Source organism: Metopolophium dirhodum, chromosome 6 (assembly GCF_019925205.1).
Source record: "Metopolophium dirhodum isolate CAU chromosome 6, ASM1992520v1, whole genome shotgun sequence".
Taxonomy (NCBI): Eukaryota; Metazoa; Arthropoda; class Insecta; order Hemiptera; family Aphididae; genus Metopolophium; species Metopolophium dirhodum.
In genome coordinates this window covers 27,739,142-27,883,320 of record NC_083565.1, presented here as the reverse complement: position 1 = coordinate 27,883,320, position 144,179 = coordinate 27,739,142, and the positions used below count along the sequence as shown (strand labels likewise).

General features: G+C 27.8%; 3 protein-coding genes, 4 long non-coding RNA genes and 4 pseudogenes across 12 annotated transcripts; 5 read left to right on the top strand and 6 right to left on the bottom strand.

The window, feature by feature from the left end:
* Positions 1–30,852: 30,852 nt before the first annotated feature.
* LOC132947468 (enoyl-[acyl-carrier-protein] reductase, mitochondrial-like) lies at positions 30,853–34,675 on the bottom strand (annotated as a pseudogene).
* Positions 34,676–37,373: 2,698 nt separating this feature from the next.
* Positions 37,374–38,838, bottom strand: LOC132947467 (uncharacterized; annotated as a pseudogene).
* An 856-nt stretch (positions 38,839–39,694) lies between these two features.
* LOC132947619 (uncharacterized) lies at positions 39,695–57,582 on the bottom strand. Its single transcript, XM_061017904.1, has 5 exons — positions 57,566–57,582; positions 57,248–57,513; positions 56,781–56,978; positions 40,038–40,402; positions 39,695–39,946 (listed from the first exon to the last, which is right to left on the bottom strand). Exons 1-5 carry the CDS (start codon positions 57,580–57,582, stop codon positions 39,695–39,697), a joined length of 1,098 nt encoding a protein of 365 aa, XP_060873887.1.
* A 1,742-nt stretch (positions 57,583–59,324) lies between these two features.
* LOC132946749 (uncharacterized) lies at positions 59,325–64,606 on the top strand. Of its 3 annotated transcripts, none has more exons than XR_009664757.1 (6): positions 59,325–61,364; positions 61,432–61,655; positions 61,772–61,847; positions 62,554–62,718; positions 62,814–62,925; positions 63,493–64,606. It is a non-coding gene; the product is annotated as an uncharacterized LOC132946749 (long non-coding RNA). The 3 variants fall into 3 exon arrangements; XR_009664758.1 differs by having other exon boundaries at positions 59,325–61,655; positions 63,493–63,550; positions 64,058–64,606; XR_009664756.1 differs by having other exon boundaries at positions 59,325–61,655.
* Positions 64,607–68,172: 3,566 nt separating this feature from the next.
* Positions 68,173–70,809, bottom strand: LOC132946661 (uncharacterized). Of its 2 annotated transcripts, none has more exons than XR_009664743.1 (5): positions 70,397–70,809; positions 70,181–70,328; positions 69,998–70,121; positions 69,775–69,933; positions 68,173–68,654 (listed from the first exon to the last, which is right to left on the bottom strand). It is a non-coding gene; the product is annotated as an uncharacterized LOC132946661 (long non-coding RNA). The 2 variants fall into 2 exon arrangements; XR_009664742.1 differs by having other exon boundaries at positions 69,998–70,118.
* Positions 70,810–70,935: 126 nt separating this feature from the next.
* LOC132947050 (uncharacterized) lies at positions 70,936–72,825 on the top strand. Of its 2 annotated transcripts, XM_061017232.1 has the most exons (6): positions 70,936–71,078; positions 71,161–71,326; positions 71,834–71,944; positions 72,066–72,254; positions 72,408–72,560; positions 72,661–72,825. In XM_061017232.1, the coding sequence occupies exons 3-6, from the start codon at positions 71,869–71,871 to the stop codon at positions 72,675–72,677; spliced, it is 435 nt and encodes a 144-aa protein (XP_060873215.1). In that variant the 5' UTR covers positions 70,936–71,078; positions 71,161–71,326; positions 71,834–71,868; the 3' UTR covers positions 72,678–72,825. The 2 variants fall into 2 exon arrangements, with proteins under 2 accessions (XP_060873215.1, XP_060873214.1); XM_061017231.1 differs by lacking the exon at positions 71,161–71,326.
* Positions 72,826–73,038: 213 nt separating this feature from the next.
* LOC132947053 (uncharacterized) lies at positions 73,039–102,653 on the top strand. Its single transcript, XR_009664816.1, has 3 exons — positions 73,039–73,163; positions 97,554–97,724; positions 102,597–102,653. It is a non-coding gene; the product is annotated as an uncharacterized LOC132947053 (long non-coding RNA).
* Positions 74,897–82,347, top strand: LOC132946569 (cytochrome c oxidase subunit 2-like; annotated as a pseudogene).
* Positions 99,633–100,413, bottom strand: LOC132946058 (uncharacterized; annotated as a pseudogene).
* A 3,580-nt stretch (positions 102,654–106,233) lies between the features above and the next one.
* Positions 106,234–114,458, top strand: LOC132947049 (uncharacterized). The gene is given in 6 exon segments (XM_061017230.1): positions 106,234–108,067; positions 108,471–108,595; positions 109,088–109,333; positions 109,410–109,568; positions 109,652–111,273; positions 111,275–114,458. Coding segments are annotated over 2 exon segments (1,254 nt in total). The 5' UTR covers positions 106,234–108,067; positions 108,471–108,595; positions 109,088–109,333; positions 109,410–109,568; positions 109,652–110,637; the 3' UTR covers positions 111,893–114,458.
* A 3,165-nt stretch (positions 114,459–117,623) lies between these two features.
* LOC132946757 (uncharacterized) lies at positions 117,624–120,863 on the bottom strand. Of its 2 annotated transcripts, XR_009664760.1 has the most exons (5): positions 119,472–120,863; positions 119,045–119,416; positions 118,881–118,985; positions 118,586–118,822; positions 117,624–117,839 (listed from the first exon to the last, which is right to left on the bottom strand). It is a non-coding gene; the product is annotated as an uncharacterized LOC132946757 (long non-coding RNA). The 2 variants fall into 2 exon arrangements; XR_009664759.1 differs by having other exon boundaries at positions 119,045–120,863.
* Between the last annotated feature and the right edge of the window lie 23,316 nt (positions 120,864–144,179).

The window sequence follows — 144,179 nt, the reverse complement described above, 5'->3', positions numbered from 1 at the left end:
CTAACAAGACTATTCAGCCAGTTCAAAGTTGAACACATAACCTTCAAACCCCATATTTTGAACTCTCAGCGTCCTATTATACTCATTCTGAAGACCACATTCCTCCCTATTTTTTGTTTTACTTAATTATTATAAAAATACTGGACATTTTTAAATTAAAAGATATTGAAGTTGAAAATTGAAGCATTTTAATTACTATAAATTTTGTACCTAAACAGAACAAAATAAAATCATCATTTAAATTTAAAATCAGAATCTAAAAAAGGTGGGCATAGATACCAGTTTTCTGTATTATAAATAGTTTAAAATAGTAGTATAGATATCGAATGGTTCATTGTACATTTGTACCTAGTAGATGTGTTTTTTCTTATAGATAATACCTATCTCGTTAATATTGACATAGATAGATACCGTAAATTGTATTTTATTCATATAACATTATGTGAACATGACGTTTTGTTTGTACGGATTATTTTTTAACGTATGTACCTACTGTAAGTTGAGATAATGTTTTTTATTTTTTTAATTTTATTATAAAAAATACAATCTGTAATAATGTTTACAATAAGTACCTATATGTGATTTAGTATATCTAGTATATATAAATATAGGTCACCTCTAAATTATAATTCAAATGAAACATATAATTGTATATTATATTTATATTGTTTTTTCTTATTATTTAGACGGTAGTCGGACAGCTGGTAATTTGAATTAATATTATAAAATTACAAAACAATAATAATTAAAATAATAATTTGTTATGCTTGGTTATTTTAGGTTCAAATTTCATAAGCAGCTCAAAAAGAGTCAATTTATTTTTAAAATTGTATGGTGTATAGAAAATGCTAATATAAATATAGAGTTAAATTTTCAATTTAGTCATTCGTTTTTTAATTACAATAAAATAAGAAAATCGTTACATAAGAAATCGAGTGTAGAGACTGTAGACATTTTTTTTTTTTTGATAAAAGTAGACAAATTATGAGGAATCTTGTATTACATGTTCAAATCTTAGATTTAAAAAGAAAAATTGTTATGAATTCTTAACTCAAAATAATTTGCTAATTTTCGTGGTTTATCCATATTTTCAAATATTCAATTTTTGAACTTTAAATGCTTACAAATAAAAACTGTGACTGAGATTTTTTATGTTTTTCAAATATTATTGTAACAATATAGTAGCAGCCTCGTATTAAATTTTCAAGCTCTTTTACCCAACAAATAAAGTTTTATTGACATTCATAGAAAAAAAGACTAATAAAATTGGAAACAGAAAATATTTCTGAACAGTTCAAAACAAATCAAAATATTTAAATGTTATCGTGTATAGAAAATATCAGTGAAATTTTCATGTATATGCGTTCATTTGTTTTAGAGTTACACCAAAAACCAAAATCGATTTTCTCAAAAACAGACTTTGCGTAAAAATTCCCGTTTTTCCTTAATTTTTCTTTTGTTTTTCACGGCGCTTTTGAAAACTTGACTTCTCGATTGCACCAACTAGATTCACTCTCCATCGAGCAAGATACTGTTGAAGAAAATTGGAGCAGTTTTACTGCCCCAAACTGTGATGATAGACACAAAAATAAAAAAACACACATCATTGTAAAATTAATACATTCATCGCTCCGCTCAGAATCTAAAATATCATCAAATATACCTACTTAGTTATATCATAGGCTGACACTGTCTTCGCTCAGAATCGTTTTCTTATACAACGATATTATTATCATTGAATTCAAATTTAATACAGTGACTCACTTGTAACAACAGAGCGACACCCACTTGGCCACCTTTTTTATATTTATTTTTGCGTTTTATAAATAATTTATTCAGGAAACTGCTATTTTTGTTCAGGCGCACATACTTTGTTTGGAAGTGAATATAATACCTACAAATCTAAAATGTATAATATACAAATATACGAGTAATACATTAATATCAAATTACCGATTTTATTATAATTTTTATAGTTTATCAAGATTATTAGAGGATCTCTGGATGGTCGTTATAGGCAGTGTTAGGACTTATCTAGATAAATTATCAAGATAATTATTATTTTATCTTTTATCTTACTTATATAAATAAATATAAGTTATCTAAGTATTTATTTTAGATAAAAATTTAACTTATATCTAGATAAATTTACAAGATAAATTTTTTGGTGAAAATTAGCTTGATCTGTTCGAATATGTTTCATTTTTATTCTCATTATCTGAGGCACAAGTTGTACGTAAAATAATATCCAGAACTAAAAATATATGACGTTATTCTGAAAAGACTATAAATTATTCCTATTTAGTACTTATTACTTATTAGTAATTAGTAATTAATATTTTGTATTCGGTTAATAATATATAATATAATATTCTAATTAATTTATGTAATTAGCCTATATTAATATATTACTGTCACAACAAATATGTCAAATTCCCAGAATTTTATAAATATTTTTTAACTATAATTAAAATACGAATAATATAACAGATGGTATGTTATAACCACCAGCGTCCCAAACAAAATTCCATAGAATATAATATATTATTCATTGAGAAATAAAGATAAACCAGCTGTTTATTCTTTCCGTATTTGCAATGCGTCTGAAATTAATGACAATTGATAAGTCTGACGAGCAATACATAAGATGCTATTTATATATTTCGGGTTTTATGTTTTATATTATAAATCTATGGACTATAAACAATCTCTAAACCAATTTTAATTGCACATGACGTATAATAATTGGTATACACAAATACACAATACTCGTAAATATATTTTCAATGTTGTTAATTAATAATAGTATACGTGACACGAAAAGTTGCCGGTGACCCCACTACCCACCCGGCAAGAACGGCCGTTAGCTATGGGTTCTCTTATGTGTGTACTATTTTGTGTACTTGCATGACGGTATATATATTTTTTTTTTTAAGTTATTTTAATTTTAATTTCTAAAATTATCTGTTATTTAAATATTTAGATAATTATCTAGATAAAATATTTTTATCTTTTTGTTAGATGAATTTGATTCATGATTATAAAGAACAGATGACTAGGAAGTACGATTTGTACACGACTGCCCGGTCACAACTTGTTACGGCGAAGTTCCATTATCTGCCGAGCGCTGCTAATCAGACGTGTCAAAGTTTCATTATTCCATATTATGTGTATAGTCTATCACAGTTTGGGTACAATTTCACTTGAGATACACCCATTTTTTTTTTTTGAAAGTTCAGTTCATTGACGTTTTGAAAACAATGTAACAAAAAAATTATCCCAAATAATTGGTTTCGAAGTTATAATCACTTTAAGTTCGCTATTTTCCGTATTTATATACATATTTCGTATTTATATACATATATGCACAACAATCTAGTTTACCACGTCTTACGAATTTATGTATTTTTTTTTTAGGAACTTAAGTATTTTAATATAACTAACTTAGTTATATCATGGCTATTTTAGTGAAATCCCGGGAAAAAAATCTCCAGACTACAATATTACTCACAACCACATGCAAATGGTTGAACAAATATTTTTTAAACGTTAATTAGTACCTATAATTAATATTTAATTACAAATACGTATCTATATTATATTCTACTATTCCTTCTAAGGTTTTTTTATTTTTAATAGGTTTTTATGAAAAACCTATTTTATTTATTACTTAAACTAATTTTAAAAAATACTAGACAATTGTATGAACTTAAATATATTTTATACCTGGTGAGTATATATTAAGATATAAAAAAATTTAAAACATTCTTGTTGACCAATTAAATAAGTGTTTTTACTGTAAGTAGGTGCCTCGTGCCTACATTCAAAAAATTATTGTTTGATAATTATTAATACTATTACCTATATTTTGTATAACATTTTAGTATACCATGTTTTTAACTGTATTATTTGACGTATCAAATTTCTGAGAGTGCTGAAGACCCCTAGTTACACCAATGTATATTACTATATTAGTATTAATGCATTTAATTATTTTAGATTTTGAGAGAAGCGAAATAATGTATTAATTTTATAATGATGTGGAAATTATTTTGAAGTTAAAAGTTTATAACATTTTCAATCATTTGTAATAGCTCAGGGATTCAACATTTAAAACGAGGTTTCTCATAAGTAGTTCAAAAAGTTCAAAAATATAAATATTTAAACACAGTTTTCTTTATAGATATTATATAATTTCAAATTTAGACGACATTAGATATTTAAATGAAGAATAAAATATATCGTTATTTTCTTGTAGTTTATAAATATTATTTATAAAATAAATTAGGTTAACTATAATAAATTGCAAAAATATCATAAAATATCTGATTCGCTTCACACTTTCTATAAATTGTGTACCTATGTAAAATATATTTCAAGATATTATATGTTATTTGTAAGCTACCATGTCCGTAATAAAAAATGTCGTTAATCCTAAAACATATTTTTTTATAAATTAGAACAATTTCCAATGAGTCACGCAGGTATTCGTCTAGACACGTTAATTTATGTTTAATGGACGTGATTATTGGTAAATAACTGATGGCACCAGTCGTCTCGATCTTATGTCTAATTGTTTAAGTTGTTAAAAAAAGTAGTAAATACATAAAACCTTACTATTTTAGATTCTAAACGGCTCCGATGAATGTATTGATTTTAGAATGATGTATTTTTTTTTAATTTAAAATTTTTATTATTTGTGTCTGTAAATACGATAAGTTTTAGTATCTCGTTCGATTAGAAAGTAAATCTAGTTGGTGCATTAGGGAGGTAAAAATTTAATAATTCCAGTAATTTAAAATAAAGGCGCAGGGAAAAATAAAAAAAAATTAAGGAGAAGCGGGACATTTTACACAAAATCGGTTTTTGATAAAATCAATTTGGATTTTGGTGTAACTCTATGAATGTCAATAACATTTTATTTGTTGGGTAGAAAAGCTTGAAAATTTAATACAATGCTCCTATTATATTGTTACAATGATATTTGAAATATAATAAAAATCCATAATCATATTTTTTTTATAAGCATTTAAAGTTAAAATCTTGTCAAAATACATAAAAATCATAAAATTATTTTGACTTAGAAATTCATAAAAAATTTTTTTCTTAAATCTAAGATTTGAAAATATCAAGACTGGGCAAGTTAACGATTTTTTTTTTTAACTCGTTAAGTTAACTTATTTTAAAATAATTAAGTTAAGTTAATAGTTACCCGTATTTTTTTTTCGTTAACTTATTAAGTTGAAAGTTAACATTAAAAAAAAAGTAACAAGTTAACTAACTTAATATTAACTTTTAACTCGTTAATGCCCAGCCTTGAAAAACATAGTATAAAATTTCTCATGAGGTTGTCTACGTTTATAAAAAAAAATGTCAACAAGATAGATAAATTCAATTTTTTTTTGTTGTTGAGTTTGAAGTTCATATTTTTACAACATTGCATACTCACTCGATTTTTCATGTAGCAATTTTCTTATTTTGTTGTAATTCAAAAACAAATAACTGTAAATACATGAAAATTTCTCTTGATGTTTATAATTTCATTTTCAATATGTAGGTATAGCATACAGTTTGAAAATATTTTGACTCGTTTTGAGCTGTTTACGGACATTTTCTATTTTCGGTTTTATTGGGTTTTTAGCATAATTTTTTGTATAAAGTTTAATTTCTTTATTGGAACAAAGAGTGTGAATATTTAATACAAGGCTCCTGATATATTGTAACAATATCAGTTGAAAAATATAAAAACACATAGGAACAATTTTTCAAAGTTTTATAGTTAAAGTTTAAATTTTGAATTTTGATAACATTTATCAGACTGAAAATTTACAAATTATTCAGTAGTTAAAAATTGATAAAATATTTAACTTTTATAGCTAAGGATTTAAAACTTAAAAATGATTTCCACGTAATTAGTTAAATGATTCATTTTTTCACAATAGTATTATCTAATATACCTACTTAGTAATATATCATAGACCGTAAATTCTATATATCATAATATTATTTCTTTTTTAATTAACGTGAGATTCAGTTTCATTTTAAGAAGTAAGATAAGTTAATTTATTTTGTTTTTAATTTTATTATATTGCACTATTTTAGTCTAATTCGTTTTCATGTCAAAAAATATTTAACGTGAATTGCTTAAAGTTAAAAATGTATATCATTCGAATCTACTTATAATATGGAAACACTGTATAAAGTATAAATACTATATAATCTATAATTTTGTTTTGGGTTGGGAAAAAATTAAGTAGGTACGCTAGCGTTATATAAACAAATTAACTTTCCCAGCCTTTCCAACAAATAATACATTTTTTGTATTAAAACCTATTATAATTGCCTAAATTAAATATTAAAATGTTAGCCCACAGTAAACAAAATATGAAACCGATTTAAAAACAAGAACTTACTACATAAATACATTTCAATATATTAAATATTTTAATTTATATTACTATTTATTTGAATAAAAATAAATAAATATTTAAAACATAAAAAGTTCTAGCATCCATGCGTATATAGTAGGTATTTGATCATTTTAAATAAACGTACATTTAATGTAATATCGTCGATCTTCAGAGTTCGGATACAAAATACATATCATTGAAGGTACACTCAAATCCTCCATAATGTGTATTACTTTGTATTTATTCAAAATTTTAAGATATTATATCGACAGTTATTATTTTACTGGTTATTTCATTAAACGTTTCACGTAACAATTGTACAAATAGGTTATAGGTATAGGTACTTTGTAAAATTAGAAATCGGAGTTGAATGTTTACACGATTTCCTTCGAAAACGGTTTGATGATGTATTTTTGTCGTAAAAAAAATCTTTTCCATGCATGTCGATTTCACTTGTAGGTATTTCGACGCTAACAAAATATGTAGCTTGTATATTTTTTAGTTTTTATAACATAAACGTATGAATATGAAATTAATTTTTAATAAAATTATATTTTTTCACATAAACTAACAAACTTACTTTGATGGATTGATGGAAACTAATGGGCTTCATGTATTTAGTTTTTCTGCATAAATTGGAATCTTGTTTTAAATTCTCAATCTTTAGATGTAAAAGTTGAATATTTTATACATTTTTAACTACAAAATAATTATTCAATTTTAAATTTGATAAATTTTGTCAAAATTCGATCTTTAAATGCTTAAAAAAAATTGTGCATATGTATTCTTAATATTTTTCAACTGCTATTGTAACAATATATCAGGAGCCGTGTTCTACATTTTACACTTTTTGGCCCAACAGATAAAACTTTATTGATATTCATAGAAAAAAAAAATTTAAAAATTTAAATATGAAATTGTTCGTAAACAACCCAAAACAAGTCAAAATATTTTGAAAATTTAAGTAAGTTTAAGAATTGATAAAATAAACATTCAGTTAAATATTCATGTGTCTACAGTTATTCGTTTTTGAATTACAACAAAATAAGAAAATCGCTACATGAAAAATCGAGTAAATATCCAATGTTTTAAAAATTTGAATTTCAAACGCTCATAAAGATTTAATTTGACTTTCTTATAGACATTTTTTTTTGATAAAAGTAGATAGACTTATAAGGAATTTTGTATTACATTTCCAAATCTTAGATTTAAAAAGAAAAATTTTTATGAATTTCTAACTAAAAATAATTTACAAATGTTCGTGTTTTTTCCGTATATTGTCAATATTTGAACTTTAAATGCTTATAAATAAAAACTGTGACTAAGGATTTTTAATATATTTCAAACGTCATTGTAACAACATAGTAGTAGCTTTGTATCAGATTTTCAAGCTTTTTTACCTAACAAATGAAGTTTTATTGTCGTTCGATTAAATTCCTTTGATTTTCTAGGGTGTAGTTTTTGCAGAAAAAAGGGTCACTTTGAAAGTGACTGTTGGTACAATCAGCGAACATTGGTCACTGAGGAAGATTTTACCACAGTGTCAGTTTCGAAAACTTCAATCTTAGCTATAGGTGAACATTTAAGACATGAGCATCTGCAGCTGCGGCGTCTGGTAATGGGGCTAATTCTGCTGCTGCTGTTTCTACTGGTGCGCTTAAACAGCACCTAACAACAACAGATACAACACCTATAACAGCAGCTAAGACAACAACAACTACAAAAAAAAAAAAACTGTGTCCAAGAAAAATAAAATTTTTTTTTTATTAAATATTTATTTTTATTTCCTGTCATCATTATAACTAAGTTTATTGATTTATTTTTATGTATTAATTGAGGTGACTAATTTGTAAGTGTTTAATAATTTAGAAATATGAGTGAATATAATGATAATGGTGTTCAAAATAGTAATGACATACATTCATCAATATTAGATAGTAACTTTAATATTTTAATCAAATATTTAACAATATTATTGTTAAGTTAAACAAAAATGTACATACAAATTTCAGTCGTTGAGTATTCCAAAAATAAACACATTAAATGTATGTAGGCACATGTATGTAGATCGGGCATGTACCTATTTCCCCCGTGTATTTTTTTTGTGCATGTCCCTGATGTAGATAAATGTAGGAAATGTAACTATTAGAAATATTTTTAAATATATTCTCAATGGATGTATTTCGTATCTATATTCAAACACAAACTTAAAATTATTTTTTTATGAGACATCTTTACCACAAACTAAGTCAATCATTTTCACGCTTTTTTACAAAAACAAATAAAATTTTATTTATATTAATAGAAAAAAAGCAAGTAAGTTGGTCTCTGTATAATGGAATATATATAATTTGAATTCAATGATATCATATCATTGTATACGAAAAACGATTCTGGGCGGGGACGGTTCATCCGTCTGGATATTTTATATTATTATTATATTTTATTATAGCCTATATATGTTGATTTAATATTATAAATTACAACAAAATAACTAAAATCGTTATTTTTATTTTTATTCGTTTCTATAGTGATAAAAAAACGTTAGGTATTAAAATCTCATTTTTAGCGGTTTTTCGTAATTTTTTGGTAGTTTTTCCTGTGGCATTAAATAACTATTGATTAACTCGAAAAATTACCTCTCTAAAGTACCAACTTGATCCAATTTGCTAAAATATAAGGTACTATAATATGTTGAAATCGAAGCACTCCCCCTGGTAAAAAGGTTGTATACGAGATATAAAAAAAAAATAAACACCATTGTAAAACCACTAGCTTCCTCGCTCCGCTCAGAATCTAAAAAGGTGGGTAAGTGGATGTCGCTCTGCTTCACAGTAGGTTACAAGTGGGTCACTGTAATAGATGTTATTAAATTTGAATTCAATGATATAATATCACAGTATAAGAAATACGATTCTGAGCGAAAACGGTAACTCAGTTTATGATATTACCAAGTTTATTTGATGATATTATTGAGAATAAAATAATTTATATTAAATAACCTATTTACGTGGAACCTTGTTTTAAATTTTCATTCCTAAGCTATAATAATTGAACATTTTATAGATTTTTTTAATTATTTAATAATTATTAAATTTTAAATTTGATAAATTTTGTCAAAATTCCAACATTAATTGCTTATAAAAGTAAACTGTGCCTATGTGTTTTTTAATATTTTTCAACTGCCATTTAAGCTATATATCAGGAGCCATTTCACGCATTTTTACCCAACAAATAAAATTTTATTGACAATTATAGAAAAAAAAACCAAAAAAATTTAAAACTAACAATGCCCATAAACAGCTCAAAAAGAGTCAAAATATTTTCAAAATTGTATGGTGTATAGAAAATGAAAATATAAACATTCAGTAAAATTTTCATGTATCTACAGTTAATCGTTTTTGAATAACAACAAAATAGCAAAATCGTTACATAAGAAATCGAGTGAATATCAAATGTTGTAAAAATATGAATTTCAAACGCTCATAAAAATTTAATATGATTTTCTACTAAACATTTTTTTTTGATAAAGCTAGTCAAACTTATGAGGAATCTTGTATTACATTTTAAAAGAAAATATTTTATGAATTTATAAGATTTTAACGTATTTTGTCAATATATGAACTATAAATGCTTATAAAAGAAAATTATGCCTTAAGATTTTTAATTTTTTTTCATCAGCCTTTGAAACATTGTACTAGGAGCCTTCTATTAAATTGTCAAGCTTTTTTGACAACAAATAACATTTTATTGATATTTATAGAAAAAAAAACTAAAAAATATAAAAACTGAAAATGTCCTTAAAAAGCTCAAAATAAGTAAAAATGTTATAGTGTAAAGATAATGTGAATTTAAACATTCAGTCAAAATTTCATATACCTAGGTCATTTGTTTAAGAGTAGCATCAAAGACGAAAATCGATTTTCTCAAAAACAGATTTTGAGTAAAAATTCCCGTTTTTCCTTGATTTTTCTAATATTATAAAATTACAACCAATACCCAAAATTGTTATTCTTGCTGTTATTTAATAATATATTTTTTCGTCCAAAATGATCTATTTTTTAGTTACTGAATATAGCAACTAACGTGGAACCTTATAAATACTAATATAAACATTCAGTGATAATTGCATGTAAGTTCTATTATTTATTTTAGAGTTACACACAAAACCCCAAAATCAAACTGATTTTGCGTGCAAATTCATGACAGACACAAAAAATATTGAAAATTAAAAAAACACATCATTTTAAAATAAATACATTCATCGTTCCATTTAGAATCTAAAAAATACTGCATGGTTTATAAGTCAAGAATACTATAGAGTATGGGTGATCGAACACTGATATTATTTCTATAATAATTTCGGAATTGTATCTTAATTTATTATCTTATAAAATGTTTAAAACGTCGGAACTTTATTGCTCCGGAACTAATTTATTAATCGATAACATTGTCGATGAAGCTCAAATCACGGCTTGCGTCTGGTATCATAATAATTGGTGTAATTATACGTGAAAATAATAAATTACAAAATTTCGGTCACGTGAATGTGGCAACATCGCATAAAATATTCTATGCTCAATCGTTTTATGCTCAATCATGCTTTACCACACCCAGGAACAATTTATAATTGGCAATACTACACGGCAAGTATACAAATATAGTTGACTGGGTGGGGGTGACAAACAGCGGTGTTGCCATATTGCAGCCCGACGAAAACTGGTCTTCACTACGTTTCTTAACTTGAACAGAGTATAGTCGTTCTTCTCGAGTTGATATTCTTATCAATATTGCTTTGTGTCTTTTCGTCTTGATAAGGGTGTACAAACTGATAAAAGTCAAAATATTTTTGCATTTTTTTATAAACCATTACATTTTTTATAAAATTTTAAAATTATACCCCAATACGGCTTAATATATTCCTAAAACATATTATTTTGCACAAAATAATCTTTAACCTTGAAATATGTTTTTATGCACTAAAAAAATATTGCATACATATCAGTTAATACGAAAATTAATCGAAGATTATCCAATTGGAGCTGCATACTCTCAGTAAAAATACAAAAATCCGGTCTCTAATTATCATCGGCAGCCACCGTTCGGTGTCGAGAGCCGTTTTGTCGCCGAGTCAAGTCAATAAGTTATATACTAAAATAGTGCCTACACGTGTTCAGTGAGCCAAATATTATTGTTTGTGTTTGTATTGCGTATGAGATTTATTTTAGTGCATTGGGATTATTATTTTAGGCGGCCACCAACAAGATAACTATAACACAAAAACGTGTATTAAAAAATACAGTTGTTTCCGCCTTGTAGAGCATCGCAAAGTTCAGTTTTTGGGTAACTCCTCCCTGCCCCCGTCCTGGACACAATTCGCGAGTTGTTGCCGACCACTTGCAATATTATCATATTTTATGTGTTTTTTGATTGATAATATTGTTTATTGATATTTATTATTGCCGATATGTTGTGTTTTTATTATTATTAGGTAAATGGTATTATTTTATTATAGGTGGGCGCCTGCATCTAGGGGCGTCCCTAAACAGTTTTCTAGGGGGGGAGGGGCGAATCTATTTTTTTAAATCAATTATTACCCTAAGCGTATTTTTCAATAGTATGGGCGAACTTAAGTCAATTTTCCTGACTTTATTTTTTTTTTTTAATACGACTACATTACAAATAACTTTACGTAACAAAGTATTGATTTATAACGGTAAATTAAAATGTAATGAGATATTTCCAATCCAAAATCAAAATTATCGACTATATAACCGTAAATTGTCAATTGGGCAAGGGCGGTTCAGGTGACATTATTATAGGAAGGGGGGAGTAATATTTGTAATTTTTTTTTAATAGTACACAATTTTTTAGAAATGTGGCTTAGGAGGGGTCTGCGGCCCTTGGTGCCCCCCCCCCCCCCAGGAGCCGCCCCTGCAGTGGGGTCAAACCAAAATGTTGGCATAGGTCCTGACACCAAGTAGCTCATTCAAAACCACCCTTAAACCAAACGTGGTAGGGGGATACAACTACCAGAGACACTGGTACTGTCACTTAGCCTTTAGTCTTTACTAATAATTTATAGAGCTCGACGCCCGTAGTATACCAGTACTTGGCAAAGACTTGGCACAACTACAAGATACACTAGCTGGCCCTTGCTCGTTATTCATACCTATAATATGCCAGTATTGAGTTAACACTGGCTGCCAGTACTACTTTTTCAGTACTAGTGGAGTACTGGATACAATTTTGACCAGTACTGTGCCCGTAAGGGCCAGCTAATTGTTGGTAGCAAGTACAGCGCCCTTTGTCAGTGTCGGCGTAAGACATACATTTCCAATAGTACCTATCCTTAAATATAACCAAAACATTTTTATACAGTCCACGGACAAATGAAAATATGAACTTTACAAAATAAACGAGATTAGGACGGAACAATAACTGACCTATATTGGCTGTTACTAGTTTGAGGCCCGGACGCACAACAGCCATTAATCGTACTATAGATAGATAAATCTATCAATATCAACGTATTGATGTCATAAATAGAACGTTGCATGATAAACAAATTGAATGATGAATGTTTAGGACGACATTTCTTGAGCTAAAATTTTGAATTACCAATATTGAGTTTAATCTATAAAATGCATAATAAAATTTATAATATATATAATATATATGCATTCAAAACTGACAAAATGATCTAAAAATTATAAAAAAATGCAAAATAAAAATTCAAGTTTTCTATTTTCTGATGTATACAAAGGTACTTGGGAAGCATTGCATGAGACTTCCCGAAAAATAATGAATTTTGCGTTCAAATCCAGGCTCTAATTTATTATTACTAACGAATATTTTATTTAAATTATTAGAACGTGACAGTTGGTTAAAAATCGCTATAACCTATACCATGAACTAATATATATATATATATATATATATATATATATAATCTTTATAAATTACTTATAACGTTCTTTTACTTCGTATAAATAGGCGTCGGGCTGATTAACAATAGGGTTCCAAAATAAGCCACTTCAAAAATATTCATCCTTGCCTATTGATTTTGGAAAAAATATTTTGTGGACTTATAAAAACAATAAAAGTATAATATGTATATATTATATTCTAGTTTAGAGAGTTATGTTCTACGTCCTCAATATTTTTATACGAAAATATCGAGTTTCAGCATTTTGCTGAGAAGATTTTTGTAAATTTATTACAATTTATTAAATTTGCAATCCGTTATTGTTTTGTTCATTAAACATAGGTAATGGTCAACTAACTTATTGATGTAGTTTATCTAACTTTAGAAAATAGAATTATGATTTTAACTAAAATTGTTTTTAATATCCTTATGTTAAAATAAGTGATTATATTTATGTTTATAGTATTTTTTATTTAATTTTCCAGGTACGTATATTGGTAGATTGGTCGGTGGATTTATGTACCAAACAAATGGAGAGGAGAGGACATTTAAATAATAAATAATGAATTTCATTAATAATGGGTATTCTCCAATCTCCGTGTAATATTTATTTAGTTAAATAATAAGTCGATTAATATGAAAACCACAAAATAAAAATAGAAAGATTTATTGTAAACCAAGCTATAGCAACCAACCCTGTTTTTAATAAGTCTTCTCTGGTCATTAAAACGAAAATGTAAATAATTTGATTAACATCAAAATAAATTATTAATTTATAAAATCATTTATATTTCTGCACCTTTTAATAGTGGCATAGTATACAGAAAAAGAAAAAATTACTAAATTATTGTTATCGTTCTAAGTCATATTATATTACATATTATGTAAATTATTTAAGTATTTAAAAATATATTTTCAGTATTCGATATTAATTTTTACTTATAATATTATATTAATTATAATGACGTCTCTATTGTTCAAATTATATTTTTAAATAAATGTTTATCTTTTTAGGCAGACAAATAAGTCTTGAGATTGTTAAAAGTATTTTTTTTACTATTTTTAAGGAGAAAATATTATGTACCTGCCTTTATTTAACTATAAGACAAGTCGTGTTTAAGATAAACTTAAAATAAAATTATACTATTACATATTATTATTCATAGTAGTTGTACTAATTGTAAGTGTAAATGTGTTGAATAATATTCTTTTATCAATGTAAAAAAAGTGGGCAAGTGGGTGTCGCTCTGCTGTACAGTAGGTTACAAGAGGGTCACTGAAATGGATGGTGTTAAATTTGAATTCAATGATATCATATCATTATATAAGAAAAACGATTCTGAGTGAAAACGGTCGGTCAGCCTATGATATTACTAAGTATATTTATGATGGTATATTATTTTGATTAAAGTAATTTGTATATTATAATTAGGGAACAGATTTAAATGCTCTAAAAAACAAGAAAAATGCCTTAAAAAAATACGATTTAATGCCTTAAAAAAATGCTTTAACATCAAAAAATGCACTAAAAAAATGCCCTAGAAACTTTAAAAATGGGTTTTATATACAATAAAAACAAAATTTTAAATTTAAAACTTATAAAAAACACATTATTATGAAAAATCTAGTAAAAAATATTTAAATACAATACAACCTTAATTAATTAATTTTCAATTATCTTCTGTCCATCTTCTTTTTACCCTAAAAAATAAAAAATTTAATAGGTATACCATTTAGATAGGTATATTCGTTATACTTTTACCTTTTGTTTCATAGCATTGTATTATACACGTGTCAACAATAATTTTGTAATTTCGTAACATAATACATATTTAGGTATTTTAGTTTTTTTTAGAATGAATGTGGAAGAAATGTTGAAAAAATGACTTAAAAACCACAAAATGCACTAAACATTTCAAAAAATGCTCTAAAAATGCATTTAAGTCTTAAAAATGCAAAAAAATACAAAATAATGCAAAATAAATGTTACATTTTTTAATTTTTTGACGTATAAAATGAACTTTCTGCTTGGAAACCAATGTTTTTGGACATTCAGAAAAAAATGCAATTTGCATTCAAATCCGTTCCCTAATTATAATCTATTTACGTAAATATTTTATAATTATTAATAATTTTTAGTTAGTAACCAGCCTAATTGTTTTTTTAACATATTATTTAACATGTATAATAGCCATAGATAGTTTAATTTGAAAATAATTATTTTTGTTATTAAAAATGCCCCTCCACCCACAGATTTATATCTTTAACACAGCTATGCATCTAATATTATATTATATTATATAACAATTATTATTTACCTACAAATTTTTATTTTTTAAATGTTTGTGTATTTAACTTAACTTTATTAATATATTTAAAAAAAATCGTGTACCTATTATGATTATATTTTTTTTATAGTTAAATCTGATTATGTAAATTATCAATAAAAGAAATCATTAAAACATCATGTACTTGGTTATTTTTTTGTTAGTGGATTGCGGATTATTTGTGTGTATAGGGTTAGGTACTAGGGTACTTACTACTGAGTAATTTAGGTAAGTAAGTGAGTTATAGAATTTAACCAGTTTTCTCGGACATACGGTATATTGCTATTATAGCGTTGTTGCCCGGGACGAATCACCACAATAAATTATATTTTATTATTTATTATATTGTGTGGACAGCTATTATATTATATAATATTGTAATTTGGTAGTTATAAGTGTTTCAATCAAATAAAAAAAAAACCGAAATAGATTAATTTTTTTTTATTTAAAGCCGCAACAACAATTATGGTTTATACGTCTTTATATTAAGATTATGATACATACATTTTGACTTGTTACATTAGGTTGTACAATTTAAGTTAATTTCATATATTTAAAAAAATGTTGTCACTGGATCTAGACTAGGTAAAATTTTCTGCGATTTCAAGCTGGGCTCTAATGATACTGAAGGTTCAATTTGAGATATTTTGGTGCAGAGAAAGGGTATCCATAGTAGTATCCAAGGGCGCCAGGTAGTGTCATAATATGGTTAAATGCTTTTGGTATATCGAGGGAAACTAGCTCTAGAACTGGTTTAGTTTCGGTTGTTCTTTAAATTTTTGTTTTGAATGACGTGTAGAATGACTAGGCTTCTCGGTTCTTTCCCGAACCAAAACGTTTTTGCTATGACATACGTGTGTAAAACGGACACAACATAATATGCAGGTACGACGTCCTCTTAAACATTGCTTGGTAGTGGGGTAACGCCGACCGACTCGTTGCGTACATTCATAGACCTACAAACAGTCTGTAATGGACAGCACATTCCACTCCGCTCTGCCATCAACGCTGGGTTAACCATATAACTGACAGAGAAAGAACATAAAATACGGAAACATATATATTTTACTACTTTGTTTCTTTTCTCGCTCACTCTACATCATACCCCTGTCTTCTCTCTCTAAGCGCTGTCCATTAGTTTTAGGTCTATGGGCAAAATATACAACCCAAAACATGTTTTTTCTCTCTCATATGCGCATATGCTATGTTTTTCTCTCTCAGGTGTGTTGTCTGGATTAATTAAAGACGGTGGGGGGAAGCGCTGTTCATACGAATGGATTTTCGCAGGAAAAATCACAAATTATTCCAATATCCATTACACTCTTATCACAAAATATAATGCTTATCACAAAATATTGAATTACCATTTATTAAATTATACTAATTGTAAAGGTAAACTATATGTCTATAAAGTCAATTATAATATTCAAATAATCGTTGTAAAAATTAAGTTTAATAATAGTTAAAATATACTTGTTAAGGTAAACTATAAAATCAATTATAATATTCATATAATCGTCGTAAAAATAATAGTTAAAATAATAAGTATAATCTAATAAAAACATTATTTTTTTTTTTTAAAAAGTAACTATGGTCATTTGAATCGTGGGTATTTAATACTTCACCACTTAAATCTTCCATTAACGAATCTCTTATTAGTTGACTCTCATTTTTAGATAGTGTGGTATCTATTAAATTATTTTTATTATTTTTTTTTTATTTTAAAACGACTTTGTTTTTCTATGTTTTGTTTATTATTACTAGTATTAATTGGGGTAGTATCTGAAGAAATAATGGACGTTATTTTATCACAATGTTTAATTATTGTTTTTTGGTTCTCTTCATTTAGATTCGATCGATTGTACATTCCAAACATAATTTCCATTTTTTTTTTATCTCATCATCTAAAGAAGGAGTTGGATTACTTATTTCTACTGCGTTTTTTAATATTAAATCTTGGTTGATTGTTGATATTGATATTTTTTCACATTTTAATAATTGATTTGAAATATTTAACTTTGCAATTGCATGTATGTGTTTGCAAATATTTAAATAAATAACATTGTTTATGCAAGAACATCTAAATGTGTGAACACAAATATTGCATTTATCGCAATGTAAAGCACAAATGCTACATATTATATCAACTTTCTCTACTGAATATTTAATTTTTTGTATCTGTATCTGAGGTTACCAACCATACATTATCTTCAACTTGTTCTATTGTAATAAGCATTATATTTTGTGATAAGAGTGTAATGACGCCATATTGGAATAATTTGTGATTTTTCCTGCGAAGATCCATTCGTCTGTCCATAGCGGTATTAGTCTATTGCGGTATATGATGGTAGGCGACACCAGCGCGCCGACCGGGAACGGTGAACGCACACTAGAACGGCGCGACGGTCAACTACCGGAGCGACCGGCCTGGCTGTCTCTTTTCGATTGTTCATACGTAAGCGCCACCGTTCATTCGTCGTTTACAACACCATTGAATGTACGTACACTCGTTACATTACGGACGTACCAACGTTCTTATCATTTTAACTTCGCTTTTATTTGTATTAGTACCATTGTAAATACACCATCGTGATACGGATATCACGTCGTATACTATTTATTTTATTAAATTGTGTTGTCCCGACACCACTCGACCGCGTGCCACCGACCAGACGTGTACTACTCTCGACTGGGTCAAATCGGCTCCCGAACAGGAATCACCGGTAAGTGGAAACATACTTATCATACTACTATAACTCCAGCAACTATATTAGGTTAATCAGAGTAAAAACCACACGGAAAAACCAGGTTTGCTTTGGGTTTCGGTGAAAACCCTAGTATGACGTAACAGCGCGTCCCGCAAAAAACCAGCTCAGACACGCACGGAGTAGGTAGGAGAAACAGATAGTGCGACACTCTGTAACACCGCTACTGTGTATGCCACCGTGCCGCCACCGTATTTAAAGGGGATATTTTTTATGGTACGACTATATATGGCGTATCTTACTCGTTTCGTCAACTACCATCCCAAAGCCATAACGAAAAACCACTGCGCCACTGACAACAAAAGTCATTATTTTAAGAGGCGGGTGGCAACGGAGACATTTGCTATAGGCGTATCTTACTCATTAGCCATTTCATCTATGATGATTTTCGTTTTTGTAATTTAATTTATAGTTTACAATTGTATGTTGTTATACAATTTGACAAGAATTAAAATAATGTATCATTATTATCCGTGTTTTTTAAAAGAATAATATTATAATGGGACATTCTAGGGGGGTTGGGGGCAGTTGTCCGAAATATGATAAGGCAGTTTATACCACAATACCATACCAGCATATACCAGCATATTACAGTGACACCAATTTGAAAAAACATCGTACAGTGATGCCATGATAGCGGCACTCGTCGCTACGCTCCTCGGCGCAAATCGAAAATATCCCCCGACTTGAATATCCCCCGACTTGCTGTGCAACACCACCTCAAAATGGTCACAGGGTAACCACAGGTTAACCACCGTACAACCACTCTTATCGGTCTTTATCATTATTCGGACAACTGCTAGCCACCGATTCTAGGGACCGGGAAAAAGTTCGAGGTATTTCGAATTATGTACCGATCACCGCTTATATAAAATATTATCTAAATATTTTATAAATAATTATTTGATTTTAATTTTTCATTGGTATGTTGTTTTCAGAGTATTTTAAGAAATAATAATATGGACCTGCAGGAATACCAAAAAAAAGTGTATGGGGAATACAGGCCGAAAGCCCTGTGTCCAAATTGTGTGGATGTAAGTATATACATATATGAATCAGGAATAAATTAAAATATATCTTTGTTTTTAATAAAATACTAATAAAGCACTATTCTCTTTACACAAATGTCTAAATTAAAATATGTAATAGTTTTTTTTCATTTTATAAAAATTCATTAATTGTATTGAGAACTAATTCAATTTTCAAAACATTATAATAAAAAAATATCTATTATAATATTGAAAATAAGTTAAAAATATTTCACGTTGAATATATTTGTTGTATACCAATTTGTGTTTATTTTAAATATTTTAAAACTTAATCCAATGATGAATTTTAACATAGTCACATAATTCAGTATTTAATTTACATTAGGTGCAGAAAATGATTGAAATATATTGTATTACATGCAAGACATATCATTGTGCAGTATGCCAATTAATGATTCATCAAAATCACAAATTTAAAACTATAAACCAAATTATGGAGGAGATCCGGTCAAGGTTAAAATGTTTATAATTTCAATAAATATATTTTTTTTTTAATTGATACTTATACAAACACTATTGTTTGAATTTCTTATGAATAATATATATGTTTTTAAACAGTGACAAATCAAAATTTGTCCTCACAGCACAATCATATGTAGAGAGTGAAATAGACAAATTAAACAACCAAACGAGTAAAATAATAAAAGGAATAAGCGAACAGTTTGATGAGTAAGTATTACCTAATTCAGTAAAATTTAAACATGCTACAATTTATATACCTATTTAAGTATAAAATTTCAAATTTGAAATATGTGCATTTACATATTTTATATAACACATCTACATCATAAAGGTACTCGAGTAGACATAACATACATCACTTAACTAATCTATATTATCACAAAATGTTATTGAAAAAAATTCTACCTGTTTCACCTCCAAGCAATTTTTAATTTTAATGACGTTATATGTCTTGCGCAAACTAAGATTTATATTTTGCACTCAATAAGCCATAAGATTCACTTACCAATACGTGATGGCTACAATCTAAGTATTCCCTAAAATTGCTAATTGGTTTTCCTCAAATTCACAGTTAAAAGAATAATTCCTAACAATCATGATGATGATAATAATAATAATAATAATAATAATAAAATCTAATTATTGTCCTTACTCGTTACTTAGGTATATGGCTATATCAGTTTCCAATTGAATATAACCTTGTAACATATTACACGCACAAAAGCATGTGTCGTGTACAAAAAACATGAGCTTGTTGTGCGATAACATGAATATTGATATTAATAATAATTAATAACTTATTATTATAATATAATGATAATATTATACATCAAGACTCGATTTTCGTGTCATGAGTGTCTAACTTCTAAATAACAAAATAATATCATATGCTTTACAGGATTCGTGCCGAATTGTCGAAGAGCCAAAAAAAAATGCAAAATCATGTACAGACGTATTGCAAAAGAAAATTGAAGGATACGACTGAAACTATTTCGAAAATAAACGGACTAACGGAAAAATATGATTTTTATCTGGATTTTTCCGAGTCCGTCTTAGAAGAAAGGAACAACGCAGATCTAGATATCATACAGTATGGCACATATTATATTATCATTGAAATATTGTATTATAATATATTAGGTAGTAATCTTGGTATAGATGTTAAAGGAATTCAATCCCACCTGTGGTTTCTACAAAAATAGACCTATCTTATGCACATTTTTTCGACTATAGGTACTAGTTATCAGATAAAAATTATGAGAACATATTTAAATTCATCATGAAATTAACTAAAAATTAATTTTTCACTTTATTATAATTTTACGCTTAAACACTTTAAAAAAAAAATTTTTAATATCGACAATATTGGTCTAAACTAATTAATTAACACATGTAATATGTAAGAAAGTAAATTTCAAATATGCTTCTTGACTATGATTAAAATATGTTTCGGAGATTGAATAACCTTTGTTCCTGATCTCCCACTTGGGAAAAACTCATAAATCCAATGACTTTGACGATGGTTGCTTAATAACCAATTATGTGCCATATTACACGTTACTTTTATAGAATTAACTGTGTTAAATGCTTAGCTTTTTCCAACCGATGTGCTTCATCACTTATATACAATATTAGTTTATAGGATCGTTTTTCAAACCCAAAAACAGTGGACAATAACTGTGTAATCTCCCTGTGATGTGTAATACAATTAAATCCGGTGTCCATTATTCTTTCCCTTGGCTTATAATAATAATTTACCTATTTTACGGGATAATAATATACGCACAATTTGTTATAGTTTAGTCAACAAACAACTGGAGAATGTCATAAAAGATTTTTCAGATGACATTAGACAATTGCATTCAACTAATCCGAATATTGATTTAAAAGTCAAGTTTGATGGTACAATGCATAAGTTAATCAAATGTGAGTATAATAATATATTATATCCGTTTGTCAGAAACGAATGGACTAATGCTGTCAGTGTGAATCGGTTGATAATGCATAGTTTATAATATTATATGTTATGTAGCTGTTGAAAGAATTATAACTCATGATCCACACAAATATTACGAAGAAGAAATTAATGAAATTAACAAGACCGCGAATATTACATCATGTCCGGGATACCTCGATGCCACTATGGTAAGCTTTAAAACTTTAGGTACAAGTACAAAATATTACAAATAATCGTATCGAACTTGACACTTCCGCGGTTCCACTAAATCGTATGGATGTGAATAATTGAACATTCAGTAGGATACGTATTTTTTTAAATAAAACCTTGGTTTTAGGTTGGCCATATTGCCATAACAAATTCTGTGATATTATACCATCAGGCATATCTGTTAATTCTTGGAATAGGTACAATATATTCAGATATTATTATGTAACAGAATATCATTTTTGTTTCTCACAAATTATAATGTTTCAGCACACTGAATGGTATTACAAGTGTTGGTACAATATTAATAGTGTTAATAATAATTTTATAGTATAAGTTATATATTGATGATAACGAGATAATGGCATTGATAATGAGTTAAATAATTCTTGATTATATTGTACAACAATTATTAATTTGAATAATTACAATAAAAATCAATAGTTATCGCAAGTATAGTGTTATAATATAGATTATGTTCAAGCTAGGGGGGGAGCTTGGTCCCTATAAAATCATTGGATACTATATCCAATATTCAGAGTATAATTTACTTAATTTAATAAACTGCCAAGATCTAAAATCATAACAACACATTTATCTTAGATTTCATTAATAGTTTTAATAATTTGTTTCAAACATTCAAAGTATCCTAGGTACTAATATTATAAACGCGAAAGTTTGTAAGTATGTTTGTTACTCTTTCATGTAAAAATTATTAAATGGAATTTAATGATACTTTACAATAATATAGCTATACATCAGAATAACACATAGACTACAATTTATAAAGATATATTGTGTGATTTTTTTAATTTAAATTTAAATTTAAAAAAGGTGGGTAAGTGAATGTCACTCTGCTGTACAGTAGGTTAAAAGTTGATCACTTTAATGGATGGTGTTAAATTTGAATTCACTGATGTAATATCATTGTATAGGAAAAACGATTCTGAGCGAAAACTGTCTGACAGCCTATTTACTATTTACTAATTATATTTGATGATATTATTGTGAATAAAGTAATTTATATTACGTGGAACCTTGTTTTAAATTTTTAATCAAATAGTATTAACAATATAGTAGGAGCCTTGTATTCAATAATCAAGCTTTTTTAACCAATGAATAAAGTTTTATTGACATTCATAGAAAAAAAAGACTAAACAAATTGGAAACAGAAAATGTTCCCAAACAGTTCAAAACATATCAAAATATTTTGAAAATTTTATCCTGTATAGAAAAAGCAAATATAAACGACAAGTGAAAATTTCATGTTTTACGTTCATTTGTTTTAAAATTACACCAAAAACAAAAATCGATTTTGCGTAAAAATTCCGGTTTTTTTTTTTATTTTGTTTTTTCCGGCGCTTTTGGAAATGTTTAAAATTTTACCTCCCGAATGCACTAACTAGAATCACTTTCTCATCAAACAAGATACTGTTGAAGAAAATCTATGCAGTTTTACCGTGATGACAGACACAAAAATAAAAAAAAATAATAAAAAAAACACACAAATCGTTCCATCCAGTATCTAAAAATGTGTAAATTTTATACTTAATACCATTATAGTAAGAAATAGTTACATACAGCTGAAAGCAAATAACATTCAAACAATTATTATAATTATTTAGTTTAGCAAAAATAAAAAGGTGGGTAAGTGGATGATGCTCTGCTGTACAGTAGGTTACAGGTGGGTCACTGTAATGGATGGTGTAAAATTTGAATTCAATGATATAATATCACAGTATAAGAAATACGATTCTGAGCGAAAACGGTTACTCAGCTTATGATATTACCAAGTTTATTTGATGATATTATTGAGAATAAAATAATTTATATTATATAACCTATTTACGTGGAACCTTGTTTTAAATTTTCAATCCTCAGCTATAAAAGTTGAACATTTTATAAATTTTTAACTACAAAATGATTATTAAATTTTAAATTTGATAAATTTTGTCAAAATTTGATCTTTAAATGCTTATAAAAAGAAATTGTGTCATAAAAATTTAATTTGACTTTCTTGTAGACATTTTTTTATTGATAAAGGTAGACAAACTTATGGATAATCTTGTATTACTTTTTCAAATCTTAATTTAAAAAGAAAAAATTTTATAAATTTTTAACTTAAAATAATTTGCTAATTTTTGCGATTTTTCCGTATTTTGTCAAGATTTTAACTTTAAATGCTCATAAATAAAAATTGTGACTAAGGAATTTTTAATATTTTTCAAATACCATTGTAACAATATAGTAGGATCCTTGTATTAAATTTTCAAGCTTTTTTAACTAGCAAATAAAATTTTATTGACATACATCAAAAAAATACTAATAAAATTGGAAACTGAAAATGTTCCTAAACAGTTCAAAAGAAATCAAAATATTTTTAAAATCGTATCGTGTATAGAGATTGCAAACTATTGAAAATTTCATGTATATACGCATAATATTGCATAATATATTAGCAAAATGCGAGCTATATCTTGTCCATCGATAGAATTTGAATTATGTACCAAATTTAATTAATTATTGTCAGGCAATCATACGAATGATATTTTTGATGTAATCAGTTATAATTTATTTCAATAACCTAACCTAACCTAACCTAATAAAGGTATTTATTAAAAAAACCTTAACATTACTGGAAAAATGATTATTAATAATTGATTTAGCGTAGTGTATTGATATTTGAAAAAAAACAAAATAAATAATAATAATAATTTTACAAACATTTTGACTTAAATATTAATGGGAAATGATGATGAACCAATTATTTAAAAAAATCTCTTTTCTTATGTTTAGAGTCAACAAATTAGGATTTTTTTTCTTGTACTAATTTTAAAATACGCTAAATTAACCGGAGCCTCCGATTGACTTTTTCACAAAGGATTTTTTATTCGGAATATTTATTAGCGAGAATTTTCTTTTGGATTACCTACCTATATGAAATACTATTTTTGGTTTTTCAGAGTGAAAAATCCACCTCGCCAATTATAGCAGCCGATCACAACCAAAGTTCGAAAAATCTACCGGAGGACTTAGCATTGAACAGTGAGTATAAACTATAGTCATTTACTGACGGTTTACACTTGTGCGAATTAGTAAAAAAATCGGGAAGTTTAGCGTATCGCGTTTGAGTGAATGATTTTTAAATATTGTAATGAGTTTGAGCAATCTGTTTTAAATATGCTGTAATCAAAACTACTGTTGAAAACTGATTTGAATTTGTTATTATGTCGGCTGGAGTAAGTTCACAACCTAACTTAACTTAAGTATTTTCAAACGTTTATTATTTGAAATTAATTTCAGAAATCTTAAAATGTTGACTTACCGATCTCAAGGAGACATAATACTGAATACAAATCAGTTAAAAAAAATTATTTTATAGCATTACTACGTCGTTCGGTGGCGGGTAGGGTGGACAAAAAGTACATACAAATTAAGCATAAATTGTTTACCATTCACGAGCGCATCGCCATGTCTTTGACTTGTACGTGCACGTGCGTGATTGAATTAAATTATGTAAATAAATAAATGATCGAATTAAAAAAATCAAAATAAATGACAATGCCAGAAACCAGATAAAAGTATAAGAATATGTATGGACCCTTCTGAACTAAACAAATCATTAAAGCGCGAGACCTATTTCATTCCAACCTTTGAAGAAATCCGAGCAAAACTTATAAATAAAAACATTTTACTGTTTTAGTTAGGCATAAATAAATGTTTTTGGCATGTTAAATTGGACAAAAAATCGTCTGATGTTTGTACTTTGGCTCCCCATTTGGCTATTTTAAATTTAAAATTGGCATTGCAACAGCTCCAGTATTTTTTATTAAGCTAAATCAGAATTTTTTTGGTGATAACGACCCTTATAACATGGTCATATATTTTGATGAAATTCTCATTGCTACCAAAGATGATATACTTCATGCCCGTGTTCTTAAACAGTTAATTGAGAGAGCCAAATCTATGAACATAAAGTTCAACCAAGATAAACTAAAATATAAAAAAAAATAAATAAAATATATTGGTCACATTTTCAATGAATTGGAAGTTAGTCCTGACCCGAAAATAATTAAAAAATCCCCAACTCCGAGATATTATATTGTTATAAATAACAAGGGAAATATAATCAAGAGAAATATTAAGCATCTAAAAAATATTAACCTTGTTCCAGGAAACGTAATGGAGATTGCCAAAAGACCTAAAAGAACTATAAAGGAGCCATCTGCATTAAATGATTATATTATATATTATGACTGAGTTATAAAAATATAAATAAATAAATATAAATAATTAATTATTTTGTATTTTGTCATTATGTACCTTTTTTATTTTACCTAATTATTTTAGATTCTGGGCGGAGCGAGGAAGCTAGTGGTTTTACAATGGGGTTTATTCATTTTTTAACCTGTATACAAAATATCTACCATAGGGAGTGCTTCGATTTCAACATATAGTACCTTATCTTTTAGCATATTGGATCAAGATGGTACTTTAGAAAGGTCATTTTTCGAGTTAATCAATAGTTATTTAATGCCACAGGAAAAACCACCAAAAAATTACGAAAAACCGCTAAAAATGGGATTTTAATTCCTAACGCTTTGTTTTATCAATAGAAACGAATAAAAATAATAATACCTATTACAATATAAATTAAACTTACAAAATATATTATATAAATAATAACAATATCCAGACTGACAAACCGTCTCCGCTCAGAATCGTTTTTCTTATACAATGACTCTAGATTCTAGAGCTAAATCATACACTTACCTACAAACAGCAGGCGGTCTGTTGCAATAGTCAAGGTGTACGACCACACAAGCATATATTATTATTACAGTATTACGCATGGTGTACGTGGCACAATATATTAATTACTATTAATAAGTGCCACAAGGAAAAGTTAGTTTCTTAAGTACTAAGAGAGCCATAGCGAATACTTAAGTGGGACCTTGTAAAATACCATGTAATCTGACTGTTGTTCAGTATATAAAGGCGCTCCGAGAGGGAGAAAAGACACACTATATCTGCGTGACGACTAGTTGACAGTATTCATGCTGGAGATATTTGTCTTAAATTGTATCATTACTTCGAGTGTTTAAAAAGTGTTAAATACTAACCTACCGTCAATAAAATTCATAATAATAGTTTAATTGACTGCTTGTTAATTCATTTGATTCGACCTTTGTCAACCATGCTCCACAACTGGACCACAACAGGTCCTCAATCTACCGCAGATCCTGATAATATACTGCTGCGAATCAGAATTTTTATTCTGGGCACAACGGAAAAGCTAAGATAAGTTTTGAACACCATACACTGAATATTAAATAATGAATTGAACAAAGTTTGAGTCATATAGAGTTGGTACATTTAACGGGCAACGAAATGCACGGGATCGGTTTTTTTTGTAATAAAAATATATTTATCATTAATACCGCTAAAAACATCTCAATACGTTTTCATTAACCGTTTTTATATTTATTTGCCGATCACATTAAACGATAAAATTTGAATAAACAATATCATTGTCCGGAGGCAAAATAAACAACCAATAACGGACAAAGCTGTGACGGGTCGGCTAGTTCATAATATATATATAAGAATGTTTCTTATTTATAGGTAATTTTTTTTATTTTGATTGTAATTACAATTGATCCCCCTCCCCTAAATATAACGTTCCAATCCGTATAAAAAAACTTATATATTTTTTTCAAATCACAAAATATATAATATTTTGAAATAGTACAAAACAATTATCATTATTTAAAAATAATAACTGATACAATCAATGATAATTTAATTCTTATAAAAATAACATATGACATTCTGTTACCTACATTTTATAGTGGTTGGGCTGAGAGGGGACTGGACGAAAATGTTTAGAGGAGAATAAGCCCTCCCTGAAATACCGTGTCTGATTTGAGTTAAATATTTAACTATAATAGTAAGTAGATATTTAAATATATTTTATACTTTTATCATAATATTTTTTTAAATGTTTAATTAGAATTAACTTATTATTTTAATTACTATATTAAAATTTGTAAAATAATAATAATATAATAATTCACTTTCAAAATGAAATTTTAAATTTACAAATATTATATCGTTGAAATCAAATTTATCACCATCTTTTACAGTGACCCACTTGTTACCAAAGTACTTATTGTACAGCAGAGCGACACCCACACTGACCAGCTTTTTTCTGTTGTAGGTAGACAATCTTATGAGAAAATTTGTTATCATCAATACTAAATTAATAAAAATTGAAAAGACAAATACCTATAAATAGCTTTGAAAGAGTCGAAATCGTTTGAAAATTGTATGGTTTATAAACAATTTTAATATAAATATTCGGTGAAAAAATCATGTACCGACGATATTTTTTTATTTACACCAGAAGAAAAACATAAACTGTGTCAAAAACTGGTTTTGTGTAAATATTTCCGATTTCCATAAATTTTTTTTTATATTTCCGACGCTTTTAAAAATAATATGAATTTTTAAATTTTATCTCTCTTATAAAGCAACTATAGAGATTCATTTTATTAACAGAAAAAGTACCGAGGTTAAAAATCGAAGTATTATTTCGACTACTTATCGCGGACACAGACCAAAAAAAAAACCCCATCGTAAAATCAATATACACATTATTCATCGCTCCGCTAGTCCACTAAGAATATAATACTATACTATTTCGAAACATAGATAAATAACACAATTATTATTTTATTTTTATTATGCGTAAAATGTTTTATTAACATTTGGTTGATCAGACTATATTAATTACAAATTAGATAAACTCTATTCAGTATTGGTAATCTACATCGATAATAAACATTGTACCCAATAAACGGATAAATGCTTATCAACATATTTTTATAAAACTTAATGGATTCGTAAAAATTATTATATTTTATCTTTAGTTTCCGGTCGTTTAAAACAACTAATACTTGCATGTACTTTGAAACCGATATCTAAAAGGTTAAAGATAAAATTAACTAATTATGTTTAAAAAAATAATACGTTTGATAGCATTACTATTGTAGGAAAATAATCGTTTATTCGTCTACACAGTTCTTCATTATCTGTACACTGCACATTAAAAAATAATTTATTTTCGAATAATAATTGGGACCTACCGTGTAAATAAATTAAAATCCATAGAATCACGTTTCACGAACAAAATGCCTCTCCCGTACTTCCGCATTACAAATTACAGTAGTACGATTTATGCAGTACTTACCTATCTTATTGGTTTTGAACGTTTAAGTTATTTGTATTTATTTATTCGAATCATAATAGCGAGTTTGATATAAGACTTAAAATTAGGTAGTTGTACCCGATGCAGAATAACTATTCCTCTGCTGTCGATAGAATAATCGATTAACATTTTTGCAAATTATATTTAGTGTTTTTGTTCACCTGAGATGTACCTACCTACAAATTACCTATTTATATTTTGGTTCAATTTATAAACGCATTCCTACGGTTATTCATTTTTGAATTACAATGATTTTAGATTCTGAGCGGAGCGATCATAGGTGGAGGAACTACGGGGTGTTGCGGGTGTGCTAAGAAAATTTCAAATTTTACGTATATACGTTAATTTGTTTTAGAGTTACACCAAAAGAGTAACACACATCATTGTAAAATCAATACATTCATTGTTCCACTCAGAATTTAAAATAAATATTTTTACATAATATTTTTTATACCTATTTTATAATACTGTGGGTAATGCAGTTAATTAAACGGAAACAATGCTGTGAAACCTTTGCCACGAAATATAATTTTTTCCTTACACTAGCGTGGAGAATAACGATTTGTTATAGTAAAATATTAAGAACTTATTACATAGTAATATACTATTCTATTCATAAATTATAATAAAAACAAATTAATTATAATGTAACCAGTTGACCAGTCACCTAACCTTTCCTGACCTAATTAAACTGACATGTTGTCATTATGGATATTGTATACATTATTAGGGATAAGTTATCAAACTCTTCAAACCCTCAAAATGTTGGTTTGTATTGAAATAACTCTATTAAAATTTGGATTTAGAGTGGAGCGATGATTATACCCGTTGTACAACGGTGTGTGTGTGTTTTTATGAGCGTTTGAAAATCAAATTTTGATGTAAAATAACGATTTTTCATTAAATGATTCTTATTGTTATTATGTTTTCATTCAATAAACACTAATTATGGAAACGTGAGATATTATTATACTGTTACTTAAACAATAATAACTGTCTTAACTAATTAAATACGTCTTATGAATCATCTTAAATTTAGTTTTTTTTTTATTGGAGTTATTGAGTAGTTTTCTAGACTAAATGCATAATACAAATACGTACCTATTTATGAAAAGTGATAAACCAATTTTATATTTAAGAATTTTAAATTACTTAAGTCTAACCTAATTATTTAAAAAAATGTACCTTGTATCTTAAATAAGTAACTTGTATCTATATTCTATTTTATTTAAACATACAATTTAAAGTAAAATTTAAAATGTAAGTATCCGCTAACCAGTATCTTTAAGAAAATGTTGAATGTATCTTGTACCTTACATTATTCTAGAGTTAAACATAGATGACATTTGCCTGTACATTATAATCGGTAACAATAATAATAATATGATTATTATTAGTTATGAGTCATAAATAAAATTTATGTTTGACAAAAAACCAAGTATTATAAAATTTACTATAAAACATTTATTTTTCGCATTCTTATAATCAAAATTTACAATAATATTCATTTTATTCAATATATGCAATAATATACATTTCATCCAAAATATGCAAAAACATGCAAAATAAAAATACCACCATTTATCTCATCATGAGGTGATTCGTGGACATTACTGACAAAATCAATAATCAGAAGTCGCAAAAAAAACATGCTTTTGCATATAAATCCTAGCCCTGGTTATGACTATTTATTAGATATATCTTCCTGGATTCCTATTTGTAATTACTCCTTAAACCACCAATACAAATTAACATTTTTGTTTTAAACCATTGTTAATAAAATACAACAGATTAATATTTATAAACTATATGTGACATATATTAATTGTCTATGACAACATATTTTGAACTTAACATTTTCAACAATAATAGGAAAAACAAAATAACTACAAAACAATAATTAATAATACAGGTAACAACCGTAGGTAAGTCTTGTAGTTTCCATAACAGCTAGGTATGAACTTGGATCACTCACATAAAAATCGTGTATTCACACTTGTGAGCAATAACCAACAACCAGCCTGAATATAACAACAGTAGGTTAGGTGAAGTGGTGACGTTAGGTCTAGTGAATATAACGACAGTATTGGTGTGTTGATATAGTGAAGTACAGTCTTGCAATAGTCTTTATCAACACACCAAGATTGTTGTTATATTCACCTATCCTATTGTTGTCTTATCCAGGCTGGTTGTTGGTAGTTTGTCTCAAGTTGGTTTAAACGTTTGATAACTGAAAAAAAAAAATTATAACATTATTATTTAAAAAAAAAAAAAACAAAGCACGGTTATTGAATTGATACAATAATTATGAATCGGCTACAGCCACTTAGTGCTTATTTTCCTAAATTTCAACTATTATTTACTCACAATTTCACGTGTACGCACTAATTCATGAACAATAGTTACATATTTATTAAGAAGTTTGTGCGCATTTTCAAGTATACCTGTATACCAATAAAAATAATGATAATAATAGTTTATAATATACAGGGTGTATACAACCTATAACTGGTAATATCCTTGGAAGAGTAAGAAGTATACAATATAGTATAATATACAATTTAGTTGAAACTTTAAGAGTATATTATTGAAACATACAAGTATATTTATGTTATCTTATATGTATCACTGATACAGTATCAGTAGCGGCAATCATTTTTGTAAATTTAAAAAGTATTTATGACCAATGAAGCCCTTGGATGATATAGTATTTTTTAACGCTTCTTTGAATGAGTTTAATGGTAACGTTTTGTAAGCTGGTGCAACTAACTTACCATCTTTCATAAATTGCAAAAGTTCATCATACATTTGGTTGTATTGCTCAGTGTTAACATTTTCTTTACGCCATCTAGTCGTCCAAAAACCTCTGAGTTGAATGTCTTTAAATATAAAAGAAGCGGTTGGAACAATGACTGGTTCTCTTGACATACCACCATAAGTCACCATCACACCACCGTTGTTCAATGTACGCAAAACTTCTGTGGAACTTTCACAACCTATATTGTTTATTTATAAACGTGGTTTGGGTAAAACTCCACTTCTAAACAAATCCGTAGTACTAAATAAAAAAAATGTATAAGTTAATATATTGGATAGATCACATAAACGCAAAAATACAAACTCAAATATAATAATTGGTATTTTACCTTAATTCTTCTTCAGTAAGTATGTATGAGGCACTTAGAAACTTAAGATGATTTTTTAAATTTTCCAAGTTTGGTTCAGGTCGATTGCGTATAATATTTACAGTTATATAGCCAAAAATGTTTGCCAATTGAATAATGTTCTGACCACATGTACTGTTTGCTCCATTTTGTATAATAACATCATTTATTATTAGTGAAACAAAATCATGTAACATTCTATATGCGGTACAAGGATTAAAAGAAATACCACTTAATGCATACACATTGGTTTCTTTATTTAAATGAAACATAATAATATAATTATTAATCAAGAATCATGATAGGAGATATGTATCAAAATGCACCCGAAAATGTATTTAGAATATTGTTGTATTTCATAAATACTCGAATATAGGGGGATTCACCAAGCATGCTCACCTTTATTTTTATTATTTAATAATGAATTTATTAAAAATCTCATTTTTCAAATTTTTAAATATATTTTAGAAGCAAGATTTTTAAATTGTTGAGATTTTTTGTAGTACGCTTAAGGAGTGTCTTGCGGCGATACAAATTTCTGTTTTACAAATGAGGACCATCATTTTTACTATAAATTATTTAGTTATTATAAATATACTTATGGTTTTCGTAATTTTGTTTCTGTGTAATTAATAATTATTATTTATTATTTTTCATTTCTAATATTTCAATAATTTCATAGTTTATTTTTAAACGAATGATTCCTCTCATCAGGCTTTGCGTTAATATTATACAGAGTGATATTTTAAGCATGCTCACCGTATTTTTTTTCTTAAACTATACATATTATTATATTAACATTTTTAGAATTTTTCAACGCACTTTATGATTTTTATATACCATTTAAGGAGGATATGTTGTTACAATACAAATTTCTGTTTTTTAAATAGGAATTCTCTTTTTTTACTTTTAATTATTCAGCATATAATTTTTATTGATAATTTTGATGCACCTAGATAAAAATTCGAACTAGTAGTTTTTGAGTTATATAACTTTGTATACTAAAGTTTATACTTATATGGAGATTGGCTAAGTAGATTTGGGGGCTTAGATGATTTGAAAATGTTAAGTACTAATTACCATTGATCTATCAAGATAAATAATTTGTAAAAATTATTAAACAGGTTTAGTAAATAGTGAATAGGTACTACATCTAATATTAGGTACTTATAACATTTTATTGTAAAACCATATTTAAGGATTATTATCCTTAGTATAAACATTTTAATAATTCAGCAACTACTTATTAGAATTTTGATTTAGATACATCTACATTAACAAGAACATCATCTGCTAAATAATTTGCAGTAAAAAAGAAGATTCTCTTTTGAAAAAATAGAAGTTTGTATCGCCACATAACTCTCTTTAATAGTAGTACAAAAAATATAAGTAATTTAGGTCTTTAGGTTAGGTTAGTATACTTAAAAATTCTAAAAAACCGATTTGAATAAATGCATTTTTAAAGGAAAACAGGCAGTGAGCATTTTTTCACCAAAATGTCAAGTAAATTTTGTATTTCATTATAGGACTCCTTAAAAAAACTGATACATGGGTCTTTGTTGTGCCAGACCGATACAGATAATAGTCCTTAAAAATGGTTTTACACAAATATAAAATATATTATGTAATATCTAGTATTTATTATAATTTATAGATAGGTACTTGGACTATTTTTATAAATTATAAATATTGATAAAATTATTAACATTTTTAAATTTCTATAGCCGCCATATCTACCAAACCCATTATCTATAATATACAAAGTTAAATAACTCAAAAACTACCAACTTGTTAACTTTTGATTTTATACGTCAACATTTTCAGAAAAACTATCTGCTAAATAATTTTGTTTTTCTAATTACAACAACTCATTACTGGGGAGGTTGTCATTTTAAAAACAGAAGTTTGTGTCAGTGTAGGACACTCCTTAAGTAGTACTAAAAATCCCAATAATTATAAAATACCTAAGTATATTTAAAAATAAGAATTTGAATAAATTAATTTTTAAAGGAAAAATGGGGATGAGCATGTTTTATGAACCACCTTAAATAATATTATGATGATTTTCGTTGTGTTTATTTTTGCAACATTACAAGTCAATGAAAATAAACATATTTTATAATATGTTATGTTATAATATTATACTACTAACTTTTCTTAGAAGTTTAGAATCGAACATGCCAGTTGTACACCAAATACCCACAGCACCGTCAGGTATAACTTGATCGCCAGAGCAGAGATTTTTAACGCAACGGCGGTTTCACGGGATACACACCTTGATAGTGTTAATGTCGGCAGGATTAACGGGGGCAACAATCATTTTCACCAAGACCTTAGGAATAAACAAGAAAATATATTATTAAGTTGTTTGTGTAAAGACTGTCAGTAGCATCATAGCCCATAGGTACCTGTTCGTTGTCGAGTTTGTTGGGTAGCGTTTGCTTTACAACAAGACTTACGACTTTCATGGGATCGCCATACTTTTCGTACACGATTTTGCGACAGTGCATGTCAAGATGATGGTGTATGGCGACGAGAGATCGCAAAACTGTAGTTTGGCTGACCGAACTGCTCAATCAAAATATTCTGTGGAACATGGCAAATGCCTGACGAGACTATAAATATTATAATAGGTAGGTTACCTGAAACCACGACGTGGATCGTAGACAGCCAGGATCGAATATCAAATTTTTCGAGTACTTACTTTTCGCCTTCAACTTGTACAATGAAGCCGTTAATGCGCAAATAATTGAAAAATTCCAGTGAACTCGGCAGCCGGCAGTCGGCGACTTAGCGAAAGAATCGGGATAACACCAGTGCTACGACTATAATATACTACTACGACATTGTATTACTCCAAAAAAAATTTTTATTGTCAACCATAACACTGCTCCGATATCAATTACTTCGAACATAAACTATGACGATATTATATTATATTACTCTGTCATATTTGCATTTTACTGATAGAGATAACCGCATGTCTACATGATAATTGATAAGTAAAAACCATGATAAATAATATTAATAATATAATTTACAAGTTATATATTTAATATAAGTGTATAGACATTATTATAACATTGTCTAGATTTTATTAAAGTATAATCCACGCTCCGCGGTGTAAAGTAGATCTTCTCAGAGTTCAGAACTTCAGAATTTGTAAATGAAAAACAGAAGCACACTACACGGTGTCACAGCTAGTATGATATTAAAATTTATATTTGACATCTTTTTTTCATAAAAATGTAGAAAACATGTGATTTACTTTTAATATTATCATAATTTAGACCATGGATAAATTAGAAATTTGATATTTTAAATTATTAAATATTTGTTTTGACTATTAGGCAATCTCAGTGTCATTTGTTTTCTTCAATGTGACAAGGTAATAATTATAATATTTTCTTAGGTACACCCTTTGTAATCATTTAAAGCTCTTCCATCTTGTATCACTAAAGATAATTTGAAACAAACAATTGCCACTGGACCCGCAAAACTTTTAATATCTAGCAGATATTCTTTGATCCCAATCACATCTTATAATTTGAAATTCATTAAGCTTTAGTAAATTTATTTTGTGTAATTTAATTATTCTTTTCAAATTAATCTAAGACCACTCTGCCTGTGGTTGACGAGTTATAAACAATTTTATATCCATTCATTATATTCAGAGGATGATGGAATCCATAACACATATTAATTGTGATTCAAATAAAAGCTGGCTACGCCTAAATTGGTAAACTGGCATTTTATTTTTTGAAGATATTTTAGATATTACCTCAAAAACAGAATGTACTATGTTTTGAATTCAATTATATACCATCCATGGCCACAGTCCAACAGTATGTATTGCACCTGGTCTGGTACATATTGTACATAGCGCATACATCTAAGGCACTGACTTCCAGTTGGATCGAGTAATGAAGTATTTGGCATCCATTTACCTTTTAATAAAAAATGTATATTTTAATGATATAAGAAAAAATCTTCAATTTACTGTATTATTATTAATATTTACCATCTCCTAGGTTAACATGTATTATATGGATGGGCTGTGTTGTGGGAAATTCTACTTTGCAAACTCCGCATTTATCCAATCGAATCGCACACTCATCATAGCACCATCCGTGACCGCAAGGCACCAAAATGTTGGCCGAATTTACTTGGCTCCAACTTTCAAGGTAAATAAGACATCTGTCTACAGGGTCACCTTTACAATAAAAAGTATAAGTGAGTTTTTATTTTTCAATTCTGTTCAAGAGGACGTTACAAGGACATTTGTTGTCTCCGCCTTACAAGTGTGTATCATAGCAAATTGTAAGCTCGGTAGAACACGTTTAGCTCCGTTAGTTTAAAAATTAGATTAAATTGCCCTCTTCTAAAATTTAAGGCTAAGTTTATTATATGGCATCTCGTAGGCTTTGTATTATATTTTAACTTTAAAGCGAGTTATGAGTATTTTAATATGTAACATAAAATTTACAATTTTAAAATTAAAAATAAATATTAATATTATAAAAAATACATTTAAAATTAAAATATAATAAAAAGCCTATGAGATACTCTACAAAATAATCTTACCTTTACATTTTATGAGGTAAATTCACTCTAATTTTTAAACTAGTGGAGCTAAACATGATTTTCTGAAAGTAAAATTAGGTATTGTACGCACTTCTAAGACAGAGATAACAAATGTCAGTATAACGTCCTCTTAAAGGAAAATTATTTTAATAATAATAATAACTTGCCTTCAAATGTAGGGATATCTAAATCAACTGCCTGGTGAGCTAGTTGAGTATTTTGTTCTGAAAGAAAATGTAAAGTTATTAAGCTAATGTTTCAGTATTATAACATTTAAAATCAATCTACCGTCAACAAAAGCATCATCCATGCTAAGCTCAACTATTTCATAGACCTCCTCCTCCGCTAATGTATCATCGATATCTGGCTGTTCAACTTTAATACAAATTAAATTGTAGAATAAGTGAATATTTATTCATAAATTATTTATTTTATTTATTATTTTTAAATTTGTTAGAATAATATACATTTTGTAATACAGTTACAATAAGCATATGAGTGTAGAAGAATAAATTACAAAACATAAGTACTTGGGTGGAGAACCACCCAAGGGTGACACTCCAACATTTTATTTATAGAAATACTCTAAGGCATACTTTCGTTTTCTGGAAGATCAAAGGGCTCATTTGGGTCTTCATTATTTGCTAATAATACATACAAAAAAGTCATATTTCGTTAAGACAATATATTTGTTATCATATTTTATTTCTATATGCTTACCTTGAATCTGGGTTGGCGCCTCAATATTGTCTGTATTCCCTACAATATTTATATTTAAAGTATAGTAACTAGAGTATATGATGTATTTTTCACTTAAATGTATAGTTGTATATTACCGAGAAGATGGTGATCTTCAATTAATCCAAGGTTACCACCACCTGGTTGTTGGCGCACATTTGGATGCCGGACCATTCCATGATTTTCTGGAACTGCTGCCCGTTGACAACCACGACCCCTCCTAGATCTACCAGCTCCACGAATGTGGAATGGCGGCAATACAGGTGGCAGAGGCTGAAGTCCAACCATTGGTAGCTAGGGCCTATTTGCATATCTATATACCCTCTCACCGAAAAAGATACTCTTCTTAAATATGCCATTGTGTCATAGCGGCCATAGCGTATGTTTCGTTGAGCATCATCCAAAATGCAGTTATTTGTGTCTCTGCTAGACACAATAGATCTTCATACCTTTAAAGTTTGATTTATTAAAATTAAAATTAATTTCAAAAATGTAAGTCATATATAGTTAATTGTCTCAATTGCTGGTCATTGATTGTTTGTAACGTTTCCCTCTGTACTCTACTTTCAACCAATCGAAAACTTTTCACAAAATTATTAGTACGGATGTTTACATCGTAAACGGAAAACCCGTATGGACGTACTGTTGTCAACCAGTTTTGTCTGACATAGTCCACTAACTGAACAATACGGTTCAGTACGCCCATACGTGTTGCCAATTTTGTGATTGCCAGAAAACCCCCAAGAATGTGGAAGTCTTCTGGCAATTCTGGCATCTGTTGTGGTGGCAAGTGTGGTAAAGACATAATCTATATAGAAAAAATTAAAATGTTAATATTAATGTAAGAATTTATCATATCACTAGATCCTAATCCATCAGTCATTAATTGTTATTTCTTATTACCATTTTCAGTATTGTGGCAGCATGATGGATTTCACGGAATAATGTCACCATGCCATGGGTCTGGACAAAACGTAAAATGCTCTGCAAACAAATAGTGCATTTTAGAATATAATTTCTTTATTGACTAAGGTAAATCACAAATGCTGAAATACATTAAAAATATCAGTGAACTCGTAAACTTTTTTTTAGTTAATAGTTTTTTTAAACTACCTAATTTCTTTTAAATACTATTGTATTTTACATTGATATAATATAATATGACGTATACATAAGTTGTACTAAGTATACTCTGTTCAAGTTGAGAAATATAGTTCAATATAATTGATTATGATTAGAGACCGGAATTCTATGCATTTGCATGTTCATACTGAGTGTATGCACTTATACGAGGGTTTGAAAAGTCGGCGATTCAAATCTTACTGATTCCATAGATCAAATTTAATTTTGTATATATTTCCATATTTGGAGGGTTAGTGCATATTTTTCGTAAGTGCATATAACATGCATATTTTTATAGTCTTAGTAAATAATCAAATTATTTCATGTTTTCATTTTGGAAATTAGAATTTTTATATACTGGCAAAAAAAAATGAGTGGCGACACTCAACATTAGTTCATTACAGTGTTGATAAACTACTGTTATCTTACAAAAGAAATTACATTAAACATTAATTTCTTAAAGTTGTGGAAAAATTTAACATTCATTTTTTGGCTACACTACAAATTCAAAAAATGTTTCACGTATGTTTTAAGTTTTTCACGTTATGTATTTCTTTAAATTTAAATTATTTCAAAAAATGTATAATGATGTTTTTTTAATATTAAAAAATTTTGATAATTAAACTTAATAAATTTAATTTAACTTGAAACTCATAAAAATTGTTATACATAAATCTGTTTTATATCTAGATTAAAGAATCCAGAAAAATACTATACAATAATAAAAACATTAATGCACAATTTGATTATTACCTGGCAAAAATGGAACCAGCACCCGATCAATTGGCATTCTGGAATCACTATTTGTATTGCATTTCGCATGGCTGTTTCAAAGTCTGAAACAATACTTACATTTTGCCAGTCAAAAATATCTTCTGGTAAATTATATCGCACATATTGCCACAGTCCTATGTAGACGTTTTCTGTTCTGTGATTTAGTAAAGCATATACCACAGGAACTGACTTAAATTACAAATGTAAATTGAAGAAAATAAAATTTAAATAAACCAAATATGTAAGTAAATTGATTATCTAATGTTAACAGATCTCTTACGACATTGTCCAAGACAGCATGGATTGTGATCAACTGCTCGGCATCAGCAGGAACTCGCGGAATGACACCAAATGTGCCATCAATTGCCAAGACTCTTGCTTCACGAAGGTATGGAGCAATGCGTCGTAAAAATGCCAAATTTAAAAAAATCAATCCTCCAAAAATCAATTCTTCATTGACTATGAACTCCAAGTTTCCATGGAAGAATGGTGCATTATCGTCTACAGAATAAAGTAGACGATTTTGCCATGTTGGTGACACAATAATCTCTCCCATGGCCCTGAGATTATCTGGTGTTGGTGGATTCACACTTTGTCGCACATAGCGCATTGCCCGTAGTGCTTGTTCACGAGACATCTCTATAGCTGCATTTGGAAATTTAAAAAATTGTTATTCAGGTATTAGTACATTTTAACATAACTCTGAATGAAGTATTAAAATAATTTAATTTGTTTACCTCCTCGCCTCTTCTTCTAGAATTGTCCGTGCAGGTGTCCCCTCTGTTAAAGCATGCCGTCTCATTGCATCGTAGAATGCCCCAATCTCTATATCATGCCCCACTGATGATTGTGTGGTTGATACATTACAATCGGACTATTTTCTGGGAATATCGACATTGATGCAGTAGCAGTGCATCCCCGTTCGTAACGCGAACATCGAAGCTGTCTATAAGGTTTTTTTTTTAAGGTATATTAATCATATTAAGGTCTATCAACCAGTGTACTCAATATTAATGCATTATATTTTTATAAGTATTCAATACCAACCGTCGATTAGCGGATTGATGATTTTGCACATATGTACATAAGTACACACGTAAAATATGATAAATATATAATATAAATATAAAATATAATAAATGTGTATATGTATTTACACGTTTTTTTTTGCAAAATTTCCGTTAACCGTCTATTCGATTAACCGTCATAGCCCTGGTCCCGACAGTGACGGTTAATCCAAGTTCTACTCTACCTAATATATTTATGAACAGTGATATAAAACTATTAAACTGTAGGTACGTAACTTCGGTATACATTTGGGAGGGCTAATCTAAAACTTTGGGGCTTAGCCCCCACAAGCCCCACCTAGCTCCACCTATTGCTTGGGAGGACGACTTAGACAAATTTAGTCAATTTGCGCCTATGCCTCAATTCATGCTTTGTCATTTCAGATATTTTCACAATGGTGATGATTAGATGATTTGAAAATTTAAACGACCACAAAGCCAAAAAAAAAACCAATTTCGGTATATTTTTCGCTCAATGTGCAATTATTCCAGTGTTTGGGTCTTACATAATATTATATCGGTACAATTTTAATTGTTACAAGCTGCTTATAATAACTTAATACTAATAGGTAAATAGTACCTAACTACAAAGTTGAGATTAAAATTAAAAATGCTTTAGCCTCTCTAGCTCAACATATAGACGCATTATCGTAGTGGCATGGTGAACATTGATTAACCATAATGCCCAGGATATACTTCAGTATTATTATAAAAAACAAAATAATCGAAATTAGAAATTTTTAAATCATGACCAAAATGTGTTTATAAATGCTATATTTGTCTAACTTAATATTATAAATGGATTTAATAATAATTAAAGTTTTTTTAAAATTGTTACCTATTTAATATCCAGTATCCTAACATTTACTTACCTACCTAATCACTAGGTAGATACTAGATACTATAATAGGTTAATTCTATAGAAAAAGTAGATAATATTATTCATTGATCGTTTTTACGTGCAATATTTCTATATTAGACATTTCTAAGTAAAATGTAGTTTAAAGATAATAATTATCTTTGCGAATTATTCGCAAATAATCCTTGTCTCCCGGAACATGTCAAGTACCCTTATTCACCAAAATATGTTTATATCACCATTTTTTATAAATTATGAAAATTTCGTGCTATTAATAGGTATAAATATATCAATAAAAAAAAATCGGTAACAGGTTCCCACTTCCTATTTACCTATTATTTAAAATATATAGGTAGTTGGTACTTTGGTGAGTTTATTCAATATCAAGATTCAAATTGTTTAATTATTATTAGTATATATTATTTGCAAACAAAAACAACAGATTGTACAGAAATACTAACTATTACTTTACAAATGTATTGTATTGAACATTTTGTTCAGTTGTAACTTGTAAGTATATTTAAAAAAAAATCTAAGACTCATTCCACGTTCACTGAGTATTTTATATCATAAAATTATTCAATTTAAAAAAAAAAAAAACAGAAATATAAAGAAAAAAGTAGGTGCATACAATTTATAGTTTATGCTAATAATATAATCCAGTAAAATATAATAATATTTGATTATAATCAGGATAAATTATAATAATTGAATTTGAAACATAAAAAAATGATATTAATAACAAATTTTAAAATTATTCAAGAAGAATAATATTCTCAATTAATACTGTTGTCCTCATAATGAATATCATATGGGATATTTGTTCCTCGTCAGTTGAGCTATTAGAGTTGACCACTTACAGTATATAAATAAAACAAAATTCAGAACTGGCAAATATATTTAGGTATACAATGGTTATTTGTTATACTTTATCAAATATTTAATGTTTTATTATATCATGCTTACCCAAGTAGGTACTCTTTTATTTTTTAGATTCTGAGACCTGAGCGGAGTGAAATATAATGTACCTATTGGTTTTACAATTTCTTTTTTTTTTGTCTGTTAGCAACATTTTTAGTACTAAAAATTCTCAGGTTTTCAAGATTAGCATATTTTTGAATAGAAAAGTAAATCTAGTTGGTTCTTCTGGGAGATAAAAATTCCAAGTAATTTAAGAAAGTTTTAAAAGAAGAGATAATATTATTACGCAAAACCAATTTTTAAAAATATCGATTTAATTTTTTTGGTGTAACTCAATATCCAATAACTGTGGACCCTTGAAATTTTCACCAAATATTTATATTAGCATTTAATATAAATAGTAACATTTTCGAAATATTTTGAAATTTTTCGAATTTTGTAAATTGATTTTCTATTATTCTCGATAAAAACTAAAAATTGACAAAATTCATAAACATTTCGAACATTTTCAAACTATTTTTCAGTTAATTTCAATTCATAAAAGTTATTCCTTTCATAGCTAACATTAGACATTTTGATAGAAGACTCCCTTAAATGGTGTTACTTCAAACATATCGATCCATATTATGTAATAAATATCTATACATTTTTTTTCAAATATTTTTTTGAGTTTTGGTATTTTTGAGAGGCCTTTTGAATAATTTACCTCTTGGGCCCTTTAGATCCCAGGCCGACACTGGTCTGAATAGTTTTTCGAACACAATATGATTTATCATTGAATTCAAATACATATAACACATCCGACATCCATTACAATGACATAATGCTGATCATCATTACAACTTATCCACCTTTTTAACATTTCAGTTGTTTTTTGCCACCATCTCAGTTTACCTCAGTTATATGCTTGTAATAATTGAATATTTGTATGTATTAATTCAATAAATTAATATTTTATAAGATTAAACAATAAATTCTCATAAGTAATACCTACTTACATATTACATATAGTAATATTGTATATTATATTTATCAGCCAATAGCCATATAGATAAATATTATATTATACATAGGTTATAGTATTGGTTAGTGAACAAGGGTCGGATACTTAAAATATATTATTAACTTTAGTGTATTTTATATCACCGTCCTATGGAAGAAAATTATGAGCTGAAAAAAAATCATATTGCGGGTTAATTTGTCTATACACTCAGATCTGTATTATAAAAAAAAACTAGAAAAAATGGCCGGGCACACTCGAATGTAAAACTCTGGGTCTGCCTATGAGAGCGATTTTATTTATTTTACAATGATGAGAATTTCATTTTTATTTTTTTTGTGTGTGTGTGTGTGTGTATGTGTGTACACGATAAGTAGTCAAAATAATATTTGGATTTTCAACTTCAGTACTTTTTCCGGTGGGAATGTGAATCTAGTTGGTGCATCGGAGGGGTCAAAATTTAATTCCCTTTAGTCAAAACCAAAACTGGAGTCTGGAAAACCAAAATTTTTTTGTGATATAGTATTAACTATTTATGATAGTTTGTTTTATATTTTGAATCCTTAGTTATATAATTTGAACATTTTACATATTTTTAACATTTAAGTAATTTGTAAATTTTTAATTTAATAAATTTTGTCGCCAATTTAATTTTAAATGCTTATATAAAAAAAAAATACAATGGCTATGGCCCTTAATTATTTATTAATTGCTATTATAACTACTTATGAGGAATTGTATATCAAATTTTCAAAATGTTGTCGCAACGAATACAATTATATTGATATTTATGGAACTATATACTATAACTATTATTTATTCAAAAAACTAATAAAACCCACTCCATTTACGTTAGATATTTATTACTAAAATGTTCGGGGTTTAAATACTAAAATAAACTACTTAAATGCTCAAATCCCTTACACTAATTTTGATATATTCGCGTTTACTGAAACTTGGCTTTCAAAAAATATTAGTTCCTCTGAATTGGGTTTTAAAAATTATAATGTATACAGATGTGACCGTAATACTAATACTAGTAGCCTCTCTAGAGGAGGTGGTGTTCTTATTTCCGTCAAGAATACATTATATTCAGAGTTGTTAAATACATCTTCTTGTCCACTAGAAATTTTAATTGTTTTAATAAAATTAGATAAGAGAATATGTATTGTTAGTTCTGTGTATTTCCCTATCAGCTCATCAGTAGATTTGTATACTTCATATTTTGATATCATGTATAATATGTTAAATAGTTACCCAAATGCTGAATTTTTATTATTAGGTGATTTTAATTTACCCTCGGCAGCCTTTTCGAATGCAAAATCTCTTTTCTTTAACAATTTATCCTTTCTTAATTTTAAGCAAATTAATAGTGTTTTAAATAAAAATAATGTTTTACTCGATTATGTCATAACAAACTCACACACCTGTCATGTTTCCTTAAATACTTTACCTATTGTTAATGTCGATTTACATCACCCCCCCTCTCATTATTAACCACTCATTCCCTTACCTTCATATAAATAATCTAGAACATCTTGAAATACTATATAATTGGAACAAAGCTAATTACAGACAAATTATTCTCAAGCTGAGCGCTATGAATTGGCAAAATATTTTTTAGCTTCACGATATACATTATAATATAAATTTATTTTACTCTAACATTTTTTCAATTATAAATTATTATGTTCCAACTTTTTCAATATCTAATAATTCAAATTTTCCGTCATGGTTTAGTCACGAATTAAAATGCATCATTAAAGAAAAGAAATTATACCATTTAGCCTTTAAGCATTCTAATAATTTTCCCGATTACCTTTAATTTTTTAATTTAAGAGGCAAAGCTAAAATAATTAGACAAAGAGACTATAATACTTATATGAATAAAGTTCAAAATTCAATAAATAATAACCCCAAATATTTTTGGAAATTCTTCAAAGACAAAAAATCTCAAAACTCGATTCCAAACAACATGAATTATAATAAAATTAATGCCAACAATGGTCAAGATATCGTTAATCTTTTTGGAAAATTTTTCTCTAACGTATACAAAGGACCTCTATTAAATTTACCAGATATCCATATTAATGAATCACCTTTCTGTATTAACAGCTTTGATATATCACTTGAAGAAGTTTTTTTTTAATTAGATAATCTAAAATTAAATTTGTCAACAGGCCCCGATAATCTGTCAGCTACCTTTTTACACGAATGTCGTTTTGTCCTTGCACCTCATATTCATTTTCTTTTTAACCAGTCTTTAAATTCTGGTATATTTCCTACAATCTGGAAAACTGTGTTTATTTCCCCTATTTTCAAGAAAGGTGATCGCTCTACCGTAGATAATTACCGCCCAATTTCAAAAATTTCTATACTTCCAAAAATATTCTCAAAAATAATAAATAATAAAATATCTCTTATATTAAATAAATTTTTACATGATACTCAACATGGTTTTCGTAAAGGGCATTCCACCATAACTAATTTAGCCATATTCAAACACAATATAATCGATTCATTCTTAGCTAAATCCCAAATGGATACAGTCTTCACTGATTTCAATAAAGCGTTTGATAGTGTGGATCATTTTATACTTATACATAAACTAAAAAAAATCGGATTCTGTGATTCATTACTATCCTGGCTTACATCCTTTCTAATTAATAGAATCCAACTAGTTAAATTAAACCAATTTATTTCAGAACCCATCCAAGTTCTCTCAGGTGTTCCTCAAGGCGACCATCTTTCACCTACATTGTTTCTATTATTTATAAATGATATAAATATGATTATAAAACACTCAAATATTTTATTATTTGCAGATGACGCGAAGATCTTTAAAAAAATAGATTCTATTCATGATTGTATTAATTTACAAGATGATTTAAATAATTTATATGATTGGTGTAATTTAAATGGTTTGAACCTCAATATCAGTAAATGCAAAATATTATCATTTACTATTAAAAAATATCATGTTTATTTTTATTATAAATTTAATAATGTCTCTATTGAACCTGTGGATTCATTTACCGACTTGGGAACCACTTTCGATTCTAAGTTATGTTTTAATCAACACATTGATAAAATAACCAATAAAGCATTTCAAAATCTCGGTTTCATTACTCGGACTTGTAAAAATTTTAATAATATAAATGCCCTAAAAAGTATTTATTTTGCTTTTGTCAGATCACATGTAGAATATGCATCCCTTATTTGGTCATCAGACAACATAGGAGTTAATCATAATCTCGAAGCTATTCAAAATCGTTTTCTTCGCTCTCTAGCATTTAAGTTTAAAATCGAACGTCCACCACATTCAAATTATAACGGAGTATTATCCTACTTCAATATAGAATCGTTAAATACAAGAAGAAGTAACCTACATTAATCATTTTTATTAAAACTATTAAACAACTCAATAGATTGCCCTTATTTACTGCAACGATTAAATTTTCGAATAAATACTAAATCCACCAGAAATCTAGAAAGCTTTTTAATTAATAATGTTTCTAAAACATACTCTAAATCATCTCCTTCAAATATACTGATGACTATAGGAAACACTATGAATATTAACTTTAGTTAAAATTATTATAGCTGTAAAATTATATACCACATAATATGTAATTGTTATATTAATTGAATGTAAACTTTATACTATTTGTACCAACATTTTATTGTATTCATGTCACTACACAAAACAAATTTTTTTTTATATATATATATAATTCTGTAAATGGAGTTTTTTTTTCCGTCAATAAAGATGATAATAATAATAATAATAATAATAATAATAATAATACAAATATTTCTGTTACTTTTCTTGATAAAATAGTTTTGTATACAGTTATATTTTAGTAGGTAGATTAGTCAGGCTTAATATTATATTATTAGGTATTTGATATAAAAAAATTAATATTTGTTAAATTATTATTGAAATGTATATAGTTGAAATATTTAATTACTATGTAAAGTAAAAAAGGTATATACACTATTATGATAAAGATTTAAAGAAGTTATTTATTATAATATTTTCGGAAAATAGAAAAACGCAGTCAAACTTTATGTGATTCACATACTACTTTAAAAAGGTAGATTCACTTTTAGATTCTGAGCGGAGCGGTAAATGTAATGGTTTTACAATGATGTGTGTGTTTTTTTTTAATTTTTAAATTTTCTTTTTGTGTCTGACATCCAGTGTTCGGACTTATCTAGATGAATATTTAGATAATTATTTGTTCATCTTTTATCTTATCTAGATAAATAGTTATAAGGTATCTAAACGTTCATCTTAGATAATTTTTTTACTCATCTAAATAAATTCATCTAGATACATTTTTTATTGATAAAAATCGCGAAATTGTACAAACGCATTTAAATATTTATACAGATTCTCAAACCAAGTTTATGGTTTATAAATAATGTAATTATTTTTATTTAAATATACCTAAATTTAAAACCCATTAAAAAAAAAATTGTATCTTTTTTTATCTTGATAAAAAAGTATTTATCTTTATCTTTATCTAGATAAATATGAGTTAAGTTATCTTTTATCTCTATCTAGATGCATTAGAGTTGCATTATCTTTATCTTTATCTAGATAAAAAACTACTTATCTAATCCGAACACTGCTGTCATCACCTTTTAGGACAGTAAAAGTGCTTAGATTTTCTTCAAACAGTCTTCTGTGAAATTCGAGTGAATCTTGTTGGTACTTAGGTGGGTCAAAAATAAAAATTTACAGTAGTTTTAAAACGCACCTGGAAAAATAAAAGACAAATTAAGAAAAAATATAAACGCAAAATCTGTTTTTGTGAAAATCGATTTTGATTTTTGGTGCAACTCTAAAACAAACTGTCGTAGATACATGAAATTTTGACTGAATGTTTATATTAGCATTTTGTATACACAATAATGTTTTCAAAATATTTTGAGCTGTTAATGGACTTTTTTAGTTTCCAAATTTTTTAGTTTTTTATTCTATAAGTATCAATAAAATGTTATTTTTTTGGTAAAAAACCTTGAAAATTTAATAGAAGGCTCCTAATATATGTCAGGTAGTGGTTTTTCGTATACATAATATTCAAATATTGTTTTGAAAACCATATATAAGTGTACACATCGTTGATAGAGACAGCATCAAATGTTGTCAAATGTTGATGAGTCAAAAACCCGAAAAGTATAAAAAAAAACACAATTACCTTGAAATCCTTATAAACTCGTTTATCTTGACAATAAAATATGTCTTGCCCTTAGACTTCTATCGAAATTGTACTGTACATCCAATGCGTATATTACAGTAATGTTTGTTTATTTATAAAAGAAATTGCTCAATATGTACGTTATATCCATGTTGTTGGTGTTGTAGGACGTAGGTTTTACAAACAATTCAAAGAAATGTTATGTACGAAATTCTACAAAAAATAATATTAAAACACATTAATAATTATTTTATTTGATTAGTTCAAATTGGAAATATTTGTTTTTATCGTGTTTGAAAATGTGATCATAATATTTAAGTGTAGTGTTATGCGGTAAAATCAATTTGTAACTTTATTCTAATCAACGTTTTTGTACACATAACTCGTAATTTTATTAAATTTAAATCTTTAACGAAATATTATGAATATGTTATCAAGTTGGCATATACAGTTTTTACTTGTTCGAAAATGAGTTAAGTCGATTTTCATACAATAGTAAGTAAGAAATTATACTATATATAATAATACTGGATATTATAGTATGAGTAGTTTTATTATATAGTTGAGAAACAATCCAAATGTTAAACATGAATTTACTAGTACTTAAACTGTGGAATACAATATTATGAAATACATATAATTTAAATGATTTATTCATTACCAGTTCGACAACATTTTTAAACAGTCTATATAATATTATACGGACTTCGATCATAAAAATCGTATTTAATCCAACGCAATATACCTTTTTATAGATTGTTTTCAGTCGAACATTTATATCTAAAGTTAGTTATACTATCCTTTATATTAAAACATTAATAATTATTTTAGATTCTGAGTGAATCGATGAATGTATTGATTTTACAATGATGTGTGAGTTTTTTTTTATATACTTTTTTTTTATTTTTGTGTCTGTCACCACCATATGGAGCAGTAAAACTCCTTCGATTTTCTTCAACAATCTAATCTTGTATAATACAATTTTCTTCGATTCTGATAGTGCCTATACATTTGAAATGTGATTTATTTAATGTAATTTATTAACAATTAACATTGCGCTTCAAATATATTACATTAATCGCTTAATTTAAAAACAAAACAAACGGAATTCTCAACTCAAAATAATTTGCTAATTTTCGTGATTTTTCCGTATTTTGTCAAAATTCGAACTTTAATGCTTATAAAAAAAAAAACTGTGACTAAGGATTTTTAATTTTTTTTTTCAAAAGTTATTGTAACAATATCCTAGGAGCCTTGTATTAAATTGTCAAGCTTTTTTACCCAACAAATAAAATTTAATTGACATTTATAGAGAAAACGAGGACTGAAAATGTCCCTAAACATCTAAGTATGTCGATATATTTTGAAAATGTTATGGTGTATAGAAAATGCTAATATAAATAATTAGTCAAAATTTCATGGTCATTCATTTTATAGTTTCACCCAAAATCAAATTCGATTTTGTCGAAAACCGATTTAGTAAAAATTGCCGTTTATCCTTAATTGTTCTTTTGTTTTTCTGGGCGCATGTAAATTTCTCCCGAAATGAACTACAGGTAAAATAAGGTAAATATAAATTCCACCCGTAAGAAAATTACTATTAATAAACACATCCTGCATATAAGTAAAAAGTTCTTATTACAAGATTTTACAAAGGACCTAGTATTTAATAATAACATGAGAAATAACATAGATTAATATGTATTTTCACATAATTAAGTCAATAACTACTACATAATTCATATAAAATTAATTAAAATGGTAAGAATAATAGGTACCTAATATTTATAATAAAGAAGAATCAAAATATAATCATTATCAAGAATTACCACATATATGTCATATATAATTAATACAAATCGTAAGACAGTAATAATAAAGATGAGTCATAATCTATAATGTAATATGATTGTTTTTTTTTTTGTCAAAATTCCCAAAAGTATTTTCCAAATACTATAATACACCGCGTCACGAACAGTACGGTAAAGTCGTACAGTTAAGGAACGCCAAGTTTAAAAATATTAATTTTTCCGGGCGTAATTTACAATTCTAGCGCTTTTGAAAATTACTGGGAATTTTAAACTTCCCCAATGCACCAACAATATTCACTTTCCTATCGATCAAGATACTGAAGTTGAAAACCGAAGCATTATTTGATATTTTGACTGCTTATCATGTACACGGACACAAACATTTAAAAATTAAAAATTAAAATATACACACATCATTGTAAAACCAATACATTCATCGCTTGGAATCTAAAATTAGGTAACACTTTTTAATAATAATATCTGTAGAAATTTAAATATTTCAAAACCTTAGATAAGTTTTAAATTGCTATACTTGAAATGTTTATAATTTTTAAAAATATTGATATTAATTTTTGAATCATTTTACAACGTTATAATAGCAGTGAACTTTTGAAACCCAAAGATTTATTACATTTAGAAATAGTTTCAACACATTTCTCAAGACAAAAAGTTTAGTACCTGATATAATTGTATTCAAATGTATCAAAATGTTAACATTAAGAGGATGCTACACGGGCATTTGTTGCTTCCATCTTACAAGTGTATAGCATGGCAATCTTACGCTCAGAAAATGACGTTTAGCTTCGTTAGTTTAAAAATTAGAGTGAATCGATTTAGTATGAAATTTGATGGTAAGAAAATTATTTGTGTTTGTATTTGGGTTGTTCATGATATTTCAATTTTTTAGCAAATTTTTCAGTGTATAATAATATAGCGTAAATTAAAAATTTCAATAAAATAACTAAAATTGGTATTCTAGGTTTTAATATGTTATTTCGTCCAAATTTGACTTAAAATTATCCCAAATACCGTTATAAAATAAAATATTATTACATTAGTCTTAACGGAATCGCTGGATTTTTACGACTACCCAAAATGCATTCATCGACCAGTGGCTTACATGGCTAAAATATCCTAATGTATAGTATTCTTAATACTACAGCTAAGGGTTCCCAACACTCTAATAAAACCGCGAGTACTGGTATTTTTTTATTGCGACAAAAAATCATGTAGGTATTGACAACGACACTGACATGTAGATTACACGGTATTAAATATGTTAAAATATATTGTACATTTTGAACATTGATAAACTTAAATGTTCATAAAATATATTATTATTTATTTATTTATTTATGTATTGACGGGCTATGCCCTTTGTACAAGATTTTAATAACTATTGTAATATTAATAACATGTGTATAAAATATGAGTAGGTATATAACTTATTCATCTATCTTATCACAATCACTCTAAATAATATTGTTTAGCGCATCAGTTGTTACATCATCCACCGTATAACATTAAACATATTATTAAAGGATTTGTTTAACTATATGCACCATTATAAATATTGCACAGTTTATAATAAGTATTCATACATATGCGTAGCCCATGTGTGTGTGTTTTAATTTTATCGTTTCTATTTCACAGAGAAAAAGATAAATTCAAATTTTGGTTAATCTTTATATTTTAATATTTTGCCTGGGTTTTTTATGAAAATATCCCAATGTGCACCGCAACTCCGCATAACCCTTTAAAACAGTAGACTATTTAGATTTGAATATTCTAATTTCCTTTGGTCATACGTATTAATTAGTATATGATTTCTCAAATTTGCAAATCATAAATTTTATTTAAACAATAAAAAAACTTTTAGTTTTGTATTCATGATCTGTAGGGCTCGGATTTTGTAGCAAAATAAATCCTTAAAAAAACATTTTAAGTAGCCAAAAAAAGCCAAAAAATGCATTTATTTTTTTTTTTTTTTGGGTAACCCGCGGCAACATAGGCCATTGGGTGTGGGGGAGGGCACTGTAGGTTTTTACATTGGGTAGGTTGGTACACGTGTGTGTTGTGTTTTGGCAGAATTTCTAATGTGGCACCCGTAGGTTTCTGCCGTGCCCCGGGTGGGGGGATGGCGGCACTTGTTCTCCGAACACCGTGACTTGCACGGAGAAAAATGCCGCCCGGTGGTAGAGGATCGAACTCGGACCGGCTGTGCCGAATCCGTCGCGTTAGACCGCTCGGCCACCTTTTAGCAAGCGGCAATACAGCGGCCAGCTTTTTTCATATACGGCGCGGCACCCGAAACAAATAATAAAATGTCCTCATGATTAACATTATTTACGTATTATAATACGTAGGTATAATTCAGATAATTTTCCCTTTCCTTGAGTCGTAAATACAACTATAGATAATTGTAGATAAAACTATTTCGGCACAATAGCGACAGTTATTTTATCAGTCATATATTTATTACTGGTTTTTTCACTGGTTTTATAATTTCTGGTAATACTAATATAGTCTAAGACGTATAATATACATAGAAATAAGCTAAGTTTTCAAGAAAAATATATAAAAATCAAGAAAAAATAACCAAATAGGGGAAAAGCAATAAAAATCAGATTTTATGGAAAAAAACAAAAAAAAAATTTACTTCATTAAAATCAGAACGATTCAAAACGTATTTATATAAAAGAATTATCTTTCTATCACACTTCCCTCAAAAGAAGCATTTACTACAAAATCCGAGCCCTATTGATCAGTATAACTAATAAACAAAATTTTAATAAATAGTTATCGTACCCAATAATAATTAGGTATATGTTAAAAAATCTAGATACTTTCAGATTTACACGAACAACCAAAATCTCGTTGCCATGTACATGAATGTTTGAAAAATCTACAATTCCTATCTGCGTATCAAATAGTTACCACTTGTCAATATTCATTTCTTGTGTTCATTACGAATTATTTTTTGTATTTCCGTATAATCTTCACTCCGTTCATTATTCTGTCTATACAATATTATCAGATAAGTATGTCATTTAGATGTGTATCTATGCCTAACATTGCCGCGATGAGTGAAAATTCCTCAGTCAAAGCGACAGAGATTGGGTGGCGATCAACACCAAATCTGAAGTTCAACCCCAGCGACTTACCCGGACCGGAATCGTCAAAAAATTGTGATTCCAAGAGTTTGCTTGCAGGTTCTGTATATCAACGCCGAATATCTCCGTACGTCCGTATTTAGCTGGCGAGACAGCTGTAGCGATTAGGAGATTTACAGAAGTTTCCGTACACAAACTATAATATACGTAGCATGTTTCGGTGTTCCCATCGTTCGGGGGTGATAAAATAGGATTTCGTACATTTTATATATATACAGTCGCTGAAGTAAATCGCTGTGTGCCGATGAAAGGTCGCGTGGGAAAAATGTCGGGGTGACAAACAGAAGAGACGGTGATAGCGGAAAGATTGAAAAGTTTGAAAGGACTCTGTTGATATTATATTTTTGTTTTACGCTTTGCTATATCATACAATATAATATATAGGTATGTATAATATATGCTGTACGCGTCCTGTGGACGTCGGAAACTTGACGTCGTCGTCAGTTTCCTTGCCGAAAAAACTTCGGAGCTTTTCGCTGCACATTTAGCGATCGTGATCCAATTTTTAAAAACTTTGTACATACTGCACCGTTGTGTACCTCCTCGAATGTTCAAAGAAAAGAGAAAAATAATAATAATTATTATTATAGTAAATGCGTGTACAATATATTTTATTGAAATCCTTGTAGAGTCGAAGGTAAAGAGGTGAATTGAAACATATTAATATATAGTTGTTAAGTATAACGATAACATAGTACCTATTTTCTATTTATCTAAAATCTATAAACTGCCGTGGTAAGCCACTAAGCGCTGTTTAAATTATTTTAAATATAAATTTCTAATGAAAAAAACCCTTAAATCCTAATTTCAAACTATTACAATTAGTGTATTATATTTAAAGCAACAAAAATAACAAGGGAAGTACAGTAATTTTTTGCAAGCTTGAGCTGCTGGGTCAACTAAAAGTGCTTAAAATTTAAAACACAGGAATCATTAGTACATGATATTAAGTATTTAGGAACTTTACTAATTTAATCTATATTGTTTTGGCATAACCATCGTTCATATGTATCGCACTGTTCCGAATTACTACAACTATATAATGCATATATAAACATTATAGTTTAATGATTTGTCAAGTTCAACACCGATTTCTTAAACTCAAAAAACCACATAATTTTCTCAATATTAATATACAGAGTGATTTTTATGAAGAACGAACACACTTTAGAAAGTTTTAACGTGATAAGAGATTTTATTTTTGGACAATTTGAGATATAGCTATATTCAATTATAAAGTTTTATGTTTCCCTCGTTTTGTCCATCCGTATTTTTATTATTTACTTATTTTTTCCAACTGAAAACCTATGTTTTTAATTTAATAATCTGAAGCAGAATATTTTTCTAAAATGTTGAATGGTGTAAAAAATTTAAAGTGGATTCACAAACAAAAAAGATTAATACAAAATGTTTGAATTGCATGAACCTTTAATCATCCAAATATTGATATTCATATTATAAAATATATTTAATGTATATATAATTTTAAAATCAAGAAAGACTGAGGAAAAGAAAATCTTTAGGAAGATTTTTGGGCTAGTTGAAGCGGAGAGTGAAGAGCAAGGAAAAATGATTAACTGGAAAGGGTGTTCCGGAAGGAAAATATATTAAGCATAATCAGAAACCGAAGACTTCAGCTGGAAGATGTTAGAAGGAAAGACGTGGAGCCACTGAATGAAGGACTGGATTGGAAAGATTGAACGGCTGATAGGGAAGGTTGGACAATTAGATGTGTAACAGAATGGTCTAAATGGTCGACAATCCCAAGAAGAAGAAGAAGAAGTAGAAGAAAAGTTTTAAAATCGAAATAATGAAATAATTTTATTGTTTGTTGTTAGTTTTAAAAAAAGAGGGTATTATTTTTGTGAATTTTTAAATTAATTACATTTACACATTTTTAATTATAGAAACTGACGGGGATGCAATGATTTAGACTATATTGATTGACGCTGAGTAGTAAATTAATAATTTTTATACAACACTTCGAGATTTAAAAACAATTATATGTTTTATGATAGGTATAGAAGCAATAAGCATATTGTATTATAGAGTTTATAATATAATCGTTAATCATTATCATTCATAGATCTGACAATATATTAATTTTGATTCGTATACAAGGAACAGAATCTCATTATAAAACAAACATTTTTAATTCTGCTTAGTTAGATAAATATTACTTATATTAAATACTTCATTTACACATTATTTTATTCTAGACTTTTTTTCAAATTTATTTTAAACTAAACATATTCTTTGTATGTTTGCAAAATGTATAGTAAATATAATTATGAATTTATTGAATACATTTAATTTATATTTAATTAGATTAAAAAAACATGTAATGTAATAATATTAATTGGAGATAATATAATAATATTATAGTCATATAAATAATACCATATATACTATACAGGTTACTCTAAAGTAATTTAAATTTCAGACCAAACATACATTATTCCAATATTGATCATACATAAAAATTAAAAATTAAACTGGCAAATTTTGGTATGCCAAAATTTCTACGAACTCTACACGTGTTATAACTTGATCTTTATACTGACGCATAATTTCATGAATATAATTTTCTTTTTCCACTGTCGTTCGTCATTTTTGTGTTTGATTTGAGCTACGCATTTTGATGTAAACGTCAGTTTGTACATTTTTTAAAACTAAACTAAAAACTAGACAAACTAAAAATTGAAAAATATTTGGATACGAAGAGTAGAACATACTATTGAGTTTCGAATGAAACGATTCACAAGCATTAGTAGACAGTAGTACGCATTAAACTGTTAGAAAACTCCACCCATATTGATGGTGAAAATTTACTGCTACTACTAATGTAATTTTTTTCAAAAAAGTCACAAAAAACATTTAATTGCTGATTATTTGGTTATGTAGTCATGAGATCTTCAAAAAAACATTTTTGAACTTCCTCAGGTTCTAAAAAGGATAATTCAAAGCATACTTTTAAAAATTTACCGATTTCTGATTTCTTTTTAAAGTTCTTAGTTAGGCCAAGTGGTTGGATTTTTCTCCGCATAGACTGGCCCAAGTGAAAGCGACAGCCTTTACGAACTACTTCGGGAAAAATCTCTGAAATTGTCAAGTGAATAGCTTGTTCGAAATCAGCGTAAATTATGCGTGGTGTAAAAGTCAAATTTAATTCACCAATTTTATCTAACAAATCAGAAAATGCATATTTATATATTTTTGTAGTTTTGCCTGTTAATAAAAAAAATGCTAGCTGGGTATAATTTGAATTTTAAGCTCCATGGATAATTAATAATTCATAAAATGGTTTAGGACAACTTTTAAACGTACCATCAATTTATAAAACGACACATTCAGTTAAATATTTCAAATTAGTTTGTGGTGAAAAAGCTATTATATTTTTTTTTAATTATGAATTCACAAAAATAATTCATCTCGATTTGTTTTGATTTCACCTAAATTTGTTAGAGCCAAATGTAGTTCATCTAAATTTGTAGGCAACTTTGGAATCATACTTGAACGTGCATAGTGAATATTTTTTCTTTTACGCATTGTGTCTGTAGTAGTTAAGCTACTTATGTCTCCTTCGCGTAATTCTCGGTGTAAAATCTTACATGGCTTTTCAAAGGGATCCTCCAAAGCTTTACGTTTTAATTTATTACTTACTTTTTGTCGAGTTAAAATATTGACATCGTCTTTTTCGTGGCCGTGATTTAATACACTAAAAATAATTTCACTATTTTCATTAAATTTAAAAAATGATTTACACATACGTTTTGTGCATGCCCATATTTGAATATTATTATTTAAATATTTGTTAAAATAAAATTTATAGCCATCAATTAAATATAGTTTTTTATTTTTTTCGCTAAACATAACACTATTTTCCTTTTTTTTTTTGTTGTTAGATCGGTCTGATTGCTAACTATTAACTGATTGTCGAAAATTACAAATTGTATATAATATTGTTACATACTTATTAAACTATGATCATTTCTAATCGCTATTCACTAATCTAATCTCATTCTTCGGAGAAACCCCATATTACTATCGAATTTATTATACTTAACTAAATATTACTATATTAAATTTACTACAGTATAAACTCAAATGATCGGCGAAAACCGGTCGTCTATTTAAACCTGTACGCGTGCAATTCGAATCTGTCACGAAAAATCGCGCTCGCAATTCGAACCTGTTCCGAAAAATACGCGCACGCAATTCGGTTGTCAAATATGTTGCAGCCAATATGTTTATATATTACATATTATTATTTTTTACATATACATACAACATCACCCATACCCACACACACACACACGATGTCTTGAACACATTAACGATGAAGGAAGGAAATAGTTCATACACTTTTAAATGTCCTGTAGCGCCACACTGCGAAGACTTGTAGATATGTCATACAGCACTACAAAAATACAATTAAAAATGTTAACCAAAAATTTAAAAATTTTGGCAAAAAAACAAACGACTTATCATAATATTGATTATAACTTATGATAACTTATAAATATTAAATACTAAGCTTTGGGAATTTCCATTTTACCACCAGCTGGACGGAAAAAAATCGCTTTCCAACGCTTCAACCGCCATCAGTTAGACTTTCGGTGCAGGCGTGCCAAAAACAATTATTTTAATCCACAGTTATTTATACATTTTAATTTTTAATTTTTTTTTCTATAATATAATTTTGATAAAAAATAATTTTTAGTGGATCAAAAAGCTTGAAAATTTAATACAAGGTTCATCATAAGTTGTAGAAATACGTAGAAACGATTTTTTTTTTACAAACATTAAATTTTAAAGTTCTCATTTTGACTAAATTTGTCAAAATTCTGGAAATGTGGAAATAACTCTAAATCTTCAATTTTTTTTTTGAGTTGGTTAACTATTTACTAATTATAATTACATATAGTAAAAATTACGCTAAACCTATTTTATTATTATCAAAACAAAATATGTTGACCTAAAAAAATCGTCAACAATAATAATTATATTATACCAGGTGAATTATTTTGTATCAGCCCCAGGGGACGTAATGTGACAACCGGTTATTATGACCTATTTCCTTTGGTCCCTTGAACGTCATTACTCATTACTATTACATACAGATTTCTTCAGGTGTATATTGAATATAAATACTCAAACAAATTCACTACTAGTAACTCCTTTAACCAAATGGTTAACTTAAATTACAACAAATATTAAAATTAAGTTAAACTTTATTATTTAATAAGATGGATATAAGAAATAATTCCTAAATAGGTAGGTATTTTACTCACTTCGATAGGACTTTAAGATCCTTGTACACAGTGTTATAAAAATACTTTGAGGCTTACAAGGCTCTTGATATATTATTACAATATTAGTTAAAAAATATTAAAAATACATAGGCACAATTTTTTTTTATAAGCATTTAAAGTTTAAATTTTGACAAAATATATCAAATTTAAAATTTAATAATTATTTTGTAAAAAATTTATAAAATGTTCAACTTTTATAGCTAAGGATTGAAAATTTAAAACAAGGCTCCGTGCGTAAATAGGTTATATATAAATTACTTTATTCAAAATAATATCATCAAATATACATGGTAATATCATAGGCTGACTGACCGTTTTCGCTGAGAATCGTTTTTCTAATATAATGATATTATATCATTGAATTCAAATTTAACACCATCCATTACAGTGACCCTCTTGTAACCTACTGAACAGCAGAGCGACATCCACTTACCCACCTTTTTTATTTTGCATAATATGTTGAGATTTTTTGTGATTATTTGGATGCCCATATTTTACATCCTATATATCTTTCCATATATTTTAGTTATTCGTAACAATGTATTCATTACAGTTTAATGTCAGTATCAGAAAATGTATTTAAATAATGTTTAATACTTAGGTACTCTGTTTAAATGGGTGTGGTGACGGTATATGTAAATTGCAGTTATACACAGTAATTTTAAAAACATTGGCGTGGCCAAATTTTATTTTATTGCTACTGTTAGTAATAATTCATACTGTTTGCATTAGAAACTCTGAAACTGATTACTTCTAATTATTTATTTGGCTTAATTCAGTTTGAAGGTAGGATTAACAAACATCTTTTGATTCTTGGACTTAGTCCGAGTACTGGACGTAACTGTAATATACTAGAAAATAAAATAAACATTAATTTAATTTAAATCTTATTTTATGAACATTTTTAATATAATGTATTTAGTGTTATTAAATAAACTTGAGTATATCCTATTAGTTGAATATGCTACTTTCAACTAGGAAGTAAGAATCATAAACACAAAATTGTTTCTACAGAATCAAAAAATACTATTATTATTAATCATATTTTAGGATTCTTATTTTAAATGCATAGGTATGTAATGATATTTTAAAACATAAATGCACACTTTCTTAATAAATGTACAGCAATTTTAAGAACATGATTAGAATAGGTTAAGTTAGAAACTTAGGTTACAAACTTAAGCTGTAACAACTTACATTTTTAATTTATAAGATTATGTTAGGTTAGTAACTAGGCAACTAACCTAACATGACCAAACTCCTAAATTCCACTTTTATGTATCGAAATACTCAATGTAAATATTCTGCTTTCAAAGATGATATTAAAACTAAAGATTGTAATTTTAAAAAAAGGTGTGTACGTGGATGTCGCTCTGATGTACAATATGTTACAAGTCCGATACAGTATAATGGATGATATACAATTTGAATTCAATGATATAATAATATCATTGTACACGAAAAACGATTCTGAGCGGTGACGGCTTGTCAGTGTTGATATTTTATTTTATATTTATATTGTTATTAGTTATTACTCATTCTTAATACGGTAGCCAGTAAGTTGAATTAAAATTATAAAATTACAACAAAATTCGCTAAATAAGAAATCAAATGAATATCCAATGTTGTAAAAATGTTGCCTCCTTATCTCTAGTCTTCGTGATTATAAACACGAAATTATATTATACATAATATTATACAATATAGTAAATGATAATATTCATAATTCATATTATCAAACTTCGTAGGTAAAGAATTTTTTCTCAAATAAAACCATCAACAAGTTAAAAATTATTAACGAAATATGTGCTATTGGCGAGTCACGAAGTATACTTTTGAGTATTATTTACTTGAATATTTACTTCAAAAACTGCCACTGTTATGTAATATATAATATGTATACTCGATAAAGAGTCGAAAATAATACTTCGTACTTCAACTACGAATGTTCTGGTAGAAAATTGAATCTAGTTTCTATAAGCTATCCATCGCCAATAGGCTGTAATAATCAAAGACCGTGGGCTATAATAATTATTGGCTATTGTATAGGCTTACAATGGTTTTCTTTTTTTTTGTTGGCAACCACCAATCAAACGCTGTTGACTTTCCGACAACAACAATTATTATAAAATATAATATAGTGATACTATTATCATCTCGTCCGTGTTATCACCGTCGTTTTTATTATTGATTTTCTCTACGTCATTCACCGTTCGCTGTCGGCATCTCGGCGACGATACTACGATCATACTAGGTAAAAATAATTAATAATAATATTATAATTATAATAATAAACTGCTACTAACTGTGTGGTGCTGAAGGCGACCGGCAATGTTTATCCTTTACGAGTTGTACCACGATCGCTTACTTGCCAGGCTGATCATCCTATCTCAACTGCTTATGCTCGTGGTTTTCGTTGACTTTTACGTGACTCACCGCAGTCAAAACTTCACAAGTCGTTTAACAAGAGATCCAACCACATCGCAGGTTAAACGCCACACCGCCGTGGATGCGACGCCGACAACGTCTTCCGAGTTACCCGCAGGTTTAAATACTTGCAAAAATATTGTTTCGTTACGGGGAGAGTTGCGGTGTAGTGTTTACTATAGCCATCACGACCCCATGTTAGTCCGCAATGTTGTTTATTAAATTATTTTGCAGGACGATGCTAAAGTGTTGATCCGCAAGTCGACTATGAACATGAAAGTTTCCACTACGAGGTGTTGCTAACACAAAGGTAATATCCCGTTAGTTTGTTTACCCATCAACATTACAGATATAGTCTTATTAGACAATATGCATAATGTTTGCTTAGGTGTAGTAAAAAGATTAATAGAAATTTGGGTTAAAGGGAATAAACAATTTAGGTTGGTAAAAAAAAAAAAAGATAAAATAAATAATGAATTAAAAAATTTAAAACCCTATGTATTATTAAAGTTATGTTGCCTACCAAGGACATTAGATGAAATAGAGTACCAACTATAAAACTAAGTACATTTTTATTATACACTGGTCAAATTGTTTTAAAAGGTAATTTAAAAAAAAAGATCTACTTTCATTTCTTATATTAGACATTTAAATTAGAATTTTAATTTGTGCAGAAACCTGTTATAAACACAATGAATTAGCATTTCGGTTCCTTATAAAATTTGTGAATGATTTTGCTACCTTATATGGCTTTTATTTAATAACATATAATGTCTATAGCTTTGTTAAATTACCAATGTTTGTGCTTAAACATGGTAAACTAGACAATTTTAGCTGTTTCCGATATGAAAACTATTTACAAGACTTAAAAAAATCAATCTAATCTATTGAATACCCATTGCGTCCATGAGTTGGACTTTGTTACAAAGCTGGTACTTAAATATAATTTAAATAAAATACAGAACTTTTTAATCTTCATTATATAATAGGTATAACAGTTGGAAATTTAATTTTAGGAATCATTTATCAAAAGTTTTGGTGGTTGTGGATCAAAAACAATATTACTATAGTATTACAGAAATTATTTACTAACGAATTTGCTGTAATAACTACATGGACTGGTCGTGCGAAAAACATATCTATTTCCATAGGCACTTCAGAAGTTGTCAAACTATTAAGAAGTAATTAAATTATAAATTAAAATTATTATTTAGTACCTATATCTACACATAAAGATAAACACATTTATTTATTTAAACTTTGTTTTGTTTTTTAGGAATCATTAAAGCTAATTCAAATAATACCTAAACTGATTCAGAGTTTGAAATTGTGGTGGCTAATTGGCTAAGACATGCCAATACTCGTATGAATAGATCAAAATAAATGAGGTATATAAATTATAAACTAGTTACAAATCTTCAATTATAACAAATATTACTTATTGGGTTATTTAGGGCTGTATTCTTTGTTGATGCTTAAGAATAAGTATTGCTTAAGCTAAACTTATGGCACAAATGAGATTCATAAATGAGACTTTGGCTTAAGCAAAGAAAAAGTATTACTTAAATTAAGGTTGGTCGCGACCTACCTTATGCATTGCTTTTAGTTATTATCACAAAATTTTATTTTTTAAATTTTCAAAAGTGGCTTAAGCAATACTTATTCTAAAGCTTCGACTTTAAAATATGGCCCTCAATATTTTTAGTATTTTTCTATTTGTACTATAATTTATTTTACATAATTAAAATTGTTAAATATGTATCATAAACATAAAATATTGTACTTTTTAATTTAATTTTTGTCGTAATGATATATAATGGTATATGTTAATTTATACTTAAAGTTGTACCAAAATCAAAATATATAACTTAAGGGAATTAGAGAGTTTAGTTAATAGGGCAACTGTTGTAAAATATTTTAAAAAAATTAATAAAAATGATTAACTTGTTTTTCAGGTTCAAGAAGTATATAAAAAAAAGCTATCTACTGTTGTGTGATAAATTGTATGCATTGGTCAGTAAAGACTAAAAAGGCAATAGTAAATAAATACCTAAAAAACTGTTAAAAACTAATTTTATTATACTTTATTTTCTTGATATTTACTGTATAAAAATTCAATTTGTGAGTCAAACTAAATTAGTGAGTTAAGAAGATTAATAATATTACATTTCAAAATTCAAAACTAACTTATCTAATTGTATTTGAAATTGTACAAAGATATTTAACGAATTCTACAGTTTTTTATCATTAAATTTAATAACCTTCATTTGATACAATTCAAATTTTTATTTTTATTTTGACTATCTATTAAAAAGAATTTACGTTCAGAGTTTATGTTGTTAATAATGGTTCATTATTTTTTATACTTTGTACATTTGAGAGGTAACCAGCCATACCTATTTATTTTTATTTGTTATAATTTATCGAATTGAATGAATTTTCGACAAAAATATACAATAAATAAATAAATTTTTTTTTTATTTATTTGAATAATTGATTATTAGTATTTCTTTTATTTAGATTTAGGCCTGCAAACGTCAACAGTTTAGTCCCGTATGATGGAAATTGGCGACAAATATTCATTGAACAACCCAATGTACTGACAATTTATTGGTCGTTACATATGTAAAATAACTCATGTACAAAAATATAAAGAATCTTTCAGAGGCGACACTAATGAATTTACTATTGTACCATTATCGTCCTTTAAAATTGGTGTGTACTCCATTGACACCACTAAAATGTCTGAATTGTTTTGTGCAAATTTAACTAAAATTAAATACAATTTTTTTTTTCGATGTCAAACAATTTAGGAATGATATCTTCTTTGAATCATGCAATAAATTATGTTATTTATATTTTGTTTTACTTTTTTGTAAAATCAAGTTGATTATACATTAAAGAATTAAAATGTTTATTTATTTGTATTTATATTATGTTAGTACTAAAATACTTATAATTGTTAAATGTTTTCCATTATAAATTGTTATTCATTTCTAAAAAATTGTTTTTTAATAGTATTTATGATAAAAAGTTTAATGTTTTAAATGAGTTTGTATGCCTCTTATGTTTTTAATAAAATGTCCATATTACAGTAATTTGAAACATTACATGGATGTATTGAGGCAAGTTTACTTTTAAACATTTTGACAACCTCAATTGGTGTTATAGAGATGTGTAACTTTTGAAAGGAAGGTAAAAAGAAATGTTATTAATACATATCTTAAAGGATATCATTGCAGAGTAAAAACCGTTTAAGAGATGTTATTCATACGTGTATGCAACACAATCTATGACGTTCCGTGTATCTAAAAAACATCCCAGTAACATTGGTAGGACAAATTATTGTTCAGTGGGTACCTAATAAAAATTTTACAAAATTACATTTTTGCAAATTACAGTCAATATATCTTGTAAATAATTTGAACATTAAATAAATATAAAAACGGTGGGCAGGTGGGTGTTTCTCTGCTGTACAGTAAGTTACAAGTGGCTTACTGTAATGGACAGTGTTAAATTTGAATTAAATGTTATAATGTCATTGTATAAGAAAAAACGATTCTGAGCGAATACGGTCAGTCAGCCTATGATATTACTATATTAGTAAGTATATTTGATGATATTATTGTGAATAAAGTAATTAATATATAACCTATTTACGTGGAACCTTGTTTTAAATTTATAACCATAGCTATAAAAGGTGAACAATTTATAAATTTTTAACTCCAAAATAATTATGAAACTTTAAATTTGATAGCTTTTAAATTTAAGAACTTAAAATGCTTATAAAAAAAAATTGTGCCTATGTATTTTTAATATTTTTCACTGATATTGTAACAATCTATCAGGACCCTTGTATTCAATTTTCTCGATTTTTTGGTCAAATAAATAAAACTATTGGTATTCATAGAAAAAATAAATAAATTTTAAATTTTAAATTGTCTGTAAACAGCTCAAAACGAGTCAAAATATTTTGAAAATTTTAGGAATAAGTATAGGACTAGTTCCTAGTCTCATTTTGAATTCAAGTCGGCACGGGACAATCTTGATAAATCAAACTTGTTGTACCTAGTTATGCACAGATTAAGAAAATTAGACAAATAAAAATGAAAATTTTTTTCAATTATTAAATAAGGATCATAATGGGTATGCCCACGTAAGTTCCCTCACGAAAAAAATATACCCACACGATAAAAATTATTATGAATACAAATTGGCTTCCCACTTTATTCATACTTAGGAGTGCAGACAATTTACACGTAGTTGTGCTTAAAAATGTGTTAAGTAAAGTGTCTAATCCAATTTTTAATTGAATCCAGTCCATGTATTAAGTACAAAATCTAATTCAATTTACGTACCTATAATAATATGTGGACATATTATACATAATACATAGACTGGATTCTACAATGTAGATCGTACGATTGTATTTTTTCGTGAAGGAACTTACATATATTATGTAACCGCTTACCCGCTATGTTTCTTGTGAGAAATTACTAAGCTTCTGTAAGTATACTCTAAACAGTAATATTAAAGGTCCCGCGTCATTGGTATTCAAAACCATAGTATAATATCGTAATGTCAGTGCGTCTGCATCGCAACGAAAATCAGTTGCTAATTATAGTAGTAAAATGCAGCTGCGATAAATATGAATTAATATATTCTACTCAAAGCTCATTGCAATTTATTATAGGTATTAACTTGTCAATAAATTATTTATTATTATTAATTATTATCATCTATTAAGAAAAGAGTAGTATTTGCTAGTTCCTTAAAAAAAAAAACCACCAAATGTCCACTCATGTAGTACTTGTATACAATATTGTATATTATATTTATGTTTTTAGTCAAATCATATTTTAGTATAATTTAAATTCAAACACAATATCAGATATAGCAACAGATAGGTGACTGTAATTAGAGTTAAGTGTTAAAAATTTTGTTGTATAAAATATAATAGTATACATAAAATGTTGAAGGTCCCATAATCAATATTTATGAATTAGGTCCTTACAAATAAATAACTAAACTCAATATATATATTTGTAATTCAGTATTAATAATGAGGTTATTACCTAGTACAAGCGTGTAGTGTGCGTGTCTACCGTGTCCTACAAGACATGTGTCTTCCGTGTATGTTGTGTGGCATGTCTCCAGAAATGCCAGTGTTAACCCTGAGACAATTTGAGTTCAAAAAGGTCATCTATAGTTACACCTAAATTTGGAAGGCAATTTGAGTGTCACCTACAGCATAATATAGTAGAAGAGCATTGGAAATAAAGGGTTGCGTGGTGGTGAAGTTATCCACTTCCATGTTCGTGATTCAGTACCTTATCCCCCCCCCCCTTATAGATTTCCAAAATACGCCACTGAACATATCTCACTGCTGTATTTCTGAAATGTACATATGCATACTGTGATTGTAACTAGTAATAAAAATAAATAATCCAAAAGTCCTAACAATCCCAGATTAAGATAATTTATAATAATAATAATATAGATACCTATTATTCATAGATTATAGGAAACATACTATCCGCCAAAGGCCCACCATTGTTCAATATCCATTGTAGGCCCCGGGCCCACCTGTCCCCCCTTAATCCAGGCTTGAGTCCTTGTATGATCAGAATACATTAATTAAAAAAAAAATTATGTATAAGTAGGTACGTTTGAATGATCTGAAATGTTCATTCTTCATTAGATTAGCGAACCAGCATTAGTAATTTTAACATCATCATAATAATTATTTAACTATCAATTATTTCTATATTAAGTTATTTATTTAGTAATAATTGTATAAAAAAATATTATAATTTACCATGTAGAATAAATTATTTATTATATATAATATTCAGGTGGTTTCTTTATATCTAATAGGTAGTTATTAAATTCAACTAAACATTTTATTTTACAAACATTTTTATAAGTTTGATTAATATTGTTCATAATGAACAAATAACTGAGAATCTTGATATTTTAGCTTCAATGTTACAGCTGACCGTGGCCACATTTAGTTGACTTTGTCGGTAGAGGAGCAAACCCAAATTTAAGAAAATACTCATGTATGAGTGACACAGTTTTCTTTACATTTTTATTAATATTTTAGCAAAATTTTCTTTTTAAATCTATGATTTCTTAAGATGCTTCGTAATACCTATAACAAAAAAAAAAGTCTGACGGAGTGTAAAATTAAATTTTATGAGTGTTTGAAATTTTTATAACATTGCAGTATGTTTATATAAAATGTATTTAGTTTTTTTAGTATCATTAAAATATATCATAATATGCATAATGTTTACAGAGTATTATGATTTATGAATAAACAGATTTAAATTAAATATGTTTATTAGTTATATATTAATTGGAATGTATTAGGATAAATTGCCAACTGTGTATTATCAAAATTCAAAGTGTTAGAAAATTGTTTATTGTATTTAAATATTACAAAATATAATGTTGCATATTTGGTAATGCAACAAATTGCATTAAAATATTTAAATCATTAGTAAAATATTTTTGACTTCATATTATGTTAGATCAATAAACAACCAGCAAACTGTTTGCTTCCATTACCGCCACGAAAACACATAATATATTGAAAGTGGGAAAAAATTGTGGCTAATAATTAACTATAATCAACCAGAAAAACTGTTTCCGTATATTAGAAGACGTTGTTTAGGTAATGCTGTACTATAATTAAGACACGCTAAGTACTTACATTTTTATAAAATAAAATATTAATTACACACAGTTTTGTGAAATCACAGGCCACCGATTAGTACAGAATTTCAATTTAATTTACATTCTTAAATTATAATTTAAACACAGTACATAATATACAGTAAATAATAATACATAATATATTAAACGATAGTAAACATAAATATTTTAAACAATCTTGAACGTATGGTTGAGATTATTATTTTATACTTATAGTACACGTTCATATCCATGTGAGTAGCATTATACGCGTGAAAATATAAATGGTGGAAAACGATTATTAGTTAAATCGTATTTTAACCTTTACTTTGTTGACTCGGCTTTGATAAACAATTTGATAATTTACACATTACAATTTCCAGTTCTGTTTGGATTTATATTTTGAAGTTTCTAAAACCTGTAGATAAAGAAAAAAAAATTATAAATAGTATCAGAAGTTTTAGGGGCCTTGCTAGTCGCTACAGCAATTATTTAAGAAGCAACATTCAGGCAATTTTTTGTCTTAGTCGTCCGGGATCTATGCGTTAGCTGTAAATGATTGTTAAAGAGAAATTCAATGCTGGTACCACTTTCGTATGCGTATAAACCATTTTTAACAAGATAAACTCTGATTGTAAATTCTACTTAATAGATAGTCAAAATAAAAATAAAAATTTGAATTGTATTTGTTTAAACAAATTAAGGTAATTAAATTAAATGATAAAAACTGTAGAAATCGTTAAAATATCTTTGCTCAATTTCATATACAATTAGATAAGTTAGTTTTGAATTCGGAAATGTAATATTATTAATCTTCTTACTTCACTAATTTAGTGTGACTCACAAATTGAATTTTAATACAGTAATATAAAGAAAATAAAGTATAATAGAATTAATATTTTAACAGTTTTTTAGGTATTTGTTTATTATCGCCTTTTTAGTCTTAACTGACCAGTAATTGACAAACAGTCTTTACCTAATATATCTAAAATTTCAATACTCATGATCGATATTTCTCTAAATTTCTATAATATCTTACTTTTAGTTTGATCAAGTATGTGATCAATTTATAGAAAAGGGGTAAATACCACTTATAATATTTTTAATAATATTATAATCATGTAAGTATGTAGGCCACTTGTCGTTATATTGTAGATATGTATAATTTAAAGTGAGTATTTAACCTAACTTGCAAAAGTTATTAGCTAATTATAAAATATTGTTAAAAATTAATTTTGTTGATTTATTTCCTGCAATATTTAATATTGGCATTCGATTTTTACAACAAAAATATATTCTTAAAATTAATAAAATGTTTGATATTTAATGATTTTTATAAGACTGTCTTATTATTACCAATGCATTTATTACTATTAATTGTAATGAACATATTATTATTTGAAATTTTTTGAAAACGGTATTATATTATAAAAAATATCATAGTACAACGGACAGTCACTCCAGTGGCAGGGCAATAATAAACAAGTATCTACTGTTTTTTAAAAAAAATAATTAAAATGTTTAATAAGTTAACTTACTTGAAGCATGCTGGATGCCATAACTCGAGATCTCTGGCACACAAGTACCAACCATGACAAACAGCTGCACACTGTTCTAACATATGTAGATAGAGATTATAAGATACAACCCACATAAATATGTATACAAGAGCTGAAAAATGTGTGGTCTATGTATATCTAGAACACAATTAAAATAATAATAGAACAATCAAAACATTTAAAGAGTTGGACATTATCATACTAGTTGTGAACGTGCTGGAAAGCATATAAGAGGTCCCATTATTCTCTGAACTCTCAAGAAAAGGTCTTCTTTGTTATCATATTCGTCTTTGCTTTCTTTTTGTTTTTCACATTATTTTCATCTGCTAAAAAGAAAACGCGTTAAGTCCATTCCACAAATAGGTACTTAAGTGACAGTTCTCACTAGTTGTATCCATGGAGCGTAAGACAAATTCTTCATCAGCAACTTTTTTCTCAACATTGGGGTCTAACTTCAGCACTCGATTGTAGCAACACCTCGTAGTGAAAACCCTCATGTTCATAGTCGACTTGCGGATCACTTTAGCATCGTCCTGCAAAATAATTTAATAAACAACATTGCGGACTAACATGGGGTTGTGATGGCGATAGCAAACAGTACACTGTAACTCTCCCCGTAACGAAACCATATTTTTGCAAGTATATCAACCAGCGGGTACCACGGAAGACTTCGTCGGCGTCGCATCCACGGCGGTGTGGAGTTTAATCTGCGATGCGGTTGGATCTCTTGTTAAACGACTTGATGAAGTTTTGACTGCGGTGAGTCACGTAAAAGTCAACGAAAACCACGAGCATCAGCAGTAGAGATAGGATCCGATCAGCCTGGCAAGTAAACGATCGTGGTACAACACCAAGCATCGCCGTGAGCACCTCTCAGTTGTAACCTATATTTAGGTCGGTACCTACCATGATATAGTAGCAGTTTATTATAATAATTATAATATTATTATTAATTATTATTCATAATATTATCGGAGTATCCTACGTAGTATCGTCGCCGAGACGCCGACAGCGAACGGGGAACGGCGTTGTGAAAATCAATAATAAAAACGACGGTGATAACACGGACGAGATGATAATAGTATCACTATATTATATTTTATAGTATTAATTGTTGTTGTCGGAGAGCCGAGAGAGTCTGATCGGTGGTTGCCAAAAAAAAAACGAAAACCATCGTCTATACAATAGCCAATAATTATTATAGCGCACGGTCTTTGATTATTACAGCCTATTGGCGATGGATAGCTTATAGAAACTATATTCAATTTCCTACCAGAAAATACGTAAGTTGAAATACGAAGCATTATTTTTGACTATTTATCGAGTATACATATTACCTACATATTACATATTTACCAATTACAGTTTTTGATGTAAATATTGAAGTAAATAATACTCAAAACTCAAAAGTATACTTCGTGGCTCGCCAATATCACATATTTCCAATGGCGGCTTGAACTTTTTTTTTCTTGACTCACATTTAATATTTTTACACCAACCACCCTAAACATTTTTCACTGCTCTCCAAAAGGTGAATTCATAGTTTTTTAGTGGATAAGTTATGCCAGTTATAGGTATTTAATTGGTATACACAGTAAATATTATATAACCCTATATCACCCCTGAACCAATTAATAATTGTAGTTATATTATATATCAATATATGCATTACATTTAGAAAATATTATATAATAATAGGTACATTATATTCTAAATGTTAAGTATTAAATGTAATATTTTCAACAATAATCTAAACTAAAAATGTAATTTAATGATATTAATTTTAAAAGAAATTCATGTGATACCAGTTTGTACTTTGTATGCGCTAACCTGTAGTTATTGAAAATTTCAAGATAATTTCTTATTTCTTACTTATTTTAATGGTTTAAAGTCAATTGTGAGAATTGAGTGAATATAATAAAGTTAATTAATGTGGATACGGATTATACATTTGCTCCTCCAAATATGAATTCATGTAAGATATAAATGAATTACAATTATTATTTTTAATAATATATTATAATTTAAATTTTTTTAGGTAAAAAGTCTCATGTAAAATATTTTGAAGTAAAAATGAGTGAAAAGCAACAAAACATCATGTCAAAAAACAATAGTTATCGATCCCCTTCTAGAAAGTTATCTCTTGATGGTAATTAAAGTATTACATTACAATGAATACACATAACTATACAAACTGTTGTGTTTGCAAACTATATATGAATTAAGCTATTTATATTTTTGCCATTATTATTATTGTCATTATATTATAGGACCAAGCTCAAATATTATTAAAATAAACTCACCTGCATCATCAGGAAAATGGAAAGTAATAATTGATAATAATAATTCAAAGTCCACTAAATCTTCAAAAAGAAAACTACATTTTGATTCAAAGTCCCAGAAAACAATTGGGAACCGTAATAGTAAAGGTCGTGTCAGTCAGTCTCCAAAACATTTTGGTAAAATCGAATTTATATAATTAAATTAACATAAAATTAAAATTATACATTAGTTATATTATTAAAATTTCAATTTATTTATTTTGAATCTCTGTTTGTATAAATCAAATAAGTTTCCTTGAATTAACTTTGTACTTTACTTATCACTTTCAGAAAGCATAAACACAGATTTGCTTAAGTCCCCTACAAGAAACTATCGCTTAAATGATCATAATATTGATGATGTTGTTACTACTCAAGTTGATTTTAATAACACGTCACCCATGTCTTGTAGTCTTTATACTAATGAGGTCTTAGCTATCGATGGTAATAAAATAAATAAATAATTTGCATCTTTTTCAAAACCATAATAGGTAACTGATTTGTGAAATGTATATAAGATTGAAAATTATTAATAATTTTTCAGGTTTAAGAAACACTTAAATAAATTTGACTCGTTCCATTACAAACATTAAATATGATATGAAAAATGATATGATAAAAATTGAGAGGATTGAAAATATGTTGAGTGATATTCATACAAATCAAAACAAATCTTTTTCAAAAGAAGTTAATCATCTAGTCAATGATAGTATTTATAAATTCCCAATGACAAATATTGATGAGCTAAATATATTTGAAGACAAATTAGGAGACATTGAATTTCGGAAGAAAGTGGTGCGTTTAATAATAAATCTTCAATAATTTTGACATACATATGATAATAATTTTACTTAAAAATTATAATTTCTTTTTTTATTATTATCCAGGTACATTACTTGAGTAGACTAGAACGCGATAGTGTCTCAGATATGACACGCCAAATAATGTCGAAGATGTTTCATAATAATTTGGTATCACAATTTTCTTATGCAGGACAGAAACATAAAATGGTGTTTGCTACTCTTCATTCCTGTTCCATCATATTTGGTAATTTTTTTTTTAGTATACTATATAATTATAATAAGTTATAATATACTAAATAGTGTTTATAAATATAATGTGTGTCATGCTGCTATGTTAAGTATGATGAAGCGTGACATAAATAGAATTATCCAAGAGAGGGCGTAATATTGAAATTTTCTGATAATATGGAACAGTATGCAAACTATACTCATATATATTTTACTGCAGTTTATTATTAATGAAATCATATCCCTGCCCATACCTTAAATATAATTGAGACTTAATTTTTTTAATTAATATTATACAATAATAGGTGAATTAAACAATAATGAAACTTAAATATTTAATTATATAATATAATACATTTTTAATAGGTTTTTAGCTATTTATTTATTTCAAAATGTATAAATCTTTTAAAATGCACTATTTATTTATACAATTAGTTTATATTTTATTTACATTACCTATAAAGATAAAATGATTATTTGCTTTTTAATTGTTTAATATATTTATAATATACCTACTTATATAAGTTAAAACTTGTATTTGTTCTATAATTACAAAAACAATGAACAAATTCTTAAATACTAATGAGGATTGGTAAAAGTACATAATAAGAATAAGAAAGAATTGTTTTGTATGTTTAAGATAAAAAAAATAAGTTGCTTATTAATTTTACATTAACTTGAACCATTCTAATATTTCATACAAATAGAACCCAGATGTTATATATTATAATTATGATACTGTCTACACATTAATAAAACAAAATATACTTAATATTGAAGAAACTGTAAGAAGTGTACAAAAACATCGGAATTGCACCGACCAAAAAGTATTAAAACCAATGAAATTTTTCATGGCAAATGCAAATTCAGGGAAGAAAAGAAACAACAAAAAAATCATTCTTTTTAATTGTAATTATTCATAATTATAAATTAATCTTAAATGTTTTGTTTTATTTGCTAACAATAACACTAATTTCCTTTTTTTTTTGTTGTTGTTAGATCGGTCTGATTGCTAACTATTAACTGATTGTCGAAAATTACAAATTGTATATAATATTGTTACATACTTATTAAACTATGATCATTTCTAATCGCTATTTACTAATTTAATCTCATTCCTCGGAGAAAACCCATATTACTATCAAATTTACTATACTTAACTAAATATTACTATATTAAATTTACTACAGTATAACCTCAAATGATCGGTGAAAATCGGTTGTCTATTCAAACTTGTACGCATGCAATAATTGCAATAATTCAAATTATTCGAATCTGTCACGAAAAATACGCCCACGCAATTCGGTTGTCAACCAACATTGCTTTTTTTTTTTGGCACGCAATTTGGATGCAGCCGTATATTCTTATGTATGTAGATCCTTTTAGTTATATTTATTATAAGGAAAAATAACTATCTAATTCTTTAAAATCCGATTTATGATTATAATAATCAGTTTAATAACTTTAATTTTTTAATACCGTCAAACGGAAACTTGGGGCGTGTGTTTAACATGGAGGCCAAAAATATTATCTTTTAGTTTTACACAGGTAAAACTACTCACCAGGTACAAAGTATATATGCTAAATTCAGAAAATTGCCTAATACTTTTTAAAAATTTAACAGAGTGCTCAAAGTTAAATAAAAAGTAAAATAAAAAAAAAACCATAGAAGGAATAATTTGTATGATTCAAATGCAACAGATATCAATACATCAAACCTTAACTAAAAAAAAATGTTCCATTGAAATTATGTCTAGATTAATTAATCTTAAAGTTATTTACAATAGAATTTCAAAACTGTCCCCAGTTCGGCCGTTAGACGGTATTTTAATATATTTTAGACTTAAAATAAACATTAATACATATTTATAATATGCTATAGTACCTATATAATTATATAATATTATGACAATATTCTATAAATTACGATGCTCTTACTAGTTAACTTTTCAGTAGGTATTACAATATAAACAATATTATATTTCAATAGACACAGCATAGAATAATTTAAATATTCTATGTACCTGCATGTTTAGTTATTTTAAACTAAAGCAGGTACCTAATTACTTTGAATTGACCCATTATAATTTCTTCTTTTTTTTATAACAAACTTGTCCATAGTATAGAAATAAAATAAGTAGGTAGGTAATTAACTTAAGTTAACAGAATAGGTAACTAGTAAATTAAAATATTAAATGATCAATGTTTGTTATTTCTATAAAACTTGGGACATACATTTGTCATTCAGGGGACACAGTATTTTAACCCCTGGACGATGGTGAAAACCAGCAGTGATTAAAGTTGTACACACATACGCTCATGGCTCATGTATTCATTCAATTCCCTTAACAGGAAACCATGATTATAAAATATGTTTGTTATAACATTTCTCTTTAAGCGAACAGATTGAAAATGGCGAGACACTAAAATATTACATTTTAGTTTATCATTTATTACACACAATATAATATGGTTATGTATTTACAAAAACGATATTTCCTAAAATAAATAATTTGTTATTAGTTTATAACAGGGCATGAAACCGCTTATGAAAAATTTTGTTACTGGAAAAAATTTTTCGTAAGTTGTTACCGGTTTTAGGGGTTTTTAGAATTAGTGATACTTGATTATCGGTTACCAAAATGATCCCTAGAAATGTGATTACCGATTATCGGTTTGGAAGTGGTTTTAGTTCTTCAAGATTACCGGTAATCACTTCGGAAATGATTTTTTGCATTTATGTTTTTTTCGGAAAATTTTAGTTTTACTTTAATTTACATAAAACAAATATCCACTTTATAAAACGATTCAGGAACAAGTTAAATTTAAAAATAAATACCTATATGGCTATATTTTATCATTTGAAGCTGTGAATAAATATAAATTTAAATTAAATTTGTAAATTACCCATAACCATCGATTAAAAAATAGTTCATGGAAAAGTGTTAATTAACGGCGTCAATAACAATAAAATAAAATAAACAATAATCATCTAATATGTTCTATAATATGTCTATGGACCAATGAATTGCACTTAGTATCTATGATTAGTGCTTATTACTTATTATTGCGGCTACAGTATAACATATACCTTTAATCGTACTCATTATTACATTAAAATTAATAACTTGTAAATAAAATAATTAATCAAAATATAGAACACAATTTTCAAAAAAAAAATAAAATGTAAAAATGTAAAAATCACTGATAATTTTTAACCGCTTCTCAAAGTTTTAACTTACAAACCGTGAAACGGTTATCTGACCCAAAATTCGTCATGGTAACCGGATTCCGTTAAAAACCGGTAACCGGTTTCAAGCCCTGGTTTATAACGTATAGTATATAATGATACAATAATAATTATGATTTACAGTGGATTATTATATATTCAAAGAATTGACAATTAATTTTAGCTAGAACATTTTTATTAGTTGATTTTTATTCAAAACGATATTACCCATATTATTATAGTATATCGGCTGTCAGTTGGAATAAAATAATACTAATGTTTCAAATATTTACTAATTAATCGCATACAAATATATAATTGTATAATATTATTATTTTCCGTGTACAATTATTAATTATTGACCAATGAAGATTATTTAAGTTATTTTTTTAAATTGATAGTGTGTGCACTGTGCAGGTAAAACTATGATTTCATAATTTTTAACTCCTTCAAACCATTATTAATCAACGAAATGAAATTCTTTTTTTTTGGCCTTAATTTAGTGCCGTGTTATACTAAAGAATAAGTATTGTGTATCGCTTAAGATATACTTATGACTCAAATGATATTCATAAACGAGACTTTGGCTTAAGAAAAGAAAAAGTATTACTTAAAAAGGTTGGATGAGACCTACCTTAAGAATTGCTTTTAGTTATTACTTATTAATTTAGTATCACACATTTTTGAAATTTTCAAAATAAGCTTAAGCTATACATATTCTTAAACCTAGACTAAGACTACAACCTTAAAATTCAATTGATAGTTATGAGTTATAAGACTTACAAAGTATAACCAATATTTTTTAAAAAGTTCAACTTTGTCCTGTATTTGTATACCTTATAGTGCATATTTCTTGTGTTCCGTTATAACATGATACATAAAACACTCGTATTTTTAATTGATATTACTTTTATAATTTCAAATTTCCAAATTTAAATCAATAAAAATTAAAACGATCTATAAACATGGAAACGTTAAACACAATTTATACGAGTAAAAATAATTAAATGTATACAAATGTAAGGTGATATTAAAAAATGTTTTATTTCATACTTTATTTTTTGTTTAATAATAATTTACAGTTATTTTATACTTTTTAGTGTACCTAATAATTTCAAAATTTATTTCATTCTGAGTTAAACAGTTGAAAAATGATTGACTTGTTATTACGAAGTGATATAGTGTATTATCCACAAAAAAATTTTCATGATGGTCCAAATACGCTTAAGCAGTCTTATAAATAGCGTTTAGTTAGAAATATATAGGTTAGCACATAATATGTATACATATTATGTAAATTGTAAAGTACAATTATTCAATATTGTGATTTTCGTTTCTTTCACGTCATTTTTGTTGGCTTTATGATATTGCAGATTTATTTACTGCTAACTTAATGTGCACTCAGTTGATCAATCTCTCCAAGCACAAATTATAAACACTGAATTACTTTACTTTTTTTAATTAATTTATACGACTATTTATATACATTTAAATATTTTTGTACTGATTAATTCCTGAATTAAAATTTTAATAAAAAAAAAATATTTAGTGTAATCAGGTTTATACATTTAATCAGCTAAAATTTTAAATTAAACAATAAAACTCGAATAAATAAAAATAAATTTTCCAAATTTGAAGACAAAAATCATACACAATTATGTAGTTATACCCAAAAATTTCTCACAAAAATTTTTAGTTTACAAATAATGATAAAACATCGAAGAAAGAATTTTTATTTTTGCAATTTTTGAAAAATCAAATTATACAAATTTTAATAATTTAACTTAACTTTTTTAAATAAAAAAAACAAAAATGTAATTTTTCAACATATTTTTTTTAATAATGGACATTTCTAACAAATTAAAATAAATTTTATAGCAAAAAAAAGTATACTTTTTTTAGTTAATTTATACGACTATTCCTACTTTAATTTTTTAAATAATTAAATTTTCAAACTAAAAAACCCCTATATATATATATATATATATATATATGTATATATACAATAAATATATGTATATATTAATAAATCCTCTATATACTCTTTCTTCTTTCTTTTTTTTTTAAAGAAGGGCTACGCCCCCCTTTTTAGACAATTCAAACGTCATGCCTCGCTAAAACATATTTTTTTTAAAATTTTATTGAGATTATTCCCAATCTCTATCTAATCCAAGAAACATTTTTTTACTAAACAATATTTTTTAAAATAAAATGCCTGAAAAAGGGTTACTTTGATAGAGTAAATCATGTATTATATATACTTTTATTATACTTTTATCTAATCCATAAATTTCAAAAATTTATATGCATTAACACCTAAGTATATATCATAAAGAAAATTAAGCTAAAATAAGCTTTTGGATTCATACTTCAAATATAGAATAAAATTCTTTTTCTGATAAATTTAAATTTAACAACAATTATATTTTTTACATTATTAATATTTAGAACTCTAATATCAATTTCAGCATCAAATTGATTATCAATATGAATAGGATTAGAATTATAACTATTTTCAATTATTCCAATTTGAAACTTTAAGTCATCAATTTATTCAATTGAAGCTACAATAAAATATTTCTTAATTCAAGCTTTTGCTTCAATTTTATTATTAATTTTTTTAATTAATAAAAATGTATTATTTATAAATAATAATAATATCTTAATTATAATATCACTAATAATAAAATTAAGATTAATACTTTTCCATTTATGATTACCTTCAATAATAGAAGGATTGAATTGAATATCATGCTTATTAATAATAACTTGACAAAAAATTACACCTTTAATTATAATTTCTTATTTAAATATTAATAAAAATATAATTTTTTTAATTGTATTAATCTCAATAAATTCAATTTTTAGTTTAAATCAAAATTCAATACGTAAAATTTTAGCTATATCATCAATTAATAATACTACTTGAATACTATTTGTAATCTTAAATATTAAAATTTATGAATTAATTACTTTTTAATTTATTCTCTATTAAATTTTTTAATTATTAAAATACTTAATAATTATAATATTAATTATATTAATCAAATAAAACTCTTTAATTTAAATTTTTTTTTCAAATTAAATATATTAATATTAATTTTTTCAATTTTAGGTTTACCCCCTATAATAGGATTTTTAATAAAATGAATACTAATTAAAACTTTAATCTATAATAATATATATATTATTATAATAATATATATATTATTATAATAATATTAATTATACTAACTATTTAAACTTACTTTTTATATTAAAATAACTTATTTTATATTATTTAATTTTAATATTTTTAATAAATGATACCTAATATTTAAAAAAAACAATTATGATTTCATTATATTAATACATTTTTTTAGATTATTCTTTAGTTATTTATTTATTTATTAAGGTTTTAAGTTAATTAAATAAACTATTAATCTTCAAAAATAAAAATTTTATATTTTAAACCTTAATTAAATAATTAATACCTTTAAATTTGCAATTGAATATCGTTTAATTTGAATATAAGATTTAATGATAAAAAGATTATTTAATCTATATATAAATTTACAATTTACAACCTATTATCAGCCATTTTATCTATAAAATGAATTTTTTCAACTAATCATAAAGATATTAGAACTTTATACTTTTTATTTGGTATTTGATCAGGTATAATTGGATCATCTCTTAGAATTTCAATTCGTCTAGAACTAAGACAAATTAATTATATTATTAATAATAATCAATTATACAATGTAATTGTAACAATTCATGCTTTTATTATAATTTTTTTTATAACAATACCAATTGTTATTGGTGGATTTGGAAATTGATTAATCCCTATAATGATAGGATGCCCTGATATATCATTCCCACGTTTAAATAATATTAGATTTTGATTATTACCTCCATCATTAATAATAATAATCTGTAGTTTCTTAATTAATAATGGAACAGGAACAGGATGAACTATTTATCCACCCTTGTCAAATAACATTGCACATAATAATATTTCAGTTGATTTAACTATTTTTTCCTTACATTTAGCAGGAATTTCCTCAATTTTAGGAGCAATTAACTATATTTGTACAATTCTTAATATAATACCAAATAATATAAAATTAAATCAAATTCCTCTTTTTCCTTGATCAATTTTAATTACAGCTATTTTATTAATTTTATCTTTACCAGTCTTAGCTGGTGCTATTACAATATTATTAACTGATCGAAATTTAAATACATCATTCTTTGATCCAGCAGGAGGAGGATCTCCTATGTTATATCAACATTTATTTTGATTCTTTGGACATCCTGAAGTTTATATTTTAATTTTACCTGGATTTGGATTAATTTCACATATTATTAGTCAAGAAAGAAATAAAAATGAAACATTCGGTAATATCAGAATAATTTATGCAATATTAACTATTGGGTTATTAGGATTTATTGTATGAGCTCATCATATATTTACAATCGGTATAGACGTTGATACACGAGCATATTTTACATCAGCAACTATAATTATTGCTATTCCTACAGGAATTAAAATTTTTAGATGATTAGCTACTATTTATGGATCTAAAATTAACTTTTCACCTTCAACAATTTGATCATTAGGTTTTATCTTTCTATTTACAATTGATGGTTTAACAGGAGTTAATCTTGCTAATTCATCTATTGATATTATTCTTCATGGTACTTATTATGTAATAGCTCATTTTCATTATGTATTATCTATAGGAATTGTATTTGCAATTATTGCTAGATTAATTCATTGATTCCCTATCTTTACAGGATTTTCTATAAATAACCTTATTTTAAAAATTCAATTTATTTTAATATTTATTGGAGTAAATTTAACTTTTTTTCCTCAACATTTTTTAGGTTTAAATGGGATACCTCGACGTTATACAGATTATCCTAATAATTTTTTATTATGAAATATAATTTCAACATTTAGAATTATCATTTTAATTTATTCAATTTGAAATAGAATTTTTTTAAAAAAAACAACAATTTTTAAATTAAATTTAAGAAACTCTATTGAATGAATTCATAATTTACCTCCATTAGAACATTCATATTCAGAATTATCTTTAATTATTAATTTATAATATGGCAGAAATTATATGCAATGAACTTATAATGCATTTATAAAGAATAATCTTTTTTTAGAAATTATAACTTGATTAAAACTAAGATTTCAAAACAGAAATTCGCCATTAATAGAACAATTAATCTTTTTTCATGACCATACAATTTTTATTATTATTATAATTATATCAACAATTACTTACATAATATTATTTATTATAAATAATAAATTTATTAATATTAAAATTTCAGAAAATCAAATAATTGAATTTATTTGAACAACAACTCCACCTATTATTTTAATTTTTATTGCTATACCTTCTTTACACTTATTATATTTAATAGATGAAATTAAATATCCTATTTTAACAATTAAAATTTTTGGTCATCAATGATTTTGATCTTAAGAATACTCAGATTTTTCAAATATTGAATTTGAATCATATATAATTAATGATTTAAATAAAGAAAATTTCCGTTTAATTGAAGTAGATAATAAAACTATTATTCCATTTAAATTTAATATTCGACTATTAATCTCTTCAGATGATGTTATTCACTCTTGAACTATTCCAAGTTTAGCAATTAAAATTGATGCAATCCAAATCAAATTAATCTTTTTATAAATCGTCCTGGAATATACTTTGGACAATGTTCAGAAATTTGTGGAATTCATCATAGATTTATACCAATTCAGATTGAATCAATTAATTTAAATTAATTTATCTATTGAATTAAAAACTTTTAACTCATTAGATGACTGAAAAGCAAAGTAATGATCTCTTAAATCAAAATATAGTAAATTAGCAATTACTTCTAATGAAAGAGATTAGTTAAAATTATAACATTAATTTGTCAAATTAAAATTATTTATTTATATCACTTAATCCCTCAAATAGCACCAATAAATTGATTAATTCTATTTATATATTTTTTTTCTATATTTTATTTAATTATAAATTTACTATACTTTAATTTTATTAAAAACATAAAAATAAAAATTTCATTTAAAAATAACATAAAAAATTATAATAAATTTATTTAATATTTTTGACCCTTTAACAAAAATTTTTAATTTAGAATTAAATTGAATTAGAACTTTATTAATTATTTTAATAATACCAAATTATTTATGAATTATACCAAATCGAATAAATTGATTTATATTTAAAATATTTATTATATTAAATAATGAAATATTAATATTATATAAAATAAAAAAAACTAAATCACCTGCATTTATATTTATTGCATTATTTATATTTATTTTACTTAATAACTTTTTTAGATTATTTTCTTATATTTTTCATCATCAAGTCATATAATTTTTTCAATTGCCTTAGCTTTACCATACTGATTATTTTATATTATTTTTTCAACATGTAAAAATACAAACATATAATTGCACATTTAATTCCACTTAATACACCAATTTATTTAGCCCCATTAATAACAATCATTGAAACAATAAGAATTATTATTCGACCCTTTTCTTTATCTATTCGTCTAACTGCAAATTTAATTGCAGGACATTTACTTATAACATTATTAAATTTTAATTCAATAATAATCATTATTATTTTAATTCAAATATTTATAATAATTTTTGAATTATGTGTAGCCTTAATTCAAAGATATGTATTCTCAATTCTTTCATCTTTATATTCTAAAGAATAATGATAAAAATTATTCAACCTTATTTTATTTTAAATTTAAGTCCATGACCAATTTTAATAGCTTTAAATACTTTTAATCTAATAATTTCAAATATTATAATTATAAATTTAAATTTAATTTAATATCATTAATAAATTTAATTTTAATTATTACTATTTCACTTTTATGATGACGAGATGTAATTCGAGAAAGAACATTTCAAGGTAATCATAATTTTTATATTATAAATCTAATTAAATTTAGAATAATCTTATTTATTATTTCTGAAATATTTCTATTTATTTCATTTTTCTGAAATTTCTTACATAATTCTTTAGCACCATCAATTGAATTAGGATTAAATTGACCTCCTAAAAACATTAATTTTTTCAATCCATTATTAATCCCACTATTAAATATAATTATTTTATTAACATCAAGATTCACTGTAACATTAACTCATCTTTACTTATTAAATAATTAAAAAAAAAAAAACAATTATTTTTATAAATATAACAATTGTTTTAAGTATCTATTTTTTAATACTTTAAATATTAGAATATAAACAAGCAACATTCACATTTTCAGACTCAATTTTTGGATCATCATTTTATATAGCAACAGGATTCCATGGTTTACACGTCATTATTTTAACAATTTTCCTAATAATCAATTTAAATTATTCACGTACCTAATAAACTTGACAATTCATTTGAATCTGGCCCTCACATTTTATCAAGTTTTATCAATATGGTTTAGAAAAATTACTATCAAAGCTAGTAGAAACTGAATATTGTGTGTTTACATTGTTATTATTTTTTACGCATTCAAACTAAAGTTATAATTACCAAAAATATTTAAATTAACTTGTGTACTAACATCACATTTAGTGTGTAAATTGGAATGTCGGTCAAAATTAATTTCAATAATATCCGAAGTAATATCATTGAGTATATTAGTATATATTATTGTAAATAAACACAGGCAAGATTTTTTTTACAAGTCTTTAAAGTTCAAATTTTAACAAAATTAAATTAAATTGAAAATTGAAAATGATTTTGTAGTTAAACATGTATACAATGTTCAACTTTTATATTTCAGGAATGAAAACTTAAAACAAAATTCCACGTTATTAGGTTATTTTGTTGCCAAAAAATATTTAAAAAAATATAAAAACCAGTTTTTTTCTTATCAGTTACTTTATGTTCAAATTTGAACAAAATTAAATAATTAAACAAAGAAGAACGATTTTAGTTTTGTGTTATATTTAAAAAAAATTAATCGTAGGTAGGTACTTGAAACTTATAAAGTATAATATTATTATGTACAAATTTGATAATAATATGTGGCTTCGGTCCATACACTCAACTGCGGAAATGCTCTGAATGAACGTATGGCTGATACCCACCAACACGTCGTGAGGCTGTGTGTTTAATTGCCTTTATATTGGAAGTAGCGCCTACTAGCCTGTCATAAGGTCGTTGTCGAAAGCGTTAATCGTGACTGCAAATTTGGTTGCCTACGTTTGACGCCTTCAATATTTTCGGTAGATTCGGACTAAAAGTTCAATCCATCGAATTGTCTTCGAAAAGCATCGTTTACCCAACAATATTAATATTATTCATAGTATTTGTATTATAATTGTTATATTTATGTAAAGAAACTGATTATTTCGCTCGTCTGTCCATCACGAATTAAAAACTTTCACGTTTCATGATATTTGAAGGAATATCGCTGCCACAATATGATACCACTATAGAGAAAATGGCGTCTGACCTTGTAGTACGTTTTGCTTATATAATATATGTATATTATATACCTATATTATTGTAATTATATTATAATTCGACTACCCATTTACCCCAATATTTCATTATTTAAACATCAAATTTACAAACTTTAATTATTAATACTTGAAATTTTATCCTCTTTTCCACTTCATATATAAATCACGTTTGCTAAATTATTATTAATGTACATTCAATCATCGGAATAATAATATAATATTATTTAGATCAGCGATTTTACTACACAATTTTCTCGGCTTAAATCTGGATGTCAAAAATACAACAGTGGTTACGTCTGTCCAGAAAAAAATAAACTAAATTATAAAATAAAAGTTTAATTTATTATTTCAGATTAAAATAATAATAGTGTATTATATGTATATACTATATTGGTTGCTATTTGTTAATCGGGCATGTTTGTTGATTTTTATTATTATTTTTTGTCAGTATATATTATATATATTCTATAGTATCCATATCACTCTATATAATATATAAACTAATGTTTGTGTGTAGATTAGACCTCTGGAAAGAAGATGGGCTAATTTAAAAAGAGTTAAATTCGTTTTTTTTATTAATCAGATTTTAGTGTGGTTAGCTTAGGATAGGATTTTGTATTAATTGTTTATATTAATCAACCGTAGATGGAACTAAGTAAAAACGACAAACTTGGTATAACTTTGATACTTTAGAGTTATATCATACAGTTACATACAAACAGCACGGAGTCCGCGATCTACCGCAGGTAGATTGCCTACCTGATAATATACAGCTGCATATCAAAATTTTTATTCCAGGCAACAGAAAAGTTAAGATAAATTTTAAACACTATACACCGAATATTAAATAACGAATTGAACAAAGTTTGAATCATATAGAGTTGGTACATTTAACGGGCAACGAAGTGAACGGGATCAGCTAGTAATATTATATAATTAGGTATAGGTACTACTATAATTATAAATATGTATTGTTATTTATTTGAAGTCTAAAATATTTTAAAATATTAAAAAAATTAAACTGATTATTATAATCATACATTAGATTTTAAAGAATTAGCTACCTAGTTATTTTGTATTAATAAATATAACTAAAAGGATCTGCATACAATGTATGCAGATCCTATTATGTCATAATAATATACATATAATATTATATTATAACAGCTTATTTACCCAATATTATTTTCTAAACATAGAAAACAAGGTATAGGTCATAGGTTGCATCAATTGCCCTGAAATTTTAGGTTTTCTCAATTTTTATGTCCCTCAGTGTAGAACTAGATCAACCACTATGTTTTATGTTTTTACACATAAAACAAATTTTACTCTTAGGAATTAGTAAACTAATGTAGATTACATTCATTTTTGCCAAAAAATTGCATTTTAAAATTTCATTGTGTGTATAAAATATAATAATATATTATTAGGTATATAATAAATTACAATCGAATAATATTTTTAAATAATTACAACAAAATAACAAAAATCGTTATTCTTCATATAAATATCTAATTTCGTCCCGATTTGAACTTAAAAATTAAAATATCTATTAAAAAACTGTGTTTATATATATTTTAGATTTTTGGTTACAGTATGAAGTGTTTCTAAGAATCCTTGATTTAAATTTTCAATCCTAAATTATAAGAATCAAACATTCTATACATATTTTTATCTACAAACTAATTTGCAATTTTTAAGATTTAGTTGAATTTTGTCATAGCTCAAAAAGAGTGAAAATATTGATGAAAATTGAATGGTGTATAGAATATGGTAGAGGTGTTCCGGGTACAGTTTTTACTTATAAACCGGGTACCGAGTATTTGTCGAGTAACAATATCTGTTAAAACCGAGTCTCGAGTACTGGTCGAGTAATAATTTTTATTAAAACCGAGTCTCGAGTACTAGTCGGGTAATAATTTTTTTTAAAATAATAATTATTAATTATATATTATATAGTATGAACTTCGTACCTTGTATACAACTTTCGTGATCAATCGTCACTCACAACTCATAAGCAGTAAGCCAGTAGGTAGACACTAGGAAGTAATCACTTTTATACATTTATGTATGAACAACCAACTGACAACTGAGAAATAAAGCAACAACTAACAAGCTACAAGTCTACAACCCATAACAATATAATATTAAAATAAATATTAATAATATTATACCCATTGATTATAAATAGTAGATTTTAGATAAACAAGATAATATTGTCAATTGTCAACATTTATAATCGCTGTGCGTGGTAACTCTATTTTTAAATCGTTATCGGTAAACGTATAATTATTAATTACGTAACGATTTATAGTCATAACAACTAGCATGGTGGCCGGAGGGGCTAGTACTATTATAATTTTATAAAATATTTTCGTTTGGTCGATTGCGGGCACACGTTTTTTTTTTTTTATTAATAACCCGGGTGTGCCGGGTTTATTAAACCGGGTACCGGGTATATTCCAGGGTAAAAATGTAGCTTTACACCGGGTACCGGGTACTGTCCAAGTCATCTTTTAATAATTCGCCGGGTAACGAGTATTAGTCGGGTACTGAATATGATACCGGGTACCCGGTTTGGACTCGATAGCCGGGTACCCGGAACACCTCTAGAATATGGTATTATAATAAACATTCGATGACAATTTAAAGTATTTATGGTCATTAGTTTGTTAGTTACACCAAAAAAAAACTAAATAGGTTTTGTCAAAAACTGGTTTTTTCTTAATTTGTTGTTTATTTTTCTCCGTGATTTTGAAAACTACTGTGAATTTTCAAATGTCACCTCTCAAAAGTACTAACTAGATTCACTTTTCCGTCAGAAAATATTCGAAAATTTAAAATCAAATCATTATTTCTACTAGAAAAAGTGAAACACACACATAATTTTAAAATCGCTCCGCTTAGAATTTAGAATCTATAAGCGTTTAGAAAAAGAAATAAAATGAATCATTTCAATCAGTATAAGTACATAATATTATTGTTATGGTATTAATATTATATAACAATTTTAGGATAAATTGAAATTGTACATAAGTATATTAATTATTAAGATTATTAATTTTATTTTTTAGATTGTGTGTAGATACGCGCATTGGGCTGTTAAGTGTGTTTTAAGCATCCCATTTTTCAGGCTTAGTATTGGCAATTTAATAATTTATGGTATTAATATTGGTATGATGATATATTATTTGGTTATGTTATTCATGATTAAAAAATGTATCGTTACTAATAAGTAACTAAATAAATACATAAACAATTTTAATAATAATATTCTCGCAAAGTCAACTAATTTATTTTTTGTAGATTATTTATGTTTCTTTTTCTATAAATGTTTAACTTTTTTCCCTCTAAATTCTCAAACTAATAAACGGGTTGTTGCGGACCCGATTATTGAATCAAGGTTGATCGTAATCCAGTCGAAGTGTCTGGTTATGAAAAAACACAACACAAACTCTTTATGAATGACACTAATTATGTATTATAATCTTACGACCAAATAATAATACATGACGAGCCGCTCGGGCAATTAGTTTAACGTCGATCGAATCCCGACTCTCCAACCGGCCTTTTCCGCCGACCGTTGTACGTCTTACACGACACGGTCTCCGTCCCGCCTTGCCGTTACCGGCTCGGTAGGAGAGTCGACCCAGTCGCGCTGCTTGCGTCCGGTAGCGGTGGTTGGAGACAGTGTTCGGAATCATCTAGATAAAATTATCTAGATAAGATTTTATGAAATAAATTATCTTTTAAAGTATCTAGATAATTATGTTACGACTTATCTAATGTTTAGCTTAGATAAAAAATGGGCTTATCTAGATAAATATTATAATGCCCCTACAAAGTTATAAAACCAATGTTACTAAAATTTTAATATAATATGAATTATTTATAAAATCTACTAGTACTAATATATTTATAATTTTTTTATCCTTCTTTTAAATCGTCAAATATTATTAATTTGTTTTCATTTTAGATTCTGAGCGAAGCGATGAATGTATTGATTTTACAATGATGTGTGTTTTTTTTTTTATTTTTTTTTTATTTTTGTGTCCGTCATCACCTTTTAGGACAGTAAAAGTGCTTGGATTTTCTTCAATAGTAACTTTTCTGATAGGAAAGTGAATCTAGTTGGTACTTTGGGGGGTCAAAAGTAAAAATTTCCCAAGAGTTTTCAAAAGCGACGTGAAAAACAAAAGAAAAATTAATGAAAAACGGGAATTTTTACGCAAAATCTGTTTTCGAGAAAATCGATTTTGGTTTTTGGTGTAACTCTAAAACAAATGACCGTAGGGACATGAAATTTTGACTGAATGTTTATATTATCATTTTCTATACACCATAAAATTTACAAAATATTTTGACTCTTTTTGAGCTGTTTACGGCCATTGTCAGTTTTCAATTTTTTTAGTTTTTTTTTCTATAAATATCAATAAAATTTGATCTGTTGAGTAAAAAAGCTTGAAAATTTAATAGAAGGCTCCTAGGTAATTGTTTCAAAGGCAGATGAAAAAAATCAAAAATCCTTAGTCACAGTTTTTAATTATAAGCATTTAAAGTTCAAATTTTGACAAAATACGGAAAAATCACGAAAAATAGCAAATTATTTTGATGGGAATTCATAAAAATTTTTCTTTTTAAATCTAAGATTTGAAAATGTAATATAAGATTACTCATAAGTTTGTCTACCTTTATCAAAAAAAAAATGTCTAGAAGAAACTTAAATTAAATTTTTATGAGCGTCTGAAATTTATATTTTTACAACATTTGATATTTACTTGATTTCTCATGTAACAATTTTCTTATTTTATTGTAATTAAAAAACGAATGACTGTAGATACTTCAAAATTTCACTGAATGTTTATATTAGCATTTTCTATACACCATAAAATGTTGAAAATATTTTGACTCTTTTTGAGCTGTTTACGGACATTGTCAGTTTTCAATTTTTTTAGTTTTTTTTTTCTATAAATATCAATAAATTTTTATTTGTTGGGTGAAAAAGCGTGAAAATTTAGTATATCGTTATATCGATATATCGTTCTAATAGCAGTTAAAAAATATTAAAAATACATAGGCAAAATTTTTTTTTATAAGCATTTAAAGTTCAAATTTTGACAACATTTATCAAATTTATAATTTATTAATTATTTTGTAGTAAAAAATGTATAAAATGTTTAACTTTTATGGCTAAGGATTGAAAATTTAAAACAAGGCTCCACGTAAATAGGTTATATATAAATTACTTTATTCACAAAAATATCATCAAATATACTTGGTAATATCATAGGCTAGTACCGGATTTCGCGGCACGACAATAATATTGAATATAATATAATTAAGTACAATATTAATTTTTTGTAGTCTGGTTGACTGTTTTCCGCAAACTGCATTGCTAAATCTCCTCGTCGGCGGCCGATCTCGCTGGCATCCTCTTAACTATAAGTATACTTTGTTAGTTTTATGATTAACTAAATAACTATTAACTATTAGCCACTATAACAATTTAATGATGTTTACAATTAATTCGATGAAAAATATTAAAACCTGGTTTATACATATTTTATCATTGGTATTATCTATATTACTTCAAATGGTTAAAAACTAATTGATTACCTAATTATTTTTTTTATCACTTTGCACTGGCCTAACGATTTAACAACATTTTCAGTGTATCACATGTAAATGTAAAATTAAATAAATATAAAATATAAAATCACTTCAACTTCCGCACTGAAAGCCTTTTTACTTCTCCGAAGTACCTTTTTGTGGATAATTATATATTTAAGTACAACTGTAAAAGTATACTACCTAAATATTCACATAAATTTACGAAAAATATAAATTACTTATCTTGGGTTCTTATCTCAGCCAGCGACAAAAATTAGAAAAACGTACATACAAGATGAGTACATATTATACTGAAAATACATTAAATGTACGTCATACATACTATGTGTATAATAAAACAGATGATGAAAGATAAAATACTCGGAAAATAATCCGTCGTCATGTTAGGGTGTGTCTTTTGGAATGTGCCGATTGCAGTATATTCTTCTTCTTCAGCTTAGCGGTCCATTCAGGACCATCGCTGCCATCAAAATTTCTCTCCACCTCTCTCTCTGATATGCTGTCTCTAAAGTTGCGTCCTGGTCTATCATTTCTATATCTTTGGCAACTACGTCAATCCATCGGGTTTTGGGTCGTCCTAGGGGTCTCGTTTTATTTATTTTATTGATAAGTACATTTTTAATTAATTGTCCATCTGCCCTCCATACATGTCCGAACCATTCTAGTCGTTTTTTCCTAATAAAGTAGAGTATGTCTGGCTTATTATAAAGAGACTTTATATTTTCGTTGCTTCTTCTTTCGTATGTCTGTGTTTCTGGGTTGAAGATTGGTCCATAAATGGTTCGTAACACTTTCCTTTCGAACGTGATAAGTCTTCTGCTATCACCTTTAGTTAACGACCAGGTTTCACAGGCGTATGTTATCACAGGTCGAAGGTAGCTATGATATAGTAGTATCTTTGATCCTCTCGATAACAGCTTAGACCTCAGGAGTTTGATAATACTGAAGTAACATCTATTTCCACTAGTGATCCGTTCACTTATTTCTATATGCATATCATTTTTGTTGTTGATGTTTACGCCTAAATACTTAAAATTATCAACTTTTTCAAATTTATAATTATCCACTACTATGGAATCTATATTTGGTGGTCTTCTCGATACGACCATATACTTAGTTTTCCCCTCGTTTACATGTAATCCTATTCCTTTTGCAGTATATTATAATAGAATAATATAACGCGTTCGAAGAGAAAATATATTGTCTATACTATACGATCAAAATATGCATCAAAAACAAACATCGAAACAAGCTACAATATTATCAACTCCTTGCGTTTGAAAATAGTTAAGATTGTTATCAATTTCAATGATGTTATTAACCATAACAGAAAACAAGCTTATATTCGTATTTGATTTTTGATATATCGACGACGAATGTAAAAGTTTTTTTTATTATTAAGGACTTTAACGCCCGAGAGCAGGGCCGGATTAAGCCAAAATTATACACTAGGCAAAAAAATTTAGGCGCCCTTAAAAGATTCATGTTACTCTATACACTTAATTTTTTTTCTATTCTTAATACTAGGTATCTAATTGTTTCACTTCATAATTCATAGGTTAGCAGGTCGTTGATATCTCAATAATTTTATAGCATTATTCATCCTCATTACTCATATTTTATATTATGTATGTTGTATGTGTTTCTTTAATACAACTTATAAATATTTATACACAAAAGTAATGTTACAAACTTACAAATATTACAATATATTTTTTTAAGGTATGAACTATAAATATACATTTATGAAATTTATATTATATTTAACTATTATACATAACTTATTACAGAAACTTTTTTTTTCTTGATTTTGAGGTGGCAATATCGTTTATCTTTTAACCCAATGTGTTAATTACCATCTATAATGTGTTTTGGAGTGATACAGATACTTGAGTTTCATTTACATTACTCTGTTGAGAAGAACTTTGAGAACTAATATATAAATTAATTTTTTGATTTTGATAAATGATACATTGTTTTTCTTCAAGTTTTTTCTGAAATTTTTTTTAAAAGCGAAACCACTCAACTTTTTTTTAGTCCACTCATTTCAAAAACAAATTCCAATAATTTTTAAAAACTAAATGAGCAAATAAAATAAATATTATAGCATAAATATTAAAGCATGAAGCATATTTTCATAACAATATCAATACAATATTCAACTATTAATATATTTACCCTTATGACAGCCTCAACAGTTTTCACACAATATTTTAATTTGTTATTTATAATAACCGAACAAAACAACAACAATACACCACACATTAAATAAGACAAGAAATTAGAAAAGAACAAAAATTTGTTTGAAATTAAAATATAATCGATGACGATAACATACAAAATGATAACTCAAAAGTATTTATCTATTCTGTGATATTATCACAGAACATCTGTGGAATTATCACGTAATACCGATTACCGATATTCTGTATTTCTGTGGTACGTACGGAACAATATTATTATTACTATTTATTATAAGATATTACATCTATTATGTGATATTACCATTATATAACCACTATCCTGTTAAACAACATACTGCTGCCTCAAAAGCTACACAGGCCACATCTTTTCATTTATTTTTAAATAATTGAAAGGGAATTTTACGTATTTTTATAACTATTATATTAAATATAACATTTTTATTAATAGTATTATGTTTACGTAATTTCATAATATTATAATATTTTTTCAATTACTTATTGACCTTTTTTTTTTTGTGTGTAGTTAGTTGTTATGTTATCCATAAATATGTCATTCTAATATTCTATATTATTTCTCGTCTCGAGCGCCCCTAAAATTTCGGCGCTCTAGGCCAGCGGTTCTCAACCTGGGGTACGTGGCATGATCTCAAGGGGTACGCGAAAAAAATTTGAGTAATGGAAGAAAAAGTGAAATTTAATGTAACTGAAATAGTTTGCTATTAAGGTGGTTCTAGTCAGTCATATTCTAAGGAATGTTGTATAGGCAATACATTAGACCTTTGCGATAGGACTTGTTGTGTGTGAAAAGTAAAATTACATTAGTGTGTGTGCATTATATTTAATCGCGCCCGCGACCCGTATCAGTTCCCCTATATATATGTCAAGCCGCGTGGCGCGTACTGTGTCATTACGGAGTGCTATTTTTAATTTTATCTTATCTAACAAAATCAAACTACAATCAATATTTAATATAATATACAATGAAGGGTCAATGATATTTTTATTATTATTTATTGGCGGGTGACACATAACGAGGATAATGCTTTTGCAAATATGATTTGTTTATAGTTCTTAGATGGGAGACCACTCAGTTTTTCAGTTACGTGTCATCTCTAATAATACATCGAATTACCTATGTTGCCGTGGCTTGGAAAAAAGTTTTATAAAAGCAATAATTAGAATATTATAGTCCATACAGTTTCGTTAATATTAACGTAGATGGTTAAAATTCAACCTAAAATACATTTCTTTACTTATTTAATATTTATAAAATATTTAATAATTGTGTACTGATTACAATGTAGAGTCTGCGATTTAATGTTATTAATGCGATAAAACTATATCGTTAAATTATTTATATTCAAAATTGATATTTGGGGTACGTGAAATAGTGGTAAGTGGTAAAGGGGTACGTGAATGAAAAAACGTTGAGAACCACTGCTAACCTTGCCTAGCAAATGCCTACTTTGCCTATACGTTAATCCATGCCTGCCCGGGAGTTATGTGATGTTCTTTACTTACCCATTGGACGTTTGGTCCCCGGTATTTTAAATCACTACATTTAAATGCCTTTTTTAATTTAAAATTTCAATTATTTAAAAAAAAAAAACGTACAATTTCAATATAATTTATATTAATATGTGGGGATGGCCTACCAACAACTTGTAATAAAATTCCTAATTTTGTTTTTTTTCGATTCCTGCTCTAAGCTAAAAACTTGTATTTATAATTTGAATATTGATGTTTAATTTATTTATTAATTTTTCAACTATTGTCTTCATGTATTAAATTAACGATAGTTTTAGTCTTCCAATAATGTACCCCTTTGGGGTTTTACATATATTTATTTATTTAATAAATACTAAATTATTATTATTAAAACTTATAACTTTTTTCAAAATATTGTTTTTTAGGAATTTCCTGACAGTGAAATGACCAATTTCGTTTAAATTGTTTGGTGAAAAATACGACGACAACAACCATAATATTGACTCCTGGGGGTCAAATTTCCTATCTTAATAATAGACGGGGACGAAACGTCCGTGGGCTCATTTTTTTTACGAGGACAAAACGGTGGGGGCGAAACGTCCGCGATTCAAAACAGCTAAACAGCATAACCCAGAGGCAGCTATACGAGTCTGGTAACTGGTAAGGCGTTTAATATAATATATTTATATTTGATAAAATTCTCGGATATACAACATCGAGAACCCTCCAAACATCTGGAGGAAGGTAATAGCGTGATTTTAATATTCGCGCTGATATTATCCTCCAGCACTGGTAAGTGTAGAGAATCATACAGATTCTTAACTTTAACATCCAATTTTAATATAAGTGCCTATTGACAGGAATTTTTTTTTATTGTTTTCTTATTTTTACGTTATTACATATTATTTGAATAATTTTTCATCAATGTCATATTTCTACTATTATAATATATTATATTGTATTATACTATTATCCAAGATCCGTTAAAATTTAAAATAAAATAATAAAATATATAGTTAAAATACAAAACTAATATAGGTGATGAAAATAAATTGAATATATTTTTGTATTTGCTATAAAGTATAAGTGGAGCAGGTAACGTGACTACGTGATTACGGTTAACGTAAATATCCTTGAAAATTATTTATTTAATATAAATTGTATTATTAGGGTGGTAAGGACTGCAGCTGATATTTTAGTGAAATTATAAATGTACGTGTATGGCCAAGGGGTATCAGAATACTTGGAATTCAGCACAATCGGAGTTACCTAACCCATTAAAAATCGTCTTCTTCATTTTACCGGCAACTGTAGATTATTACAATAATATGGTCAATATAAAAGGCAGAGAAAACATGTGCGCACTTGGCCCACATTATTCTATAGAGCATAAAACTCGCCGTTTGGACTATAAAAACACAAGAGCTTTAGGTCTAACATTTGGCGAGTGTTTCCTCTTTTCATGGCAGTCGTATAGCTGGCGCCATGTGTGGGCTTATAAAAGACACCTACATGACCGTTCAGATGGACAGACAGTATATATAGGTTAAGGTGTGAGGAATGTATAGGTATCTGTAATAACATTGTTATGTTTTGTTTGTCGAATAAAGGCAAAAAAATATTTTTAACACTAAACCAGTGGCGTCGTTTAGAAGGGGTAGGGATGGCATTGCCCCCCCCCCCCCCTTTGTCATTAATTAGCAGGCAACTGTCGGGCTGGGTATGCGCTAGTTTTGGGCCTTCATATAGTACAACTAATTAATAGGTAATATATTTATTATTTAGGTATCTCACCACATATTATGTATTAATTATTTTGTCATTGTTATCACTCAGAAGAATGGGTTATTTATGCCTATCATGATAGTAACATATGACACTAACTAGTAAGTATAAAATTATGTAAGAAGGCTATTTGTATTGAGATAAAAATGCAATTGTAATGTTATGTAATGTAATTATTAGCAAGCCCCCCCCCCCCCCCCACCATCTTAAAAACTGAAATTACGTCACTGCACTAAACACGATTTTATGTTTAACACCTACCTGTATAAAAGTTAATTTGATAGCCGTAACGTATCTTAATGGTAAACGGTCACTTTGGTTGCACCCAAAAATCGCACACTTCTGATTTTAGCCCAAAAAAGGTCGATAGCCAAAAACCGCACAGCTTAACGGTCATTGTATAACAAATTACCGTACATTTATAGTGGGTTAAAACCGCACACTATTTTTAGTAAAAATAGTGAAAAGATAAGATTATATGATATGTACTATTGTTTCAATTTTGGGAAGAATTTTTACGTGACGGAGATCGTATAAAGTTTTTAAAAAACGTCAGCAGTCGGTTTCAGCCAATCAAACTTTGAAAGTTTTAATTTTTTTTAAAATTAATATAAAAATTTTTTTAATATACCTATACATTTTTTTTAAATTAATATTTTAAATTATTGAATTTATACATTTTTAAGTTGAAATTTTTTTAAAATTGATATTTAAAATTTTTAAATAAAATTTAAAAAAAATAGAACAAATTATTAATTGTACATATACACGTGCGTTTTTTGTTTATCGATCTTTTTGGGGTCAAAATCATAACTGTGTGGTTTTTGGATACGACAATTTCTAAAATTGTGCGGTTTTGACCTATTAAATGTGTGCGGTTTTAACCTACCAAAAGTGTGCGGTTTTGACCTGTATTTTATCAAAAGTCTGCGGTTTTTGCAGTCAACGGTCACTTTGTATGGTACAGAACATGGACAGTTCGTACTATTTTATATAATCACGATTTTTTCTATTCAACTTACATTATTTTTTTATTGAATACAATTTTACTAAGGTTTTTTATTTATTATTGATTGTTTATTAAAAATTGATTATTTTTTATTAACTATAACTAATATGTTTAACTCAGGCTTTTTATATAGATTTTTTATTCAACTAGGCTTTTTTATTCAATCAAGATTATAATGGTAAGTTTAGAAAAATATTTAATTACAATAGTGTGTACATCCTAAAAAAGCCTAGTTGATTAAAAAATCTATAAAAAAAACCTTAGTAAAACCCATGCAGTTAATAAAAAATCATCTATTTTTAATAAACAATCTATATTTTATAAAAAAAACAATATTAAATCAAAAATTAATAGACAATTTATACATTTTTTAATTTATCATTGTCTTATACGATGTATTTATTATAATTATTTTTAAATTTAAATTTTTTAATATTATATCAATATATATCTATCATCAAATTATTATTATTATGGTGTCAATAAATAAACTCATTATCATTCATACGATGTATTTATTATTATACGGATGACAGGGGACGCGGGGATATAACAAACCTGAGTGGCGGGGCATTAAAGTTTTCACTCGCCGTGGCGGGGCTATAACAAAACAGTACCAATCCATCCGACATAATCGATAGAGAAAACATAACATATTTTGAGCATATGAGAAAGAAGAAGAACAACGGGACGTATGGCTGAAACACGTAAGCTCAATCGTGTCACATATACTGTAAATCGTGCCTACCTATACGATACGCGGTTGTAGTAAAAACTAAAATTAAACAAATTATCAGTTATTGTATAAAATATACAAGTATTGCTTGTATTTGAGATTATACATTTTGTTCGTATCAAAGTTTTTCATAGACTAGTTATTATGATTTATGAAAATCGTAGACAATACCACTACTTTTCCACACAACGAAAACTACCCGGTGACCCCCGTCACCCACCCACTATTTACCTGTGGTTACTGGTTAGCCTATAGGGTTTTCAAACTGCACGGCACGACCCCTCTACGATGTTGACATATCCAATTATCAAACACCTACTTCACAACACTGCTGTGGTATAACCCGTATAGTGTAATACGCGGTAAACCTACTTCGCCTTGCCCTCGTTAATGACACTCTCTAAACTTAATTAAAATTGCACTGTTAAGAGGATGTCAGAGCACGATTTGTTTTCTCTCTCTGGCCCTTGCGCAACAAAGACAAATGTATTTACGAAGTATCATTTTTCTATGTTTTTAAGTAATCTTAGAGTTAAATCAACCATCACAAAAAAGATAGAGAATAATATTTTGAGGGAATGACATATCGATTTGCCTAAATATTATCTCAAAACAATTTAAATTTACAATTTTTTTTTGTTTATTTTGAAAGTCAAATAACAATAAAACATAAAATCGATATGTCATTCCTTCAAAAATATTATTCTCTATCTTTTTTGTAATGGGGGATTTTACTCTAAAGATTACTTAAAAACATAGACAAAATGATAATGCGTTAATGCGTTTTGTCTATGTTGGCGTGGTACAGAGAGATAAAACAAATAGTGCGCTGACATACTCGTGAGGCAGGTACGATGGAATGCGCTTGCCGATTCTACGTCCGTTCCTTCTATGTTGGAATGACACAATGATTACATGTATCTTGGCAGTATTCAGTTTAATAAAACCTCATTGACACATAGAACCTACGTGTCCCGGCACTGTTCCTATAAAAGGTAAGCACGTAAAAACGACTAGAATAATATTCAACTCGGGGTTTCATGTCGGAAACACTTTTATTAAAATATCAAACAAAACAAAAATATTTTACTTATTCGGAACACTTAGCCCGTACTACGATTGTCACAAACTATAAAAGATGAACACTTAAAGGAAAGATAAATTGCAGAAATTGTAGTTAAGCTCTATAGCTAAGCGATTATATAGTTGTATACAATAAATATAAACTATAAAGATATAAAACCTCTTATTCCCATATTAAATTATTAAAATTATTTTTATTACATGTTTCTGAAATGACAATTATTATAATAATGAATGCTGGGTGGATTTTATGAATGAACAACTAATATAGTATTACACATAATTAATTACAAATTATTTAATATAATATATTAAAATAATAATAAACTAATAATAGTAGGTAGTAGTAAATATTTTACAAAATGATTGTTACTAAATTAGTAAACATAGTTAATCATTATCATATCAAATCATTATAATGATAATTCAGTAACTATATTAAATTAGATATTTTTTAATTATTCGGCCACTTTTACAATACATACAAATTTAAGTGAAATAAATAAAAGTAGTTAATTGATATTGACTAATATTTTAATTGTTTGTATACAAATAGTTAATTGTGTTAATAAATTATAACATAGTCAATACATTCCATACAATAATTATATAAGATTATATAATAATAAAAAAGTCTTTAAATTTAAAAGGCTATTTATGCAGACCTAATAATTAGGTTAATGTCAAGTTTCAAGTTTCTTCTACTACGATATAAATTACCTAGGTAAATGAAAAGTAAGATCTACATACAAAATATGATTTAACCTCGTGACAATACAAAAACAAACTATGTATATTATGATTTTTTCTTTAATTTACGAGTAAAAGTACATTTATGGCGATATATCAATCCAAGTTTTTTGAGAAATGTAATTTCTTCTTTAACATCACATAATTGAATATAAAACATTTTAAATGTGTTGTTAGGGAATTTATCAATAATTTTTTGATCCAATTGTTTTCTTTCTTTTATTTGAAGCTTGATTTTTTTTCCACGTGTAATTCGTACATCTGAAGTTTGATCAACTACTAAATTATCACATGTTTCAGCTTTCAGAACACTTTTATTATTAAAAGAGTTTGATGTCATATGTGTCTGTTTAGTTTCTTTTGTAGCACTTAACATATGACATTTTTCTATCTTTGGTTCAAGCTCAGTGTATATTTGAAGTTCATTTAATACAATATCATCTTCTAATTTTGTATAATTTTTGTTAGTGTTCTTATTGTAATGATCATTAAACATTGATGGTGGTAATTTAGTAAGTGTTACATTTAAATAACGGTTGGCAAATTTATGGTTATAATTATAAGGTACCATAGTTTTGTTATTATTTTTAACTTTCAATTTACTAATTTTTTTTGAGCTCTTCTTAATAGAAGATAATTTACTTTTTATCTTTTCTTTTGGAAGCGATTTTTTTTTAATTGTATCTTTTTTTCTTGATACCAAAATTTTTCCATTTCTTAATACTCTATGTTTAATAGCTGACAAAACAATAGATCTTTTCTTTGATATGATCATTGTTACGTATTTAGAAGTTTAAAATTATTATAATATGTAAAATATATTAATTTGATACCAATTATTCTATATTATTATGTCCACTGGCTTGAAAACCTAAAAAACAACAAAAAATAACTCAATTAGTAAATTAAATTAATTTTATATATACCTACATAATTAAAATGTATGTGTATATGGGTGAGAAATTATTTTGTGTATAAATTATTTTATTGGATATGATTAATTTTCTTTAAAAAGTTTTTTGAAAAAAGTTTAATGTTATGTATGGTAAATTATTATGAAAAAGCAATGTTGAATTTCTCTAAGAGTCATTGTTCCTAAAATTTCAAACGTGACATCATTTATAAAATTATATTCTTCATATTATTCATATTATTGTGTCATTGTGATGTCTGATGATATATTTTTACTGTAAAGTGGAACAATTCAGCATATTTTAGCACCTAAATATCTAGACTTGCTAATGTATTTAATATTATATTACTTTAATACCTGACTCATGACTCATAAGTAATAATTTACTAAATAAATATTTGCATGTATGGTTTTTTGTTGGTTTGTGTTAATAAAATTATAAAATTTAAAACTTTTTGACTTTAAAACTTTAATGCAATAACATTTTACAAGTTTATTCATATAAAAGCAACCATTTTGAGTGTTTATGAATGCCTTATAATTATTTTCTACTAATTTGTTTAAACATTGGTCGCATTAATTAATAGTGTAATAAATATAGAAACCAATACAATTTAGAAGTCAATTGAACTCATTAATACCTCTGGCATGGACCAAAATTCTGTAAGTTAAAAATGACAGTCATAATCATATTGTATTGAGAGTATATAACTTGTTGCAAATAAAAGTACTGTGAGTGTTTTAAACAATTAGTTGGTACCTATATTGATATAACTTTTTGAAGACTTATTGACTGTTTATATTTTACAAGGTTATTTACACAAAACCAACTATTTTTAACCAATCTGAGCATATGAATACTCTAACATACCTATTTTTTAAGTAATTTGTGTGAACATAAGTCTCATTTAATAATGTAATAAATATAGCGAAATAGTAAATATACATATAATTTATTATTCGATTACACCTCTTGTATAGATACCTATATTGGATATTAACGAATAATGAATGTGCTTTTAAATTTAGTTTACTATATATAACTTAATAGGTAGCTCAATCATTTTAGTATAATAAAATGTACTAAATAATTTGTCATTTTATTAGTGAATATTGATCCTTACATATCAAAATTTTACACAGTTCAAATACGAGTCAACTGAATATGATATTTATTTCTAATTTTATATTATAAATAATAAATATTATGTAAAATTATTGAGGAGACAAAACCCGTTCCATAGCATTGATTATAAATAGTACAATATCCAATATAAATAATATCTAGACGGTATATTATTATCTAATGCGTTGTTTTTTTTTTTATTATCAATAGAATCATGTGATTTGACCTATGTAATATAAAATGAAATTAAGATACCAAATACATGTTTTATTACTAGTAAATTGGTAGTTTGATAGCGTACAGATTATAAAGGTTGTAGGTACAACAATACATCGGCGTATAACAGAAGCACAAAGTATATTATTATTATTATTATTCATTGATGTCAAATAGCTTCTTTAATTATCGACCCATAATTGTGAACGATAGGTACGTCAAAATTCATAAAAAAAAAAATCCTAAATGAATCATTTCAAAAATATAGGTTCCCATTTGAATTTTAAAAGTTACCCCTAAAATCTCTCCTTTTTAATTAATAAAAAAAATAATTAATATCATATTAGTTTAAAGTATATGATTCAAGGAGGTTTTCACATAAGTCTGAAATCTGCTATCACATTAAATTTGGAACACCCTGTATACACACACACACACACACACACACATACACACACACACACACACACACACACACACACACACACACACACACACAAACACGCACACGCACACACACACACACACACATAGTGTACCTATAATGTAAGCCTATGTCAAGGCAATACACTGAAATATACTATACAGTTTAGTAATACATAATATAATAGGCCAATAGTGCATTCAGCTGCCGTCAGAATAATATATTAAAATGCTAACAATATATTGTTATTATTATTGTCTACGACGTATTTTCATCATGATATTTCAGTGTAGAACATTATACAATATACATACCTATTATAATTTAGCAGTGAAGAGGCCTCATAAACAATGCGCGTTTTCTTTGTCAATACTACTGTCAATACTAACGGCGGCGGAAACTATTATGGGTACCGACGGCACGGCTCTGTCGCTGACGTCCTGATGGCTACGGCGGAGACTGTGATGTCGGCTTTCCGCGGTTGGCCAGTCGCAGGTGTGATGTTGACGGGTGTGGGCGACACTCACAAATAACACAACATTTTATTACAGTGCAAAAATGTGGTACAACGAATTATAGTATGAAACTAACGTGTTACAAAGAAAAGTAACTGTATATTTATATATGTTGTAGATGTACGTAGATTATGTACGACGTGGACATCATGTGGTTGTCGATACGACGGTGTTCGAACGAGAGCGAGACGAATGCCGGCGGTCGGTAGTCGGTACTCGTCGGTGCGACTTGTCTTCCCGTCCTGCCCTGTGCCTTTGAGATAAGGTGGGAGAGTCGACGGTGTCGTTACCCGTGGTGGTGGTTGACAAAGTGTAGATGTGGTCGCAACGGTGCCTGACCTTGTACAGGTCGCCGTTACGTACCGTTTCAGTCCAGTGGCGCCACAGTAAATAATGGCCAAGACACGGGCGTCGTGCCAGTGTCACACAATGTACACTGAATACGTCTCGCCACTAGACGGACGCGCTAGCCTGTAGGCGGACACGACCTAAATATTTGATTATACTATATTTAGGTATATTACAATTAGTAATACACTAATACGGTTGACGGAACTAATTTTGCATCAAATTGCTAGGTTTATTATAATATAATAGTTATCATAATCTTATTTCATATAAAGTTACTAGCCGTTTCAAGTGGTGTACGAGTACTAGTGTAATAGTGTAATACAGTAAATAGTATTTAAAGCCAAACAGCATAATCCAGGCGGCCAAACGTCGATAGACCTCCCAGCCTTATTGGTGTAAACAGCCTTTTTGAGGGCTACAACCTATGACAATCATGCCCTCCATGAGGTCTGGAAAAATAAAAATACAAAAAAAAAGTGCAAGAGAACTTCAAAACAAAAAAACCAAGACAATAATAAACTAAGTTTAGCTATTCTAGAGACCCATGTATCAGAAGGTGAAACAAGCCGATTACGAATCGATGATTCCCATATGGCGAACTACATTGGACACAGGAGACATGGATTGGCAACCTATAAGAAAACAACCTGACTTACCAAAGTAAATGTCGAAGGTAACAAACACATGTGGTCAAATTCACAGTGACTTACTAACTTTTTTAACGTAGTGATATATTCTTGTACCGATTCCCCAAGACTTTGACAGTACTGATTAAATTTAAAACAGTCACTCACCACTAAATGCCGTGAAGAATATATTGCGTCCAATATGCGACTAAGTCTTCAAAGATATTTTCTGTGGGGAGACTTGGTAAACATGTGACCTTCAATTGACTATAGGCTTCTGAACCTATACACGCAATGAGGTACTTTTGACGTTTGTTGCGTACACCCGCTTACAGGAGATGGTGACAGGAATGGATGATGGTAGTAACAATAATGATCGACAATAAAATTGTGGTAATGATATGATGTTTTTATTGATGTGCAAAGACAATTTGATATTTAATACTGTTTAGACTACTTGAATTAACGAAGGTTGCTGGTCGTTAAAAAATAAGCCATTGCTCGAATACTTTCCAAGTCCCGAAACACGTCATTAACTGAAATAATCTAAGTCAAAAAGAATAAGTGATTCACAGAGGTCAACGGTGCAAGAGTGTGCGTACGTACAGAATAGAATCACGTCCGAGGATGGGTCGATCCGGGTACCCCTATATTATAGTCCTATCACTTCTCTTTACTTGTCCCTGGTAGCCTGTGCCGCCGTTTCCCACGGTTCGTGTAGTCGCCTTCCATAATTAGGTGGTTGACTATACTCATAGTGCATGTGCTGATCTGTGACTCAGGGTTGCAGATGTGCCTATTGGTTCTATGATCAATGCGAGGTATCGTTACTCGCGTAGTCTCGTCACAGTGCCAAGTGTGACTTCACATAATCGACTACGCACCGAGGAGTTTCCACAGTTATCTTACTAGCTCTAGTGATCGATGATTTTCTGTTTCCCAGAATAAAAATGCTGGTTCGCAGCAGTATATTATCAGGTAGGCAATCTACCTGCGGTAGATCGCGGACCCCGTGCTGTTATGATTTAACTCTAAAGTATCAAAGTTATAACAAGTTTGTCGTTTCTACTTAATTCCACCTACCGTAGATTAATATAATCAATTAATACAAGATCCTAACTTAACCTAACCGTACTAAATTCCAATGAATACAAAAAACCAAATTTAACACTTTTCAATTTAGCCCATCTTTCTTCCCAGAGGTCTAATCTACCCACAAACATTCATTTATATATATTGACAAAAAATAATAATACAAATCAACAAACATGCCTGATTAACTAATAGCAACCAATATATAATACACTATTATTAATCTGCAATAATTAACTACATTTTTTAATATTTAGTTTATTTTTTTCTGGACAGATAGCGCCACTGTCATACTTTTGACATCCAGATTTCCTACTTATCCGGTGGATTTTCCTAAAATTTTATTTCATAAGAACCTTTTCCGTGAAATACTCTTATGTTTAAAAAAAAAATCAAGAAGATCTGATAAGTAGTTCCAGGGTTTAGCCTGTAGGGAGATTTCCATTTCACATATTTTATATAGTTAGATTATTGTAAGTCATAAGGGCAATTTATACTTATATTATTATTCTTATTATCTTTTTCATTTGGGTGCAAAATTCGTCACTGTGTGAATCACATACTATTATTTATTTATTTTATATAATGTATTATAATTGTATAGCACAGGACCAGCTGGCCACAAACTGTGAGTTTTTTCATTATTTTTTATTATTATTATTTATTTGAGTGTTGAGCCAAAAGGAACGTATCTTATTTTTTGTCACGCCTGCACCGAAAGTTTGGTTTTCGACCACGGTTGAAGCGTTCGAAAGCGTCCTTTTTCCGTCCAGCGGGCGGTAAAGTGGAAATCCCCAAAGTGCCGGGCGGAAAAGAGGAAATCCCCAAAAGTGCCTGGCGGAAAAGAAAAAATCCCCAAAAGTGCCGGCCGCCGGGCGCGTATCCCCTGCACAACCAGAAACTAAAATGTATACCTACCACGGTTCTTACAAAACATAAACTTTTGGTTACATATTAAATGTATAGTATAACCTCCTTGCATGACGCATAAACATTTAAACATATTTAATTTGCACTGTTCCTAGATAAGTGCGTCGAACGATGCGTTAGTAAGTTTATTTCACGCAATTTGTATAATAATCTTATCAGTTACAATAATAAAATATACAAAGTGAAAATTGTAATTTTGAAATAAAATAAAATGTCTTCTATGAAATTGTTTTTGTAGAATAGTCTATAATTGTTGCATAGATCCCTGCATAACCTTTTCCATGAACGCAGGGGCGTGACAAAAAATAGTATGTGTGTCTCGCGCGGGAAGGCCATTTCCCGGCCTTGCCACACAATATACTATATTATTATTATTTTGTCAAAGGACCGCATATTATTTTATACGGTTTTCAGCTTAATTAACTGCGGCAATATATACATATTATTATTTTGGTTGGCCATAAGGGCCGGTCATTTATTATTACACATATTATGTATAATATAATATGTAATATGTAATATTGTATATTATATATATTATAATACCATCTAGATCAGTGGTTCTCAACGTTTTTTCATTCACGTACCCCTTTACCACTCACCACGTACCACAAATATCAATTTTGAATATAAATAATATAACGATATAATTTTATTGCATTAATTACATTAAATCGCAGACTCTACATTGTAATCAGTACACAATTATTAAATATTTCGTTAATAGCAAACTATTTCAGTTACATTAAATTTATCTTTTTCTTCCATTACTCAATTTTTTTTCGCGGAAGTACCCCTTGAGATCATGCCACGTACCCCTAGGGGTACGCGTATCCTAGGTTGAGAACCGCTGATCTAGATAACGTGTGTAATAATTTTTTAGTTTCTTGTCTTATTTTTTCCCGCGTCTTAATTATTGTCATTTGCTCGCGCGCACTGTTTACTGTTTACTTGTGTTACCTTGTGTTTTTGAAGTTTTATTGCTAAGTAGTAAGTGACCAACAACATTAAATTTACCTGTTTGGCAATTTGGCAGTTTAAGTTAAATATACCAATCAATTTTATCGAACATCGCTGTTTCGTGTTCGGCGTTTCCGTCGATACCTATATATTGTTAAATATTAAAATATGTCTTTAAACAGGTAATTATTTTATGATTAAATCAAGTATATATATGATTTAATCAACTATATTTAATGTCAAATTGGTGACATAGTGCCAATGTAATAAGCATTTTTTACTATTTAATTTGGTACCTATAATATATTATGAAGATATTTATGTGTTTATACAATTTTATCCTATGTATTAAAATTATTTAAATACCAATACCTACCTTATATTAACATTTATGATACCTACTTATTAGAGCTATTAATAATTTAACTTCTTTAGTACCTATAATTTTATAAATAATTATGCCAAAGGTTAACCTTTAGGCTACCAATGGTTAATATCTATCAACAAATATAATCTAATTAGTTATCGTTTTTATACTCATATATTGGAGATTTTCATTTTAGTTACTTAATACAGAAAATAGAAAATTTGTTAGGTGATGTATTGACTATAATTTTATTTTAATTTAAAATTACAAAAAAACTCTAGTCTTTTATTTATACAAGAAGATAAATTTACAATAGTATAACTACTATAATTGTTATTATATAAGTTTTCAGTTATTCCACACAACTAGCTCATTCAATGTTGTACAATGTGGATTTCTAGATGGCCAAAAATTGGTAATGTTTAAAGTATGATTGCCGACCATGCTGACATAGGAAACGATTGGCCAACGTATCCTGTTAAAATTGTTTCACAGTTTTACAGTAAACAAATTTAATTTATTTAAATCAATTTAATAATATTGAGACTTCAAAAAATTATAAGTAAATCCAGAGATTTGAAAACATTTGTTACATTTAAATCCTTCCTAATTTTTTTTGTACCTATACATTTTTAGACATCCAAAAAAGGTATGCAGTATTATAAATTTTCTAAATAATAAGAATATTTTATTATAATGTGGGTGCCTTATCTATTTTTTAATAGATACAAGATCACAATAAAATACATTTTATGAATTTTTAATGTTTTATTTACCTAATCAATAATCAATGTTTGGTATTCTATATTTACTTTGACACTTATGATGATGCTGCTATAAAAGGGAAAGAAATTTTTATATCAGCTTCGGCCTCGGAGTCTGAATGTGATGGAGGTTACAGGCGTCTTAAGAAATAAAAAAACATGTAGTAATAACTATATTCAAGACGAGAGTGAATGTAGTAAGTTATTACTTAATCAAAAAATATATATATATTAAAAATAAATATGAACTAACTAATAAAACAATTAATATTGGTTATTACCATAGATATCAATAAAATAAGCTGTAATTACTACTGTAAAGTATGTTGAACTTTTATCACAATTGTATTGACGAACAACAGACATAAGTAAATACTAAATTATAAATGATTTAAAGACATGAATAATCCATAAAAGTATATAACTGATGTCTGATTAGTCGCATATAATAAAGAATGATCTAAGGATTCAAACAAATTCCAATGTTTTAAATCTTATCTCTTATATTTAAATATTGACCTGTTCAAAATATTTAAATAGTTGAAATCTACAGGATACTTGTATTATTGTGGTATGCTCATTTGTACTTTTTTGTTGTAGCATGCAGCAGTACTTCAATGAGCCCAATAAAAATAAAAACAGCAATAAAAAAAATAATTCCTTTGTAAACTTAAACGTAGAGTCTACTAAAACCAGTCCAGAAAAACTCTATCAATCCATATCTAGTATGTATCAAAATTCTAAATTAATAGTATTCATAAGTGTCCTATTTGTGTTGTAATAAATAAACTAAAATGTTCATAACGTGTCAAGTTTTTAAATCTAAAATTATCAATTACTGTTTACTATAAAAATTATAAAATTAATTTTTATTTTTATTCATTTACTATTAATTGATTATATTTTTCTAAAACTAAACATTTTATGACAATATGATAACATTTTTGATGTTGGAATTCTTGAAAAAAAATTTTTTGATTCCCAGGTTTTTTATTTTAGGTAAAATTAAACTAAAATTCACTTACATTGTTTTCAAATTTATTCTATCTTAGTTTTTATATACTATGGTGCATTTTCATAAATAAAAGAAATAAATGGAAGACATACATTTTACTTTGTAAAACCACACTTCTAATTATTAAGTTATTTACTTATTCCTTAATTATTTACTTATTTACCTTATTCCCATTAATTTTCTACACTTGATATTTTTACAGCTGATCAAGTTCCCAATAAACAGAATAATCAGATAAATATTTTGATTGAAAATATAACAACAACTCTTACTTATGTAAAAAGGATTGATGCAAAGTTAGAATTGTAGAACCAAAATTAAATTCTGGGTCTTCGATGGGAATCAATGCAAATGATTTTTTCAGTCTGATACCAATGAAAATTATTGAAGGTCTGGATGAAATAGAAAAAAAAATTAAAACTGAAAATGATTTTGAAAAAAAAAAGTGGTAAGTACTACGTATATATTTTTATTAATATAGTTGATGGTATTAATTTTTACTTGAATTATAACTTGTGTTATAGGTTACTAGTGTTATTCAAATAGGTGGATTAAATGCTCAACATTTTATCAAAAGAGTTCTAACTAGATTCTTTACTATTGAATTAGGTACAACGTATTCATGGACAGGTTTCAGGAATAACAATAAGTTAGAAAACTTAGAAATTACTAAAATTATAAAGGTAGTTATAATTTTTGTATATTTCTTATATCTTATACGTCGGTGTACACTGTGTAATGTAATATACCTAGTGACAATTTTCAGGTGTGTGCATGAACACATTCAATGGAACCGCCATAGATTTTGAAACCCATACAAAATGTTGGCTTAGAAATGCTAGCCTACGTCTATCACGAGAAATACAATGATATGATTTAACATTATTATTTAATATATGCTTTATTTTATAATAATTATTCGATTTTTTTTAAATTGATATTATATAAGTTATAAAAATATGATAATATTTTATTAATTATAAAACAATTTTAACCTTGGTGTAAAAAGTATAAACACATTAATTCATAATTAACAAATAAATTACACATTTATATCAGATTGCATATTATCCTATCATATTCCTAGTCATTAAACATGTTTTTTTTTTTTTTTAATATTAGATTAGGAGAAAAAAATGGAAATTCAATATCTAGAAGACATTTATTAAGATGTGTACAAAATGAAATAACTGACCACCTATCAAGTTTAACAAATCATCAGGTTGTGAAACCTCAAGTACAGGCCGAAATAATACCATCAAGTCAACCTAATGTTTATATAAATTTAACAATAACTAGTAGTATGTTACAACCATTAAATCAACAATTTGTCAATAATTCTAGTATAACAGTTAATAGCGAAGATATTTTTGAGATTTCTATTTTATTGAACCTTGAAAGAATAGAAAAAACTTCTCTAGATGTTAAACTATGTAAATGGATACTCGATTTTCATGTTTCAAATAACTGTTTAAATGCTGTCTTATTAATTTTAAGATCAGAAGGCGCCTTGATCTCCCTAAAGCTACTTGAACTTTAATAAAAACTCCCAAACCTATTAATGATCATACTATTATAAGTATTCACTCAGGATCGTATATACATCTTGGTATCGAATTTATGTTGTCTAAATTCTTAACTGCACATCTTGAACATTTTCAAAATTACCAAATACAACTAACAATGAATGTTGATTGCCTCTAACGTCTAGTTCAAAATCAAGCCTTTGGTCAATTCTTATATCATTTTTTAATGTACAAAATGTACCTATCACAAACTGTAATTCCAGTACAACTGTACCATGGGAAATATAAAAAGCTAACTTCAAGTAATGATTACCTTAGACCGTTTATAGATGAGATGAAACACATTTTATCTACTGGTATAACTATAAATAGTAAAATTTTTAAATTTGAGTTGGTTCAGGTTGTATGTCTTGCCTCAGCAAAAGCTTTTATTTTAAATGTTAAAGGCCATATTTCATATCATAGATATAATTCATGTACAGTTGAAGGAGATATTATTCATAATCAAATGGCATATTTAGATATGAATGCACCTTTAAGGATAGATGAATTTTATCATAAAGATATAAGCCCACTTGAATACTTGCCCATTGATATGAGTTCTTCTGTTGTATTAGAATATATGCACAACGTTTGTTTGGGTGTTATGAAGAGGTTATTGGCATTTTGGGTAAAAGGTAAAAAATCAGTGCATCTTGACAACCCGGAAGCTATTTCTGATGAATTAAATAAAATAAAATCATTTTTTCCTGTTGAGTTTAACCGTTTAGCGAGGACTATTGAAGAATTTGAGTACTGGAAAGCTAGTGAATTTAGAACATTCCTTATTTATACAGGACCAATTGTCTTAAAAGGACCAATAAAAAACATTTTTGTATAAACATTTTATGCTTTTAATTTGTGCCATAAGATTGTTAATTTCCTTTAAAACTGCATATACTTACAATAATTTTGCTAAAATGTTTTTAAGAAAATTTGTAACTGAATATTCTGTACTCTACGGTAAAGAATATGTAGGTTACAATGTATATGGCCTTATTCATATTTGTGATTTTATGGTACTGCATAGAAACTTGAATGCTTTTTCTGCATTCAAGTACGAAAATTATTTACAGTTTGTTAAAAAAGTTGCAAAAATGCTAGATATCCTCTTCAGGATAATAGAACAAATCAATACTACGTCAACATGTACCATAAAAAAATATCCTATCCTCAAAACTGAAATAGATTATGATCCTTCAGTAAATAAATCAATTAATGAAACATTTTATAAAGAAATTATTTTAGAAAATTTTACTATAAATGTGAGTAGTTCAAAAGATAATTTAATTTGCACTAAAGATTATGGTATTGTAAAAATTATCAAAATAATTAAATTTTTAAATGGAAAGATTAAAATTGATGTAATGAAGTATAATACATCTACAGTATTTCAAAATCACATTTCGTCAGATATTATAAAAATATTTTATACTCATTAAATTATTCCAAAGCCTCCTTTAATTCCAATTGATGTAGACTCTATAGAATATAAGTGTTTTTCATTTACAATAAGTGACCATAAGTCGATTGTCTTAGTATTACTGCATTCTACATAATTGCTGTTTCAATCCGTATAAGTTTTTGTTTGCTTTTGTTTATACAATAGTCAGAAGTTTTTTTTTGTAATATTCAATTATAGTAGGTATGCTTGGTACCATCAGTTAAAGTCTATATTATTTTTGTAAATATTAATTTTTGTGTACCTAACTACTTTATTTTATTTTATTATTATGCCTACATTTATTATTTTATACATTTGAATTATTTTCTCTAAATTGTATGATGGAAATTTAATTTTATGTTATTTATTATAATATACTAAAATATATTAAAACTGTAAAATGTATATAATAGTTTTAAATAAAAGTTATACTTTTTATGTTTCTAACGATCGTTCAATAATATTGTTATTAAGTTTTAAAGTAAAATAATTAGTTATTTTATTTAAAATATAATTTTAAGCTGTATTATTAGATATTTACCTACCTATTTAATGTCTTATTAACAGGTAATATTTGAATAGGTTAATACTACAATATAGGTAATATATTATATAGTATAAACCTGCATTATTATTAAGGTCAACAGTGGCGTAGAGACTTGATGTTGCCAACAATAACTGTGGATTACATTTATAATCTCTGTTTATAATAAGCCCATAAAAAAAAATTTAACATCATTATAATGGGCCAGTGGTATGGGGTCCGGATTTGTACACCTGGTACCACAAATGTAGAAGAAAGCATTGAAAATAATGAAAATCCAGAAGAACATAACTTAAGTTTTTTGGACACTTCTTTCAACAAAAGGTAAACAAAATTTATTATTTATTATTTAAAATTTGAATTCTTATCATATTATTTTATATTTTTCCAGTTTTTCTGATTGCTCTGTGATTGCAACACCAACCAAAAAAAAAAAAAAAAATGTTTGAATAGTACACGTGTTGATGACCATTCTATTGAGATTTAACTCCAAAAAGGGCGAAGAAACATTTAAATGTTATCAAATCTACAATATCAAGTTTATAATGCAAAAATAAATTGTTGAACTAGAAAAACAAAAGGCTCCAACAAAAAGTACATTAATTTAATAGATTACTTAATGTGTTAAAAACAAGTCTAATTTCCGAAATTGCTGCTGATAATTTTAAGGTACCTATTAAATTCAATTACACTTAAGATATCCGGTGCTAATTTTCAAAATTTCACCGGGCATCCTAATGCGATGATTAGTCAAAGCTGGGCAAGCTATTCATTTTTTTCAACTAGTTAAAGTTAAGTTACTTTAACATTACAACTAATTATTAAAAATATAACAAATCTTAAATTTAAACATCTAAATAGTTATTGAATATTTGTATATATATACTTTTTTTTGTTTTATTATAGTTCCGGAAATGTCTACTTTAGTTTGTTAGAAGTAAGATAGTTATTTTGAATTAAAATCAACTACTTAAGTTCCTAACTAGTTAGTGCCTAGCTCTGTAATTCGATAATACTATAATTAATGGTTGATTGGAATCAAAAAAAACAAAAACCCTAACCAAATATTATGTTTATAATGTTAAATTGACCTTAAAATTTTATTTTATTGATTCTCACTAATAAATTAATTGTTAATATTATATATATTATTATAATTGTTATTTATTACCATGTAATTACTGGTAATTATTATTAGAATAGTAATTTTGTGAATAAATAAATAATAATTATTATATTCAAACCATATTTAATTGGCATATAATTTGTTTTATTTATTTTAGGCATTAGGTTCTGATATCTTAGAGAGGTTAGTTAAAAATGGATTATCTGGGAGTAAACAATGTTATTCAAAAGAACTAAAACAGTTCTCTGTTACATTACAATATTACTCACCAAAAGCTTATTTATATGTTAGAAAAACTTTTAATAATCTACTTCCTAATCCTTGGACATTGCGTAGATGGTATATGGTAGTGAATGGAAATCCAGAATTTATTGTGGAATATTTTGAATCAATTTCTAAGATGGCTAAAGACTATTATATTTGTTGTAATCTTGTAATTTATAAGATATGTATTCTACGACACATAGAAATGGATAGTCAACGTAAGATACATGGTTATATTAGTATGGGCGCTGAATATTCATATGACAATGACAATATACCTGAAGCTAAAAATGCTTTGGTATTATTTGTAGTCGGTTAGGTTATACTGGAAAATGCCCATTGTTTATTTCTTGATTGATGGATTAAATGGTAAGGAACGGGCAAATTTGGTAAAGAAGGCTATTCAACTCTTATGTGAAACTGGTGTGACATTATGCTCAGTTAATTTTGATGTTGCAAAAGTTAATTTAACAATGTGCACAGAATTAGGAGTAAGTTTTAATATAGAAAATCCAAGACCATATATACTTAATGATACACACGATAAATTGTTTTGTTTTTATGACCCTGCGCATATGTTAAAATTAATATAAAATGCTTGGAATAACATTATTATTAGTAAGAATTATAAAGGGGAAGAAATAAATTGGGAATACGTTAAGAAACTTTATGAACTTGAACAAAAAGAAGGGCTACGCCTAGGAATTAAACTTAAAAAACAACATATCAATTTTCATAATAAAATTATGAATGTTAGATTGGCTGCAAAAACCCTTAGTAAAGTAGGTATTATTATAATATTTTTTCATTATTATATTATGTTGTTATTATAACTTTTTCTTATTATTAATAATTTAACATTACAATTGCCTCTATTTGATTATTATAATAAGTATTATTATTATATTATTTTTTATTATGATATTATTACAATATTACATATTATGTTGTTATTATAACATTTTCTTATTATTAACAATTTAACATTGCAATTGCCTTTATTTGATTATTATAATATTATATTGTTATTAAGATTTTTTTATTTTGATATTTTTATAATATGTACATTGCATAGAAACATTGTTTATTTAATTTTGACTAATAATTATAAATTTAATATTATATTATTATAGTTATAAATTATTATAGTTTTGATAATTCCAGTTTTTAAAAATAAGTGGAATACTAGAATCAAAACTGGAAGTAAAAATGTATTCATGGAATAAATATAAGGAAGCACTTTAGGTTAGTGTGTTCGGGAACGTGTGACAAGGGAACATGACCTATCCATTCTTTATTATCTATGTATTTATCATATAATATTTTTAACTATGTCTGAAGAAGCTTTATATTATCATATTGAGGCATTTTTTAATCATACCTCTTGGAATTAAAGACATATTTGTCATTGTATTAACTTGGATATTAAATTATATTTATATCACATAGAAATAAAATGTTTGTGGGAGAATTTCATGATATATGAAATCAGCTATTGTACATTTTGTAGAAGCCTTTTCTATCATTTATTTTTCCATTTAGATTGATTGTATTTACCTAATTATTTCTCTTATACTAAGTACAAACACAAATTAATGCATAGTGTTGGTAATATGCAGGCAAAAAAGATAAAAGCTAGTCTGTCATTTAGTATCTGTTCTACCCACGATTTCACAATTTTATTATACTGTTTACCTCTTTCACGTAATCTACTAAGAAATATAGGATTTTAACATGTTGTCTACTCAATATAATATTCCATACATTACATTTTTAACACTGTATAATATGTGTAGTGTATATGATGTTAGGTCTAAATATGTTCAATAACAATATATTGCATTTGAGATACTATTATAATTTAATATTTAGTAACATTTTTAATACCTACCATAATATATTATGTTTGAAAACCATAATATGTGTTATTTATTATTTTTAGTTTTGTACATACTTTTTGAAATAATATATAATTAAGTGTTGGAAAGTTATTTATTTTAATTAATCAATGTAATCTTAATCATTCTGCAGCAAATAATATATAAGTGTTAAGAATCTAACCTATCCAAGTTTCCCCCAGCTATCAATGGTACAAACTGCAAACTGATGTAACAGCTTTTTATAGTTAAGTCGGACTTGATTAAAAATAATATTACCTAAAAGTGTTGAACAACTTAACTACATATTAGACAAAATACATTAGGAATTTAACATTGGTCGTTTTATGATAAAACTTTTATCGATTAGTTCTTCAAAAAAAATTATTTCGAATATTGGTAGAATTTTGAGTTGTGTCATTAGAAGAATGGGATTCGATAGCATTTTATGAAACGATTTCATTCAGTTATTCAATGTGACACATTATTGAAAAGAATATTAGCATAAATCTCTCATCTAGTCACCTTAAGTTAAGCTATATATGGTTATTAATTCAATATTTACCTAATACCTATGATAGTTGTTGTCACATTATTACTATAATTATTTGTTTTTATCATATTATCTTATTTAGGCCACGTGTTACAAGAGTTTCATTGTTAACAGTATTATTATTAATTAATATTGTCACCGTCGCTATCGGAAATTATAATATCACCATACCACTGACCACCACACACACGGTCATGATAGCTATTAATTTGTTTTAAGTCATTTTATAATAATATATAGATTAGGTCGCGACGCAGCATAATATGCCACCGGGGTGCGGTAGCTCTGTTCCGAAGTGCCTACGCGGAATGAGTGAGCCTTACGTGCGCGAATCGCCGTAAAATTGTATTATAATATTGTTAGGCAGGCATCGCCAGTGTTATTAATTGATGTCATTGTCAGACACGAATCGCCAGCGTTATTATTATCATTGTCATTCGCGAACCGCCAGTGTTATTTTATATTATTTTTGTCAAGTGCTAATCGCCGGAGCTATTTTATATTCTATTTGCAAGGGGCTAATCGCCAGTGTTATTATTATCATTTAAATTTTGTTAATGTGTGTGTCGTGTGTTATTATTATTCTTAAACATATAGGATAGGTAGCAGCTGGTCAGCCGAGCACCGGCATATTTGTGAGTTTTTTTTAGTATATATTATTAGTAGTAGTATTACTATATAGATGTTGAGCCAGAAGGGCTGCATATTATTATTATAATTATATGGCTGTTGAGCCAAAAGGGCTGTATATTATTATAATTTTTATTACAGCTCAAATAGCTGTAGCTCCAAATTGTTATTATATTTATTCGGCCAGAAGGCCCGTGTATTATTATTTATAATCGTGTTTATATTATAATATATTACAATTATTTGTTTGTTGAAATTATACACCGATATTTAGCACTTTAAACCTACTGTTATAATTTTATTTCTATAGTTTTTAAACACACACCCACACCAGTACACACCTACACACCCCACCAGCACACTAGTAATCACAGGTCTTGCTCGGCGAACCTGTCCAATTTCTGTTGAGTGCTTAAATATAAATTATACACACATAACACACAGGTCGGTCGGTAAGTAGTGGTGTGACGGCGCACGAAGTATTTTGGTGACCGGGAGACACGGCCTATTATTGTTCGTACCCGGCCCGTACATAATGGTGACCTCAACGTGATCGTATGTGACGGTATCGCGACTATACGTCTTTACCATGTCACATTTTAAATATGGAGATTAATCCTAAATAATGTACATTTTATAAAGTATTTAGCATAAGAAAATGATTTGTAAATAATTGATGAAATGGTTTGTAAATAAATATCATATTTATTTTTTTTTTTACTTAAGTGTATTTTATTTTTCCTAACCTATTCTAACTTAATATTTATCTACAATATCTACAGGAGTACTTTACAAAATAAAAATAAAATAATATCCCAGTAGATATTTTACAAAATTAAATATCTACAAAGATATTTTACAATTCAATATCTATATTAGAATAAAAATTATCTGTTCAGCTCGGGTTCTAGATGTTGTATTAATTCGCCTTGCTCTAGCGTATCGGCTTCCCTATAAAATTCAAAAATATGATTATTATTATTATTATTATTGTTTATTAAACGCCGAAACGGCAATTTTACATATTATTACAAGTAGGTATGGTATAAGTACAGTAAGGTAGAATACATAAATAATTAATTAGGTACATAAATAATTTAGATAAAAGTATAAATATTTCAGAGTATAAATGTTATAATATAGATAAATAGTATAATTATAAAAGTAGAAGTATAATTAGTGGCCTAAGGATTATTGGTTGTTCGCAGCTCTGAGTATGCGGTGTAGAGTGTGGTTGTGCCCATACGAGGTCTTGTGGGTTGGGACATAAAATTGTGATTGGTTTCTGGAAGAATGAGAAGGAACTCTGAATGGTATGGCTGCAAGGAGATCAGGAACGTCCAAAGAACCACTTAGAATTAAATTTAGAAAGTCTAAGTCTGCTTTTGCACGACGAGAGGTAAGAGTTGGGATGTTCAAAATTTGCCTTATGTTGGAATAATCATGATTTTCGTGATAAATATTCATTTTGAAGGCAATAAAGTTAAGAATATTATTTTGGACGCGTTCAAGTCGTAGCTGGTCTTTGACTAAATACGGTTACCAGATCACAGATCCAAATTCAAGAAGAGAGCGGACAAGAGCATAGTATAAATGACACAGGCATCCAACTGACTTAAATAATTTAGTATTACGTATGATGAACCCGAGGACTTAAAAGTAAAATAAATATAAATATAAAATTCTTTTTAACTCACTCTGTGGAATAGTGACCGTGAGCCAGAATATGTATTTTATCCTCAAGTAAAACCCTCTTGTCATCGAAACTATTATAAGTTACTTTGTTTGATTTAATGGTCTTCAATTGATGTTTGAATGAACGTAACACGGATGGTCTTGTGGTAAGTCCGATGTGTTCACTCGATCGAGTAAATTGGAATTATTCTCTAGGTCATTGTAAAAACCATCAGTTTGGATATAGTATAGCAGTGAATCTAAAATAGCATTATAAATTAATATATATGCAAATTAGATTAGTTTGAAATCATTTACCTGTAGCAGTATACATGAGCTTAATTTTATTTACATAATGGGCTTGCATAACGTTATGATGATAATCGTACCTGTTGGTCTTAGAAATTTACAACACTGCAAAACCTGTTAAAATTAAAAATATTGAAATATAGCTGGTATAAGAAATTTAAGCAAATATTTACCTATATAAATAAGCTTGCAAAAATCAATGGTTTAATTTTCCAATGATACAGCATTGAGAGTTTCATCGAATGTAATACGGTGTTTGAATTTTGAACGGTTTATAAGCTTCTGTGAATGTTTTTTTACTACAAACCAGTTCCATTTTAATTCTCCGTCTTACAGACTCCATAGCCTTCCCTTAAACATTGATGAAATGTTAATAAAATTAATAAAAATATATCAAATATATATATATAAACTGAAAACAGCGTTGTTTGAAAGTTTAAAAATGTTCTTCTCAAATTCATTCTTCGCTTTTTTCGCATCTCAGTGTTTAATTCTATGTATTTCTTAAGCCAGTCTGACTGTATAAACTGGATAACTCTGTGAACCTATAATAAAACAAAATATGTTAAAAATGAAAAAAAAAATAAATGAAAATATTACTTATTCCACTACTAGTCCGTTTTTAATGGCTTGCTGCAGGTTACGATAATGGAATACGCATTTCTTTGAATGAAGTGTTGCCATAAGTTTTTTAACTTTTGAACCAGGTGGAATACCATTTTTCGGTAGGAATGGTAAGTCGTCGCCGGTTGGAAATAACTGCGGGATTCGAATACTTTTTCAAAGTATCCAAGAAAGTACTTCAACGATTGATCTCTGTACTAGTGGTGATGAAGATAAGAATATTGGTTAATTCAGCATCAAATTAATAAAAATGACTAATGCTGAAAAGAAACATCTTCCTAAACATAGGAAAAAACTATAAGTCTTGGCTGTTCGGCGGCAATGCTACGGCGGCCAAGGCCACCTCCGTCGCCAGAGAAGCAATCCGACGTAGACGACGTGTGGACAATGGATAAAGAGAATTTCAAATGCAACACCATCGATATAGAACTGTTGCCATATCACATCCTGACGGTAGGGTCCCTGATAGAAATGGACTCAAGTGGAGTTATCTCACAAGCACTGATCGCAAAGAAACTACACGAGAAGAAGACAAATAGGAAGAAGACGACGAGCAGTCGCATGATCGGTGCGTTGCGCCTGTGATTAGCTTATGATATTATGATGTAAAAAAAAAGTTGTTGTTCTTATTGTTAGGTACTATTATATTAAACTGTATTGTTTTAATTTCAAACAATTTACGCGATAACGTTATTAACATTTATTAAGGCCAAATTTTATTTCACTATTGGTCAAGAATTGTGAAGAGACATTGTTAATATCTACAGATACTAAGGTAGATTTCTAACTTAGGAACCATTTAACTAACTCCTAAAAACAGCGGCTTAAAAATCACTACCTAGATAACACCACAGGCATGACTATACTCCCTGTTGGACGAAGGAATGTGAGACTCTACTCAGTGAGTATAAAAAAGATGGGACCGAGGTAAATGCAAACCGGTTGGTTGAACTATTATACGAAGAACGGAGGAAGAGGTGGCTAGGGGCCATGGATAATTTAGATTTCACCCATTCTAACAGAGAATAATGTGAACATTATTGTTTCAAAAAAATAAAATGAAAATAATATAAATTGTACAACTCTTCTTTTGTAAAAAAGTCATGTATTGATACGAGATGTAAATATCCTTTTAAGGAATACCTAAACTATCGAATAGAGTTATAAGTACCTACTTCTTCAACAACAGTCAAGGAGATACATGCAATTTCTAAAGATTATACAGATGGAATAGGTAATCTGTTGGAAATAACTACGGGCTTTGACAATAAAACATGATTCGATATTTTCTCAAAGTACCCAAGAATGCACATCAATGATTGATCTCTGTACCAGTGATGATGAATATAAGAATATTAGTCAATTAACGTATACTAAAGTAGTAAAATTAGATAGCATCAAATGAACAAAAAGTCCTAAAAATGAAAAGAAAATTCTTCCTTAACATAGGAAAAAAACAGAAAAAAACTATAAACTTTTTAACTGGCCAAAGGGAAAATTACGTTGTTAATTCATATATAAACACTAATGGGTATGAATTACATATGAGAGATTTAATAACATTACTGACACCTAAATCCTGGCTGAATGAATGATGTTGTAATACAGAATTATATTTCAAACAAAAATCACTGGGCCTTATCTGTGGTTGACAATTGGAAAGTGATAATTCATTACTTTTATAGTTTCAATAAGACCCATATTATAGAGAAAACTTCTAAAAGAATTTCAACTATTTGTTAAAGAACCACCTCAAGGAATATTTGTAGATGCTGACCAAATCGGACAAAATCTCAAAAATAAGCATACATTAGGAAAGTCACATCAATGTAATATCTGTGCACAAGGATTTTGTCCATAGCGAGTGCGAAGAAATTGGGAAAAATAATGAAAAAAACATCGTATTATAAATATAATTATCATGTATAACTTGTTGAATGATTTGAATGACTTCAGCGTCATACTTAAATGACTTAGAAGGCTGTACTAAAAGAATAACATTTTAGGTTTGAATAAATTTCCTGAACAGTTACATCAAAATTTAACTCTGATGCTAGATCTTGACTCAAAATCCCAAAACCTGATGGCTGACATTGACAAAATGACTGATATTTATATGTCAAATATCAAAAATTATTCGGTAGAGAAACAGATAGAAATTATGGCAAGCATACAATCTAAGTTTGATGCAGAAAAGAAATTATCTGACGATAAAGTTCAAATTTCAATACAAAATAATGCCTTGGTATTATTCATATGTAACTTAAGAATTATATGCTGTGTATGTTCTTTCGAATACTTTATAATAATTGATAACCCCACAATATTATTCAAAATATAAAGGTATGACACAGTTAAAACCTTACAAATGTAGCTGACAGACAGGGCAGCAAACTTGTTGATGGTAATTTAATGAAATCGTATTAGACAAGATCTGTTTTTACAATTATTTGGAGACTTAAACAATCGGTTTATTATGAAGAAAGTGATTACATAGATAATTTAACAGAAAGATACAAAATCATTTTTTGTACTCGTTTATGTGCACATGAATTTCCCAAAAATGCCAGCAAATTGTTTGGACCATGTAAAAGAAGTATGGCCTAGAACCGGTATTTTCTGATAAAGACTGGTTATACTTTTTAAGGAAAAGTTAAAGTGAACAACTTTACTCATCAGATATTATTAATCGTAGGAATTCAAATTATATATTACCCTTAGAGGAAAAGCCTTTTAATTGCATACATTTAAGCTGAAGTTGAGAATCAAAAAGATAAAACCTTAGTTTACAGGATTACAGTCTCTGATCGCAAGAAAGAAGTAGCATCAGAGATTGTAATTGTTTAATAAATGTAAGATAGATGAAAAGATTACGCATAAGAATAATAATATTGGTAAGTGTAAATGTGCAATATTAAAAATTAACCTAACAATTATATGCTGCGTATATTCTTTAGAATACTTTATAATAATTGTTAACCCCACAAATTGGCCACAATTATTGAAATTCAAAAGATATGACACAGTTGAAACCATACAATTGTGGCTGACGGCCGCCTCAATGTATGCTAACATTTATTTTTATAGTTGACAATTACAAACCAACCGTCGCAAATACTCGTGAATATTTGGCTGTTTATTCTGGGATTTACAAAGGGAAGTTTAGAACTAGGGTCTTGATGCCAGATTCAGACAATACAAATACCGTAGAATGTAATTTGATTGTTTTTGGTAAAGTCCATATAATTCTACCTAAAAAAGTATTTGCATAGCTATGAAGCATAGCAAAGAAAAGCGATTCGGAAAACAGCGATACAAATGTGATGTCTGTAATAAAACATTATATAAAAAATTTGAAAACAGAGTTCAATCGACAGTATGTACTGGAGAAAGACTATTTAGTTTATCCTGTTAATAGCTTCATGTAATGTATATGCAGCGATGTGTTTGAGGTAGTTTTCAATACAAAATTCACTTAAATGATTTTTAGAATTTGAAATATTTATGAGATTTATTTGAAAGACTATGTTGATGAACTCAACATGAAGTGACTCTCATCAATAAGTCATTGAGCTACAAGAAGTACCACGGTGTACTGAAATATTTCCAGTTCTATCATAATATTATCGGATGTTTAATATGGTGAGGTTAGGTGTTCATGATGACATGAGGAAAATAAACGAATGAGGCATGACTGTAAGTAACTAAAGCATTGAGAAAATTTAAATTAGCAAATTTAAACAGTAAAAATGAAGTAAAAGAAAAAGCAAATGAACAAAAATATGTAGGTGGAACAATAAGCCTGGAATATGTGTTAACGGGGGAATATTACCATCAAGTCGTCAAGGAAAGAATCCGAAGTGTGGTTAACGAGATTCTTAGTAACGAAGATCACGAAAAACCTAATGTGGCTCACCCCAACTCACCGTCAGACATGGTGGTCAAACATTGTCACACTCTCATACCAACTATAAAGCAAATGAGGAATATTTTGAAATTGACTCGCTAGCAAACGTGTTGCATAATGCGATGAGACCCAGTAACATTGATTCAAACGCCAATGTGTTTGAAAATGTGAGACAGGCTGACTTTCAATTGTAGGCTCAACAGAACTAGTACACGAAGTGGATTATTAGTCTTTTGCTTCTGATTCTTTAGAGAGTCGAGTCTTGGCTGTTCGGCGGCAATGCTACGGCGGCCAAGGCCACCTCCGTCGCCAGAGAAGCAATCCGACGTAGACGACGTGTGGACAATGGATAAAGAGAATTTCAAATGCAACACCATCGATATAGAACTGTTGCCATATCACATCCTGACGGTAGGGTCCCTGATAGAAATGGACTCAAGTGGAGTTATCTCACAAGCACTGATCGCAAAGAAACTACACGAGAAGAAGACAAATAGGAAGAAGACGACGAGCAGTCGCATGATCGGTGCGTTGCGCCTGTGATTAGCTTATGATATTATGATGTAAAAAAAAAGTTGTTGTTCTTATTGTTAGGTACTATTATATTAAACTGTATTGTTTTAATTTCAAACAATTTACGCGATAACGTTATTAACATTTATTAAGGCCAAATTTTATTTCACTATTGGTCAAGAATTGTGAAGAGACATTGTTAATATCTACAGATACTAAGGTAGATTTCTAACTTAGGAACCATTTAACTAACTCCTAAAAACAGCGGCTTAAAAATCACTACCTAGATAACACCACAGGCATGACTATACTCCCTGTTGGACGAAGGAATGTGAGACTCTACTCAGTGAGTATAAAAAAGATGGGACCGAGGTAAATGCAAACCGGTTGGTTGAACTATTATACGAAGAACGGAGGAAGAGGTGGCTAGGGGCCATGGATAATTTAGATTTCACCCATTCTAACAGAGAATAATGTGAACATTATTGTTTCAAAAAAATAAAATGAAAATAATATAAATTGTACAACTCTTCTTTTGTAAAAAAGTCATGTATTGATACGAGATGTAAATATCCTTTTAAGGAATACCTAAACTATCGAATAGAGTTATAAGTACCTACTTCTTCAACAACAGTCAAGGAGATACATGCAATTTCTAAAGATTATACAGATGGAATAGGTAATCTGTTGGAAATAACTACGGGCTTTGACAATAAAACATGATTCGATATTTTCTCAAAGTACCCAAGAATGCACATCAATGATTGATCTCTGTACCAGTGATGATGAATATAAGAATATTAGTCAATTAACGTATACTAAAGTAGTAAAATTAGATAGCATCAAATGAACAAAAGTCCTAAAAATGAAAAGAAAATTCTTCCTTAACATAGGAAAAAAACAGAAAAAAACTATAAACTTTTTAACTGGCCAAAGGGAAAATTACGTTGTTAATTCATATATAAACACTAATGGGTATGAATTACATATGAGAGATTTAATAACATTACTGACACCTAAATCCTGGCTGAATGAATGATGTTGTAATACAGAATTATATTTCAAACAAAAATCACTGGGCCTTATCTGTGGTTGACAATTGGAAAGTGATAATTCATTACTTTTATAGTTTCAATAAGACCCATATTATAGAGAAAACTTCTAAAAGAATTTCAACTATTTGTTAAAGAACCACCCCAAGGAATATTTGTAAATGCTGACCAAATTGGACAAAATTATTATTATTATAAACTATGATCGCAATGTTCTATATCCTCCTCGTCTGCCTCGTGATATTTAATCGACAGTAAAATAAACAAAATATTAAAAATTATTTGTTATTGTTAAATGGCTACTAATCCATATTTCCAAACAATATTTAGTAATTTTAATGAGAGTAGTAAAGACCAGTTAAACTAATATTAGATTATTGGTACTGAGTGTATTTTGAGATATTGTTGTGATTAAAGTAAATTATTTTACTATTGTTAATTAGTACTACATTTGGTTTAGTTCATTTTCGGATAAAAAATGCTTTTAAAAATGTCATTGTTAGTATAAAATATAATAACATGGGTACCTATTTAAAAATTCTATCTTCAGAAATTCATAAAAATGTTATGCCAATTTACACTCAATTTTTTTTTATTATTTCCACAAACTTTGTATTAAATATTCAAATATTTTGGCCAAACAAAATACGTTGTATCTACAATTATTTGTAGACAATTTATAAAATCAAAAGGTTTTCGTGTTCATAAATAGTTTAAGATATTTTGATAATTGAAACTTTTTAATTTTCTAGATCTAAATGTCAGACTGAAGAAAACACTATGATTAAAGAAGAAAATAACACTATTGAAGACAACATGAAAATCAAAATAGATGTGTTCGGAAGTTATAGTTTTGAGTGACCAGTTGGACACAATAACTCTTTTGAATAACTATTTGTTCACTGTGAATACTTATAGGCGTGCTAGAAACGCGTCCCCTGCAAGTCACTATACAATTTCTCCGCTATGGAATGGAGTTTTCTGAACATCTTGTTCAATCAAATACATATTAATTATCTTTTGAGTTGTCAGACTACGCCAAAGGCTAATTTATATGCATTTATTGAATATCATATCTAATCGTAGCAAATATGACCATGTATTTGTTCTATGGTAAACTTCACATCTATCCTACACATCTACACATACACACTTTGCTATAACCACGTTTGGTGAAGTATGGCAAAAAAAATGTATTCATATATGGTATATTCTATAAATATTATCTAATTAATAAATTTATAAATATTTGTATGATAATTAAACCGTGACTGTACTACCCTACACAATATTTAATAATTATTTTTTTTTCAATTTCATTTAGGCGTGATTGTGAAGATAAACATAATTTTAAAAGGCACAAAAATACACATACTGGTGTAAATTTGTGTAAATCTGATATATGTGATCAGACTTTTAAAAAGGTATTTACACAGTTCTTTATAATTGATTATGCCAAGTACTAAACCTGACAATCGAGGAATAAATGGAACCATTAAAAAGAAAATTATTGATTCATCAGACAATCATAATAACGTTATTAGGTTATTACTAAGGAAGTAAAAAGTACCTATATAATATACCAAAGTGTCAAGAAAAGAAAAAGAAAATGTAACTTAAATGAACATTCAATACCATTTAATACAGTAAATACTAAGGAATTCCAAATTTAAATTTTTAAACTATATTATCAATGTTTATTATTTTTTTATGATCAATATTTTCGTTTGTTATAGATCACACAAAAGCCAGAGGAACTCATGGTTACTCTTACTTTTGGCCACCATTAAGGTTTCAACCAGGGTTATAACATCGCTGAGACAACAAACTTTGCTATACCACATTTGGTGATGTATGACAAAAAAACGACATATTGCCGAAGCTTTAGAGATCCCATCAATATCAAAATGGATATATTTGTACAACGTATATAACCAGGTAAATGCGATGGTTTTGAAAAAAGAAGATTCAAGAAAAGAAAAAGAAAATGTCGGCAATCAAAGAAAATAATACAATTTGATTATAATCCATGTTATCACATACATTTTTAGCAATATAAAAAATGTAATTTTACCATATCTTTTTCATAACCACCAGTAACATCTAAACTATTTAGATAATAAAATATTTAAAAAAATATATATTTATGCATGAATAAGTGAGAAAAAGTAAGAACATTAAAAAAAAAGAGAATAATAGTGACAGATAGTTTGAGCATGGGTATAGCAACCTTATGAGTTTTGCTGGTGGTATCAAATAAAGGCCCTATAAATGTGACTTCTGCACTTTACCTAATATTTCATAAAGGTTTAGTGGTATTTACATAGTTTTTAAGTTACCTTACTTATTTAGTTTACATAAATGAATAATGATTTATGATGTTATTTCTATTATTTTATTATTTATTTGTATTTGATGATATAGTCAATAAAAATGATACAATATTAAAAATAAAAAGTAATATTTAATTTGACAGTTTTAGTTAATTTATAAAACGTTGTAATCGAGTTTTTAAAATTAATGTTTTAAACAAGTTGTTAAGACATAAGAAACCTGTATATTATAAAAAAAAGTAACGATTGTAAAACCAAAAAAATTTCATTTGTCTCCAACATTAACATTAACAATAATATTTGCACTTAATTTTTTTATGTATAAACGAAGTCCAAATTATGTTTTGCATATTATTTTTATTGCACATAAAAAAACCTACCAGAGTTATGACCAAATAATAATAATAATAAAATAACAAAATGCAGGTGCAGTTACCGATTGTATAATACACAATAATAATAACTAATAATATTCTGATGTTATTGAACTTTATAAAAATTCACAATGATAATATTTGCTTCATATTAATGACGACATTCAACTGTTTTCTTTTGTAAGTGGCATTCAATTGAAAAAAAAATCAAGAACCAAAGGTCTCATCTGATACACCATGATAATATCAACGTTGTAAGAAGTGAAATACAGAGTTGCTATTGACTTATAGGTATGCTTATAACATAAAGCCCAACGTGTTTGAAGGTTTGCTGACAGTATAGTATCCACATTGCTTATAATTGTTGCAAAAATATTTTTCAATTGTTCAATATTGAGATACCAATGGATCACATTTTTTGAGTATAAGTATCTGAAAGCAATTTATGCGTGGTCATCTTGACAGGTGGGTTCAATGTTTAAAGGATAACTCTGAACAAATTGTAACAAGGTTATAATGTTAAACTTTAAGTATTGGCATATATCATTCAAGTGAAGTCTGAGAGTATAAGTTGCATTAGCAGTATACGGTATATCAGACATTACATAAAAGTATCAGACAAGTTTAAACACCATTTTCTCAAAGTGAGATGTGTATTATTTTATATTCCAACTGGACTATAATATTTGGTTATGTTGTTTGACGATTTTCGATCCTGCAAAAACCATTTTTAATGATTCTGGTCATTGTAGGTTTGTCACATATTTTGCTTTACATATTGTGGCTAAAAATCGAGTCAATTTAGTCCCATGTGTCACAGTTGTAGTTTTTCAGACGAAAGTTGTATCTCTGACACAGTGGGGGTCATTCAGAGACAGACATGATGTAATAACTGATGTTGCGTAATTGTTAATATGTTTTAGTGTGAGGATGTCCTGAGTTAACACATCATGATGAAATAAATAATGAACCAGTAATTTAGAGAAGGTTAGCACCGCATTTGTTTTATATTACTATATATATGGAGATGTCTAGGTACTCTTTTACTCTTTCATGACACACGTTTTGTAGTGTAGTCCTTCTAAGGTTGTTAAAGAACAAAATTATAACCCTTGATTAACCAAAACTACTGGGTGACTGTTTGAAAGGTAATCTTCTCTCATGGACTTCATTAACTGTTAACATCAAATATTCTGGTGGTATGTTGATCCAAGTATGAATAGGCTATGTTGGAAAGGCAGTAGTAGTAATTTTTGGTAATATATGACAGGAAATTGTAATTCAAAATCCATTTTTCACACAATAACACACAAATGTTATTAACTAAGTTACCAATTGCAGTACACTGTAATGTTTGCCAAACATGTATAATTGTGGAACATTGCTCTGTACGAATAAATAAAATATGATTCCCACACTTGAATACTAACATTAAATGTTGGTCCAGCTATTAACGCTATTAATGAAATCATTGTCATTGGATATTTATACGGTTTGTAGTTCATCAAAGTTATTCAGTTGAGTTTAGACATTCAGTTATGTACAATTGTTTTTTGATTGCAGTCTTGTGTCACCAAATTAATAAATAATTATTATTTTGTGAAATTAAATTGTCGTTAATGGTAAATTTTTTTCAAAAAAAAAAAATCAAACAGTTGAATGGTCTGTATGATCTTTTTGAAGGTGTGTTGATTGGTTGAGATTTGAGGACAATTACTTTTTAACTAATTTCTACAATGTATACAATTCAAATTACTTAATTATGAAGAGCATAGGAATCACCTTATTAATTTTTTTTTTCATTTATTTTTTTTTTGTTTTTTTTTATTTTATAACTTATTGCAATACATTATTAATAAGTAAGAATTTATTTTTTTTTCTATTTTTTTTTTTTGTTTTTTTACTTATTGCAATACATTGCTTATTGTAAGATTTTATTATTTTTCTTACTGTAATTTTTTTTAATAACTTAATTATAAGTATGACCCATCTATGCTCTACAGTCGAATGGCCTTTTTACAGTATTTTTAAAGGTTACCAAACTTATCAGCAAACAGTGGTAATTAATTGAGGATGTATTATCTTTATAACAAATTATCATAAATTGTATACAATTAAAATAACTTAATTTATAATATCATAGGATTCATGTCTTACAATGAATCACTTTACATTTTTTCTTTTTTCTGCTTTTTTTATTCATTATTAATTATTGTATAATATATTAATAATATGTATAATTTTCAATTTTTTTTTTTTTACACAACAGAAATATTTGTTATCAAAAAATGTGTATGGCCCAACTATGCTTTACCATGTTATAAAAATCATCTTATAATTGTAATTATTAATTTTATTCATAAGCACTATTTAATAGAGTTTACAGTTGGTAAATTTAACATTTTTTTTTTTATTGTTACGGCTTTCCCTTCAATAAAAAATAAACTTTGTGACGATAAACGATAGTTAACATATCATAATATAAGCATTAAACATAATAGAATTAAAGCATAACATAAAATACATAAAATACTTTATATACGCACTAATAACATAAATAAATTGTAGTGTATAATGTATTTATAGAAGTGATAATTTTGTAATAACAATGTGCCAAAAAATGTATAATACAAATGAAAAACTTTTGGTAACAATTTAACATAAATATTTTAATATTTGCTATTATACATTAAACATTAACCATACTCTAATATTGTACTATTTTATCCACGAGGGGCATTATTAAATAAGTAAACAATTTAGAATACATTTTGCAAAGTCACTGTAACCACAATTATAATTATATGGTTGATTTATTAACTATTTGGATAATTTTCTTTATATGTTATTGAAGGAATTATATCATTAAATGTATTGGATAATAATGCATTTGGTATGTAATCTTTATTTAATATTACATACAATTATAAAACATTAACATTTTTTTAATAGGTCATTTTTTGGGTAATAACTTCGACATTAGCAAGACACGAGACAGGCCAATGTCAAGGGAAAAAGTGTTTCCAAAGTATTGCTTGACGAATTTGATCCAGACATTTAACTGCCACACATTTTAGCTGAAGTGGAATACAAAGAAGTATAATCACCTCTTTAAAACAATTCTACCCGGTATTGTACAAGATTTCTAGGAAAAAGTGTATACACTGCCCGATGTTGTGGGGGCCAAGTTAATATAATACTGCAACGCATTGCAAAAATATATATCTAATGGTTTTTATATGTAACAATAACACTACGAAAATATTCTTACATATATAATATTTATTTGATACGTTTGTGGTACGAGTTACGAGTTACGGGTGAATAGAACTTTGAGATAAGGATGTCGTCAATGTCGTGATATTTTACCAAAATCTGCTAAAGAAGTGATTGTCGGTCACTATTGTCAGTCTCGTGATAATTCACCAACAAAAGAATATCAAAAAATGATTTCCGTGCAAAACAAAGGGTCTTGTGATATTCCATTAAAAAGAGATGCTAAAAAAGTGTAAGCCAGTGAGAATCGTCAATTCAACTAAAGCGGTAAAATACCACCAATAAATATAAATTGTCAATTAGCGTATAATAAAGTAATAAATTAGATAGCATCAAATGAATAAAAAGGCTTAAAAATGAAAAGAAAATTCTTACTTAACATAGGAAAAAAACAGAAAAAACTATAAACTTTTTAACTGGCCAAAGGGAAAATTACGTTGTTTATTCATATATAAACACCAACCTTACAAATGTAGCTGACAGACAGGGCGGCAAACTTGTTTATGGTAATTTAATGAAATTGTATTAGACAAGATCTGTTTTTACGATTATTTGGAGACTTAAACAATCGGTTTATTATGAAGAAAGTGATTACATAGATAATTTAACAGAAAGATACAAAATCATTTTTTGTACTCGTTTATATGCACATGAATTTCTCAAAAATGCCAGCAAATTGTTTGGACCATGTAAAAGAAGTATAGCCTAGAACCGGTATTTTCTGATAAAGACTGGTTATACTTTTTAAGGAAAAGTTAAAGTAAACAACTTTACTCATCAGATATTATTAATCGTAGGAATTCAAATTATATATTACTCTTAGAGGAAAAGCCTTTTAATTGCATACATTTAAGCTGAAGTTGAGAATCAAAAAGATAATACCTCAGTTTAAAGGATTACAGTCTCTGATCGCAAGAAATAAGTAGAATCAGAGATTGTAATTTTTTAAGAAATGTAAGATAGATGAAAAGATTACTAATCTAACCTAAATTGTACAACTCTGCTTAAGTGAAAGAGTCATGTAAAATACGAGATGTAAATATCCTTTTAAGGAATACCTAAACTATCGAATAGAGTGATAAGTATCTACTTCTTCAACAATAGTCAAGGAGAAACATGCAATTTCTAAAGTTTATAGAGGTGTTCATGATGACATGAGGAAAATAAACGAATGAGGCATGACTGTAAGTAACTAAAACATTGAGAAAATTTAAATTAGCAAATTTAAACAGTAAAAATGAAGTAAAAGAAAAAGCAAATGAACAAAAATATGTAGGTGGAACAATAAGCCTGGAATATGTGTTAACGGGGGAATATTACCATCAAGTCGTCAAGGAAAGAATCCGAAGTGTGGTTAACGAGATTCTTAGTAACGAAGATCACGAAAAACCTAATGTGGCTCACCCCAACTCACCGTCAGACATGGTGGTCAAACATTGTCACACTCTCATACCAACTATAAAGCAAATGAGGAATATTTTGAAATTGACTCGCTAGCAAACGTGTTGCATAATGCGATGAGACCCAGTAACATTGATTCAAACGCCAATGTGTTTGAAAATGTGAGACAGGCTGACTTTCAATTGTAGGCTCAACAGAACTAGTACACGAAGTGGATTATTAGTCTTTTGCTTCTGATTCTTTAGAGAGTCGAGTCTTGGCTGTTCGGCGGCAATGCTACGGCGGCCAAGGCCACCTCCGTCGCCAGAGAAGCAATCCGACGTAGACGACGTGTGGACAATGGATAAAGAGAATTTCAAATGCAACACCATCGATATAGAACTGTTGCCATATCACATCCTGACGGTAGGGTCCCTGATAGAAATGGACTCAAGTGGAGTTATCTCACAAGCACTGATCGCAAAGAAACTACACGAGAAGAAGACAAATAGGAAGAAGACGACGAGCAGTCGCATGATCGGTGCGTTGCGCCTGTGATTAGCTTATGATATTATGATGTAAAAAAAAAGTTGTTGTTCTTATTGTTAGGTACTATTATATTAAACTGTATTGTTTTAATTTCAAACAATTTACGCGATAACGTTATTAACATTTATTAAGGCCAAATTTTATTTCACTATTGGTCAAGAATTGTGAAGAGACATTGTTAATATCTACAGATACTAAGGTAGATTTCTAACTTAGGAACCATTTAACTAACTCCTAAAAACAGCGGCTTAAAAATCACTACCTAGATAACACCACAGGCATGACTATACTCCCTGTTGGACGAAGGAATGTGAGACTCTACTCAGTGAGTATAAAAAAGATGGGACCGAGGTAAATGCAAACCGGTTGGTTGAACTATTATACGAAGAACGGAGGAAGAGGTGGCTAGGGGCCATGGATAATTTAGATTTCACCCATTCTAACAGAGAATAATGTGAACATTATTGTTTCAAAAAAATAAAATGAAAATAATATAAATTGTACAACTCTTCTTTTGTAAAAAAGTCATGTATTGATACGAGATGTAAATATCCTTTTAAGGAATACCTAAACTATCGAATAGAGTTATAAGTACCTACTTCTTCAACAACAGTCAAGGAGATACATGCAATTTCTAAAGATTATACAGATGGAATAGGTAATCTGTTGGAAATAACTACGGGCTTTGACAATAAAACATGATTCGATATTTTCTCAAAGTACCCAAGAATGCACATCAATGATTGATCTCTGTACCAGTGATGATGAATATAAGAATATTAGTCAATTAACGTATACTAAAGTAGTAAAATTAGATAGCATCAAATGAACAAAAAGTCCTAAAAATGAAAAGAAAATTCTTCCTTAACATAGGAAAAAAACAGAAAAAAACTATAAACTTTTTAACTGGCCAAAGGGAAAATTACGTTGTTAATTCATATATAAACACTAATGGGTATGAATTACATATGAGAGATTTAATAACATTACTGACACCTAAATCCTGGCTGAATGAATGATGTTGTAATACAGAATTATATTTCAAACAAAAATCACTGGGCCTTATCTGTGGTTGACAATTGGAAAGTGATAATTCATTACTTTTATAGTTTCAATAAGACCCATATTATAGAGAAAACTTCTAAAAGAATTTCAACTATTTGTTAAAGAACCACCTCAAGGAATATTTGTAGATGCTGACCAAATCGGACAAAATCTCAAAAATAAGCATACATTAGGAAAGTCACATCAATGTAATATCTGTGCACAAGGATTTTGTCCATAGCGAGTGCGAAGAAATTGGGAAAAATAATGAAAAAAACATCGTATTATAAATATAATTATCATGTATAACTTGTTGAATGATTTGAATGACTTCAGCGTCATACTTAAATGACTTAGAAGGCTGTACTAAAAGAATAACATTTTAGGTTTGAATAAATTTCCTGAACAGTTACATCAAAATTTAACTCTGATGCTAGATCTTGACTCAAAATCCCAAAACCTGATGGCTGACATTGACAAAATGACTGATATTTATATGTCAAATATCAAAAATTATTCGGTAGAGAAACAGATAGAAATTATGGCAAGCATACAATCTAAGTTTGATGCAGAAAAGAAATTATCTGACGATAAAGTTCAAATTTCAATACAAAATAATGCCTTGGTATTATTCATATGTAACTTAAGAATTATATGCTGTGTATGTTCTTTCGAATACTTTATAATAATTGATAACCCCACAATATTATTCAAAATATAAAGGTATGACACAGTTAAAACCTTACAAATGTAGCTGACAGACAGGGCAGCAAACTTGTTGATGGTAATTTAATGAAATCGTATTAGACAAGATCTGTTTTTACAATTATTTGGAGACTTAAACAATCGGTTTATTATGAAGAAAGTGATTACATAGATAATTTAACAGAAAGATACAAAATCATTTTTTGTACTCGTTTATGTGCACATGAATTTCCCAAAAATGCCAGCAAATTGTTTGGACCATGTAAAAGAAGTATGGCCTAGAACCGGTATTTTCTGATAAAGACTGGTTATACTTTTTAAGGAAAAGTTAAAGTGAACAACTTTACTCATCAGATATTATTAATCGTAGGAATTCAAATTATATATTACCCTTAGAGGAAAAGCCTTTTAATTGCATACATTTAAGCTGAAGTTGAGAATCAAAAAGATAAAACCTTAGTTTACAGGATTACAGTCTCTGATCGCAAGAAAGAAGTAGCATCAGAGATTGTAATTGTTTAATAAATGTAAGATAGATGAAAAGATTACGCATAAGAATAATAATATTGGTAAGTGTAAATGTGCAATATTAAAAATTAACCTAACAATTATATGCTGCGTATATTCTTTAGAATACTTTATAATAATTGTTAACCCCACAAATTGGCCACAATTATTGAAATTCAAAAGATATGACACAGTTGAAACCATACAATTGTGGCTGACGGCCGCCTCAATGTATGCTAACATTTATTTTTATAGTTGACAATTACAAACCAACCGTCGCAAATACTCGTGAATATTTGGCTGTTTATTCTGGGATTTACAAAGGGAAGTTTAGAACTAGGGTCTTGATGCCAGATTCAGACAATACAAATACCGTAGAATGTAATTTGATTGTTTTTGGTAAAGTCCATATAATTCTACCTAAAAAAGTATTTGCATAGCTATGAAGCATAGCAAAGAAAAGCGATTCGGAAAACAGCGATACAAATGTGATGTCTGTAATAAAACATTATATAAAAAATTTGAAAACAGAGTTCAATCGACAGTATGTACTGGAGAAAGACTATTTAGTTTATCCTGTTAATAGCTTCATGTAATGTATATGCAGCGATGTGTTTGAGGTAGTTTTCAATACAAAATTCACTTAAATGATTTTTAGAATTTGAAATATTTATGAGATTTATTTGAAAGACTATGTTGATGAACTCAACATGAAGTGACTCTCATCAATAAGTCATTGAGCTACAAGAAGTACCACGGTGTACTGAAATATTTCCAGTTCTATCATAATATTATCGGATGTTTAATATGGTGAGGTTAGGTGTTCATGATGACATGAGGAAAATAAACGAATGAGGCATGACTGTAAGTAACTAAAGCATTGAGAAAATTTAAATTAGCAAATTTAAACAGTAAAAATGAAGTAAAAGAAAAAGCAAATGAACAAAAATATGTAGGTGGAACAATAAGCCTGGAATATGTGTTAACGGGGGAATATTACCATCAAGTCGTCAAGGAAAGAATCCGAAGTGTGGTTAACGAGATTCTTAGTAACGAAGATCACGAAAAACCTAATGTGGCTCACCCCAACTCACCGTCAGACATGGTGGTCAAACATTGTCACACTCTCATACCAACTATAAAGCAAATGAGGAATATTTTGAAATTGACTCGCTAGCAAACGTGTTGCATAATGCGATGAGACCCAGTAACATTGATTCAAACGCCAATGTGTTTGAAAATGTGAGACAGGCTGACTTTCAATTGTAGGCTCAACAGAACTAGTACACGAAGTGGATTATTAGTCTTTTGCTTCTGATTCTTTAGAGAGTCGAGTCTTGGCTGTTCGGCGGCAATGCTACGGCGGCCAAGGCCACCTCCGTCGCCAGAGAAGCAATCCGACGTAGACGACGTGTGGACAATGGATAAAGAGAATTTCAAATGCAACACCATCGATATAGAACTGTTGCCATATCACATCCTGACGGTAGGGTCCCTGATAGAAATGGACTCAAGTGGAGTTATCTCACAAGCACTGATCGCAAAGAAACTACACGAGAAGAAGACAAATAGGAAGAAGACGACGAGCAGTCGCATGATCGGTGCGTTGCGCCTGTGATTAGCTTATGATATTATGATGTAAAAAAAAAGTTGTTGTTCTTATTGTTAGGTACTATTATATTAAACTGTATTGTTTTAATTTCAAACAATTTACGCGATAACGTTATTAACATTTATTAAGGCCAAATTTTATTTCACTATTGGTCAAGAATTGTGAAGAGACATTGTTAATATCTACAGATACTAAGGTAGATTTCTAACTTAGGAACCATTTAACTAACTCCTAAAAACAGCGGCTTAAAAATCACTACCTAGATAACACCACAGGCATGACTATACTCCCTGTTGGACGAAGGAATGTGAGACTCTACTCAGTGAGTATAAAAAAGATGGGACCGAGGTAAATGCAAACCGGTTGGTTGAACTATTATACGAAGAACGGAGGAAGAGGTGGCTAGGGGCCATGGATAATTTAGATTTCACCCATTCTAACAGAGAATAATGTGAACATTATTGTTTCAAAAAAATAAAATGAAAATAATATAAATTGTACAACTCTTCTTTTGTAAAAAAGTCATGTATTGATACGAGATGTAAATATCCTTTTAAGGAATACCTAAACTATCGAATAGAGTTATAAGTACCTACTTCTTCAACAACAGTCAAGGAGATACATGCAATTTCTAAAGATTATACAGATGGAATAGGTAATCTGTTGGAAATAACTACGGGCTTTGACAATAAAACATGATTCGATATTTTCTCAAAGTACCCAAGAATGCACATCAATGATTGATCTCTGTACCAGTGATGATGAATATAAGAATATTAGTCAATTAACGTATACTAAAGTAGTAAAATTAGATAGCATCAAATGAACAAAAAGTCCTAAAAATGAAAAGAAAATTCTTCCTTAACATAGGAAAAAAACAGAAAAAAACTATAAACTTTTTAACTGGCCAAAGGGAAAATTACGTTGTTAATTCATATATAAACACTAATGGGTATGAATTACATATGAGAGATTTAATAACATTACTGACACCTAAATCCTGGCTGAATGAATGATGTTGTAATACAGAATTATATTTCAAACAAAAATCACTGGGCCTTATCTGTGGTTGACAATTGGAAAGTGATAATTCATTACTTTTATAGTTTCAATAAGACCCATATTATAGAGAAAACTTCTAAAAGAATTTCAACTATTTGTTAAAGAACCACCTCAAGGAATATTTGTAGATGCTGACCAAATCGGACAAAATCTCAAAAATAAGCATACATTAGGAAAGTCACATCAATGTAATATCTGTGCACAAGGATTTTGTCCATAGCGAGTGCGAAGAAATTGGGAAAAATAATGAAAAAAACATCGTATTATAAATATAATTATCATGTATAACTTGTTGAATGATTTGAATGACTTCAGCGTCATACTTAAATGACTTAGAAGGCTGTACTAAAAGAATAACATTTTAGGTTTGAATAAATTTCCTGAACAGTTACATCAAAATTTAACTCTGATGCTAGATCTTGACTCAAAATCCCAAAACCTGATGGCTGACATTGACAAAATGACTGATATTTATATGTCAAATATCAAAAATTATTCGGTAGAGAAACAGATAGAAATTATGGCAAGCATACAATCTAAGTTTGATGCAGAAAAGAAATTATCTGACGATAAAGTTCAAATTTCAATACAAAATAATGCCTTGGTATTATTCATATGTAACTTAAGAATTATATGCTGTGTATGTTCTTTCGAATACTTTATAATAATTGATAACCCCACAATATTATTCAAAATATAAAGGTATGACACAGTTAAAACCTTACAAATGAATTGCCTAACGGAAAATCTCATTGATTATATTATTAATTTATATGATTAATTTATTATATTATTAAGATAATAAAGTATGATAAATATAAGTAGAAATTTGTATTTAAGTTGGCTACTTAAATTAATTAAATGTATACATTTCATATTTTTGAATATGTAAAAAAGAGGTAAAAGCATTATATTTTATAATAATAGAAATAATAATTCATAACCTAATTATTATCATCATTAAAAAATAAGTACCCATTCTAAATATTATACTAAACTCCTATGATAACAATAATAATTTATTCGACAAAAACATCATAGCTTACATACTTATTTAAATATTTGTAATATAATAGTACATACCTAATATGAATGAATATTTTTTGATACATTATTTTACTAATATCTAAATAAGTTAATATATATTTAATTATTATATAACTTGTAATTCATGTTTTAATATTATATTTTTCAACTAAATTAATTTTTTTTTTTAATTTTGTGTAAAAAATCTATTTTACTATTAATAACCTATTAATTCATAACATTAATGAATATAATTTTGAATAGTGATGGTGTTGTTGTACTTATACAATGATCTATAAAATCTTGTGGACTGGACATGATGACACCCTAAAGTTAATTATGTATCGTGATATTTTATTTTGCTTAGGTTTATCATTTGGGGTTTTAAAATAAATATTTCTACCACATGGTTATGAAATAAGGGAGTAGATAGAGGGAGTATGGACAATCGGTCGCGCGTGATTGGGTGTGCGTTTGTGTGTGTGTGATAACGGACAATGCGCGACAACTAGGGACACGGGCAAAGTCCTCGAATATTCCTCGTCCGCCACGTTCTCACGCGGATTGGTGCGAGGAAAAAGGTGGGGGCTTTAACACAGGGATAAGTGTTACGTCAACCGGCAGACATGTTAAACGTGGCGACCTTACGTATCGAATACAGTGGTGAGCTGGTACACAAACCAATAACGCACACTGCGGCACGTCGGCAACATTCGAATGGAGGACGAAATGAACAAACAACTTGATACGACGGTGAACACGTGAAGCTCGATAATGGTCGACGTGAAAGGTAACGACTCCGATTCGACGTCGACAATGATAATAACGGCGAAACACAAGCACGGTGGTCAACACGAGAGTCGACTAACACACAGCACTTAACGCTTATAATTGTGTGAATTAATAGGGCCGAGATATCATTAGGACGATCGCTCGCGCGTGATTGGGTTTGCGTTGTGTGTGTGTGTGTATGTGTGTGAATTGGCACCTAATGCCGAACAGATCGTATAATAAAGCGGTATCGAAATGATGTTATTTCGATATAATAATATTATTAATGGATTTTTTATCGTATTATGTTTTTGAAATTCATACCAACCAACATTTGCTAATTATTTTGTAATTAAATATGTTTAAAATGTTAAATATTCGAATACCTAAGGCTTGACAATTTAATGTAAGGTTACTCATAATATGTATTTAATATTGTAAATAAATAGGTAATCTAAAAATTATTCTGCATTTTAAGGTCCAAGAGTAATACATCAAACACTATTTACGTGATATGACGTCCAAGATAAAATCCCAATAATGTCCAATTCATTTCGTTAACAAAGTTTTTGTTATGTTATACGGCGCAAAACAATTTCGATTTCATGGAAATTTGTGCGAACAAACTAATGATTAACGTGTTTCTAAAAAATTATACCTATTATTAAACGTAGGGTGGGTGGTGAGTGGCCAAACACAATCGAAGTGCGTGAAATACAAGAAAACATGCGGTTGTGACGTCTTCTTAAATCAATCAACTGTTGAAGGGGTTATCGTAATAAATAAACTATTGTTGAGGTTATAAAAAACGGTTAAGATTAAACGCATTTGACGAATGTTTTAAATGCATTTTGAATCAGTAGGCATTTAAATAATATAGATATCTAATAAATTGGAAAATAATACGTGTGTGAATAAATAAAATAAAAATTCACAAACACCAAAGAAGGTACGATAAATAAATAAATTTTATTTGAACACGTGTTACTTTCTTGTATAATATAGGGGATGAGTATGAATTTATAATTGACGATAATATTAAATCACTAGGTATGTTTAGTATTAATAATAATATGATCACACTTACGGTGGTGAGACGGCATCGCTACAAGTGTGAAAACGACGATGAATCATATCTACTGGCCGGGCGGTGAAAATCGAAGGAAAATCATAAGTGAAAATGAGCCGCTGTGGTTCTGGTGAGACACAACATCTCATGCTTTCGGTGAACCACTAACTAAAAAGTGCGTGGAACTGTTGGTACGACGTACACTACTGCAGAGTAACGAGAGCTACCGGAAACTGTATCGGAATCTCTCGGGCGTGCGCGAGGGAGTAGGGGCGATCGCTCGCGCGTGATTGGGTGTGCGGGTGTGTGTGTGTTTGTGTGTTCGCGTGTTTGTGTGTGTGCGTGTGTGTGTTCGTGTGTGTGTGAATTTGCGCATATTGCCGTACAGACCGTATAATAAAGTGGTATCGAAATGATATTATTTCTATATAATAAACCTAAACGATATAACCTATACGACAATTAAAACCTACAAACTAACAGTTATATTCAACAGAAATCAGTAGTCCAAAATCTATATTTTTTTAAAAAAAATATGTATTTCAGCCAACCTTTTTCAAATTCGTTATGGTTGCCGAACGAATAAGATAATAACAGTCTGGGTTATATCAGCCTAACGTGTGTTGCACATAATAATTTAATAGGTGCGAATAACGCAACCAAAACTATTGTTGAGGTTATATAATATACCAATTGTAATTAAACGCGTTTGACGAATGTTTTAAATGCATTTTGAGTAGACGAAGGTTTATGCTACGGCGGAGAGTGGCGGTGATGAGTCATTTAAATATTTACTTCCAACTAACGCACGCGACAAATAGCACACTGCAACGCGTATGTTATATACTGCCAAAAACTTACCTACGAGAATGATGAATTTAACGCCCGCTCTGTGGAAGAAATATTGCTCGACGGCTACACAAAGTTTATTCCGACCGAACGTACCGACCGAAACTAACCGAAAGTTAGATTTCAGAGTTTGTAAGTTAAACCCCTACCCTCTAGCGAATTTCCAAAAATCCGCCCCAGCCCAACATGTTGGCCAAATCGATCCAGACCAATTGTAAGTTAAAGATATTCATTTGTAAGTATTTGTAAGTTGGTCTTCAGAATTTGTAAGTCAAACCCTTACCCATTGTTGTATTTCTCAAAATGCGCTGTAAGTGATAACTTCATTATAATTATATGATACTTCAACCATTCTCCAGAAAATCTGGTTTATCGACTGTAGTACCATCCACTACCACGGGAAAATTTAAAAATAATTGTGTTAATTTTTTTTATGAATAGTTTTTTTTAACAAATATAGATTTTTTATCCGACTTATCAAATGTACATTTTTTTTATTAAAAAGATTTTCTTAATGAATAGATTTTTTTGTCAAGTTTAGATTTTTTAACTACCACAGATTGAACGTAGATTAATAAAGCCAATTTGAAAACACTTATTGCGATGAAATTAAGAAGAACTAAATTCAATAAACTAAATTAATTAGATTTTTTAATGTATATTTATGAATAATAATAAATTGAAATTTTATATTCATATTAATTATAAATATACATTAATTTTTACTCGTTTTATAAGAGTCAGTTATATTAATTATTTTCAATCAATAATTATTATTTTATTGTTTAATTAAATCAGGATATTTTTTATTAAAAATAATTTTTCATGAAATAAGTATAGACTTTTTATTGAATATGGATTTATATCACGATTTTTTATATCTTTATCGGTTTTATACAACTAAGATATCTTATTCAAACAACATTTTTTTATTTTACTAAGTTTTTATATTAAATTTGGCTTTATAAATCTACGTTCAATCTATAGTAGTTAAAAATTGTATACTTGACAAAAAAATCTATTCATTAAGAAAATCTTTTTAATAAAAAAATGTATATTTGATAAGTTAATTTCTTTTAGTCATTCTTTAATATTTTAAAGTATCGATTTATTATTAATCATAAATATACATTAAAAAATCTATTTAATTTAGTTTATTGAATTTAATACTTCTTAATTTCATCGCAATAAGCTTTTTCAAATTGGCTTTATTAATCTACGTTCAAACTGTGGTAGTTAAAAAATCTATACTTGACAAAAAAATCTATTCATTAAGAAAATCTTTTTAATAAAAAAATGTATATTTGATAAGTTAATTTCTTTTAGTCATTCTTTAATATTTTAAAGTATCGATTTATTATTAATCATAAATATACATTAAAAAATCTATTTAATTTAGTTTATTGAATTTAATACTTCTTAATTTCATCGCAATAAGCTTTTTCAAATTGGCTTTATTAATCTACGTTCAAACTGTGGTAGTTAAAAAATCTATACTTGACAAAAAAATCTATTCATTAAGAAAATCTTTTTAATAAAAAAATGTACATTTGATAAGTCAGATAAAAATCTATATTTGTTAAAAAAAACTATTCATAAAAAAATGAACACAATTATTTTTAAATATTGAATGTATTAACAGCTTAGTTTAATCAATTGTTTTGGCATATTATAGTTTCATTAATTAATTGTTTTGATTTATGTTATTCAACAATTTTCTTTGATATTATGTAGATAAAATTTAGTTTTCCCGTGGTAGTGGATGGTACTACAGTCGAAAAACCAGATTTCCTGGAGAATGGGTGAAGTATCATACAATTATAATGAAGTTATCACTTAGAGCGCATTTTGAGAAATACACCAACGGGTAAGGGTTTGACTTACAAATTCTGAAGACCAACTTACAAATACTTACAAATGATTATCTTTAACTTACAATTGGTCTGGATCGATTCGGCCAACGTGTTGGGCTGGGGTGGATTTTTAGAAATTTTTTCTAGAGGGTAGGGGCTTAACTTACAAACTCTGTAAACTAACTTACAAATACTTACAAATGAATATCTTTAACTTACAATTGGTCCCGATCGATTTGCCCAATATGGAGGGTCCAACTTCACACACGTCAGTTAATTTCTATTGGTAGCATAGCACACGAATCAAAATTAATTAAAAACTGATTTAATTTTTTTTGATATTTATACGATTAATTTATTCTAATTTATTTTAATTTAATTTAAATTAATTTTAGTGGTTGGGGCCTTTTGACATAAAACATTACATATTTGTGATCACAGAAGTCGCAAATTAGATGAACAAAATTGTTTGACACAGAAATGTCAGTTTTATGGGCTAACTAATTTTTATTCATTTTATTTTTAAAATGTTATTCTTGGATGAATAATTGAAATTTTTAACCAGTTTGAAAACTTCTGACCTATAACATAGTATAAATAGTATCATACTAATATTATTTTGCTTTCATAAATTAATTATTAACGAAAGTTATAATACTCTTGTAATGAACTACGAAAACAAAGTTGATACAAAAGGCTACATGGGCAACGCGCGTATTACTAACATCGATTCGATCCGGTATCTATTTACTATTGTCTATTTGAATTACCTACTTAATATAAATATTTTTGACCATGGATT

What these genes read in the sequence shown, in the direction of transcription:
- LOC132947619 (XM_061017904.1), bottom strand. An exon ending in TAAAAAGAAATCAGAAATCG is followed by an intron (nt 40,403 to 56,780) that starts GTAAATTTTTAA and finishes TTCCAAATGCAG; the next exon opens with CTATAGAGATGTCTCGTGAA. An exon ending in ATGCTGTCTTGGACAATGTC is followed by an intron (nt 39,947 to 40,037) that starts GTAAGAGATCTG and finishes TTGTAATTTAAG; the next exon opens with TCAGTTCCTGTGGTATATGC.
- LOC132947050 (XM_061017231.1), top strand. Translation starts at nt 71,869, where the DNA reads ATGAGTGAAAAGCAACAAAACATCATGTCAAAAAACAATAGTTATCGA. An exon ending in TAGAAAGTTATCTCTTGATG is followed by an intron (nt 71,945 to 72,065) that starts GTAATTAAAGTA and finishes ATTATATTATAG; the next exon opens with GACCAAGCTCAAATATTATT. An exon ending in TCAGTCTCCAAAACATTTTG is followed by an intron (nt 72,255 to 72,407) that starts GTAAAATCGAAT and finishes TATCACTTTCAG; the next exon opens with AAAGCATAAACACAGATTTG.